Source organism: Brachypodium distachyon, chromosome 4 (genome assembly GCF_000005505.3).
Source record: "Brachypodium distachyon strain Bd21 chromosome 4, Brachypodium_distachyon_v3.0, whole genome shotgun sequence".
NCBI lineage: Eukaryota > Viridiplantae > Streptophyta > Magnoliopsida > Poales > Poaceae > Brachypodium > Brachypodium distachyon.
The window spans coordinates 32,666,825-32,777,122 of record NC_016134.3 but is presented as its reverse complement, the minus strand read 5'-3'; the positions used below and the strand labels follow the sequence as shown (position 1 = coordinate 32,777,122).

The following is a 110,298-nucleotide window of genomic DNA, read 5'->3' as shown; positions in this document are numbered from 1 at the left end:
CCGATGTAAATGAGTCAGGCCACGCGGCAGGAGGGATCGACGAGATAAAGAAAACGTCAACCAAAACGCATTACGGTACGTGCACACGTTGCGCCTTTTTCTGGAACGGCCGGGCGCAGAAGAAAACAAAAACGAAAAGTGGAGACTGGAGATGGAATCTGTCATGCATCTCGTGAAGAATTGGTGTTTCGCCTTCTCTGGAAGCGTCGTGTCGAGCCTTTCCTCTTCCTCGGTGCGCATTTCAAGAACCGTTAATACATAGGCAGCTAAGGTATTCGTACTTGGGAAAATTTTTGGAAGGAAGGTGACTAGTTTTCGTTGTAGGATTAGGAGATGTTCCAATAAGTTGCTGTCATGTTTGGCATATCCTTCGTCCGTCTAACAAAAAATGTCTCAAATTTGACCAAATTGAATGCATCTATCACTAAGTCATGTCTAGATACATTCAAATTTTGACAACCTTAAGATATCTTTTGTTGGATAGAGAAATACAACATTTTATGCTAAATTTACGCATAAAAACAGACCAGTAGTATGGTGTTGTGTTACACAAAGGTTATATCATTTAATCGTATATAACATTTATACTCATATGTTAAATATTATTTATCTAACTATTTGGTTAAAGTTATGTTGTGGCGTGGCGGAGGCAGGGACTGGCCCTGGCCCCTATGATTTCGTATTTCTACTTAAATTCTTGTATAATTTTTGCAATTTCATCATATGAGTTTCATATTCTTATGCTTTGATCTTTCCTAATAAATCATCTTTCTATTCTGGTACTCCCTATATTATTTTCCTGCCTCCGCCCATGCGTGTCGATCACTTATTTACCATCTTTCTCCTTCTAGCATTGCTAATCAAACTTGGGCCAAATATGCACTCGGCTTGTTTGGTTTCAAACTAATCAATTTTCAGCGTGGAAGAAATTAGAACTTTGGTATTTTAGGGATTTTGAAGACTGGACTTGAATACTGAAAACAAGAGTGAGCAATATATACGATTTATTTGACATACAAATCATAACCATAAGTAATATATCCGACGTTGATAAAGTCTGACAAATAAAAATATGGAAGAGTCATTTTGGCCTTTTGGGTACAATGAAATTAACTTTATTAAAACACACTTCGAAAAATACGGCTTTTGTGTATAAACGAGTTCGAGGCGTTTTAACATCACTACACATTTTCACGTCAAAAAGAGCAAGTGCTCTGGAAAAAGGAAAGGAAACTTCAATGCTTAAAAAACAAAACGTGTAGTATAAAGTTCTCTTTTTTACAAAGCATAAAACTTAACTTTTTTTACATGAAAAGTTGCACGCACATGGAAGACTCGGAAATAACTTGTAACCATCAAATTTCCTCCAAAATTCTTATACACGTGGACAGAGGTGTCATTTCCTCTGAGATATATATATATATCATGATGAATTTTATAAAACTAATATAGAGTTGTAGATAATGGTAGATTTTTATAAACTTTTCTTTTGAGGGCTGATTTTTACAAACTTGATCAAAATTTGAAACGTTGATATAGACAAAAGTAAAATATTAGTATATTTAGAAGGGGAGGGGACACGTACTATGCGCCTTAAGTACTACTCCTTCCGATATATAATAAGTGTCTCATATTTTGTACTAACTTAGTACTCTCTCCGTCCCATATATATTAAGTGAATTTCTATTACATGTATCTAGACGTATTTTAGTATATAAATACGTTCATATTTAGACAAATGCGAGTCACTTAATATGGGACGAAAGGACTATAAAATTTTACTAAATCCAAGACATTTTTTATGTATCGGAGGGGTACATATATTTAGGTGGACTGGTGGTGGGAGTGGAGCGGCGCCATGACCCTGATTCGAACCTTGTTAGTGGAATGTCAATTCGCGGGCAGAATCAAATGCGACGGGCTCCTTCTATTTCCACAGTATGGTAGATAGCTAAAGCATAGCTGCATAGACAAGAATATCTTGATTTGAGTGGCTTATATTGAGCCTGAGCACCATATTCGGTGCCTTTTAGGTTCCCTTTTAATTTCTTAATTGATAGTCAAAAGCAACATTTCTCTGGGAATGTATGGTAAAGCAACACGTGTGTTGCATAACCAAACTCATTAGAAGCACAATGAATGGGTATGCCAAAGTGTAACTTGAGTTGGATAGAGTAATTTGCTTACGTTGTTCTCCCTAAGTGCTCCTACTGTTTTACCTTTAGGGTGAAGGTGCTCTTGCTTTTTGAGAGCGAGGTAAGAAACGTATGCAAAGTCATACATTAAAACTTGAAGCTTTGGAAGATTTCTCGTGCAACTGAGCCGTTCGATTGTGTGGGATCGTCCTTCGCTGTCAGATCTCATCGGTTCCTACCAAGGGCTTCTTTCGGTCGTTGATTTAACTGTGAGCATCATTAGGGCTCGTTAGGACTTTAGTTTAAATCCTTTCCAATTCTCTCCAATGCCTTCGGGGAATGGTGAAACCGAACGAGTCCCAGTAGTGATCGAGTTGTATTTCCTGGAGAAATGTTATTTTTTACTCCTTCCGATCCATATTACTTGTCGAAACATTACATGTATTTAGACATCTTTTAGACAAAGATACATTCATATTTTGACAAATTTGAGACAATTAATATGAATCGAAGGAAGTATAAAAGTCAGTGGCCATTCATTGATTTGCTTTTCTCTCGCTGGAAACAAGAAATCCATTACAGTGTTTGGCTACCGGGCTATTGTTTATAATAACATGGAGGGGCGCTAAACGAGGTAAGCACGGCACGCAACCATAACTCACCGAATGGTTACGGGCAAATTTTAAATTTTAAAATTTGAATTTAACATTTTCTTGTATCAAATATGTAAGTTATGAATGCTCCGTAGACCCAACTGCTTTCTTATTGCGGTTCAACAATTTAGCAATATAAGTCAAAGAATGAGCTACTCTATTGCACCTTTTATTCACTAAGTTCAGGTGGACGAGGAAGATGTCCATGCTTGGCCTTGTCCCATGGCCAGCGCATGTTTTCAAGACCCTGAATATTGCCCCGCTGATCAAACTCTACCATTGTTGGCATGACACAAGATTTAATGCACCAGAAGTACTATTTGGCACCGCTAGAATCTTATGGAAATTCACCGTTATAGGGACATATTCGCTGGTCTCCACTTACAAGGCCTAATAATTTTGGGATGACGTACACAGACATGAGGCATATTGTTTGGAAGCAATGGGCACCACTGAAGTGCAAGATTTTTGGGTGGCTCATCATCCAAGCCTGGTTTTTTTTTTCGAAACGGGGGCAAAAGCTTTGCCTCATCTCATTACATAAGAAGGAGTTCGAACAAGGTTGAAAGGAAAAAAAAAGAAAACAGGCAACAAAAGCCTACTCTCCCGGCATAATACTACTCATATGCTTAGCGCCCGCGAGCGCCCAATTGCGAGCTTCATTCTTGATCTTGTAGAAGATAATAAGCGGCATGGTCGAGATGTTACGGAAGACCCTCGCGTTTCTTTCATTCCAAAGCTCCCAAATGACCAGCATGGCGATAGAAGCAACCGCCTTCCTTCTCATGCCAACTCCCAAGATGTTGGAATCCCACCACTCCCGCACCGAGTTGGTGTCTTGCCACGAACTTGGGTTGAGCTCAGCCAGCCCCAACCAATCCCTAGAGAATCTGCAAGAAAAAAGAATATGCGGCGCGGTCTCAGGTTCTCTCTTGCAGAGCTGACATATACCGCAATTCGGCCAACCACGCTTCTCCAACCTGTCTGCGGTCCAAACTCTGTTGTTGAGCACGAGCCATGCAAAAACTTGCATTTGGGGGTGCCCAATTTCCCCACACCGCCGGATTCATGGAGGTGGAAATTAACCCAGCAAATTGCACCTTGTAGGCAGACATGGTCGAGTAGACCCCAGAAGTAGAGAGGTTCCAAGATATATCGTCGTCGATTCCGTCGTAGAGGTGAACGTCTGAAAGTAGGGTCCAGAGCTTCAGAAAATCTTGCAAGTGCTGGGTGGAAAGACCATGCTGAACATTGATATGAGACACCCAAGCATGGTCCTGCATGGCGTTTCTTCTTAGCGATAGAGAAAATGGTCGGCGTAATATCCTTAGGCTTCTGACCTTCAAGCCACGGCGAGTGCCAAAAGCTTGCCTTACGGCTGTCGCCAAGGGTGATAGACGTCACCGCGTAGAAAAGGTCCATGTCTGCATCATCGCACGGGTTGCCAGAACCCACCCAAGCGCACTCAGGATCCTTCCACTCTAACCAAGGCCATCGCAGCCTAAGCGTCCTGGAAAACTTCTCGAGGTCAAGAATCCCCAACCCACCCAAATTGGTTGAGTGACAGACCATGCCCCAATTAATCTTGCACTTGCCACCTGAGACTTTATCGGTGCCAGCCCATAGGAAGGCCCTTCTAACTTTATCAATGCCCGCCATGACACCTTGGGGAAGGGCCAGCGAGGTGAGGTGGTAGGTTGCCTGGGCTGAAATGACAGATTTGACAAGAGTGGCACACCTGGCAGCCGTGATGAATTTCCCTTGCCACGTTACTAGTTTTCCGGCAATTTTATCCTCAAGGTGTTGGAAATCAGACCGATGAAGGCGATGCACAGAGAGGTGGAGACCAAGGTACCGCATAGGGAAGGAAGAACGCACAACCAGAAAGCATTGAAGCACCGAAGAGAGGTCAATACCGGAGCATCTCATCGGAGCAACTGAACTCTTCTCCAAATTTCTCACCAGACCAGTGACTTCGTCGAAGCCCTCGAGAATATGTGTGAGCTGCTCGATGTCCTCTTTGAAAGAGGCCACAAAAATAGCCGCGTCGTCGGCATAAAGGGAGGTGCGGATGCAAGCGCCATGCCCCCCACTACAAGAGAAATAGCCTGTAGAGACATTATTTTTGGTTCTTAGAGACACTATAATTGTCTCTACATAACTTTAGACACATTTGGTACAATGCCACAAAACTGTCACTGCGGACAGTGTCGCTATGTGTGATGAGACACTAATAAAACGTCTCTATTGTTTTAGACATTGGATAGAGACACTATACCGTCTCTACGTTCAATACGACAATTCGTAAAGACATTGCATTGTGTCTCTATACTTTTTAGACATTTCATACAGACACTATATTGTCTCTACATTCAATGCGACATTTTGTAAAGACATTAAATTGTGTATCTATACTCATGTGCTAGAAAATATACATTGCAAAAATCATGTTGAAACCAATCCTCGAACTCAAGACCTTAAGGAAAACTACCCGCTCACCTAACCATCTCAACCTGATACCAATTCTTGCTTATACTTCTAATGAAATTATTATGAGTAGTCTGCTACATGTCTCAAACTTGTTAAGAATGTCTCTACACAACATAAAATGTGTCTCAAATAGTGTCTCTAATCATACAATAAGGTCATTTCATCAAGTATCTCAAAACCATGTCTCTACATGAGTCTTGTGACAATCTATTAAATGCCTTAAAAAATGTCTCTACATTATAATGTCTCAACTAATGTCTCTATATTTAAGACATTATCCATAACGCCTCATAGACTGTCTCTACATGAAACTCTGTCTCTAAATTGTCTCTAGGTAGAGACAAAGAGTATATTGCCTCAATGAAAATGTCTCTACAAGACATTTGTGTTGTAGTGCCCTCAACCTGTGTAGATCCCCCTCTGCGTGGCCAAATCAAGAAGATTCTGAAGAGGGTCGATAGCGAGCACAAAAAGGAGAGGGGAGAGGGGGGGGCCCTGCTCGAAGGCCCCGACCATGCCTGATGGGCGTCCCCGGAATCCCATTGAGCAGCACCTTAGAATAGGAGGTGCAAAGGAGCGCTGAGAGCATATCTCTAAAACGATGTGGGAAGCCCCTTCTCTGCAGGAGGTCAAGAAGGTAGTCCCACCGGACAGAGTCGAACGCCTTCTTTATGTCAAGCTTGAACAACAGAGTTGGGGTTTTATTGCGCTGAAGCCTCCTCGCGAAATTCCGGACATATAAGAAATTATCATGAATGCTTCTTTTCTTTATGAAGGCACTCTGGGAACGAGAGATGAGGCAATTCATGTGGGGGGCAAGCCTGGAGGCCATCATCTTCGCGACAATCTTGGCAATGGCGTGGATCAGACTTATGGGGCGATATTCCGAAATCAGCTCAGCCCCATCTTTCTTCGGGAGAAGCACAATGTTTGCAGAGTTAATCCAATGAAAATTTTCAGAGCAGAGGTTGGAGAACGAGTTAATAACAGCCATGATATCCACCTTAATAGTATCCCAACATGCTTTGAAAAAAGCTCCAGTGAACCCATCGGGCCCTGGCGCCTTGTCCCGTGGCATCTCGGAGATTGCGGCAAGAACCTCGCTCTCCTGAAAGCCCTCCCCAAGGTTTGAGAGGTCACACTGGTTGAAATTCATAGGCTCCCAATTAAAGTCGCAGGACCTGCGGGAAGCCGATAGGCTTTAGAGATGCGGTTGGCCAAATTGTGGCAGCTTTGCAACTCGAAGCCTGAGACGGCGGCACACCTCATCTTCCGATGCCGCTGCTCCAAACATATTTGGACGTGCATCACATTTTGGCTTGGCCTCCCTAACTCCCTCTTGTCGTCATGGCTGGGTTGACAGCTCATCAGTCAAAGCTTGGTGGGCAAGTGATATTGTGAATTCAAGCTAACTCCCTTTTGGTGGATGGAAGGCCTCTGCCTTATTGATTGTATTTGTCATTTGGGAGCTATGAAATGAAAGGAACGCGCGCGTCTTCCGCAACATGTCAACCTTGCAGAATTTTTTAGTTGCTAAGATTAAACGGGAGGCGTGTCTTTGTGCAACCGCGGGGCGCAAGGGCGCAGGTGCTGAGCACCTTGGAATCATTCCAGGAGAGTAGTTTTTATTTTCAGTAAATTTCAGAAAACCACGGGTTTTGGGGCTAGGGTTTCACAGAGGCACAAGTTTTGTGGTTTGCGACAGAAAACCACAGGTTTTGTGTCTAATTGTTTCAGAAAACCCAAATGACCCGGTTTTGTCAATTTGACAGCGAAACCGACAGAGGCGGCCCACAGGTCAGTTGCCACGTCAGACAAACTCCTTTTTCCCCAGCCCCTCATCCAAGTCTATATTTGCACCCAACAACAAGTAACATCTAAAAAAATAGAAAATTAAAATTACCTAGCTGCCTTCGTCCCATCACCGCTGCCGCTGAGCCCCGCGCGCCCCTTGCTGTGCCGCCGCCGCTGAGCCCCGCGCACCACCGCTCCCCGCGGGCCACCCCTGCTGTCGCGTGCCGCCGCTTCCCCCCCCCCCCCCCCCTCGGGCCGCTTTGCCCCGCAGGCCGCCGAGCTGCTGCCCTCGAACCTCCGTGCTGCCGCATGTCTCCCCTCTGCTGCGAAGTTGATCTGTCACGGGAGGCATCCATCGACGGCGAGGTCACGGCGGTCGTCAGAGCCCATCTCCGGCAGCTTGCTGCAAGGCAGGGCCAGCCAAAATATGTGTTAATTTCCTTTTAAAAAAAATTTGATTTGGAGTTGGGAGCAAACTGCAAATATAGACTAAGATGAGGGGCTGGGGAAAAAAGAGTCCGTCTGACGTGGCGACTTACCTGCGGGCCCTACCTGTCAGTTTCGCTGTCAAAAGTGCTTAATCCAGGTCATCTGGGTTTTCTGAAACAATTAGGCTCAAAACCTGTGGTTTTCTGTTGCAAACCACAAAACTTGTGCCTCCGTGAAACCCTAGCCCCAAAACCTGTGGGTTTTTGAAATTTACTCTTTTATTTTTCTCTTGTTGATTAGTTGTTTTGTTTTGTTGTCGACGGGTCTCTCTTGACCTATTTACTTGTTGACATCATCTATTCCTCTTATTCAATGAAATGAGGATTTTTTTTGCCACCTTTTTGAAAAAGAAAGCTATTTGATACAAAATTCCAATTCTGCACGTGAACTGGTGTACTTTACTGTAGGTTCCACTGACGACATAGAAGAGAAGAGATCGGGGCAGTGATGATTAGGATGAAAGGAAAAGCAGGAACAAACCTAGAGGTGGTGAACAGTGGATTTGGAACAAAAAATACGCCCCCGGATCTGGAGATCTCCTCCGTGGTGGTGCCCATGGGATTCCGGGGGGTGGCTGTCGGGGGGATGATCCCGGGTAGGGTCATGGCGACACAACTCTAGCCGAGATGACGGAGGCAAAGCCGGCATAGTTATATATGCTGGCATTGCAAAGTCAAACTGACACTAAGCCGGCATCCCGGGCGTATGCCGGCATGACTATTTTGTCTTATGAGTTTGCAGGATAAGGACGAGCACCTTGATCTCGGCAATAGCCAAGATCTCTCAACAGTCTTATCCTGACCACGCGGTGCAAAATAAAGCAGAGCCATCATCATCTCAGAAAAGCAATCAGCGCCTGCGTACCGGCGTCAGGCGACTGCAGAGAGGAAGCACCGAAAGAGAATCTCTGACGGAAGCCGGCAGAGGATAGCGGTACTTTCTGCAGGGTGACAAGGAAAAGTAAAGTTGTCTTGTCCCCTGCGGTGCTACCGGGAGGGAACCAAGCTGCGTGCCCGGCAGGGCCCAAGGAAGATGGTGTTAGACTTGGCCCACATATGAGTGTGACATGGGCGGCCTATAAATAGAACCTTACCCCTCTGTAAGAAGGGAGGACGGTGCACTTAGACAACTAGGGTTTCCCCTTCTTCTTCTTCTTCCTCAAGAATACAGCTCAAGGAGCACCATTGTTGAGCTTGCTTATCTCGGCTAATACAACAAAGCAGGAGTAGGAGTCTTACCTCAGCAAGAGGGCTCCGAACCTGGGTAGATCCGTGTGTGCTTGTGTGATTTGTGCGTGTTTTCCTTCACGTCCTCCCTCCTCCGGTTCCTCCTTCATCCATCGGCCCCAAGTTAAGCCATCCTATGGCATCTCCCGTGACACCACCATGACAGTTGGTGCCCACCGTGGGGCCAGCAGCGACGCTGGCTAGAGTTTTCATCCGGACGGGAAGCTTCCTCGTCACCGGAGAGCGCGTGGTCTCCGGTTTGGTCCAGAGATTCGGCTCTCTGGGCTTCATCGACAACAATGCGGGTTGCTTCAATGGCACACCGCTTCCCTGCGCAGGCCGCTTCATCAACTTCGTCTTGCACGAGGTTTATGTTGCTACTGATAGTCCCCGCAGGTACCCAGAGCAGGTGGTGATGGCCGAAGATCTCCCTGTCATCTGCACGGTTCGCGGCCGGCACGCCGACTGCCCTGTTGACCGTGTGGAGGTCATGGTGACGGCTCATGGCGTCGATGCGGGAAGGGACGCTGCAGTAAGCATGTGGTCCCAACCAAGTCCGCCAGAATGGCGAAGCTCCCCTTGGAGAAGCCGGAGAACATCGCCACTCAAGCCGGCACATCGGCTCTGCTGCCAAAGCCAACACAGATCCAAGCCTCCATCGAATGGCTAACCGCGCCGATAGCGTCGAACGCTAACCCGGCCTAGCTGCAGGCGGAGTTGGAGTTAGAGAGACAGAAGCTGCTGAAGGAAGCAGTCGATGTCGCTCACACTCGACAACAGCTTGACATCTCGCTCCATGAGTATAAGAAAGCCCATGGTCTTAGTTCTACTGCGTTTACTAACCCTAACTGAGTTGGGGAGGTGCGTAATCGTGGTAAGAACTTGAATGCCGAGATGATGAGAGAAGGCAGGGGTGCACCAGCAGCGTCGGCAAGTTTTGCCTCGGCACTGAAACCGAAATACAATACCCCTGTCAAAAATCTCAGGGCTGCTGAGGTTGCGGCTTAGGAGTTGCCGAATCTTACGAGAGAGGCACTTCGGCCGCAGCAGCTGTGCGTGAAAGAGCTGCTCCAAATAGCTAATGAGCAGAATGAGGCGTATATGAGAATGCACGGCAAACCCGGTGCATCTCAGGTTATTCACTCGGCTGCAGATGCCGGTGGCCGCGTTGACAAGCAAGTGTCCTCACCTGGTGGCAAATGGGACAAAAGTGTAAACTCTGGCCGGAATAAGCAGTTGGAGCGTCATGACCCGGCTGTGGCAGAGAAATAGATAGTCAGAAGGGTTGATGACAGCCAAAGCGGCCTGTGTCCCGGCGACAATCGCCGAGACCACCAAGAACGTTACTCGTTTGATCATGAACACCGACCTCGGGATCCGGCACCCAATACTGCTGTAGAACAATAGGGTGTCAGGCGCAATCCTCCCTATCGAGGTGAAGATCGCCGGTATGACCGTTACAATGACGGGTACTCGGCTATGGGCGACGAGGGTTATATCAGGTGAGAGCGTGATAATCTCGGCCCGCTCGGAGCCCGAGTTGGGAATAGACAGGTATTACCTCTGGATGCCCGACATCGGCTTGACAGAATTTATTTGTCCGAGCTTCTGGAGGAGCAAGGCTCTCCGGGACCGCGTTGCTTTGCGCATCGGATCATGAGGGAGAGACCAGCCCCGGGTTTCCAGCTGCCCAGGGGTACAAGAACGTATGACGGCAGCACTAAGCCGGAAGATTGGCTGGAATACTATGTCACGACGGTGAGCGTGGCAGGCGGTAACCGCAGATGGGCAGTACGTTATGTACCCCAGATGCTCGTAGGGCCGGCAAGGATATGTCTGAACAACTTGCCGGAGGGCAGCATCAATTGCTGGATAGACTTCGAGGAAGCTTTTGTCAAAAATTTCACTAGCACTTACAAGAGGCCAAATCGTTCTCAACAGTTGTCCATGTGCAAACAAAGAGATAACGAGGCTGACCGAGATTACCTGACAAGGTGGAACAATCTCCGCAATTCCAGCGAAGGGATAGTGGAATCGCAAGCCATAGTGTGGTTTGCCCAAGGATGCCGACACGGCAGCATGCGGTGGCAGAAGCTGCAAAGAGAGATGCCAGCCACTCTATCTAAGATGATCAGAATCGCTGACATGTATGCGCTTGGCGATCCGACTCAGCCCTCGCTGATGCCGGCAGAACCACAAAGGGAGCAACTGACATACAATCCTGCCAGGGCATTCCGGAGGAACGATCATCAAAATCATCGCAACAAGAGAAGAGATGATAGGCCGGATTACCGGTATGGGCCAGCTCATGTCGCCGCAATTCAGGATCAACCTGATGCCGGCTCCAGCTAGCGTTAGAAAACAGGAAATCAGCAATGGATCAAGAAGGGAGAACAAAAGAAGCCCTAGCAGGATAAGCCGAAGTATACGTTCGAGGTGATGTTGGATCAGCCTTGTCGTTTTCACACAACTAACCCCAACAAGCCGGCGAACCACACAACGCGGCAATGCAGCTGGATGCAGCGGGCCGAGAAGGGCGAAGCAAGTCGGTTACCCCCTCCTCCACCGCTTATAGGTGCTAACGCACAGATCCAGGGACCCCCTCAGGCAAACAATGCAATCAACCAGGTGGAAGAACAAGAAATCCTGGGGTATGCCGGAAGAAATGAGTACAAAGAGCATCACCAGAGCTACATGATCTTCATCACTGAGCCAACTGACAAGCAAAGTCAGCGCAGGCGAGAGATGGAGGTCAATGATGTTATGCCGGCTGTTCCAAAGTTCATGTATTGGTCGGAGCAGGAGATCAATTGGAACCGGGCAGACCATCCCAAGGTTATGCCCAACCCTGGCAGATATGCCCTGGTGGTCGACCCGACACTCATCGGGCCCGACATTAACGTCAAGTTCACTCGGGTTCTCATTGATAATGGGAGCAGCATCAATATCTTGTACCGGGACACGATGCTTAAGCTCGACATTACTGATAACATGCTTGAGCCCAGCCGGACTACCTTTCACGGTATTGTGCCGGGAGTGTCTTGTGCCCCGGTAGGCAAGATCCGAGTAGACGTCTTATTCGGCATCAGGGAGAACTATCGGACCGAAAATCTAGTGTTTGAGGTGGTGGACCTTAGCAGTCTGTACCATGCGCTGCTTGGCAGACCGGCACTCGCCAAGTTCATGGCTACTACTCACATTGGTTATCTGAAGATGAAGATGCCGGGACCAAATGGTACCATAACTATCACTGGCAATTACAAACGCTCAATGGAATGTGCGGTGGCTGGGTCTGCTTTGGCCGAGTCACTGGTCATTGCAGGCGAGAAGAAGAAGTTACAAGAAGCTGTTGCGATGGCTCAGGCGGCACAAATTGGCCTGCCGGCTATGACAAATCCCCATGGAAGTGTGGCCTTTCAGGCAGCCAAGGAGACAGTGAGTTTCCGGACCGCACCGTCATCATTGGTGCCGGCCTGGGAGAGAAATAGGAAGGCGAGCTCAGCAGCTTCCTCCGTGAGAATCGGGATATCTTCGCATGGTCAACTCAAGACTTGCCAGGTGTGCCGAGGGAGTTGGCTGAGCCCTCATTACATGTCAGACCAGACGCAAGACCGGTGAAGCAGCCCCTTCGACGCTTCACCGACGACAGAAGGAAAGTCATATCGGAAGAAGTATCCTGGCTCCTAGCTGCTGGCTTTATCATGGAAGTGTTGCATCCCGACTGGCTGGCAAACCCGGTCATGGTCGAGAAGAAGAAAGACGATCCAACTGCTGCCAAGGTGTGGCGCATGTGTATCGACTACACCAGCCTAAGCAAGGCATGTCCCAAAGATCCATTTCTGTTACCTCGGATCGATCAAGTGATCGACTGCACTGCCGGGTGTGAGCTGCTGTCTTTTGTAGATGCGTACTCTGGTTTTCACCAGATACCATTGAACCCTAATGATCAAATAAAGACATCATTTATCACCCCGTTCGGGGCTTATTGCTATCGCACTATGCCATTTGGTTTGAGAAATGCAGGGGCCACTTATCAAAGGTGCATGCAGAAATGCTTGCACGATCAACTCGGCAAAAATGTGCAAGTATATGTCGACGACGTCGTCATAAAAACCAAGGAAATCACCACGCTCCTGGATGATATCCGGGAAACATTCACAAATCTGAGGAGATTCCGAATGAAACTGAACCCGGCCAAATGCACATTCGGTGTGCCGGCAGGAAAATTGCTTGGGTTCCTGGTATGAAGCCGAGTTATAGAAACGAACCATGTGAAAATTGCCGCTATAGAAAGAATGAAATTGCCAAAGTGCCTCAAAGATGTGCAGAAATTCACTGGATGCTTAGCATCGCTGAGTCGTTTCGTTAGTCGGCTAGGTGAAAAGGTTATGCCCTTATATCAGCCGATGAAGAAAACCGACAAATTTGTGTGGACGCCACAGGCATACCTAACTTTTCAAGAGCTGAAGAAGATGATTGCTACGGCACCAATATTAGCTTCGCTGATGGAGAAGGAGCCTATGTTATTATACATAGCAGCAACAAACCGAGTCGTTAGTGCCGTGATCATAGTGGAAAGGGATGAAAACAGCAAATCGGTGCAGAGGCCGGTATATTACTTGAGCGAGGTGTTATCGTCGTCCAAGCAGAATTATCCCCATTACCAGAAAATGGCGTACGGCGTATATATGACGGCAAAGAAGCTAAAGCATTACTTTGAGGCACATCAGATTCGAGTTATATGTGAGGCGCCCGTCTCAGAAATCATGAGTAACAAAGACGCGAGCGGCCAAGTCGCAAAATGGGCTGTCGAGTTGGCACCCTATGCGCTGCAGTACGACAGATGGGATGCCGTGAAATCTCAGGCTCTGGCGGATTTGCCGGTGGATTGGGCCGAGATTGAGTATGAACCACCGCCTCCAGAAATTAACTACTGGAAAATGCATTTTGACGGCTCTAAGAAGAAAAGTGGGCTTGGTGCCGGCATAGTTCTGACCTCGCCAAAGCGCGACCAACTTAAGTACGTGTTGCAAATTCACTTCACAGCATCGAACAATGTAGCCGAGTATGAGGCACTTGTGCACGGACTGAAGATGGCGAAAGAAATTGGAGTCCGCCGAATTCAATGGTTTGGTGATTCCGATCTGGTCGTCCAGCAAGCTTCTGGTAACTGGGATGCATTGGACGCCAACATGGCGCTATACCGGTTCCATGTTCAGAAGATCAGTGGCCATTTCGAAGGGTGCGAGTTTCATCATATACCACGGGCGGAAAATGAGGCAGCCGACACATTGTCGAAACTCGGCTCAACACGACAAGCTATTCCGGCTGGTGTGGCGTTAGAGCATTTATCAAACCATTCGTCAAGCCATCACCGGAATCGGAGTCCATATTTATCCCGGTGAGCTCAGAAGCCGATGTCACCCCCATTTACATCGACCGTGGCAACGGTTCCAGTAACCCGGGGACTGAGTGCCTTAATCCGGCAGAAGCAATGACGATTGAGCCAATGGATATAGATGTGCCGGATGAGCCGATCTTCACTACTCGTCCTGTGCCGGCTTGGACGCAATCGATAATGTTTTACCTCAAAGATGGGAATCTCCCGGAAGAGGAAGTGTCGGCAAGACAAATTCAGATTAGGGCGAAGGTGTACACCATCATCAATGGCGAGCTTTACAAGAGGAGCGTCACTAACGTCCTACAGCGATGCGTTGAGCCGAAAGAAGGGCAAGAAATACTCCGGAATATTCATCAGGGAGAGTGTGGCCATCATGCATCTTCAAGAACGCTAGTGGGCAAAGCTTTCCGGCATGGTTTTTACTGGCCGAGTGCATTGCAGGAAGCAGAGGACATAGTAAGGAAGTGTAACGGCTGCCAGCGATATGCCAGCAAGATTCATATGCCGGCGTCTGAGCTCAAGACCATTCCAATCACTTGGCCGTTTGCTGTTTGGTGTTTGGATATGGTGGGACCGTTCAAGCAGGCGCGAGGAGGCATGACGCATATCCTAGTTATGGTTGACAAGTTCACCAAATGGATTGAGGTGAAGACGATAAAAAAGTGTGACGGCAAAACCGCGGTGTCATTTCTGAAGGATATCATCTTGAGATATGGGTACCCGCACAGTATCATCACGGATAATGGAACGAACTTCGCGGAGGAACCTTTTGCGCGATTCTGTTCGGAGAAGAAAATCCGGCTAGATGTCGCTTTCGTAGCACACCCTCAATCCAATGGACAAGTTGAAAGAGCAAACGGCATGGTTTTGGCCGGCATAAAACCTCGACTAATCGAGCTATTGGAACGTACTCCGGGATGCTGGCTGGACGAACTTCCGGCCGTACTATGGAGTCTCAGGACGACTCCCAATCGCTCTACAGGCTACACGCCATTCTTCCTCGTATACGGGGCGGAAGCTGTCCTATCAGCCGACATTGAACATGACTCTCCATGAGTAACCATGTATACGGAAGCCGAGGTAAAAGAGGCCCGAGAAAATGATGTCGACTTGCTCGAAGAAGCACGGGAATTGGCTCTATCTCGGTCGACCATCTACCAACAGCACCTAAGGCGTTATCACCGCCGAAAGGTCAGCCCGCGAGTATTCCGGGAAGGAGATTTTGTCCTCCGACTTGTGCAGCGCACAGCTGGCACGCACAAACTATCACCTCCATGGGAAGGACCCTTCATTGTGAGCAAAGCGCTCTAGAATGATTCCTTCTACCTTATAGATGCACAAGATCCCAAGGCGAACAGGATGGACCGGTCAAGCGAGGAGACCAAGAGACCATGGAACGTAGCTTTGCTTCGTCCGTTCTATACTTGAGAGCTGAGTATTTGTATCTTTTTCCTTATGTTGAATGTTTTAAGACAATGAAATTATCCGCCGAGTTCTTAAAAGAAACTCGGGGACTTCCATATCATTTAAGTGCTGTATTGCAATTATCTTTCGTGTGTCGGCGTGGCTTAGTTGCGTAATCTTATGTCGGTCTAGTAGTGTGTCGGTGTTGAAAATCCTATGACTTCGCTCCTGTCTGCAACCCAGTTTCATGGCAAGCTAGAGACGGGTATAAAATAACCGAACAAATGAAAAGCGACTACGGAAACAAGCAATGAAGCGATCCGAATGCACATTATTTTAACTCGGCGTTTCTTTTTTAACTTGGTTATTGCCGAGCGAATTTGTCGAGTCACTTTTTTTTTCGAAAGAGTGGTTTTATCATTTTGTGATTCATACGTCGAACACTGGCAAGGCAGACAAAAGAACCAAAGTCATAAAATTTCACTAAGAGAAAAAAAAGGAACTCGGGGACTCGGTCGGGAATACGATAAGCAAAATACTTAATTGAATTAAGAGCAAGATGTCTTACAAACAGAAGTATATCATTTCGATTACATTTGTACCCGGCATTCCGGGGATCTAATATTTCTAGAGTTTTTTTTGACTAAGCTAAGAAGAGACGGCGGGGTTGTTGGCGCCGGAACTCAGCGCATCCATCGCAGTGGAGGCTGACTCCACAACACCTTCCTCGTCCGCTGCTTCTTCGCCTCCGTCCGACATCTCGGCTTCGGCGTCAGATCTCGGGCCCTCCACAAACGTATGCACGTCGGCATACTGGATGAAGGAGTAAGCCCGCTCCTTGTGCTTGGCGACCAGCTCGGGATCCGTGAGGTAGGGGGAGCCGGCACGCATTGGTTGCAGCACGTCGAGGTTGATGCCGTCGTACCAAGACAGTACGAACAACAACGCCTCGTCGGCGCCGATGCGTGCGGCCGACTCCCGCCAGTCACTCAGCCGAGACTCAACCACCAACAAGCGCTTGGCTAGCTCCGGGATGTCTGTCGGATCTTCTTCTCCTGGCCACAACGTGTGAAAGGTCCGGATGCCGGCATTCAGCATGTTGACGCCGAATGACTTGAGTGGCGTGATCCGGCTCGCAATGCTCACCCGGTAGTCCACCAAGTCATACTCGTACGACACCCTTGCTGCCGTTGCCGGATCCCTCTTCCGCCGAGCCGCCCTCACGGCCTCTTGGGCAGTCTCAAGGGATTGGGGGAAGAATTCTAGCAAAAACAGACAAGTGGTAGTGAGTCTCGGCATCCTATTGCTATTACTCGGACAAATAATCACATGAGGAAGTTTATGCCAAGGCGACTTACTTGTCAGCATGTTGTCAATTTTTATGAGCTCGTGCCGGACGACCTTGGTCTTCTCGGCATCCTCCAGCTCGGTGGCAGTGGCGCGGGTCTCGAGTTGGGCAACTAGACCCTTGCACTTTTTCACCTCACTTTCCAGGCGGATCTTCTCATCGGCCTGGGAAGAGAGGGCCGAGGTGAGTTGACCCACCTCGGTTTGGTGCGCCTCGGCCTGCGCCGCTATCTGCGCCTGCAGTCAGGTTATTTCTTCCCGAGGCTGCTCGGCCAGCCGAGTCTTCTCATCTGTTTAGCAGACATATATTACAGAGGTTGACATCTAATATGGGTGGAACCCGGAATAGGGATGAAGTGTTACCTTGAACCTCGACGACGCGCTTCAGTAGCTCCGCCACTTGAGCGGTGTCCCCGGCTGTGAACAAAAACAAGTGTTAGTCTTTGCAGAACATTAATACTCAAACAAAGATCTTATTCCGGTAAAATATACTTACTTTGGTTCTTGCGGTCAGCCTTTAGAGCCTCGTGCTCCGCCTCCAGCTTCTTGTACTTTGCAAGCAAAGTCTTGAAGGTAGCGGTGCGTTTGTTCATGCAGGAATGCAAAGCAACAATTCGCTAGTAAGTTTGGTACAATAAAGAACTCCACAATTACAAGCTTGAGGCCGACTATTCTAAAGCCGACCTGAATCTCGAGGAATAAGTGTTTGAAACTTCTAAAACTTCAGGCCGACTATTCTAAACTCGGCCTGAATCTCAGAGAATAAGTGTTTGAAGCTTCTAAAGCTTCAGGCCGACTATTCTAAACTCGGCCTGAATCTCGGGGAATAAGTGTTTGAAGCTTCTAAACCTTCAGGCCGACTATTCTAAACTCGGCCTGAATCTCAGGGAATAAGTGTTTAAAGCTTCTAAAGTTTCAGGCCGACTATTCTAAACTCGGCCTGAATCTCGAGGAATAAGTGTTTGACATTTCTAAGTGTTGCAGAGTGTTTGAAATTTTAAGGGGATAAGCTTCAGGCCGACTAATTCTTACTCGCCCTAAACCTCAGGGTCTAGGAGTATGGGTACTATACTGGAATTGAAAGAAACATATTTTAAGGAATTCTTCATACCTCGGCAGATCGGCTGGCCTCAAACAAGGCCATCCTCGCTTGGTACATCCGGGTGGCCACCGATTCTAGAGTCGCCGCGGGTGGAGGTCCCACCAACGGGCTTTGCCGAGCCGCCTCGAGGGTGCTGGAGGTCACTTTGTAACTGTCGGTGCTGTTCCAGTCCGTTACGAACTGGCCCAGCGACCCCCAGCTGTGCCCGCTAGTCGTCCGGAGGGGAACCCCTTGATGCCTGCCAGAAGGCTGCGGGCCAGTCGAACCCGGAGCCGCCGATCCTGCTGCGGCAGTGGGGCCTTTAGCCTTCTTGGCCTGCGCGACAGCAACTTGATCGATTTCCGGCTGCGATGGAGAAGGGGGCCGCGTCGGGGTCGGCTGCAGTCCTTGGGGTTCCGGGCGACCCGTCGCCGCCTGTTGCGGCGGCTCCGAAGCCTGCAGCTCCATCGACGTCTTGACTGCTGCCGAGGAAGGAGTAGCCTCGGTTGCCGAGGCCCCGGCCGCAGGAGTCTCGATCTGGTCGACGACCGTGGTGTCGGTGCTCGGGCCGACATCCCGGGCGGGGGATGTCGGATCCGCGACAGTCTCAGTCTCACCCGTGGCCGGGTTTGAAGTCTCGGCACGGGAAGAGGGAGCCGTCGGGATCTCGGACGCAATGCACTTCCGAGATTGCGTGGCCGTCAGAGCCTCCCTGCAGAAATAAGACTTAGTCGCTTGCATAATAACAAAGAAGAAAACCGACATCAGCGATTGAGGCAATATTGGCCTTACCCGATGATCAAGGGCTTGGGCTTGGGTCCACGAGCCGCCGTCTTCTTCCGCTTCACGTTCTGCAGAAGATCTTTGTCGGTGGCGTGCTTCGAGACCGTGCGCCTCTCTCGGACCGGCGCTGCAGCGGCGGCTGCGTCCGATCCCTCAGCGGCAAGCTCGTCCGACTCGGCTAGTTCCGGGATAGAGCAAAAATGAATACTTTGCTAATGGATATTGAAAGGATTACAAGAAGATGTTAGAGATCCTTACATTCGGTACGGCGAGGGCCGGCATGGGCGATCGGCATGAAGTCCTCCGAGTCCGGGTCCTCGGCGTCAATGGACCTGCGCGGGGCCGCGAAGCGTTTGTCTGGAGAACTCCCGTCTTCGTTTCGCTGAAGAGAGAACCTCTGCACAAAAAAAGTCAAAATTGAGTCGAGAAAGATATTCGTCATATGTCGGATATGAGCAGGAGACAAGTAAAAATTAGAGCTTGCCGGAGGAGCGCGGCGATCCCGGCTGAATGCCGGCATACCCCATGTCCATTTCTCGGACATGTTCGTCTTGGTGATCACCTTGACCCGGCGCCGGACTTCAGCGTGCGAGAGCTTGAAGGTCGACACCCTGTCCGGGTCGAATTGGCCGCCATAAAAGACATTTTGTGTACCCGGCGCTGGAGCGGACACAGCCGCCAGTACACAAAAATGGCCAAAAAGTCGTCAGCCGCCATTCCGTTGTCCTTGAGCTCGAGGATGGCGGCGTGGATCTCGTTGACTTCCGGGAGGGTCTCCTTTGGGTCATATGACCAGTTTCTCTTCTCCTCCAGGGGGCCGACTTCGAATCCCGGCAGATTGATCTTGTCGGCTTCGGAAGAGTTTTTTACATAGAAAAAGGTCTTGAGCCATTTTTTACATGACTCAAGACCCTGAATCTGGGGGAAGATGGAACCTTGGCGATGAACGACAGTGGCAGCGCCACATTGGGTCATCGGCTTCGCGGCATCGGGATTGTCCTTATCGGGAAGAACCTATGGCCGGAACATGAAGTACCAGGACCACAGGTCGATAGAGGGCCAAAGGCCAAGATAACCATCAGAACAAGTGACGACTGCCGAGAGAGTAAGAATGGCATTGCCGGAAGGTGGTGCAGCTGGAGGCCGAAGAAATCTAGGAAATTCCTAGAAAATCGCTAGCAGGAAGGGCAAAACCGCATTCAAAATGCGAAAGGAAACGACGCGCTCACCAGCCTCCGGAGTTCGCACGAGTTCGTCGCCGAGAATCCGGCACTCAACGTCCTCCGGGATCCGCCGGGAGCGGCGGAGCCACTGGATGTCCGCCTGAGTCACGTCCGAGCCTTCCCAGCCAGCTCGTTCGGAGCCGGTCCTCTCCTCAGCCAGCTGGGCAGCAGGGTCGACGGCAGGGTTGCGGGAAGACGATGCAATGGGAGGAGAGTAGATCTAGGGTTTGGAGTTTCTGTGAGGAGATGCTTGCGCGAGGCCCGAGCTAGCAGGCGAATGCGACGGAGACCCAGATGGGTGCGAGCGAACTAGCAGCGGCGAGCTTGGAGGCGAGAAACCGCGGCGGCGGTCGAGCTCGGTGCTAGCAGGGGCGGCGGAGTGCGTGAGGAGCTGGAGAACAGAGGAGAACGAAGGGTGCAAGGAGTGCGAGGAGTGCGAAGGGTTTTCTGCCCTCGCCCTCCCCTGTTACTTATACACGAGGCGCAGTAATGGGGTGCGGGTTCCCCGTGCCCACCACCTCAGTGGCTGACGGGAAGATTGCGCATGATTTGGGGCAGTTATTCCTATCAAAGCACCCGCTTGGTTACTGCGCGGCGTGCCACCAAGAATCCCGCAAGATCCGGGAGGATAAGTGTCTGCGTGGGAACCGAAATTCCCCCCATAATGGCTCTCTCAGTTTTACTGTCCAATGGGACGGCACGCTCGCCTCGGAAAGCGCAATGTCAGTAACTCAAGCCTTATCTTCCCGTTAGTTTAAAGAAGTGTTTTGTCCAAGTCACAGCCGGCATCTATATCGGCAAAAGTAAGTTTTCAACTGTCAATCATGGAGAAGAAAAAATCTTGGCTAAGAACTGGAAAACCACGCCGACCCGGAATGTCGGAATGAATTGATCTCGGCTAGGAGAACCTGGGGTTGTCTCTGCATCCTTCCCGGCTAAGCCCAAGTAGGCTTTGGTATCTGTCTACGGTAAACTGTCGTGGCCTGACATTCTTCTCCGCCGGACCGCAACAGCTTCGGGGGCTAGTGTCGGGGGATGACCCCGGGTAGGGTCATGGTGACACAACTCTATCCGAGATGACGGAGGCAAAGCCGCCATAGTTATATATACCGGCATCGTAAAGTCAAACTGACACTAAGCCGGCATCCCGGGAGTATGCCGGCATGACTATTTTGTCTTATGAGTTTGCAGGATAAGGACTCGCCGAGATCTCTCAACGGTCTTATCCTGACCACGCGGTGCAAAGTAAAACAGAGCCATCATCATCTCAGAAAGCAGTCAGAGCCTGCGTACCGGCGTCAGGCGACTGCAGAGAGGAAGCATCGAAAGAGAATTTCTGACGGAAGCCGGCAGAGGATAGCGGTACTTTCTGCAGGGTGGTAGGGAAAAGTAAAGTTGCCTTGTCCCCTGCGGTGCTACCAGAGGGAACCAAGCCGCGTGCCCGGCGGGGCCCAAGGAAGATGGCATTAGACTTGGCCCACATGTCAGTGTGACATGGGCGGCCTATAAATAGACCCTTACCTCTCTGTAAGAAGGAAGGACGGTGTACTTAGACAACTAGGGTTTCCCCTTCTTCTTCTTCTTCCTCAAGAATACAGCTCAAGGAGCACCATTGTTGAGCTTGCCTATCTCGGCTAATACAACAAAGCGGGAGTAGGAGTCTTACCTTGGAAAGAGGGCTCCGAACCTGGGTAGATCCGTGTGTGCTTGTGTGATTTGTGCGTGTTTCCCTTCACGTCCTCCCTCCTCCGGTTCGTCCTTCGTCCATCAGCCCCAAGTTAAGCCATCCTATGGCATCTGCCGTGACACCACCACGACAGTGGCCTTTCCTTGGATGTCCCGTTCGACAAGGAAAGATTCCGGCGCTGCGCCCGCTGCGCGATGGAGCGTGTGGCCCACCGCGGTGACCCCGAGAAGATCATCCCGTATCGGGATGATCTCCTCCCGGAGATTGCGGATCTGAGACAGAAGCTGATTTGATCTCCTCCATATCCCGATGATCCATCAACCTCCGCACCCGGCCTCCGTCTCGGCCACGATCCAGGATTTGGAGGAATGCCTGATCCAGCTGGGAATTGTGCACCAGGCGGATTCTACGCCATCCCTGATTGCCGCAAACGAGGAAAGAGGAAATAACGAAGATCTGAATCCCATGCAAGAGATACCTGTGATGGAGAAAGAAGTCCAGGCGCTGATCTGCAGGGATCTGATGGCAAATTCCCTGCCGGAGGCAGTGGAGGTCATCGCTCGAAGATCCCCAACAGGACACGATAAAAGGGGGCAGTGCCGCGCCATACATGGCACTGCTCATCGGAACCCTAACTCTCCCAAGGTTTTTGTGAGTATATTCCTGGTTCCACCTTGGCTGTGTGGTATGGCAGAGGGAGGAAGCCGAGCTAGGGAAAGCCAGGGGAGCGCCACGGGAGACGTGGTGTCGGACTACGTCCGCCGACCGGGAAAGGAGGTGGTGACCGAAAGCTCGCAGCCAACGCATGCCGTGATGCTGGAGGACCCGGAGAAAGAGACTCCAAACCGTCGCCCGCGTACCGCGAGCCCTGCAAAGGTGCTCGTCGTCGACTTCGACAAAATGCAGAAGGAGATGGCGGACAAGTTCATCCTCGTCGGGTGCTACGTCACCACCAGCACCTTCAGCTCCTCTGGCCTATTCCAGAGAATGCGTGAGATCTGACACCTCCAGGGGGGGGGGCATGGAGTACAAGGAGCTCACTGGAAATCGGTTCCTGATCGAGATGGAGCAAGAGGGAGACTTCCTGCATGTCCTGGCAGGCGGGCCATGGACCCACCACAACGACGCCCTCCTCGTCGTCGCGTACGACGGCAGATCCTCGGTGGCCGACATTGACGTGCGTGTCATGCCCATCTGGGTGCATCCTGGATCTGCCGGTGCCCATGCTGAACAAGAAATCGGGTGGAGAAGTTGGCGAACTGCTGGGCCCAGTGAGGATGGTGCATGCCGACAACCGTGTGAGAGTCTGTGATGACTTTCTCCACGTCAGGATCGAACATGACATCTCCAAGCCCATCGAAGCGGTGGTGCGCATCTAGGGCAAAAATGACAAAGAGCCTGTCAGGTATGATGTCAAGTATGAGAGGATCCCACGGTTCTACTTCTATTGCGGGCTTGTTGGCCATTGCTACAGGTCGTGCCTACTACCGGAAGAGGAGAAGAAAGTCCGGTTCTGTGAAGAGCAGATAGCATCGCCCTACAGGAAGTACGACCACCGTAGCTTCTACCTCCCCGGTGAGCAGCCGAGGGCAAAGAAGCAGCTAAGCTTCCGTGGACCAGAGGCGCCTGGCATATGGAGAAGCTTTGGGAGGGGCACAGCTGGGACGGCAAGAGGCAATGGAACTTTGGTGATCCGTGATCGTGATGCTGCTGCCCGCGTTCCGGCCTCACCATCCGAGGAACGTACCCGGACAGACCCGCTGATCGCCGTTGTTACTGATGTGGCGGACCCAGTGGGGAAGCTGACGGTGGCCAGCGCTACCGGCATCCCGCATGATACCGAAACTGATGTACCTGAGATCATCGTTGCTGCAGAAAAGAGCACCAAGATGAAGAGGACGGGCTAGGCAAAACTCTGCGCTGTGAGGCGCAAAGGGGCCCTTGGGGCTGCTGTTACGGCCCCAAGGGATGTCGGCATCACGGCATCAATGGAGCAGCGGGAGAGGGAAGCAAGAGAGAAGGCACCGAAGGCCCAAGAGGAGAAGATGAAATCCTAGGCAAGCGTGCAAATGAAGAGATACAATATGGGGGTGAGCCGGATGCAGGTCAGCTAAAGAAGAGCAAGGTGGTCGCGGCAGCTCTGGCTGCGGAAGGGAAGGAGGATGGCAACAACAAGCAAGAGGAGGCGACTAGCCCTGGGGCCGCTGGCAAACTGACGGGCGCGTTTGTTGACGCCCGTCAGGAGCCATGAATCTGCTATGTTGGAACTGCCAGGGCCTGCGGCAACCCCGAACAGTTCGTGAGCTCGAGCGCCTGGTGTCAGTCCACAAGCCGAAGCTGTTGTTCGTTTCTGAAACCCACAACCACCAGAAGTACATCGAGAGCCTCTGGTGGAGAATCGGCCTCAAGCACGTGATCACTGTGACTGAGGAGGGTAAAGGCGGGGGTCTTGCTTTATTTTGGGATGAAAGTGTTAGAGTTGATTTGCTTAAGTTTCATAGTCGTTTTATTGATGTAATAATCCATGAACCTTTGGGAATAAAGTGGCGCTGCACCTTCGTGTATGGAGAGCCTCGCACCCACCTCCGGCCGCAGATGTGGGAGTTGCTCAAAAGAATAAAACCGCTTAGATCATGACCTTGGATGGTGGTGGGAGATTTTAATGAGGTCATGTGGCAGCAAGAGCATATCTCCAGGAAGAGGAGGGGGGAAAAACAAATGCAAGATTTCAGAGAGGTGTTGTCTCACCCTGATCTTCATGATTTGGGCTTCAGTGGTGCCGGTTGGACGTTTGATAATAAGCAAGGGGGAGATCAAAATATCAGAATCAGGTTGGATAGGGCTGTGGCAACACCAGAGTGGTCCCAGATCTTCCCTGATTGCAAGATCCAGCATATTGCTTCACCCAGGTCTGATCACCGCCCTATTCTAGTGGTTCTGCAAGCTCCTAATAGTATTTCTAGCAGACTTGTTATGAGAAGACACGAAGCTTACTGGGAGAGGGAAAGTAGGCTAGCGGATGAAGTTGATACTGCATGGAAACTGCATATCGGCTCAGGCGATCTTGGCAGTGTTGCTGGTGTCCTCAAGGGTGTAATGAACTACTTACATAAATGATACCATCGGGGCCCTTGGCAGAAGCATAAAGAAAAAACGTCAAGAAATGGCGTTGTTGGCTGGGTGAACTGATGCTGCCGGTCATCGGCTGTATAGGAAATCCTCTGCTGAATTGGACGAATTACTTGAGAAAGACGATGTGAAGTGGCACCAGCGCAGCAGAATTGACTAGATTCGCTCAGGTGACCAAAATACAAGCTTCTTTCATCGGAAATCGACGTGGCGAGCAAAGAAGAACAAGATCACGTCCATTCAGAGAGAAGATGGCACTGTCACTGAGGATGTCATTGAGATTGAGCTGATGGCCACTAATTACTTCAGTACCTTATTCACAAAGGAAGATGGTGTTACACCCGGCCAGCTGACTGACTTGATCTTGCCACAGGTGAATGATCAGGTTAATGAGGAGCTTTGCAGAGAGTTTAGTTTGGAGGAAATTGGAGATGCTTTGTTCCAGCAAGGGCCTCTTAAGGCGCCTAGTCCCGACGGCTTCCCTGCCAGGTTCTTCCAACGTCACTGGGGGACAGTAAAGAATGACATTGTGGTGGCTGTGCAAAGCTTCTTCGCCTCTGGATACATGCCTGAAGGAGTAAACGACACAACTATTTTCCTTATACCAAAAACCAAGAACCCTACTTGTTGGAAAGAGTTTTGGCCTATCAGCCTATGCAACGTCATATACTAAGGTGGTGGCTAAATGCTTGGTTAATAGGTTAAGGCCCACCTCGATGACATCATCTCAGATACACAAAGCGCCTTTGTGCCAGGGAGATTGATTACAGATAATGCCATTATTGCCTTTGAATGCATCCATGCGTTGAGACAGAATATGGCAACCGGGGATTTCTGTGCATACAAGTTAGATCTGGCAAAAGCTTATGATCGAGTTGACTGGGGTTTCCTTGAAGCTGCTCTCCGAAGTTATGGGTTCAATGAGAAATGGATCTCCTGGATTATGACGTGTATTTCCACTGTCCGCTATGCTGTAAATCTTAATGGGCACATCCTCAACCGCTTTGCTCCTACCAGAGGACTGAGGCAAGGCGATCCCCTATTGCCCTTCCTCTTCCTCTTCGTTGCGGATGGCCTTTCCTGCCTCATCAGAAGAGAGATTGAAGCAGCTTCCCTGAGAGAGTTGAAAGTTACACGCAATAGTCCGGGCATATCTCACTTGCTGTTTGCTGATGATAGTTTGCTTTTCTTTGAAGCTTCGGCAGACCAGGCACATGTGATAAGAGGAATTCTCACGAAGTATGAAAGGTGCACGGGACAGCTGCTCAGCCCGAGTAAGTGCTCGTTGTTACTGGGTAAGAACTGCTCTCCGCAACATGGTAATGCCATTACTTCAATCTTGAACGTGTCCACTGTGACTTTTGAAGAGAAATACCTGGGGCTGCTGGTCCCGGAGGGTCGCATGAAGAATGAACACTTCCAATCTATCAAAGATAAAACTTCAAGGAGGCTTAATGACTGGTCAGAAAAATATCTCTCCCTGGGAGGTAAAGAAGTTCTTATTAAATTAGTGATTCGATCTCTACCAGCTTATGCTATGAGTGTGTTCAAGTTTTCAAAGGGCCTGTGTGAAGATCTTGAATAGCTGACGAGAAAACTTTGGTGGGGGGACGAGCATGATCGCAGGAAAGTCCATTGGCTGGCTTGGGATAAATTAACTCGTCCTAAAGCTCAAGGAGGCATTGGCTTTAGAGATATGTTCAGTTTTAACCAAGCACTCCTTGCAAAATAGGCTTGGCGTCTCCTTGTGAAGCCAAACACTCTCTGTGCCAGAATCATAAGATCTCGCTATTATCCCCACGGAAATCTCCTGGACATGGCGTTTATTCAGTCGTCTTCGCCTGTGTGGCAAGGCATTAAACATGGTTTAGAGTTGCTGAAAAAGGGATACATCTGGCGTATTGGACATGGTCAGTCCGTTGACATTTGGAGAGATAACTGGCTGCCTAGGGGCCTCCGGATCTCCGGTAAAGCTTCGAGAACTCGCCTCTGCAAAGTGTCAGACCTCATTGACAGTGTGCAGAACTGCTAGAATGAAAACCTAATTCGCCAGATTTTCTATCCTCGTGATGCGGACGCAATTCTGCAGATCAGACTCCCGATTGAAGCGCAAGAGGATATTGTTGCGTGGCACCATGAGAAGAATGGGAGTTTCACGGTTCGATCGGCCTACAACCTTGCTATGGGTCACAATGCTGGTATACAGGGAGGAAGTTCCAGTTCTTGCCCCGAGGGGGACAGTAAGCTGTGAAAAGTCATTTGGGAGGCTAATGTTCCGCCCAAAATCAGAGTCTTCACGTGGAAGCTGGCAACCAACTCCCTAGCTGTCCAGGAGGAGCGCTGTAAGAGGATAAAGAGAACCTTACCAACTTGTGGAGTTTGTGGTAATGGATCCGAGTCTGCCTACCATGCGGTTATGTTGTGCCCTAAAGCACGCGGCCTGAGGCAGCGTATGCGACAGGACTGGAAACTCCCGACTGAAGAGAAGATGCGCTACTCAGGCGATAATTGGGTCCTGGTGTTGCTTGATTCAGTGGACAGCCTGACAAGGCAACGATTGATGTTCATCTGGTGGCGTGCTTGGCATATGAGAAATGATGTTATTTTCAGTTCGGGCAAGGTTACGGTCGAAGCGTCAGCACTTTTCATTCGGAACTACTCCCTGGCAATGGCAAACCTAAAACGCGATGACATAACTGTGCTGAACTGCCTTGGTGAGTCCACAGGCACAAAAGAAACTCTCCTTCCCGGCGTCAGTAGTCCGGATCAGTACTGTAACTCAGATCAGAGTTCCCGGCTGCAGTCACTTCCCGGAACTGGAAAATGGATTCCCCTTGCTCCAGACTGGGTCAAACTGAATACGGACGCCAGCTTTCTCTCAGATACTGGTGAGACCTGGTGGGGGGCGGCGCTGCGCTAAGTGATGGACGAGTGGTGGCGTCGGCTTGGGGTTCGGTCACGGTGTGCACCTCGGCTGAGGAAGCGGAAGCTCTCGCATGCCTCAATGGTCTCACTGCCTTCGGGCTACTGCCAAACCTGAATGTTGAGCTTGAGAGCAACTGCCAAACGCTGATCAGAAGTCTCGAGAGTGGTTTTGCTGATCGCTCCTCTAAATGCTTCCTCCTGCGTTCAATTCTTGGTATTCTGGGGGGCTTCAGCAATGTTAAGATCAGTTAGGTCAATAGAGCAGGCAATTTGATGGCGCATTGTCTTGCAAGTTATGCCAGGGAGGGCATGTCCTCCGGCATCTGTTTTGACTCTGCTCCCAAGCCTGTACTTGATGCTTGTAACTCGGGGTCTGCTTTTTCTTAATTGATTGGCCCGCTTACTCAAAAAAAAAAAAACGTAGAGGTGGTGATGGAGTAGAGCAGGGCGCCGTAGAACGTAGCTTAGCTGAAAAGCGGAGTTGAGACCCGGAGGAGGAAAGGAGGGGGAGAGTCAAGGGCTCGTCGACTGGCTGAGAAAGTGAGAAGCATGGCAACGGGAGAGAAGTCGGCAGAGCAGGATTGCTTGTTTTTTTAGAGCAGCAGGATTGCTACTTGGTGGCTGCGGGCGTGCGAATTCAAGTTTCAGACACAGCCGCGCGAGCGTGCCGACCAGATCAATTACGGCCTTGTTGGGCCGTACATGGGCTTGCTAAATGGACTGGAATTGGCAACCACGGTGGATCTGCGAGAGCACTCTGATCTCCACTTTGCGTACGCTATTTTTTTTTTCCACTTTGCGGTCAATAACCATTTTCTTAACCTTCTCTTATGCTGTTGGAGAACCGTGCTGCTTCTTATTTTTACTTTGACTCCATAAATTTTATTTTCGTCGTGATACATGAGTGAAATTGAAATGCTCTCAATTTCTGAAAATATGTACATGCATCTTTTCAGACCAAATAAGCTAACAAAACAAATAGTTATTTAGCCTTCCTCTCACATTCCTCATTCAATTAATTTTATCATTTTGTTTCAATTCTTCTCTAATCTCTCTTCATCTCACATTCCACATCCAAAAATTTTCCATGCAACCTAACGGCTGGGTTCCACGATCAAAAAGATAACGGAACATCCAAGTTCACAACACACAGCGCGCCAAAAATGTCCGAAACAGGAAGTAAACAGCCGCCTATTGTGTACTGACGAAGGTCAGCGAAAATGGTTATGATAATCCAAATGTATATATATTTCGGGAAACTTATCTACTCCCTCCGTCCTACAATTATTGTCTCAAATTTGACCAAAAATGGGCGTATCTATTATTAAAAAGCGTCTAGATACATATAATATTTCGACAAGAATTATGAGACCGAGGTAGTATACTGCATTTACAGGTTAATTTCTGTTTGACTCAATTTTTACTTTGGAATTACTAAATGAGTCGTAGTTAATTATGTCGAGACTAATTAATGCACGCAGGTTATCACAAAAAAAATTGTACTCCCTCCGTCCCATATTAATTAAGTGACTCAAATTTGTTTAAATATGGACGTATTTATATACTAAAATACGTCTAGATACGTGTAATAGAAAATCACTTACTCCCTCCGACCCATTTACTTGTCTCAAATTTGCCCAAATATGGATGTATCTATGTTTAAAAAGCATCTAGATACATGCAATATTTCGACAAGTAATTCCGGCCGGAGAGAGTAATATGAGACGGAGGGAGTACCAAGAACGTGTTGTTGGCAGATACATATTATCCTTTGCTTATTTACTAAAACCAACTGAGGAGTCTATCTATGTTCCTTTTTTTTTCGCTTTGCAGGTGAGAACCGAGAAGTGCGGTGAAGTGGATTGTAGTTTGGAACCTCGCTCGCGCCTGTGGATTTAGGTACCATCACATCAATCACACAGCAATCCGTCTCGCTACAAAAATCACATCAGACTCATACTGGATCAGAGGTAACTATATACTATGTTCCATGTGAGCCCTGCGGATCAATGGTGCATTACTACATTTACCTTGGGGAACGACTAAAATGGCTTCTTAATCTTACTGTTGCGTTGGCTACATGTGTGAAGCTCAGCTCCTCCTGCGCGCACACTTCAGGGCAGAGAGCAGCAACAACTAGCTAGCTGTTACCTATCAATGCCGGCCGGCTGGGTCCTTCCTCAAAAACAAAGGAAATGACAGCCCATAAACTCAAATAGAGTGATGAACCTCAAAATCCGAAGTAATTTGGGACACATGCACTTGAATGATTCAACACGACGAAATGAATGAACACGATATCTAGCTTAGCATAAATATATGATGGAACCAGAGGTTCTTCGAATTACAAAATAGTACTAGTAGTCGACGTATTCAGCAGGATGCTGAATATATAACTTTCTCCTAAAAGGACATTGATCTCGATCATAATCTAAGCCGAGAAGCTGATCTGGACGGGGAAAGACACGGCGGACGAGTCGCCGTTCTCGACGATGACGGTGCTGACGCCGGACGGCACCACGGTGTATGCCGTCTTCTCGACGATGCCGAACGCCTTGCACACGTTGAGCGTGAACACCACGGTCTCCGCGGCGCCGGCCTTCACGGCCACCCTCCGGAACGCCGCCACCTGCTTGATCGGCGCGCCGGCGAGCTCGGCCGGCGGCGCCGTGTACACCAGCACGGCGTTGGCGCCGTCCGCCTTGCCGGCGTTGACCACGCTGACGTTGAAGGAGACGGTCTCGGCGCAGGCGTGGCTGGCCACGTCGACCGCCGGGCAGTCCGGGCCCACGCTGCCGGTCTTGTAGCTGAGCTGCCTGCAGTGCCGGCGGCCGGGGGCGAGTGTGACCGCGGTTTCCTTGTTGAGCAGCTCGTACCGGAACTTGGTGTAGCTGAGGCCGTAGCCGAACGGGTAGAGCACGTCCGGCCCGTCGTAGAACTTGTACGTCCTCCCCGGGTAGCCGTGCTCCGGCCGCGGCCGCAGCGCCATGGACGTCATGGGGAGCTGGTGGATGTACTTGTTCTTGAACCATGTCAATGGCAGCCGTCCTCCTGCTCCACCCAATTACATGTCAATCGATGAAGCACATGGCACGACAAAATAATAAAACAAAATGCAGATGTACGTACCTGGATTGTATCTTCCGAAGATGACATCGGCAATGGCGTGGCCGCCTTCGCCGCCGGGGTAGCCAGCCCAGAGGATGGCGCCGATCTTGGGGTGGCTCTGAGCGAAGGAGACGTCGATGCCGCCGCCGGAGAGGATGACGAGGACGATCGGCGACGGCGAGGCCGCCGCGACACGGAGGATCTCCTCCGTCTGGTTCTTGGGCAGCAGCAGGTCCTCCCTGTCGTTGCCTTCCCTCTCGATGTGCATGTTTATGCCACCCATGTAGATGGTGACGTCGCCGCCTTGCTGCGAGATGTTCACGTCCTTGCTTATGCCTTCCCGCGGCGTGATGTACCGGCACGGCGGCCCTGCATCAACAAAAACATGCAAAATTGTCGGTCAGACTTGAGAGTGTAAGCCAAGAACTGATGGACAGGATAGAACACGACACGTACCTGTGTAGTCGCCGTCCATGACCTTCTCGGGCGCCTCGGCATGCGGGCCGCGGACGGCGACGGAGGCGAGCTTGCTAGCGTCGAGTGGGAGCAGGCCGTCGAGGTTCTTGAGCAACACCATGCTCTGACGCGCCCCATCGAGCGCAAGGCTCCTGTGTGCTTCGCTGCAGATGTCCTTCTCGTCGAGCGACTCGTACCGCGGCATGCCGTCGAAGTAGCCGAGCCGCATGAGCGTGGTGTAGAGGTTCACGAGAGCGTTATCAATGTCCGACTCGCGCATCTTCCCCTGTCGCACGGCGGCCATGCCGTAGGTGCTGAGGAAGTCCATGACGGGCTTCCCTTTCTGCACGATCCAGCTCTCGCCGCAGTCGAGGTCGAGCCCGGCCTTGAGCGACGCCGCGCTGGCCTCGGCGGGGGTGTAGCCGAGCCATGTGGCGTTGTCGGTCATGACGCGCACGGCGTCGCAGTCGGACACGATGTAGCCGTGGAGGCCCCAGTCTCGGCGCAGGGTGCCGGCCAGGAGGCGCGCGTCGGCGCAGGCCGGGATGCCGTTGACGCGGTTGTAGGAGCACATGACGGCGCTGGCATCCCCGTCGCGGACGCACATCTCGAAGGGCCGCTGGAAGGTCTCGACCATGTCCCGCTCCGTCACGCGGGCGTCGAACTTGAACCGGGTGTGCCCGTACCAGTCGTCCACGTCGTACGCCGCGTAGTGCTTGCAGCAGGCCGACGTCTTGAGCGGCCGGGACAGCGGGTCGCCATTGAAGCCCGCCGCCGCGTCGTCCACGTCCTGCATGCCGCGCACGAAGTTGACGGCGTAGCGGCCGACGACGAAAGGGTCCTCGCCGGGGGTCTCCAGGGCCCGGCCCCACCGCGGGTCCCGCACCACGTTGATGTTGGGGCTCCAGTACGTCAGCCCTCCTTTGCCCAGGTTGTACATGGCACGTGCCTCCGTCGAGATCGCCTGCCGTCCGGCCAACATGCAAATTAAAGCCATCAGTAATTAAGTGCATTGAAATGCAGCATATCAGGATATATAATCAATCGTGCCTGGCCGATGGAGCGCCAGAGGGACTCGTTGAAGGAGGCGGCGCTGTTGATGACGTTGGCGAAGACGGTGCCGTTGAAGACGGCGGCGCGGCCCGAGTGGAGGCGGGGCTTCTTGAGGTCGTCGAACTTGGTGGTGGGCCCGGTGCTGGACAGCCCGTGGAGGGCCTCGGACCACCACTTGTAGGGCGGGAGGCCCACGCGGGGCGCGCCGGCGGCCCAGTCGCCCAGGTTGGACACCTTCTCCTCCACCGTCATCCAGCCGATCAGGTCGCGCACCCGGTCCCCGTAGGGGAGCTTCGCGTCGCAGTACCGGTAACGGGACATGTCCAGCCCCGCCGCCGCGAACCTGGACGCGTCGCACACCTTCGTGTACGCCGCCGTCTTCGCAGACCCGCCGTCGTCGTCGTTGGAAGAAGGGAGGACGGCTCGCGCCGTGGACAGCGGGACGAGGAGGAGAATTGCGAGGACGGCCAGATGAGTTGAAGACGCCATTGGCATTGGCATCGTGGTTTTGGGAGGTGGCTAGGCTGAAGGTCGATGTGGATTACGGATGGTGCGTCGTCTGTGTATATATAGGAGTTAGCTAGCGAAGTGGATCGATCGAGCTGCGGAGGGAGGGAATTAACAGAATTTCGAAATTCGAACTGGACCGGTTTTGCATGCACGGAACGGATAGATGGATGAGGCAGATTGCTTGTTGCTGTTTGTTTTACACGCGCTGAGTTCCGCAAAAGCTCTCTTTTTGTTGTTGGATAATTTCGATCTCGCGAGCGGCTGTGGGGACAATGCTGTGTGTATATATACACTGGCACGCCAGTACGTACGAGAGGAAACACATTCTAATAAAAAGCGTTATCCAGATATAATCGTTATATACTACCTCCGATCCTAAATTGTTGTCGAAATATTACATGTATCTACACGCTTTTTAGGAATAGATACATCCGTATTTGAGCAAATTTAAGTTAAGGATTTAGGATTAGAGGGAGTAGAAAACTGCACATATCACCGCAAACACATCTTCGATCCAATCTCATCAACTTCTCTCACCGGTGGCCCATATATATGATCTGGTGTGCCTGCGAATGAGGGCGTGTTCGGCAACTCTCTGGATCCCAGTTTCCTGTAAATCCACCATGAAGCAGCCCCGAACACGAAAAATCCAAGAAGCTAGATCCAAGAAGTTAGACCAATTCCCTTCACAAAATGCGGAGCATCTCTTTTGGAGATCCCCGGAACTGCAAAACGCGGAGCAGTCCGAAATTACACTGGATGTGCCACCGCCAAGTGAAAACACTTCGCGTGCCCCAATTTTTCTCTCCCCGACCTTCTATTTCCCCATCCCCAGTCCCCCCTACTCCCAATTGCAGGATGCAGCAGCCCTAGCCACCTCGCCACCCCGCCTCCGTCCCCATCTCCGTCCCCGTCTCCATCCCCATCTCCTCCAGTAGCCTCCCCCGCCTCCGTCCCCGTCTCTGTCCGACGCGGCCTGCACCGGAGCAGCAGCCGGGCCGAAGGACCCCCACACCGACGAGGCCATAGCAGCAGCCGGGAGTCCTTCTCCTCCTCCTCCTCCCCCTCCCCGTTCTCCTCCGCCCCTGCCAAGACCCGGCCTCCTCCGCCACTGCCTCGACCAGGCCGCGTCCGCCCCTGCCTCGACCCGGCCTCCTCCGCCACTGCCTCGACCCGGCTGCGTCCGCCCCTGCCTCGACCCGGCCTCCTCCGCTCCTGCCTCTGTAGTTCAAGGTAAGGTATGTTGCTCCGGTCTACAGTTCATTTGCTTTGTAATACTTGCAGTGTCTAGTTGCTCTTTGTTTTGCCATGTGAAAATTGCACTGTGAAGTTTGTTGTGAAATGATAGTGTGTATTTGCTTTAGAACAGCAGTAGAATTGCTATGCCAATTTTCATTTTAATGTTGTTGTGATGTCAGTACAAATTTTGGTTGAAATTATGGTACATAAGTGACACCGATTTTGTAGAATTGTGTTCAAAATGGCCGCCGAATGGACTGAGGATAACACTAGGATTATCACCGAGTTGTTTGTCGAGCAAGTGCGGTTGGGAAATAGGCCAAACACTCACTTGACCCCCGCTGCATATGAGGAGGTTGCTCGTAAATTCAAAATGCTGACCAGTAACGAGTACAAGCAGTCTCAACTGAAAAACAAATGGGACAAACTGAAAGGTGAGTACGGCATATTCAAGAGACTGAAAATGCAGACCGGAGGGGGATGGAACTTAGAGAAAAACACTGTGACACAAGATGCTGAGTGGTGGAAGAAGGCCAAAAAGGTGAGAGAAGATGCATTTGTTTTGCAAATTATAATTAATATACGGGCTAATTATTGATGGGTGTTATTTCTAATGTACACCAGGACATTCCTGGTTGCGGCAAGTTCAAGAAGCAGGGGCTTCGCAATGAAGAGAACCTCAAGATCATGTTTGAAGACATCACTAGTGATGGTACAGATCATTGGAATCCTACTTCGGGCGTACCACCTCCTTCCAGTGAAGCATTGGCAGATGCTATGAATGTTGATGACATCCAAGATCTTGATAATGAAGATACCGAAATGCAACCAAGTCCAGGTAATGCCGGAGCTAGTACCTCAGTCAAGAGGCTTGGAAAGTTTGTTCATGAAGGGAGCAGGAAACCCAAGACTGCAATGGTGATGCAGGAGCAGATTACAAGGATTGCTGATGTTGCTGTGCAATCCCAATCCTCTTTTGAGTCTTTCATACGAGCTGATGATGCTAGCTCCGTGAAGATTGTCATGGATGCTGTCATAGAATGTGGCGCTAATGAAGGTAGTGATGAGCACTACATAGCCACCGAGTTGTTCGCCAAGAAAGACCTAAGGGAGATTTTTATGCACATGAGTGTTGGGTCTCATTTGGCTTGGCTCTGCAGGAAGTATGACCACAAGTATCCAAAGTAGATGGTTCGATTTTACTTATGTGTAATGGTTGCTTATGTAGCATGCTATCGAGACTATTTGTGCACTTTGTTGAACCATTGTTTGGAATCTGGCTTGTAATGCTATTTGGATGATATTTATCTTTATCTATGGATTGTAATGTCTCTTTGGATATTGTTCACGGCTGATGATGCTAACTATTTATATTTGGAGATACTCACCTTGTATGATGCTAACTATATATATTTATATTTATCTATTGTATGTACAACAACTATCTGGAGATTACTCACCTTGTATGATGCTAACTACATGTGACTTGTTCATTTTGTATGTGCAGATGTCATCTGACAGTGACAATGAAGATGCTAATGCTTATGAAATTAAGAAACAGGCTGTTAGGCTATTTTCCATCATGCGAGGCAAATGTCTATCATGTCAGCTAATGCAGCAAGCATAACTAGGAAATATTGTGCAAGCTGGTTGTTGAAGGCTGAACCTAGGACATCTATTTTGAGTGGGTTTGGATGGCTCCAAGAGACTATTGACACACCAGGAGAGACGTACACAATGCTGAGAATGAGTGCAAGGGTATTCTTTGATCTTCATGACTTGTTGGTTGAACGGTATGGCCTCACACATTCCCCCTATGTTAGCAGCTATGAGTCTCTTGCTATGTTCTTGTGGACCTTGGGTGGTTTTGAATCAAATAGAAGAACACAAAACCGTTTCAAACATTCACCAGATACTATCCACCGCAAATTTCATGAGGTATTACATTGTGTGGTCAGCATGTCAGCTCATTACATAAAGCCAAAGGATCCAAATTTTCGCAATGTGCATCATAGGATTAGAAATGATAGAAGGGCCTACTCACATCTAAAAAATTGCATTGGTGCAATAGATGGGACTCATATTAGGGCAGTGATACTTGTGGACCAGCAAGTGAGATATATTGGAAGAACAGACGCAATTACTCAGAATGTGATGGCAGTATGTGACTTTGATATGCATTTCACTTATGCTTCAATTGGACAGCCTGGTGCTATGCACGACACAAGTGTGCTATATCATGCAATTGACAAGGACAGGGTCAAGTTTCCGCATCCTCCAAAGGGTTAGCATTTCTACTTATTGTTAATAAGTAGTAATCTTATCGTAGGCATGCCCTTATGACTAAACTGAAATATTCTTGATTGTCTTTATGTAGGGAAGTACTACCTAGTAGATGCAAGCTATCCTAACAGATTGGGCTATCTTGCACCATACAAAGGAGAAAGGTACCATGTTCCTGACTTCCATATAGAGGTGTAGCTCCAAATACTCCTAAGGAGAAATTCAATAGGATCCACTCGTCCAAGCGCAATTGCATTGAGAGAGCCTTTGGAGTATTGAAGAACAAATGGCAAATTCTTCTCAAGATGCCGAAGTACTCCGTTGATACCCAAAAGATGATTGTTGCTGCGAGTATGACATTGCACAATTATGTTCGTTCCCATGATAGACAAGATATCCATTTTCAGCGTTGCGACAGGGATCCATATTATATTGCAGAAATTCCAGAACGATATAAGAGGTATGCTGTTCCTCCAGGTGCTTCAGATTCATCAACTCCGGAGGCAAACGGTGATGACATGGATGTGATCAGGGATCAGCTTGCTACCGCCATTGCTGTTGGTTGGTGATGCCCACTTCGGTGTGACTGATGTTTTTTGTCGTTTGAAACATGCTAGTGAACTGTGGTGCTTTTGTCATTTGGAACATGCGAGTACAGGTGCGAAGAACTGAACCATCAGGAGCTTCTCTTTGTTAGATAAAGAATATATGTATATGTTAATGAGTTCTCCTTTCTCTGACTTCTCTTTGTTAGATACTGTAATCAGGAACTTGCTTACTGTACTACTAGCGTAGTAGCGAGCCATATGAAAGTTGATGTTATGTTGATCAGGAGCTTGCTTACTGTAATCAGGAGCTTGCTTGTTGTCACGGATGGTCATCTTGCCCAGATCTAGCACCGGTATATGTTATGTATATGTTATGTTGATGAGGAGCTTCTCTTTGTTGGTCTAGCACCAGTTCTTTATGTTTTGAACGGCAGGTTTTGAATAGCGGAGTTGCTTTGTTTACACAAGTATCTGATCGATCGATTGAATAGCTGATCGATCGATTGAAACACCTGACTGGCCTAATGGGCTCAATTTCTCTCCCAATCTGGCCGGCCTGCAATGTTCCACCTTCATCCAGTGAGCAGGCCAAATAGAGTTAGCTGGGTTGTGGGCTTCCAGCCCAGTTGAAACGAGAAGCTGTCCCGAACACCTCTCGCTCTCGATCGGAAGCAGGAGTACGAGATAGAAGCGGGATCGATGGATTTCTGAGAAGCGGGGGCGTTCCCGAACACGCCCTGAATACAAAAACGAGGGTCGTCTGATAATGTTGCAAAACGTTACGACAGATCAATCTCGACCTGAAATTATCTTGCCAACAGAAGCTGACACTTGTACTTTTAACAAATAGAAATCTTAATTAATAAAGTTTTTCCTCTACTGGGGCAAACCTATTTAAGATTGCAAAAAGAGAGCAGTGGCGGAGCTACAGTAATGCCTAGGTATGCAATGCATACACAGGATTTTTGCCCAAAACAACTTCGGTACCATGAGTCGCCATGCGTAGCAACTGCTCCTGATAGAGGCCCCGTCCCCAAGGAATGCAAACAAACATGTTGCCATCGCTAAAGGCTGAGACGCTAGATCAGCCGTCCCTGGCCGACAAGTCACGGAGATCAATCGACGAACACGCCAGCTGAGCATGATGTCGTCTCCACCATCTAGCAGCAAATGGAGGAGGATCCCCTGACGTACGGCGCTGTGCCTGACACATGGGGCCGGGCCCAACTGCCAGCCACCCCCCATGGCAATAGCCGTATGTCAGGGGAGCTACGTCCTCATCAAATAATCCGGCGCTCAACCTCCCGCACCGTGGCAATAGCCAATAGCACCGCTGACGCCGCCATAGCCAGGATCAGGAACACCTATCGCCTTTCTCAACTTGGCCTTGGACGAGCTGCACCGCTAGCGACGGACACTAGCGCCTCAAGCCCTGCGCCGTCACCGACAATCTCCCATCGGCTGTCTGGGTCTGACGAACACCGTCGGGCGGCTGCCACAAAGCCCACGGTCTGTGCAATCCACTCGCAGACCTGGCACACCTCCCACCTCACAACGGCCGCGAGCATCTTCTGCCGCATCGCGAGCAGTCTTTTGCGATCCTTTTTTTTATCTATTGTTCTGTGTGGCTAACCAATTTATGTCTTCTTTTGTGTGTACTTTTTCACAAACAAATTGTAAAATAAATTTAACACGACAATTCAGTAACCGCAGACGAGGAGGCGGCACAGGCGAGGTGCCTCGTCAAGGGTAGGGGGGGAGGGAAATCGGGGCTAGGAGGAGGAAGAGGAGGAACTCGTCCACGGAGGACGTTTCGGGCGAACCAGCGCTGAAACAATTTCTCGGATAGATTCATGTTAAAAGTGTTTTTCTTTCTCTTTCTGAAAAGGGTTGTTTTCATGTCTTTGGAACGAAACGATGCACAAAGCTATTTTATTACGAAGTTAAAGGAACCAAGTAACACGGTTGACGGGGCTGTCAAAAAATGTAACGCTGTTCTAGGAAAGGGTAATTTGGACTTTTCACGTTTTAGTAAAAAAATAAGTATTAGAGTCCTCTGTCTCCATCATATATCTTTCCCGATCAGGTTGCCGGGGCCGCCGCACTCCTCCCAGCAGGCGCCGCCGTCCGCCCACCTCCCAGCCCGCGCCTGACGCCCACCTTCGATCCCGCGCCTCCACCTTCATCCTCGTCTAGACCGAGGCACCGAGCCGCTGCTGTCCTCCCCATCGGCGACCGCGCCACCGCCGTCCTCCTAGCTCCCTAGCATCCGCGCCGGCGTCCCCTCCCACATGTCCAATTCCAACCCAGTCCAAGCCCTCGCGGACGCTGCCATTTCACCCTGCGTGCGCATGCTGCTGCGTGGCTGGCCTCCTATCGTACCGCGGCGCGCTCGCTTCAGTAGCGCCTCCGCGTGGCCGGGCGTGGGGCGCCTGCGCGCGCGTCCCGCATGATGTGCCGCAGGTTCTGCTACACCAGCTACCGCACGGCTCGCTTCTCGTTGCTAACCAGGAGGCAACGGGGCTATGGCGGCATGGGATACCAGGGCAGTGGGCAGGGGAGGCAACGCCGGGGATGGCCACCTTCTGCTCTGGCAGTCTGGACGTGGAGAAGCAGCTGCGGTGACGAGAGAGATGGGAGGCGCGGTCTCGGTGGCGGAAGAGCTGAGAGGTGAGACCTGGATCGAGGGAGAAATTGAGGGTGGAGGAGGGGATCAGGGTATGGAGAAATCGATCGAGTGAAAAACTGCGGACCGGTCTTCTCGAAATTAATTGTGATTTTCTTTAATGTTAGATTACTAATTTGCTCCTGTTTTCTGATACTCCTCTCATTCTCGGGAGGTTACTCCACACAGACACATCGGAGTATCAGGGAGTAACGGTAAATCTGGACCGTTGGATTTACAAAATGGATGGCCTATATTTTTCCTGGGGTACCGTAGAACAGCTCTAACACAAAGTGGATAAAAAATAAGCTGGATAAACAAAAAGAAAAGTAGGTGGACATCATGGTCAGCTTGAGTACAATTGGACAAAATCCCTCACGCCATATATTATTCTGTGGAAGAACTGATACAGTAGGTCGTCGACTCGTCACGTACTGACACTCGGAATCAAACAGGTAGGCGCGCACTCTCGGACCTCCAAACCATCACTAGCGCGATTGTTAACGAAGAAAACAAGCCTGCGCGCAGAGACACCAAATTAAGTCTACTAGCTAGCCAATCACAGCACCGTGCTCTCAGCAGCCTCGACGACGGTCTGGACGACGGACCAGGGGAGGTCGTCATCGGCGCGGGCAGCGTTGGGCACGGCGCAGTCCCTGCGGATCTGGCCCTTGGCGCCGGTGAGCACCTGGATCTGGCCCATCTTCACCATGGACTTTACAAACTGCTGGAAAAACGCCGACTGGTCGACCGCGAACCTGGTGACGATGGGCTTGGTCCTGGCGTCCGTGTGCAGGTCCTGGTCGGAGGTGAAGAGCCCCTGCCGGTTCATCAGGTCGACGTAGTACTTGTTGTCGAAGGCGTCGGGCGTACGGATGTCATTCGCCGTGGTGTTGTCGGTGTTGAGCCTGGGGCAGGTGAGCTTGAGCTGCCCCGCGAACCACTTGTTCATGGTGGGGTCGTCCTCGGGGAACAGCCGCTCCTGGAACGACGTGCAGTGCGCGATGCCCAGCGTGTGCGCGCCGGAGAGGGAAACGAGGTCGTCGGCGTCGAGGCCGATCTTGGCCAGGAACCGGAGGAGCGTGGTGACGTTGGACGTCGGCGGCGGGAGCGCGTCGAAGATGGCCTGGAGCGGCGCCGGCTCGAGCCCGTCGCGGCGGCCCAAGGGGACGGCGTACCACGGCCCGCCGGCCAGGCGCACGGAGTCGCGGGCCGCGAGCGCCGCGATGTCGGCGCAGGACACCACGGGCCCGCCGCAGGCCCGCTCCAGGAGGGCCCGGACGGCGTTGATGGCGTTGAAGGCCGTGGGCCGGAGCGTGACGTTGGGCGGGGCGTCCTTCTCGCTGCTCTGGCCGGCGCGGGTCTTGTCCAGGAGCACGGACCCGTCGCACCCCTGCACGAAGCAGTCGTGGAAGTGGACCCTGAGGAGTGCCGCGGCCAGGCCGATGTCGCGGCGGATGGCGTCCTGGAGGAAGCTGGACACGATGGACTCGGCTTGCGGGCAGCTGGATTTGTAGAAGTCGAAGGATAGGCCGCTGGGTAATGGTGGCGCTGCCTCGGAGTCGGAGGACGCCAGTTGCAGCAGCACCAGCGCTGCCGCGACGAGCAGGAGGCGAGCTGCTGAGAAGGAGGAGGAAGAAGCCATGGAGCTGACGCTGTTTCCTTTCGATCGGTGATAGTTCGATGTGGATGTGATTAGTTTGCTGATGGGCATGGGGTTTTATAGGACAAGCTTCCGTGAGCTCGTCTGTGCATGCACCTCCTCCTATCGGCGTGGCGTGCATGTGATTTCTACGAGGTTGGAATATTCTACCACCGTGGTCAAAGATTGAACCAAGGAAACGTTTGGCTGGTCCACCCAGCAGAGGCATGCATACACACCTACTGGCTCATGTAGTCGTTATTCGTTTACGTTGGCTGGTCTAAAGAAACATTTTACTCTGTAGGTTTTTTGGGGGGGAAACACAGTATTTTTGCCCATGTGACATGTCTAAAGCTTCTCCCGATGGTTTGCTTTGGATTTTATAAAAAAAAACAGTATAAGATACTCCCCAGTGACGCTTGTCACTTATTTTGGGAGTATATTTTTTTTATCACATATATTGTATGTTAAGCCCATCCATGACCACTAAAACGAACATCACTGCAAGAAGTCAATGAATCTGCAGGGGAATACATATAGCCTGATGAAAGTTGTAGCCATGTAATTCCAGTGAAAACCATTGTAAAAAATTCTTGGAAAAATTATATGTTAAAGAAATTATATACAATATTGTAAAATTTAAAGTCCACACTAAATTGCGGTTGGCGGCAATGAAAAAAGAAATTTAGCATGAACAATGGTTTTTCACTGGTTTGACACTATTCATTTGCATTATTTTTTTAATTTCTCTCAAGTGCAACTGAGTTTCGACTTGAAATTTCGCAGGTGTATACAACATCACATATATTGTATTTTTGTAAAGAAAATACAATATATGCATCAAAAATGTAGTTTTCGCATGATATTTTACCTATATAATTAGTCTATCGTTGTTAAAAGTTGAGTCTAAAGTTATGTAGCGTCTTATATTAAGCGAATACTAGTCTTCTTTAATTCTGCTCCCACTTGATCGTCTATCTCGAGACCCTCTCCCACTATTTGGAAAACAAATGGATCAGGACGCATGCATGCATGCATGGCCGACATGATGCATATCGTAGCATGGGGGCGGCTTTAATTTACACATGATTGCAAAAGAGGAGGCTGGCGGCTAAGAAAGCAAGCAGCACCCCGCGAGTGGCTGCTTCATTCTATCGTTCTTAATTTGGGTACTGCTGCTGTCCTACCAGGTTCATGCACTGAACAAATGAACAGAAACAAATATCTGATGTATTGCTTGATGTTTTTTTAATTGGATTTCACTATTCTAACATACACTCGATCACTCAGGGCCCTGCCCCTACCCTCATTCCCGTTGTTAGCTTCGTCCTTTACCTCTCCCGATGCCTCTCCTCTCCGTCTTTCCTGGCCGATGGCTACGCCGAAAGTGAGGGAGAGCAAGACGGGCATGGGGTCCTTATCTTTTCTCTGTATATATATCCAGTCATATGTTTGGACCATAGCTTCATAAGAAACAGGTAGAGTTAGTAAAAACCAAGAAACAGAAATAGGGAGTAGGTAGCCTATCTCAGGATATGGCTGCTGGTGTTGAAAGTCCAAATTATCCTTTTGTCATGGGGATTTCGCGACAATACTCGATTGGATGATTTGGGAGAAATGCTGACGAGCAGGATCTGAGATTCACACGAGTTTACCCTACGCATGTTGATGTTTCGATCGTCTTGTATATGGTTTGAGTACAAATGGTGTAGTATGCGAGTGTCTATTTCCTCTGCAAGGGCGCTCTAGCCTTAAGGTCGGACATTACAATGGCCAAGTCAGCCAGCTTCGGATAACACGGCTCCTTGGATGCGAACGATAGCGCTGCAGTTTTTTTCGAAAAGGGGAAACTCTCCGGACTCTGCATGAAGCGATACACACAACCATTTTTATTGTAAAGTTATATCGAGTTATACAATTCAGCGATCGGAGATCGTCGATACAAAGATAAACTAGCGAACGATAGTGCTACAGTAACGTCTCGTTTATGGCATCATGATAATGTAGGTGTCTTGATTGAGCTCAAATGAGATGGACAACCGGACGACACAGAGGCCGTCCAACATAGTGGGATTTTAGAATGGACTTGGAACGTCTGAGCATGTTGGGCCGTATCCCTGTCATGGGCCTAACACGGAGGATCCGACCATTAGTAGCCCCACACCGCACATTGGTGCACTGCCACATAACCTGCGAAACTTGAGTGTGAGCAATTAACCTGACATGCCCGAGATGGCGTTCAAGAAATAAAATTTGATTGAGGGGCATGGTGAGGCAGTCAAACCTGCGGATTGAATTCTGGATCCCAGTTAGCAGCCCGATTGAATGGATCCCAATCACCAGCCTGAGTTAATTAGAAGCAAAGTCAACACCTCTCATTCAATACACCCCGGTTCTCTTACGAAAAACACAAGTACGGTCCAGACCACTCCGTACCCTTTCATAAAAAAGAGCATGATGGGCATTAAACAATATTTCTTTCTTTCTTTCTTTTTCGCATGGTTTCGAACAGCAATCGGTTTTTTTGATTTTTCTGGAGATTGCACCGTTGGATCTTCACGAAATTTTACGAGATAGTAGTAGACACAATTCGGCACAATCCCACCGAAGGGATCAGCGAAAAGTTTCTTGAGCCAGCGGGAAACAGGCGAACAAGTCAGATGTTCCTGCTGTCCCGCACGGACGCGAGAAATCCAAACATCACTCGGTGTAGTGGATCGCGATCAAATTTCAAATTGTAGTAGTAGAAACAGTTCCACAGAATCCCACCGAAGGGATCGGCGAAACACTTCTCGAGCCATGCGGAAACATGCAAACAAGTTGGATGTTTGTGCTGTCCCGCACGGTCGCGAGAATTTCAAACAACACTCGGTGTTCCGAAATTTCCCGGAGATTCCACCGTTGGATTGCGATGAAATTTCATATTGTAATAGTAGACAAAATTCCGCACGACCCCACCAAAGGGATCGACGAAACATTGCATGAATCAGTGAAAAACACGTGAACATTATACTATGACGCACGGCTTCAAGATATCCGAACAACTCTCGGTATTTTGGTATTAGCCGGAGATTTCACCGTTGGATCGTGATGAAAATTCACAGCATCGTAGAAGACACAATTACGAACATTCTCAAAGGAGGGATCGTCGAAACAGTTTTTGACGAAACAGATACCTTGCGAGAGAGAAAAGAGCTAGGAGAAAGTAAAGAGTAGGAATAAGAAGAAAAAAAAGGTGAAAAGACCATCCTACCCTTATGAGTTTGGGAGAGGGGTTGTATTGAATTAGGCTTCCAAAGTCAATTAGCAAGCCCGAGTGTGTGTCCTGGGTGCGCGCAGCCATGCCAAGGCCGCGGCAGCGCTGGTGGCCTGTGGCCAGTCGATGTATGCCATAGGCGGGCTCGTGCTCTACCGCGCGCCTGACTCCGGTGCTCGCTGACGCATGACTCCATGAATGCGTAGGAGGACATCATCTCGCTCTAAATGCCTCGTCCGCCACCGACGTACGCCCTAGACACGCCGGAGGATGACGACGACAGCGTTGATCGGGGACGGAACGGTGATGGCGTCCAGCACGCAGCACAGTGCATCGAGGCAGCACTACTCCGCCGTTGGGTTCAACGGACGGCAGCGAGCCCGTGGCGTACACTTCATGACCGACTCCGGTGCCGTCGTGGCCTCCGACCTGTCGCGCCACGTCTTCGCTGAGCTCTCTCCTGCACCCTTGCTTCCGGTCCGTCGTGGTGTACGTGGTTGTCCTCTCAGAGCATCATCTGGAGACGGCGATCCTGCGCGTTTGGGAGTTCGTCATCAACGCTGCCGGCAGCTGTTTGTGTGCGACGTCGGAAGCAACCGGTGGGTGGCGCATCGTGCTTTCGTTTTCTTTACATTTTATTACGCCACTCCCAATGGATAGTCCCTTAGGTGTTGTCTTTTAGCCCGCAATAAATGTTAAAAAATCATATCCCAATGCATTGTCTCTTAAGATGGTATCTAAAGTAACAGTTATTTAATAACTTTGTGAGAGAGAGTTAATGATTTTGTATTGGTTTGCATGAAGAGACTGTCACTAGCATAAGAGACGGTTTCATCATTAAGAAGGTGTCATGTCAGCAAGATGCTTAAGATGACGTGTTAAAAGATTAGCATTAGAAGTTGCCTTAGTTTGCTTTTGCCCTAAGATTCCCATGGCCGAGAGTTCTGTCGAAAGGAAGAGGAAGAAGCTCTGTGAGACCCACTCGGTCAAAGATCCCAACCACGTTAGCAATCCTCTTGTATAAAACCGTTTCAACGCTTAATGACCGGATTAATGAGTACAGGGTGTTGAATTTAGGGACTTCAATGCGAGGGTTTGATGTCGACAACCTGACAAAGTTGACAATAAACTTTATTCTCTTTTTTCTGCCCAACTACCTTTTTTTAAACGGTAGGTAAAAAAAAACCTACTTAGTAGATTTTAATAAAACATTAAAAAACTACAAATACATACAAAAATGTTAAAGCTATATGAATTTATCTATCTTCTTTTTAGAACAAGCATCTGTCTTTATTTATTCAAGAATTGAGTACAATTGATCAAAAAAACTTAAACGACAATAAAAATTTCGCTTAAACCGAATGTTACACTATGAAATCTTTGAAGTTAACTTCTCTAGCTGCGCTATTCATGTCTTGATATTTCTTCATATCTGTGATGAGGGAGCTTTAGAAAACCAAACCTGCAGAAACAGGACTAACTTTATAGGTTTGCCGAGCCGGCCACCCCAACGGGTGAGAACCTAAGATCGTTGAACGTGCCGTGGACGAGGAAACACCCTTCGCAAAACTGGTATTCAAACCATTGAATTGTCATCGAACCGATGAAGAAAAGGACCAATATCAGGATCACAAAGCTCCATGGAGTAGACCAAGAAGTCACAACAGAACGGGGATGGAGTCGAGAGACTTTAATCTATGTGACGCCGTCTCCACCGTCAGGGCGCCACCGCCAAGAACATACAAAACCTTGCAACGAAGGAATTAAAACAACCAATATCAGATACATTGATCATGTTTCCCCTGTTTTCTGATGCAAAATAGACTGTCAGCTGTCAAAATGTGGGAATCAAGTTTTAGCAGCTAAGTAGAGAAGGTTATGTGAAAAATATTTTTAATAAAATGGGTGCTTGATTACCACCTTTGATTTGCACGGTATGTTTTAGATCTGATAGTTCAAGTCCACAGTTTGCAAGTTTTTTCTTAGCAACAGTTTGCAAGTTTGCACCGAATATGGTTGCAGGAAGCTATGGGCCAGGACGAAGTACCATGACAGGCCTACGTAGCATAAAACAAGTGTTGTTCCTGAAATAGGAGTTGTTGGTGGGCTTGGCTTGTTAAACCTCGAAGCCTTTGGTCGCGCCCTTCGCCTCCGATGGCTCTGGCTCGAATGGCGTGCTCCAGAGCGGCCTTGGGTGGGCATGCAAACGCCTTGCGATGCCACGGACCATGACCTCTTCGCTGCGGTTACTTGTGTCTCCATCGGTGATGGCAAGATGGCTAAGTTCTGGCACTCCAATTGGCTTGGCGGACGCCCCCTCCGTCTGTCCTTTCCCCTGTTGTTTGTGCACGCACGACGCAAAGGGCGGACCGTCTCAGAGGCTCTCAATGGCTCCAAATGGGTGGATGACCTGCGCCATGACCTCTCCACCCAGCTCCTTCTCGAGTTCGTCCAGGCATGGTCTATGCTCTAGCACGCCGACATCCTCCTCCTCCCTGGCGTGCCCGACACCATCCGCTGGACTATCACCGCCGATGGATGCTACTCCACCCGCTCTGCCTACAGACTGCACTTCGAGGGCCACGTCCGCTCGAACCACGAGCACAACATCTGGCGTGTTTGGGCACCCCCGAAACTCAAATTTTTTGCTTGCCTTCTCCTCCACGATCGCCTTTGGTGCGCCAACCGTCTCCAGCGCAGGGGCTGGCCCAACGACTACTTTTGCGCCTTTTGTCGCCGCAACTTAGAAACCTCGCATAACTTGTTCGTCGAGTGTCCCGGTGCCCGTTAGATCTGGTGCGAGGTGGCTCTCTGGCCCAACTGTTCCAGCATCACCACCGCTATTTGCCATGCTTCGGCTTCCATTGACTCCTTCCACGAGAGGATGATCTCGGCCACTCAGAGCAAGCACCGCCAAGGGATCAAATCCATGTTCATCCTCATCTATTGGGCCATATGGCGCGAGCGCAACTCCAGGGTGTTCAACGACAAGGAAATTTCGTTTCGCAAGATTTGTTTTTTCATTAAGGATGAGGCCCGCGAGTGCGCTTTTGCGGGCGCCAAAACTCTTAGGAAGTTACTTTGGGAACCACCTTGATTTTCTTAGGTTTTCCACGTTTCGGATTTTCTTTCCTTTTTTCTTAGGCAGCCTTGTAATTATTCTCTCTGCTAATATATCGAAAGCCAACGTTTGCTGGACCTTTCAAAAAAATAGGAGTTGTTCGGGTACCGTATTACAAATTCAGTCCATGATAATTAACGAACCTGTGTACTTGGCCCCTTTTGGTTCGGTGTGATGCTGGGCCATACGGCCGTTTAGGCAACGGTCATCGGATTAGTTTGCACTAAAGGGAAAAAAAAAACTAAAGGGCTCACAGTACAAAATCTTGAGCCATTGTGCCATTACAGCAACGGTCACCTTCTCTTTCCTATAAATAATCCTCTCCAAGTCTCAGTCCAATCCTCAATCTCTAATTTAGGCCGTTCAATTTCTTATCTAACTTCCAGAATTTAACTAACAAAACTCTACACCTCACAAAATAGTAATTCTTCAAAATGAATTGGCAAACTCAATTTGAATTTAACTCAGGTGATTACCAAGTGCTAATGTTTGCATTGCTTTGTGTAACCCAATCAATAGAATTTATTCTTACTAGATGGCCAAAACCCCTCTCCCATTTCTAGTTATTTGTTACGTCAAATCTCAGATTAGACGTAAGCACTCTAATTTGTTACAAATCATCCTATCCCTCTGGTTTATCCTTATAAAATCTCATATAAAATAGAAGGTAGAAGAAAGACGAACGGGATATAATGAAATTCTTGATTCGATCTTACGACCTAATTTATATGAAAAAGGAACGTGGTCTCATTCAAGTTCAAAGCGCTTCATAATCTTCAACCAGTTCTGTGCTTCAAGGGATGGATGTAAAGCCAAGCAAATTGCTTCCCCGCCGAGAACTGAAGATTGTGTGGGTTGTAAGAGATGCGAATCCGCCTATCCGACAGATTTTTTAAGCGTCCGTGTTTATTTAGGGCCTGAAACAACCCGTAGCATGGCTCTATCTTATTGATACGTTACAAAAAAACTCCACTTGAATCGTCTGATTCCTCTTTACCGAAGAAGCCTGTGCTCGAAATAATCGAGCACGGGCTTTTAAAAAATGTTAAGAAACCCCAAAGTACATTAAAATTGTAGAGTATTCAACAAATCCACAAAATTATACCTTAACACTTGATTTTAAAATTTATATGATATTGATACAATAATCAATCTCCTATGATTTCAATAGAAAATTTGAAGTCTCTTCAAGATTTGCATGCCCAAAAATCATCACAATAGTTAGCATCCTACACCCATGAGTTGGACATGCACAGAAGAAAAGCTTTTATTTGCAATCAGATTCATGTAAGAATCCTCAGGACCAAATCAAGATCTTTCCAGATTCAAAAGTTTTAATTCGTGAGACTCAAATGACACAAGTTTGAACAGATAACCACAAAAGTACTAGCATGACTAACTGTACTACTCCCTCCGTTCCCAATTAATTGGCGCCGGTCATTTTGCAAAAAAATCTCTATTAATTTACGAAATCAAGCCCCTTGAATTGAACGTGGACTGCGCGTTGATTTCGAAAAACTACAGGATTTTTTTTGCAAAACTTCTGGTAGAACGTGGACTGCAAGTCGATTTCGGGAAATAGCAAGGGTTTTTTGTGAAATTTCCGGCGCCAATTAATCAGTAACGATCACAAGAAGACGAAATTCAAAATTTCACCAACTTCCAGATCGAGAACAAATAAACAAGCTGCAAAGTTTATTCTAAAAAAATAGAGTGAACTTGTGGAAATTATACTAGGTTTAAGCATTCCAACAAGTAAACAACGGGAAATACAAAAATCACGCGCCTTTACCATTTCAAACGAATGAGAAAGAACAAGACCAAGAAAAGAACAAGACTGTGGGGTCCGTGGGGAGTGATGGTCGCTTCAAGCTTCCGTGGCTGCGTCATGTGATACGTGCTGTACACGGGTAGTGTTTGCCGGCTTAATTGGCAGTTCGATCACTGAAGTGCACAAGCAAAACGCACGGCCTCTCTTTCCGCAAAAGAAAAGAGAAAAAACGCACGGCCTTTCTCTTGCATAATGATCGGCACAAGAGATTCTCTAAGCTGTTAAGTGTTAACTGAACCCACTTAAATAAACAAATGTACTGTCAATCAAAAAAGGGGAGAAAGGCGGAAGATGGGAGAGGAGGGTCCGGGGCCAGCGATCTGGAGGGGAGAAGATGCGAGGGCAAATCACCGATCTCCACCGCGGATTCTCTCGGCGGCGGACGAATCCCCTCGTTCCTGGCTGGAGGATCGGGATCACTTCCGGCGGAAGATCCGCGAGGCGATTAACCAGGAGAGGATTCCAGATCTATGCGATCTGGCCGACGATACGGAGCTGGCGAGCCTGAAGAGACGCCTCTGGGATCTGATCCTGGCCGGCATCTCTGCCAAGAATCATGCGGCAAAGGTACTCTCCCCTGCTCCTAGGGATGTTATTGAGAGGGTTATTCCGGTAGATCCGGGGTTCGACTCGGCTGTCACCGAGCAAGGTGATGCCGCTGGAGACGCAAGCGGGGGTTTCGCTCCTCTGCTTGCACCTGCGCTCTTCCCTCCAAAGGGGCGCGATGGCCATGGTTATCGGATTGGGGCGGGTGAACTCTCACCGGCCCTCAGTAAACGTCGTTCGCTGGCATGTTTTACGGCTGTGCCGGATTTGATGCAGGAGGGCGAAGTTTGCGGCTCAATTAAGGTGTTTTATGTTCAATTTCCTCTGATCGTGAGCTCTCTACCCTGGCTTTCACAACCCATTTGGTTTCGAGATCGCTGGGATTTCTTGGGGGATTTGCTTCTTTGGCCCCCTAATCGGGGATCGGGTTTAGACCAGCAAACTTTAGTGCCTTGTTTAGTGGCAACTTTCCTCTTCAGATGAGCAAAACTTCTAGATTCCCGAGCAAAGATCAATTCAGTGAGGATTTCTGGGGATTTCTCAATCAGTCGTATATGGATGATTTCACGGATTCTTGGGGGGACGCTGTCTGCGGATATACTTCAATTCCCGGGGCCTATTTAGTCCTGGGTCAAGTCATACACAGCATCACGTCCATACTTCTGCACATTCAGGATCCAAATTCCACCATGAGTGAAAGTCAGGGGAGCGCCTCGGGAGTGAAGCCTGACATCCGCCGGCTCCCGGGGAAGGAGTAGACACAAGAGAGACAGGGGCGCCTCGTGAGGGGGCTTGCTGGCGCCCGCTCACAGCTTGGTCAGGCGCCTGCTTCCCCACGCTGGGAACTCACTGGGCAGGAGGATGCAGTCGTGACGATCAACATGGAAGAACTACAGAAGGGCCTAGAAGACCGTTGGGTGCTAGTGGGCAAGTATTACACCACGTACACCTTTAGCTCGTCGAAGCTGTTCGAGCACATGAGAGAGCAGTGGCAATTGCGCGAAGGTATGGAGTACAAGGAGCTGGCCCAGAACAGGTTCCTGATCGTGGTTGAACAAGAAGGTGACTACCAACACATCCTGAGAGGGGGGCCCTGGAGCCACCTAAGAGATGCTTTCGTGGTGACGGCTCATGATGGAGTCTCTGCTGTCAACGAGATAGACCTGAACATCCTTCCCATTTGGGTCAGGATCTACACAGTTCTGGTGCCTATGATGACGGAGCAGGTGGCGTGGAAGCTTGGGGAAATGGTGGGCAAGGTACGTGCGGTTCATACTAATAACCACGGCAAGATCTAGGATGACTTCATTAGAGTTCGGATTGAGCACGACATGGGCAAGCCCCTGAAGAGATGCATCAAGATCGGTGAGGAAGGGAAGGAAGTGGATGAGAATGGAAAGAAGAAACTGAAGATCACAACCTGCCAAGTCAAATACGAGAGAGCCCCTAGATTTTGTTTTTACGGTGGCATGATCGGTCACGGTGAGCGCTCCTGCTTGCTGCCTGAGGAACTCAAGATGGTGAGATTCTGTGTTGAACAGCGCGCCTCGCCCTACAAGACTTTTGAGCACCGTAGCTGCTACATCCCCAAGAGCCCGATGAATGCTAAGAAGTTTCTCCGTTTTGATCCTCCATCCCCGGGCAAGTGGAAGTCTGCCCTCGATGCCAGCAAGGAGACCAACAAGATACCAGATCTGCCACCGACTTCGGAGGAACACACAACCACTGATCCACTCGCCGCGACTCTAAAGGGGATGGTCTCTGCGGTCAGCCAACTCTGTGTTGCAGACGAGCAGGGTGGGCCAGCAAAGCAACATGCTACCAAGAAGAGATCAGGCAAGAAACAGGCAAAGAAGATGTGGTGGACCAGGTACCACCCTGAGAAAGATAGGGGGAGGACCATGAGTGCTTCGAGGGCCCAGAAAGGCACCGCGGCCCAGGAAGTGAAGGGAGGAACCGTTGCGACCCACACAGAGGATGTTGGCCACCTGTTTGCGGGCTCCTTCCTAAAAGCAAAGGGCCAACTCCTGGGCAAGCGCAGCAAGGCGGATCGCCAACCAGACATCAAGCTTAATGAGGCAGAAGGGAACAAGATAAAGAAGGCGAAGGAGATCGTGGAAAGGGAGGACAATAAGGACAAAGAGGAAGGAGGAGAATCCAACAAGGAGGCAACCAGCCCAGGGGCCGCTGGTCATCTGACAGGCGTCAGAAGCCATGACGATCATGGCGTGGAACTGTCGGGGGATTGGGCAACCCTGAACGGTTTAGGATCTGATCCGCCTAGTTAATGTGCATCGTCTGAAGATAGTGTTCCTTTGTGAGACAAGACAGCGGCAAGAGAAGGTGGAGAACCTGAAGTGGCGGCTGGGACTCAGGAATGTGCTGTGTCACAGCGAGCCGGGGAAGGGAGGGGGAGTAGCTCTTTTCTGGGATGAGAGTCTTGTAATCGATCTAGTCAAAATAAACAGTCGTGTAATCAATGTAATCGTGTCAGATTTACCTAATGGAATAAAGTGAAGGTGCACCTTTGTTTATGGCGAACCTCGAGCTCATTTACGGCACCAAATGTGGGAACTGCTGAGAAGACTCAAACCTTTGTTTGACAGACCTTGGTTTATGGTTGGAGATTTTAATGAGGTTATGTGGCAAGAGGAACACCTCTCACAACGGAGAAGGAGCACGAAACAGATGAATGACTTCAGAGAAATTCTATCCCATTGCAATATGTTCGACCTTGGATTCAAAGGGCTGCCTTGGACATATGATAACAAACAACAGGGTCAAAAGCATGTCAGAGTTAGGCTTGACAGGGCTGTCGCGTGCCCAAGATGGTCAGATCTTTTCCCTAATTACAGGGTACAACACTTAGTTTCTTCTAGGTCTGACCATTGCCCGCTCCTGATCTCGCTCTAGCCGCATGGCCCCAGGAGAGACAAGAGGAATCTGGGCAGATATGAATGTCATTGGGAACAACTAGATTCTTTTCATGAGGAGATTGAAATGGCTTGGAGCGCCCACCGCACGCCAAAGGATATGGCAAAGTTTCAGGCAATGCTAACGGTGTCCTGCAGCATATGCACTCCTGGAACAGCCGCAAGCTGGGTTCTATTCCGAAACAGATTGAGAAAACGAGAAAGAGGCTTGCTGCTGCTCGTGCTGGCACTTCATTGGAAGACCAGAAGAGGGCATGTGTCCTTGCCCACCGGTTGGATGATCTACTCGAGATGGAAGAGAGGTATTGGAATCAGCATTCAAGAGTGAGCTGGCTTAAATCGGGAGACCGTAATACAGCTTTCTTTCATCGCAAAACTACCTGGCATGCAAAGAAGAATAACATCACTAGTCTTACGCGCCAGACGGGTCTATCACTGAGGATGTCACAGAAATGGAGGACTTAGCTTGTGATTTCTTTCGGAATCTTTATACCCGAGACGTTAGTGTGGACCCCAGTATCATCACTAATTTGCTCCACGCCGCTATCACAGATCAGATGAATGAGGAGCTCTGCAAGGACTTCACATATGAGGAAATTGGCAATGCCCTTTTCCAAATTGGGCCTTGGAAACTCCCTGGGCCAGACAGCATGCTGGCCCGTTTTTTCCAAAGGCAATGGGGCCTGATAAAATAGGACATTTGTGCGGCAGTGAAAGAATTCTTCAAAACCAGGTCCATGCCTGAGGGCGTAAATGAAACTACTATAGTCCTCATCCCCAAAAAGAAGAACCCGATCCACATCAAGGATTTCCGCCCCATTGGGCTCTATAATGTGGTTTATAAGATTTTCTCCAAATGTTTGATCAATAGACTGAGACCATTCCTGCAGGACATCATCTCTCCTACCCAAAGCGCCTTCATCCTGGGGAGAATGATCACAGATAACGCTCTCATCGCTTTTGAATGTATCAACACGATCCAGAAGAGCAATGATATGAAAGGTCAGTTCTGCGCTTATAAGCTTGACCTTGCAAAGGCCTATGATCGTGTGGTTTGGGCTTTTCTAGAGCAAATCATGGAGACGCTGGGTTTCGATAGGAAATGGATTAGTTGGATCATGTCTTGCATCACCATTATTCGTTATCGTGTGAGATTAAATGGGAAACTGTTGGATGGTTTCAATCCTACTCGTGGGCTCCGTCAAGGCGACCCCCTCTCCCCATACCTTTTTCTGTTGGTCGCTGAAGGCCTTTCCGTTCTCTTGCAGCATGAGATCTCTACCGGGCGGCTCAATGAACTTAAGATCTGTCGTCAAAGCCCGAGCATCTCCCACCTCTTGTTCGCAGATGACAGTCTCCTTTTCTTCAGAGCGAACGCTGACCAAGCCACGATCATCAAAAATACTCTCACCCTGTATGAGAGAGCCACGGTCAGCAGCTGAGTCCGGAGAAGTGTACAATTTTGATGGGCAAGAACTGTAGTTTGCACAACACCAATGTGGTGATGAACACGTTGGGAATTCAAAACCCGGGCTTTGAGGAAAAGTACTTGGGGCTGCCGGTTCTAGAGGGAAGGATGAAGGACGGCAAATTCCAAACCATCAAGGAAAAATTTCTCAAGCGCTGCTCGGATTGGTCTGAGAAGTATCTGTCGAGTGGAGGGAAAGAGGTTCTTGTCAAGGTGGTTTTACAGGCTATGCCGACTTACGCTATGCGCATTTTCAGGTTCTCTGCTACTCTGTGTGAGGATCTTTCTCATATGATTCGGGATTTCTGGTGGGGTGATGAAACAAATAAAAAGAAGGTGCATTGTCTTAGTTGGGAGAAGATGATCAAGCAAAAGAATCAGGGAGGAATTGGTTTTTGGGATCTGCGTTTTCAATCAAGCACTCCTTGCTTGCCAAGCATGGCGCTTACTGCATACCCCGGACTGCTTTGTGCCCGTGTCCTTAAAGGGAAGTATTTTCCTACCGGTGATCTTTGGGACACCTCTTTCGTCTGAAACCCCTCCCCGTGTTGGAAAGGGATCTTTTTTGGACTGGAACTTCTCAAGTCAAGCTTGATCTGGCGAGTGGGGGACGGTTCAAAAATCCAAATGTGGAGAGATAACTGGAACCCGAGAGGCATCTGCAGGTTTCGAGAACAAACTCTCGGGCTAGGATTCGGCGAGTCTCGGACCTGATTCTTCTTGAGCAGAAACAGTGGAATATCAACCTTATAAGGGAGATCTTCCACCCTTTTGATGCGGACGAGATTGTCAAGATCAGAATCCCGCAAACGACCTCGGAGGATGTCCTGGCTTGGCACTATGAAAAGTCTGGTGTTTTTTCTGTCCGCAGCACGTACCGCCTGGGTTTGAAGTTAAAATATGACCTGGAGGCTAAGGGTAGCAGCCTGAATCCAAACGGCAGGCGTCCTCTTTGGAACATGATTTGGGAGTGTGCGGTGCCTCCCAAGATAAAGGTCTTTGCCTGGAAACTTGCAAAAGAATCTCTTGCGGTGCAGGTTAATAGGCATCATCGCTTCAAGAAAGTCCTCCCGATCTGCTCTATCTGTGGTGTTGAAAACGAAGATGGTTTTCATGCGGCTATGTCTTGCACGAAGGCAAAAGCGCTACGAGAATCAGTCCGGTCCAACTGGCTGCTCCGCTCGGATTCGGAGATGTGCAACTCCGGCCCGGATTGGGTTCTCATGTTGCTAAGCAAAGTGGCTGCGGTCTGCAGAACCCACCTTCTGTTCTTGTGGTGGGGAGCCTGGCACCTGCGGAATGACATCATTTTCGCCAAGGGGGATGCGTCGGTCACTGCGTCCGCCCAGTTCCTGTTCAACTATGCTGATTCGCTTCAACATTTGGGCAAGAAAATTCCAAAACCTGATCTGAAAGGGAAAGCCCCCCTCGGTGGCCAATCTTCACCGCCAGTGACCAAGTCTCCCTCCCCGAAGACTCACTGGAGCCCCCCGGAAACCGGTTATTTCAAGCTAAATGTGGATGCTTCCTTCCACCAGGACACTGGGCTAGCTACTTGGGGAGCTATAAATTCTGAGAAGACAATTGTGGTTTCGGCCTGGAACTCCATTGGTAGCTGCCCCAACGCTGAAATGGCGGAGGCGGTGGCCTGCCTAGAAGGTCTCAAACTGGCTCTGGATGTTGGCTCCCTTCCCTTGATCCTGGAGAGTGATTGTCTCTCCGTCATTTCGCAGCTAAAGGGGGACCCCCAGACCCTATCCTCGCTGCGTCTGATCATACAGGATATACATCGTCTGACAACGTTTGATCCAGGGATCCGGTATCAATACACTAGTCAGGCAAACAATGGTGTGGCACATGAGCTCGCAAAGCTCTCTAGCATTACGGCAGGTGGCGATGTATTGTTAGGGGATGTGCCCTCCTGTGTGAGGAGTCAGTATTTCTCTAATTGTAATAACTCTACAAGTGTTTAATGATTACCACCTTTCAAAAAAAATGTGGATGCATCCTTGGTTGACGATGAATCTCATCATGTGCTACGACCGATCGCTGCGCACAACGACACACGGGGGGCGGTGTGATCTGTCCACTGCCGACCTGGATTGTTGGCATCGATCTATTGATCGACTAGTGATCGAGGTGATGAACAAATCGTCGGTCGCATTATCTACGATATGGCATTTCCCGTTACTGCTCCCTTCAATTTTAAATCATGAGGCGTATAACTTTTGTTCACCATCAATTTTTTTTATATTTTGAGCAAACTTGTAGCAGAAAATATTATTATTATACAATGACAAACTAAGACAGTAATCCGTATGAAGATATGTTACGCAATGGATCTGATCAAAGAAATGGATGGACTCAAGAGGGGAAGACATAGATTGAGAATTTTATGGACATGGATAATGGAGCAAAGTGTAAGAATGGTTCAATCAGGTTCTCTTTGATCAACTGACTATGCAGTATGCATCATTTGCGCTATGCTCTTTTGTGTGACTGTTTTTTCTCTCTCTTTTTTTTGAGGGCGTGGTTTTTCTCTCCTCGTTCGGCCAGATGGACTTCTTTACCTTTCGTGCTAATTTACGGTTCATGAAACAAGTTCATTGTAGCACAATTAACTTTGCCGTAACTCATTTTAAACCGTTATACAACTTAAAGGCATTCACAAAGACTAAATTCTAAAAAACTTTTATTTAACAATTATTGATGTGTAGGGAGAGAGAAGAGAACTTCATACTTCACGAAGAGTCAAACTCACTCTTAGCCAAAGAGTCTGCCCTAGATACCATTGCACACAATCAAATTTAATTGTTACTAGCCGGCGGGTGGGGGTGGTGGATAGGAAAGAGAAGACAATTTTACTCTCAAAGCTGTCAAACTCATTCTTAGTTACCGCTGCGCACGATCAAATTTAATTGCCATAGTTGCTACTACCTCCAATCCAAAACAAGTGTCACAGTTTTGAATTAGATTTAAACTAAGATTAATTTACCCCTGAGACACTTGTTTTCATTGGAGGGACCGAAGGAGTATTAAATATGTCTGAGTCAGCTTAAAAACATGACTTATAGTATGAGCCATTCTATCGTCGATGATCGGTGACACGGAGAGTCAATCCTAACTGTATCCTTGTACTCGTATTGATAACCATAAAATGAAAGTATAACATCGGTTTCTTATCTGGCCAATCGACCCATCTGCATGATTGATTTCACCTTGGAGGACAGAACAACGACACCACCGATGGAACACGATCGAGCTAATCGCAAAGTGCAGGTGTCCATTGAATGCATGGTACCTTTCTCCGTCAACTGACGTTTCCATTTTAAGCTAAAAAAAAACTGCGTTTCCATTTCCATATGTCCGATGAAAAGGCCTTGGAAAAATTAAGTGTCAGCATTGCTTCGACTGGAGAGAGCGTTCTTTAGTCGTGTCTCCTTCGTCACGTTTTAATCATCCGGGCTAGGCGCTCTTATCCGTTCTAAAATCCATCAGTCGTTGTTTTTTCCCATCCTACATCTTTCGAAGCACCGAAACAATTATTTTCTTTTCTGACAGAGAAAGAACGGCTTGAAAAGGAACCACGCGTTCAACCAAGAGAACAAGAGGTACATTTTTCTACTCCCGTCCAACATGACTTAATGTATAGAACATTCAAATTTAATCAAAGTTAAGACATCCTTTGTTGGACAAAAAAAGTATATTTTTTGCGGAAACAGAGTTAGATTTAAGATTTTCTTGGCTTCTTGCAAAACGGATACTCACTCCGTCCAACAAAAGATGTCTTAACTTTGACCAAATTTGAATGCATCTATACACTAAGTCATGTTTAGATACATCCAAATTTTGACAAACTTGAGACATCTTTTGTTGAACGGAGGGAGTACTTAATTACTCCCTCCGTTGCATAATTTTTGTCGAAATATTACATGTATGTGGACGCTTTTTAAAATAGATACATCCATTTTTGGCAAATTTGAGACAAGAATTATGGAACGGAAATAGTATATGCCAAGCAGACTCTTATGTGTCATCATTTTCATTATTCTGCAACTCCTTCCGTGAATTAAACATGCCAAGTGATTTCGTCATATTTTTAGCACAAATCCCAAATCACGTGTGAGTGCTTAACGTTGAGGAGGTACTATGTAACTTTATTTGAACTCATAATCGTTAAGGTACAATGCTTTGGGTCAGGGGTGGACCCAGCCGGATGGTCGGGTGGGGCCCACTGCACCCAATAACTTCAATATTCTCTTTTATTAATAGAAATTATTGAAAAGAAAAGAAAAACAGTGTCGTAGTGTTTGTCCACCCAATATTAAAAGTAGAGTGTTTACCCCACCAATATTGAAAAGCTGGATCCTCGACTGCTTTGTGTAGTAGACCCAACATAGACCCAACAATTACAAAGCAACTGATATAACTGAGAATTACAATGTAATCTCTTGAAGACATCTTCTGCATGATATCAATCTTTGCGACACAAAATACTATCGATGCTTCAGTAAAGAGACTGCAATTACCAGTAAACTTGATGCCACACATAAGGCTTGGACAATAAATTCGTTGTTCAATAAAATTAACGAGCGCTCGCTCATTCGGTTCGTTAAGAGCTCGGTTCGTTAGTCAAAGAACCGAAACCTTAGCGATCTTAACGAACAAGCCGCCGGGTAGGCTCGTTATCTAACTCGTGCGCGCATATCAGCCAGGCTGCGCTCGCCCTCGCACATGCCAGCAGGAGGCCAGGCGCCCAGGCCCAGCCGCGCTCGCGGCCCATCTGGCCAGTGCTCCTAGTGACTTCGGTCAATCCCTAGTCCACCCATCCCGAATCTCCCGATCCCGAAGAACCGACTAGCGGCGGTGGCTCAGGTCGACTTCTCCCTCCCCACAACCCCTCCCGACCAGTCACCGTCGTTCGCTGGTCTACCACCCCCGCTCGTACTAGCCGGGCCAGCCGTCCGGGTCGGCCAGCGGCACTCCTGCAGATGATTCGGTGAATCACGGGCTGCAACAGCACCTAGGAGCTCTCCTGCAGATGAATCGGTGAATCACGGGCTGCAACAGCACCTAGGAGCTCTCCTGCAGATGAATCGGTGAATCACGGGCTGGCCTGCTGCAGCGCCTACTAGCTCTCCTGCAGGCTGCAGATGAATCAATGAGTTCTATTTAGCTAAATGCTATGCTACTATAGTACTGTGTGAGCTTTGATCATTGTTCTCCAGAGTATAGTTGTGACTTGTGACAATGATTCATTGTTTTTTTCTGGTAGGATGATGAATAGACAGAGATTGATGATGAGTATAAGGAGATTGATTTTTTAAATCAACTGCCTTTTGAGCTATTTCTGTTAACGAGTGTTTAACGATCTTAACGAGCGGTCGATCTTAACGAACCGAGCGCGCTCGTTAGCCAGGCCTTGACACATATCCAGCCAGCCCATATCTGAATTGCACACCTCGCGCCGCTCCTTCCCGGTCCAGGCAACCAATGCACTCACGATCTCATTCAGCCGGTTAGCCCTTAACAGTCGTTTCCTGTCTCTGCCTCTCTGAAGTTGCCGCTGCAAAGCTCGCATGCTACTGCACCCCGTATCTAACTGGCCCATCGCGGGCCGACTCCAGGTTCCAGTTCCAAACTGTTACGTAGGGTGTGTTTGGTTATCCATTCATGCTATCACTGCTACAGAATCACTTATTTCCGACATTTCGGAAAACCTCTATGCTGACGCAAACCGGACGTGTCGCACCAATGGCCCACGGGGCCCCACTGATGCTGGACGTGTGGGTCGCAACGACCGAGATCCCGCAAGATCAGCTTCCCGGGAAGGGCGAACCCGGGAAGCCAACCTCCGCAAGGCCAACCAACAGGCCTACGGAATACACTCACTGGCAAGACCATCACATTGGAGATTGAGAGTTCTGACACCATTGACAACGTCAAGGCCAAGATCAAGGGTAGAAACGATACCCTGCCGCAGCGGCTACCCTGGAAGCGTCGTCCCGACCCCTGGCACAAGAGCTGGAGCACCTCCCGGCAACGCGTGCTCGGGCCTACAGGTGGGGTCAGCAGAACAGTGAAGACGGAGCATTAAATGCCCCGACAGAGGCTACAACGGCAGGTCTAGTCTTCACAGCAAGGCTACGACGGTTACCCTATAGCTCATTTTATTCACCGTGCATAGTGGCATGGGCAATGCATGAAACCCAGCGAGGATCAACAGTAGAGTATGACTTGTTGCATTGACACGCGTTTAGCTAACGTGTCGCATTGTAAACATTGGCACCCGTGGTATCCCCTTGACTATAAAAGAAGGACCAATGCCACCGGTCAAAGTGTTGAGTATTCACCCAAGTAGACAAACTCCTAGAGAGACAAGTAGCTAAGCTCGGGACCCCCCGGCAACCTGTAGTACTCATACTCATTGAATACATAACCAAAGCAGGACGTAGGGTGTTACACCTCCGGGTGGCCCGAACTTGGGTAAAAACCTGTGTCTTACCCTTCATGTCATTCGGCACGCCGGCGATCGCCGGAGCGATACCCTTCGCCCTCCATTGAACCAAAAAGGGGGTGCCCAGCATCCCCGGTGCCGGAGTTTCGGGCTCCAACAGGATGCATCTGCAATCAAGTGTCAGTAATGCCTGGAAAACTTCTGACACGTACAGACGCATCTGAAATAGGAAATACGTCCTGACGCATCTTCCACCGCCACATGTCAGGAGTTGTCTTCTCCGAGCCTCATTAGTGGGGTATTTTTGCTGACAATTTTGGGCCTAAAGAAGCGTCAGAAGTTGTTATCTTTGACACTTCCCTAAAGAAGAACTCGTCCGTGATGTTTCTTATGTGAGTAAAAAAAAAGTTACAGCTGACGTCTTTTTTCTATCAACATCCGATTCAACCATTAAATTTTTATTTAAATCGCAGGAAAAACATTGAGCCAATCATGCAAGATTTCCTACATTTCAAACAAGATCGACCACATTACATTGCAAACAAGATCTGCTACATTTCATATAAGATCGACCACATTACATTGCATTTGCATAGATGATCTGCTACATTCAAATAAGGTCAACCACATTACATTGCATTTGCATACAAGATCTGCTACATTTGCATACAAGGTACACACATCAGAGCGTTGTCGACATGATTAAACAACGCCCTGATATGTCGGCAACATCATCCATGAGCTGCGCAGCACCACACCCAAGAACGCGAGGTGCGCGGCCCGGGACAACAAGAGGAGCCGGTGTTTTGTGTCGGAGGAAAAAGGAAGGTGCTTATGGCAGAGGAGGTAGTTCAGGCAATGAAGAAGAACACGGAGGAGATTTAAGGAACGTAATCACGATCACCGGGTACCTCGGGGACACCTCTCGACATCGTTTCGCTGCCGGATCCATGACCCTCAGGAATTCCAATACTAGTTAGACCATGACCTTCTATTATTCATATAATTTAAATTACCCTCTCAATGTAGGCAACAGATGGTTCCGCACATCAATGCTTAGGTCAAAATGCGAGGAAATTTTAATAGCAGGCTAACGATAATATTTAACCAATATGACAAAAATGCGCCCAATGTCCACGCGTCTTAGACTGAGTGCGCAAAGAGGACAAAAACAAGTACTCCCTCCGTCCAACAAAAGATGTCTCAAATTTGACTAAATTTGAATGCACATATGTCTAGATATATTCAAATTTAGTCAAATTTGAGAAATCTTTTTGTTGGACGGAGGGAGTAAATATTATTATTTGAACAATGGGGCACTTTTACCAATTTATTATGCTCCCTTTAGGGGATGATTTTTTTTTTTTGCTTTCTACTGTACATGTAAAAAGGTTACCATGTTTGTTTTGATTGCAATATCATATACTCCCTCCGTTCCTAATTAATTGGCGTCGGGTTTTTTTTTGCAAATTCCCGAAATAAACCTGCCGTTTTATTGGAACTTTTGCGAAAAAAAACCTGTAAATTTTCGAAATTAACACGCAGTCCACGTCTAATTGAAGATGTGGACTGCAGGTTTATTTCTAAAATTTACAGGGTTTTTTTTTTAAAAAGACTGACGCCAATTAGTTAGGGACAAGGAAGTAGTTCTCTAAACTATGATGGTTTAATGCACTTGACAACATTCAAAACTGTATCAAAGTGTGGATACAATTCCTCAACAACGTTTGCTTGCATACCCAATCCAATCCTTTTTACGGGCAGAAAACCTAGAAAGGCAACAGTGACAGGGACCGAAAGATTCTGGCTACAACACGTCAAACGTCGTCTTCCCCTGATCTGATCTCTCCCTATAATTGCTGCATCGTCTCCCGCCGCTCAGATGAAATCACCGCTTAAACAAATCAACGAGTTTGTATACAAGAAGAAAAGAATTTTAAAATAATAGGAGTTCGAGAAAGAAGACAAAATTAGTAAGGAAAGGGGAGAGTAGGCGTGTCGCCGTCGCCGACGTCTCGCGGCCTCATCCTTCCTCCTCCACCGTCTTCTTCTCCTTCTCCTTGAAATCCCCGCGGAATCCCAAGAACCCGAGCGATCCAACCCCACCTCCGTTCCCTTCTCTCCGTCTCTAAACCCGACGGATCTTGGGAAGGAATCCCAAATCGAGAGAATCTGAGAGGATATTCAACAATCCAAGAAAAGCCCTCCGGTGCGGGGTCCGTCCGGCCATGGACACGGAGCCGCTGCTCCCGACCTCCGCGCCGCACCTCCTCCACCCGCTGCCGGAGCACTCGCCGGTATCCAACTTCGACGCTCCCCCCAACTCGCCCTGCCCATCCCCGGCTTCCTCCTACAAGGACCGCCTCATCTTCGGGCCCCACCACCCTCCGCCGCCGCCGCCTCCCCCTCCCCCTCCCCCTCCGCCGCCGCGGCCGCACTACCGGAGCATCTCCTTCGGCCAGCACGACCCGTTCCGTGACTTTGACCTCCCCTCCTGTTCCTCCTCCCCGTCCCCTCCCTCCGACGATGAGAGCCACGCCCAGCCGCCGCCCACGCCGTCGCTCTTCGCCTTCCTCGGCGGTCGCACCAACCTCCACCGCTCCCGCACCGCGCCCGCCATGGCTCCGCTCAGCGCCGCGGTCCTCGCCGCCTCCGCCGAGGCCGACCACCAGAACCCGCCGCCGCCGCCGCGGAGGCCGGCCATCGTGCTGCACGCGTTCCTCTTCCTCCTCGCCTACCTCGCCCTGGGCGTCACCTTCTACGCCGCCGCTCCGGCCAACTTCACGTCCTCCGCCGGGCCTACCCACCCCGTCGTCGACGCGCTCTACTTCTGCATCGTCACGCTCTGCACCATCGGCTACGGTGACATTACCCCGGCCAGCCCTGCGGCCAAGCTCTTCGCTATCTCATTCGTCCTCATCGGCTTTGGCTTTGTCGACATCCTCCTCTCCGGCATGGTCTCCTATGTGCTCGACCTCCAGGAACACCTCCTCATCACAGCCATCAAGAACCCTCGCTCCGCACGCAAGCACCGGCACAACTACATCTTCGACATCAAAAAGGGCCGGATGCGTGTGCGCATGAAGGTGGCCCTTGCGCTTGGCGTGGTGGCCATATGCGTGGGCGTAGGGGCCACTGTGCTCAGGAAGGTGGAGAACATGGGGTGGCTCGATGCCGTGTACCTTGCAGTGATGTCTGTGACCACCGTCGGGTATGGGGATCACGCGTTCCGGACATTGGCTGGGCGCCTTTTTGCGTCCGCCTGGCTTCTTGTGTCCACACTAGCCGTGGCTCGGGCATTCCTCTACTTGGCGGAGATGAGGATTGACAAGAGACACCGTGCAATGGCCAACTGGGTGCTGTCCAGAGACATGACAGTGTCAGAGTTTCTTGCTGCAGATATCGACAACAATGGCTATGTCACGTAAGTCGTTATGGTAGTAATCCTTATTTCCATGTTAGCATTGACATCTTCTTGTAGTTAAGTTTCTGTTGAAGATCATCTAGCAACTTAGGGTGGAAATGAATTCGTAGAAGTAAAAACCTCTTGTAAAGAGGCTATACTAGGTACTTAGTTTGCGGAAGCAAAACCTGTGTTAGTTGGAGACCTGCATATCATGACATTATCAAAAGATCAAGTAATCAAGCATAATAGTCACAGCTCAACTCACAAATTAGAGTATCTTGATGCACAAACTAATTGTTTTATGTGTCTTAATTCATTACGATGGGGAATTTGAAACACTTGTGCTTAAAGGAGAAGAAGAAATCAGAAAGGGGAATAGGACTCAGCTTAGTATTTGTCTATTTGTTGTACTGTATTTTTTTATTTACTGATACATCTGTGTGGAGGATGGTAACTATTATTGTCGTATATCACAGTATCATACCATTAGGATAAAAATTGAAATATGTGATATAAAAAAAGTGTCTTTAAATATGGTGCATATCAATTAAATCGTTGTAGAATGATACATGCCATATATTAATTGCTATTCTGATGAGTTATGTCCACACAATTCTTTTTGTGTTTAAATCGACTATCTAATAATGTTGGTGGAATCGGTTTTTCTGTACTTGTTTTCTTCTTATGATTTTATGTATATTTTGGTGATTAGTTATTGCACGAAAATAGTATAGTGTGCAATCATGGATGTAAATTGACAAAGATACCAGATCCAAGTAGCTTGAGAGTTCAACTTTGAAGCATGACAGGATAAATTTTATAAAAAGTTGCCTAGTTAGGTTCAATGGAGTTTTGGGCGTCAAGCAAATGAATCAACTTATGAGTAGTATGTAACATTACACCAGACTTCAGTGTACCTTTTGGTTTCTCGGTCATCTTTTCTGTTGTTTGTATGCCAAACCTATGAGCCCACCACATTGTCATGATATTGTCACATTACAAATTCTACGAAACCAATTGATTTTATTGGTATCCTTATAGAAGACAATTAATGTTTATTTATCACCATATGCACACTGTACAACAACCAAGTCTTTTGTCCGAAGCAAGTTGGGGTAGGCTGGATATGAAACCCAAACAGAATTATGATATGCACACTGTACTACACTATTTATCATGATCAAAGATATTTACATTAGTATAAAGTTATGTCATATTCTATTTTTCTTGTAGTGAGGTATCCAGAGTTTCCTGAGGTTCTTGGTACTGTAGACACAAGCTTAAAATGACTCATGTTGCAGGACTTAACTATGCATACTGAGCCAAATCCCTTCTTTTTTAGAAAAATAAGGGTTGTGCCGTGTTGGTACTCAAATTCCTTTTAAAATAGGAAAAGGAGGGCTTTAGGCACCAAATAAACACATACAGTGTGCAAATCCGAAGGAACGGGGTGAGTGTAGAGACTCAACGAAAGCTTTTCTAACGAATCAAGTTAATTAGGTTATGTTGGTTCTGAAATTCTTTATGAAGTTGAGAAAGAATGGCTTGATGCATGTAATAAACACATATACATACTGACATTGCAAACATTAATCATGGAACCATATTGTAATGCGTCTTTTTAGAACGAAATTAGGAATTGTTAGGGAATAAAAAAAGTAATTTATGGGAATTATTATGAATACATTCCAAATTGATGTTTATAAGTTACTTATGCGGTTGTGGCGCAGTTTCAAAATATTCACACCATTGAAACTTCAAATGGTGGGTTAGCCATTTCTAGTGAAATTGTGAATAGAGGAAATCGAGATACAGAATCGTAGTTATTTATTCTCTGTGAGCCGGAAGAGAGAACATCTGACCTTTAAGGGTGACTAGGCACAACACCATCTTTATCCCCATTAGGTTTGATTTTTATCATTTGAAAGGAACAGATCCCAGCACGTTTTTTTTTTCCAAAAGTTGCATTCATCTAGAATGTTGAATTAGTCGTAGTGCTTTCAGCTCAGTGCTAAGAAGTGTTATATTGTACTAATATGTAAGTGTCTACATACACCTATAGGCTATCCACTCAGTTATTGTGTATGTTTCATAATGCATATAATTTATACTATATCTGCAATTATTTTAGAATCCATTGATAATTTTTACCTCCAGCACAGCACACCCGTCTTTATGTATTTTTCTATTATTAACAAATATTAGAACCCTTCCCGTTAGTTTGCTTGCAGGTATGGTTTTATCAACATAGAAAATGTAGTCTTCTCTGGCGTGTATTCCTAATTAAATTATTCCGTTTTAGTAAACTTGATTTATGTTGAAGTGGTTAATGATTTGTTTTTGCATCCATTTTTTGGCACATTGGTTTGAACCTTCTATTGGAGAAGTATTTGTTTGGACTTTTGCTTGATGTGTTAGAATCAGATTGAGTTCTGGTTCAGAAGTTCAGTTGACGTGCATGCGTCAAAGTGATTTATAAAATGAAAATCGACCATGCTTAAACAATAAAAGATTGAAGCTACACCCTTGTATAACAGGTTTACACAGCAGTTATCAGTTAAACACAATCTTTCAGATTGTAATATTCCCTCGGTCCAACAAAGGATGTCTCAACTTTGACTAAATTTGAATGCATCTATACACTAAGTCACATCTTGATACATCCAAATTTTGACAAACTTGAGACATCTTTTGTTGGAAGGAGGGAGTACTGTAATAGTGAATCAGTGCCATTTAGGCTTTGATACCTAAATAGTGGCCATGCTTATGTCCGTTTGTTGCGTCAGAATGATTTGTACTCTCCTAAAGTTGCATACTCTGCCTGCATTAAGTAAACTTCTTTTTTTTGCTAATGTATAAAGGCAATTTTCTCGAAATGCTTATGTGGTTATCTGCATGAATTCATCTTTAATTATGATCTGCGCACTTCACATAGGATGTTAATCAGCGATCAGTTTTATTTTTAGCTGGTCGTCATCACACAGAATTTGCCACAATGGTTGAGAACAGTCCTCCTATGATTGCAAATTAATTTTTATCTTATTTTCTTGAAGATCATTTGTTTACTTCCATTTGGAATGCAGCTTGCTTGTTTGGCAATGGCATTGGTTAACTGCCTTCCATTTTTTCTGTTGTTCAGGAAATCGGAATTTGTTATTTACAAGCTCAAGGAGATGGGCAAGATTTCAGAGAAAGATATCAAGATGATCTGCGAACAATTTCAGAGGCTGGATTCTGGGAACTGCGGAAAGATTACTCTTTCAGATCTTCTGCAGAGTCATCACCTTGTTGCTGATCCTAGGGACAAGAAAAAGGGGAAGAAATCATAATAGACCGTGTAAGACGCGGAGATATATCATAGAGTAGTATGAATTTTGGGATTGTAAATTATGCAAAACTAGGCAAGATTGTAGCTAGGAAACCTGCAGCGAATGCGAAAAGCCAGAACAGGTCGAGTGTAGGATAGCTCCCCACAAGTTCCAATCAGTTGAAAATGATTCTGCCCCAGAGAGGGTACGAAGATCATTTGGAAGCTGTAAATGCAAACAATTATTGAGATTCGTTGGAAATATGTGGTGGGTATTAGGTGATCTCTCCGTTTGGTCCTCGCAAAAATGTTTCTTGTCAGAAGTGTGTTACGGCATGAGAATGATTTCTGACGTGGATCGTCTGGTCCATATTAATTCAGGCCGGTTGCTTTGTTGATATGATCTGATGTCGTTTTCTTGACTTCCCAGGCACGCTGGCATGAAGTTTGTTTATTGGGCGCAGATTTGAGATAAGAGCTGGCCATGAGACTTGTGATCTACTGTATTTTCTTCCAAGAAGAAGACTTGGCTCGTGGAAACCAAGCCGAATCTTGTTGTTATAAAAGCTCTATGTGGCCTTAAGTTCGGCTGCCAAAATCAGACCAAAAGGTGGCAAATCGAAATGTTCCTTGACACGGAACAGCACAAAGTGTCAACCACCCAAACCAAACGGGAGAAGAGAACATGAACATGAATTGGATACTACACGGCGTCGCATTTTTTTCGCCAGCACAAAAAGATGGAGATTCTTCATGAAGTGGAAGATGGGGTCGCAATCGTCGCCGCAGGCAGGGCCTTCTCCTTGGTCGGTGGCTCTGCAGGAGAAAACGGATAAGCAAATTTCACCCTCTTGTTGCAAGCAAAATTGGGGTGTAAACGGAAACGGAAACAGAAACGAGAAACGAGAAAGGGGATTTGATTGAGTACTTGAGATGAGAGCCTTGGGGCGGTCCTTGAAGAGGATCTTGTGCCGGATGACACCGATGACCTCCAGCTCCACCTCCTCAGCGGCGTTCTTCTTCTTCTTCCTAAGCACCAGCAGTGGCTTCTTGAGAGTCACCTTTGTCCCGGTGAGCTCATGGTATCCCACGGTGAAGGTGTAGCCGCCCTGCTAATGGGAAAAACAAGCCCTCGTGGTCAGAAACCAAATGGGAGAAAAGGGCTAATAGGAAGAGGATGAATCTTGCCTTGGAAGAGGAAGAGGAAGATGGGGATGAGCTGCAGAGGCGGCCGATGTGGAGGAACAAAACGAAGCCAAGATATAAGCCAATATTTTATTGGTCTTTTGGTGTTTTCATAACTTGGCTTCATTTTTATTGATATGGAGGATTGGAACATAAAAATAATGATCTCTGAATTGGAGTTTTGTATGGAATAGTTATTCTATTTGTAATGTTGTACTGTTGTATGATTAGTTGTTCACGTATAATGTTATAGACTTGTCTTGTATTGTATGCTCATTGAAATGAGAAAATTGAATGGAGGTGAATAATGGGTTTGGCTGACATCAACTTCCTAATTTGGGCATGCTTCTTCGGCCATCCCGGTCTAAAAATGATCCGACAGGCCGTGTTTGGGACGTTGGTCAGGCCTGGTGTCTAGCTCGACAGGCCCAGTGGCACGACGTGCCGTGCTTGGCCCGGTGACAGCAGACCATTCCTTGGCTGGGCCCGTGTCATGCCGAGCAGCCCAAATAGCCATCTATACTGATGAAGCATGTCGGTGGGAGAGAGAGAAACGAGAGAGATGAAGGACAAAAGGGACCTTTTGCCCGTTGGGGGCAATTTTAGCTCTCGTTAGCTCATTCTCATCGACTAATGAACCAAATGTTAGTCTCCTGTGGACTAGTTGTTAGCCCACTTTTTAACTGGTCCATCGGCATTCCCTTTTTTGGCTAAAAATTAGCGGTTAACTGGCTATTATGGACGTTCTGTTATTCTTTTCTGTGTAGAGTGTTAAACTTATAAAAGTTTGACGAAAAAGGAAACTTCAAAATTTGATTTATTTAGGGACACCAAGACAAATGCATGTATATGGGAAAATGCATCAACCAATGAAATGTTTAAAAGGTGTATTGAGAAACTCGTCAAAAGAATAAATAATGTTTAAAGCAAAGAGATATGCTATTGCCAATTGAGCTGTTATTTAGGCTAGTCATAGTGCAAGTAACTTGGATAGTAATATAGATGCCAACTATGCATTTTGGTGACATGGCATGACAATAAATGAAGAAATAGAGAGAGGTGATAATTAGATATGTTACCATAACATCACACAAATCAAGACAAGATGAGTCTACAAGACAATTAATGACACAATGCATGACACCACACATAAGTTACTACCCACTATGGAGGTAGTAACTTCGACTAATAACATATGCATGTTACTACTCTAAGTTACTCCCTACTATGACCAGCCTTCGAGGCCCATGTAGCTCGACACAACTTGCCCTAACTCCCCCTTCCTAGTCTGATTCGCAGGCAAGCTTCACGCACCCCCCGTTGCCTCTTCTTCTCCTCGATATGGGGAACGTGTTGTTGGACATGGCGAAGTCTCTGGCCGGCCATGGAAACAAGAGTTCTTTCCCGGCCTCCGTCACTGACTTCCACAGCGCGTCGTCCTCAATTGATTTCTCTTTGACGTCGTCACCATACTTGGTCGGTCGCCCCAAGTCCAGGTACAACTCGTGCTCTGATACCAAATGTAGACGTTATGTGGCTCTGACTTCTCTCAACTCTGTTTACATGATAATATTTCCTTTTGAATCTTTCCTTCTGCTATAAGACATGCCAAAATGGTACAAAATTAAATACTCCCTCCAATTCTAAATTGTTGTCGGAATATTACATGTACGTAGACGCTTCTTAAGAATATATACATCCATATTTGGGCAAATTTGAGTCAAGAATTTAGGATCAGAGGGAGTATCTTCCTTTTATTTGAAATGCTTATCTATACACCATGATTCAATCATCTGCATATCTTGCATTTATTTGTAGAAAAGATTGTAAATTTATTAGTTTTCCCCCCACCATTAAAGCCTCCTTTAATTGTGATATTCAACATATCTATATAAAGACGTTTGTTGAAGTATGATGCGTGCCCTTCATCCTTTCAAGTTCAAAAAATGTTTAGACTAAGTCCTCTAATGCTTCCGAGGATTGCTCTTTGCATCTTTTTTCTAGCACATCAAGGCTTAGGTTCAAGAGTGAGTCCTACCATCCAAGAGGTTAGTGTTGTAATACAAATATGCATGACTTTGCAGAATTATTGTGGCGCTTGCTTTGTCTACTGAAGTGTCGCCTAGTATTCTTTTAATGTCACAAATTTGAGTATGCCAAGGTGCATTTCGAATAAATCAAAAGGAGATAAGTGCAGCTTTGGGTAGTCCCAATTTGAACACCGTCTACAGTTCACTAGGGAGTGACCGGGAGATGGATATTTACGGAATTTCAATCCGTACGGGTGATAGATAGTACTCACTTCGTTTCATATTAAGTGACTTTCTATTACATGTATAGATACGTCCATATTTAGATAAATTTGAGTCATTTGATATGAGACGGAAAGAGTAGTATGTTACGACTCATCCAAACACACCGATTTGAGGTAGTCATGGTGTTTCAGGCCTCGAATCTTTTGTTTGCCTTGATGTGCTATGTCCAAATTTTGTAGGTCTACATAGTAGGTCACTTTTTTAGAATGATCGTGTTAATTATTTCTTTTGCTCACCTCACCATTGTCGTGTGTAGTACTCGTATTGTAAATCTTTGTAAGATTGGCTCATGTGTGCTATCTGGCACTTTATTTCTAATAACGGTGACACTCTTCTAGGCATGTTTGGTAAGAATTTTTTTATCACAATGAAGCAGCAGTTATGATTATGTGTGGCATACTCCCTTAGAAGTTAGCGTCTTGGATAGCAAGGGTCACTTTCACAAAAACAATTCTAGTTTCAAAAATAACATTGGCGTCAAGTTATTTATTCTACATCAGTCCAGCACTACATTCTTATTATTACCCTTTCAAAGTCATGTTTCTCACTTGTGCTTGAAGGTAAATGACCCATCAGTAAAAGATTTGGCTTTTGCTCCAATCAAGAAAAATATGACAAGCTTGAAGGCAGACTCCCATGGGACAATAAATCCTCTGCAAGGGCCAGGCCCAATGCACACTTGGCAGGAAAAGTCTTGAATCGAAAAATCACTGAAATCAATTTTTGGAATTCAAAATGAACTCTACGATTCTATGCCCAAATGATGGGTGCAAAACGAGCTGTTAGAGTGTACAATAACAGAAAATATAAATAGTTACACTTACGTGTTGTAGCCAATGAAAATGCTATTGTCTTCTAGCATTATGTGTTATCAATATGAAAGAACGACATTCAGAAGAAACTTAATGGATATATTTGTAAAGCAAACAATGCCTAGCTTGTCAAATTAACTAGGACCTTCTCTACAGTTTAATCTTTCATGTGGGACTATGTGTAATTTCCTTATTCGTATCATTTTATCAGATTCACCCAGAACGCTATGGAGACTCTCGTCCTCACTTGTTTGCCTACTGGACGGTATGTAACAACAGTTAATTAATGTTTTGCATTAATATTTGAAAAGTCTTCTCTAGTGATAAGCGTATAATTTCAATTACTATGACACAGAGGGATGGATATGAAACAACCGGGTGCTTCAACATGGACTGCCCTGGTTTTATACAAACAGGAACTGCTACGATGCGTCTAGGTGCGGCCATAGATCCAGTTTCCCATGGTGGAAGTCTACAGAAGGTCGCACTAAAATTGCTTAAGGTAAGGAGTTAGATGACATGTTCTTCTAGTTGGCAACACAATTTTGAATTATCATCTTTCTAAAATGACAAATTTCTCATTAATTAGAAGCAAGTAGAAGTTTAATTCATATTATTATGACATTCAACAAAATTGAGATCCTCGTTCATAGTAAAAGTGTTATGAGAAGCCAGGGCTTCACTTAAGCTTTAGTTAGTAATGGAGCTCTTAAACTATTTCGGCACAGGACAAGAACAATGGAGATTGGTGGGTGTACTACGGCTTCAACAGTGTTCCTACTGCAGTGGGCTACTACCCAAGATCGTTGTTCACATACATGGCTGAAAAGGCAAGCGATGTCTACTTCGGTGCCTACGCGATCGCCGACAGGGGACTGCTATCTCCTCCGTTGGGTAGTGGTGCCAGGCCAAATGGTGGCCAGAGGTCGGCATCTTTCAGCAACTTACAAGTTATTGTTGATGAGGGTAGGACAAGCAAGCCTGTCACGGAGGATTTGCCTACTGTAGCAAAATGATATTCTATTACTCCTATTTCTCATGGAAAGTTCTTTTACGGTGGGCCAGGAGGCTGTTCATAATAATGTTATTTGGTCACTACCCATGACCAATTGGTAACATCAATGGATGACTTGGTGGAACAAATTAAAGAAAATAAGCAATTTTTTATCAACTGTATATTCAGTCACAGTATTGTCTACCATTATATATGTTTTTTTAGTTACAGAAAACTTTGTCTTGTCGCAGACAAATTGCAATTTCATCAAGAGTAAATTGCACTAGTGATACAACAAGTTGTAGCGTGTGCTCACTTTGGTCCACCAAGTTGCAAAACCTTAATTCGACGCCACAAACTTGTAACCTTTGCTCACTTAATCCAAATGACCAGGTAAGTGATCCTATAGGTCTATTTGTACATAGGGGTGCAAAAAAAGCTCGATGCTCGTGAGCTGCTCGGGATCAACTCGTATTTTCGCTCGATTCGAGATCGACTCGAAACTAAATGAGCTGAGTATGAGCTCATTCTGCAGCTCGGTTGAAAAACGAGTCGAGTCTGAGCCAAACCTAACTCGCTCGAATTTGAGTCAGCACAGCTCGAATTAACACAATAAGTATGTTAATTTTGTAGTAGATGAAAAATTACAATATCCTTTGTGGAATGAAATGAATTCGTTAAGTCCTATCGCTGCTCCAAGATCGCAACATGTGAAGTTTGATACATTTATGAACTATTGTGCTCTTTTTTATTCACTTTAAATACATGAACTTAAACTACCTTTAAAATCTAAGTTTTTATTATGCTTTTTGTGTGGTTATTGTTATTGAATTGTGTTGTGACCTAAAGTCTCTGGCTTAAATAGCGAATAGCGAAGAAATATTTATGTTATGTATTGGAGTGAACCAAGAATTTTCTAAATTTTCATTGAAACTCGAAAGTGGTTCGAGATCGACTCGAGACCATCATGAGCCGAGTATGAGCTAACTCTGCGGCCCGACCTGTAGTTCGAGTAAAATTGAGCTTGCTCGTTTTGTAACATGAGCTGAGTCGAGCTCAGTCTAGCTCGCTCAAACTTGACTCGTTTGCACCCCTACAATTTGTACACATGGCGAGATGTCATGTCAGAGGATCGATGGGCTTTTTTTTAGGAAACAGTAGGCCATAAGAAAATATGTACAGGAGATCGATGGGCTATTGTTGACAAAGCTCAAAATTGAACAGTGGGGTTTCAAATATTCATAAAGACAGCATCCCAAACTAGACCAAGCCACCTATTGCTACCCACACAGTCAAATCTTAGGTCACACGTTTTTCATCTGAAATTAAAAGAATGACCTCCTCTACCATGATCCCTAGTTATCATCTGTCATATACATAATTGCTATATCAATGGTAGTTTTATTCTTCATGGCACATGCTGCCGGAATCTGAGTTGACTGTATTGTGTATCAATATGACTTTATAAGCCAAAAAACTGTCACTGCAGACAGGTGGGTCTCGTCGAGAACTACAATGACCGTAGTAAAGTTTCTCATCCGCTTTTGAATCTCACTACAAACTCACAGATAAACAACTGTTCTGTTTGGAACAATGGAAAATACTATCTTTCACGGTTTTATTTTGAAACGTGGGGGTTAGTTCCTTATCTCCGTTGGTTCCAAACTGTGTGACTCATCTTAGGTACTTCTTAATTTAAGCTGTTGAAGAAAATATAATCTCATATTGGTTCAAAGAATATGTGGCAGATAAGTCTTCTATTTTTATCATTGTTTCACTCGATTTGTCCCAAAATATAATACATGCACAGGTCGCTTTCAATAGTCTAACAATATACTCCCTCCGTCCCAAATATACAAATCCGAGTCACTTATTTTGGGACGGAGGGAGTAATATTTTTAACTCAAAGTTCCTAATCTTTGACTAGCAGTTAGTCTAACAAATAAATGTATATGATACAAAAGTGGTTAAATTTAATTTAATTTTTGGACACGCTTTGTAATGATCAAACTTATTTTGCCATGGACAATTGTACTTCTAACAGGGTCTTTGGCTCGGCATCGTGGTCTGCGGTAGCCTCACCAAGGTGCTCTTGTTTGCATCTGTTGCGTGGTTCATAGACTGGAACAAGTAAGTTCAGTCCACCAATCAATTTCTATCAGGATGCTGCTCTAGAGTAGCCAGGATGACATGCATATTCTCCTTCCTATTTCAAATTTCAGGCAGCCAAGGCAAAAAATAGGGTGTGCAGCTCATCTCTGCCAGTGACATGAACCTGACGCATTGTATGGTAAGTTGCAATCAACTGAAAGGCCTAATTTGAATGATGGCAAAAAATATATTGCTTTTGTAGTAACCATGACGAAACCATGCCGACTGTTTTCTATTGACACTTTTTTAGGTTTCTTTGGAGGACTTTCTACACTAGCTTTAATATACATGCTCTTACATGTCTCAGATTTTGTGGGTTAAGCCATAGAGATGTGATCTCACGCTAGGTTGTTACAAAGGTTTACAGCTGTGACGACACTATTCTGAGTCCTATGGCTTAGTAAATATGACATAGTTTTTGACTGAACTCCAAGCAAATCTTGTTTGTCTTTAGAAGAACTTACTAGCTGCGGTTCTGGGCGCAAACTGTAGCACCAGAAGGACAGGAAAAAAAATGCAACCTGCATGTTTTTATTTGGAGATGGTCATGCAAGTGTTTGTAAACCACACGGAAGGATATTTATCAGTAGATGTTTTTAATAGTACTGTTCTATTCTATAAACTGTTGTTTGTTTTCCTCAATATCATGGGCTGTGTGGTTTTTTAGGGTGTGTTTGGTTTGAGGAATGGGGTGGTCTATCTTCTTCTCACTCCTCACTGTAAACAGTGCAGCACAGTATTGAATTCAGCGCCTCTCCAGTTCGGCGATTGTCGTCCCCTCTGCATGATGTCATGGCTCTGCTCTGGTCAATACCTGATAGGGATGTCAAAGGCAATATTACACGTCCATAACTCACCACCTTCATCATTCACGACCTCACTTGTCGTTTGCTCGAAGATGTCCCGCACCCCGAGCAAGAATAGTGCTGATTATAGTCTGCGACATGCAAAAATCATATTGTAAATGAATGTATATATGCAAGAATCATATTAGCATGCAAAGCAAAACTAGATGGTGAAACTATTTCATAGTACAGATGGATCTGGGAACCACTGAACAGCCCTATTTGGCGGTGGCGTGAATGGAAGATCACCAGGGTGGAAACCTGGTTCCCGTGGCAGGGGAAGTCGCCGCCATTCATCATACCTAAAAAAAACTTCTAAATAAATATAGAACTCCCATATAAATATACCATGCAATATACTAGAGAACATATATAAAATGTGTCAAGATACATATATATATGTGCCAAGTAAACTTAAACATTCTGTAACGATTTTGCCGTTATCTGCATGAGCTCATAAAGTCATAATTAATTATGATCTCCACGCTTCACATCGGACGTTAATCAGCGATCAGTTTTCCTTTTAGCTAGTCGTCATCACAGAGTTTGCCACAATGGCACAATCCTCCTATGACTGTAAATTAATTTATATCTTATTTTCTTGAAGATCATTTGTTTACTTCCATTTGGAATACAGCTTGCTTGTTTGGCAATGGCATTGGTTAAATGCCTTCCATTTTTTCTGCTGTTCAGGAAATCAGAATTTGTAGTTTACAAGCTCAAGGAGATGGGCAAGATTTCAGAGAACGATATCAAGATGATCTGCGAACAATTTCAAAGGCTGGATTCTGGAAACTGCGGAAAGATTACTCTTTCAGATCTTCTGCAGAGTCATTACCTTGTTGCTGATCCTAGGGACAAGGAAAAGGGGAAGAAATCAAAACAGATGGTGTAAGACGCAGAAATATATCATAGAGTAGTACGAATTTTGGGATTGTAAATTATGCAAAACTAGGCAAGATTGTAGCTAGGAAACCTGCGGCAGATGCGAAAGCCAGAACAGGTCGAATGTAGGATAGCTCCGGAAAAGTTCCTATCAGTTGAAGATCATTTGGCTGTAAATACTGGAAATATGTGGTGGGGATTAGTTGATCTTTTCTGTTTGAGCCTCAGCAAAATGTTTCTGCTCAGAAGTGCGTTACGACATGAGAATGGTTACTGACGTGGATCCTGTGGTCCATATTAATTCTGGCTGGCTGTTTTGTTGGTATGATCAGATGTCGTTTTCTTGACTTCAGTCACGTTGGCATGAAGTTTTTTTATTGGGCGCAGATTTGAGATAAGAGCTGGCCATCAGATTTCTGATTCTATTTTCTTCCAAGAAGAAGATTTGGCTCGTGGAAACCAAGCCGAATCTTGGCATTATAGAAATCCTATGTGGCTATCAAGTTTGGATCATCTTGCCCACCTCCTTTGAGCTTGTAAACTACGAATTCTTATTTCCTGAACAACAGAAACAACGGAAGGCATTTCACCAATGGCATTGCCAGCTACTACAAACAAGCAAGCTGTATTCCAATTTCCAAATGGAAGTAAACAAATGATCTTCAAGAAAATAAGATAAGATTAATTTGCTATCATAGGAACCAAAAGGTAGTAAAGAGAATGGCACAAAGTGTCGACCACCCAAGCAAACGGGAGCACACCAAAACAGAAGAGAACATCAACATGGATTCAATACTACATGGTCATTTTTTCACCAGCACAAAAAGAAGACGGAGATTCTTCAGGAAGGGGAAGATGGGGTCGTCACCGCGGGCACGGACAGGGCCTTCTTCTCCTTGGGCGGCGGCTCTGCAGGAGAAAGCAGGATCAGCCAAATTTCAATGTATTGTCAAGCAATTTGGGTGGAAACGGAACGGAAACAGGAAAAGGGATTTGAATGATTACTTGAGATGAGGGCCTTGGGGCGGTCCTTGAAGAGGATCTTGTGCCGGATGACACCGATGACATCCAGCTCCACCTCCTCAGCGGCGTTCTTCTTCTTCTTCTTCCTCAGCACCAGCAGGGGCTTCTTGAGAGTCACCTTTGTCCCGGTGAGCTCATGGTATCCCACGGTGAAGGTGTAGCCGCCCTGCTAATGGGGAAACCAAGCCCTCATGGTCAGAAACCAAAGGCAAAATCAAATGGGAGAAAACAGAAGAGGGCTAATAGTAAGATGATGAATCTTGCCTTGGAATTGGAAGAGGAAGATGGGGATGAGGTGCAGAGGCGGCCGATGTGGAGTCCCTGGATGCGGCCGGAGAAGCAGGGCTGCGGCTGAAGCACGCCCTGCACTTCCACCACCGTCCACTCCGGGCACGCCGCCTCGCCGCACCCGCACCGGACCTGGATCTGCATCCTCCTCTCTTCTCGTCTCTTCTCGATGGATGGATTTGGACGCTGGGCGGTAGGAATCTCTTCTGACTTCTACTGCTTTCCCGCCCTTTTGTTCCCCCGTGCTTCGCTTAGTTCGCGCCAAAAAGATGTACACGCCCTTTATATCCGCCCTTGAACTGCAGATTTTGAAAAGGTTTTTTTTTCCTTTTTCCGTCCGGTGGAGAACTTCGATCGGTAAGTCCGACGCAACCCAATGCATGGCCGGTCCAAATTTTAGATGTTGTTAAAAGTGCATTGACACCGTAGCTAAATAAGTTTGACTAAAGAACATCAAATTACTGTGGTCTACTTTTCAGAATGTTTATTGATCGATTTTATGTACAGTGTTAGTCCGATAGTAAAGGTAGCCAAATTATTTACTCAAATTTGACAAATATGAATATATTTATGCTTAAAAGTATTTAGTTACATTAATAGAAAATCACTTGACAGAGACCGCAGTAGCACTTCAGATGCAACAGTGCAAACACTGATTTATCATCTATACAAGCAAGCCGCGAAGAAAGGGCGCCGATGGGAGGGTACACGTCGACGATCGCTGTAGCTTCCTGTCGCGGTGCGAAGGGGGAGGCGGGGTTTCGGAGGGTCGCGCGTGGTGTTCGTTGAGCCAGTTACTGTATGCCGAGGTGCTCGGGTTTCGATCTTATCTGTGACTGTGAGGTGTCACACTGTGGTGTTTTGTCGCGTTGGGCTCCTACCTGCGTTTCGCTGCTACTTTCCTCCTCCATCTCTCTTGCTCGGCCAAAGCAGCGGCGGCGGCGCGTGGGATCGGGAGGCCGTGCCGAGCGCCACAGCAGCGGGTGGATGGCAGGTGCCAGGTCGCATCGACCTCAAGACGGAGGGTGCCGAGGCGGAGCGCCGCTGCTACCGCCGGCCCTCCGCTACTCCGGTACGCCACGCACCCGCACAGCACCCCTCCCCACTCCCTCCTCACACGTGTTTCTTTTTTTGCGGGGATCCTCACACGTGTTGTGTTTCGCTCACGATGCCAGCCTCGCCGTGGTGGCCGTTGACACCAACCCCTTCTTCTGGCCGGCGCCGCGCCCCCCTTGGCGATGAGGCCGCTACCACCAGTGAAATTTCATGGATTTTATGCTAACTTGCGCGTGTGTGCAGGTAGTTGAGCCTGCACCATAGGGAGGACTCCAATTTCTGCCTGTTCATGCCTCTCTACGACCTCCTCGGCGGAACCCTCAACACCAACCCTTGGGAGCTATAGAAAGAGACTTGCCTAGGTACATCCATCAATCTCAAGTTCAGTTATCTTGGAAACCCTAGCCCTTCTTTCCTCTTTATTATTTGATGTAATTAATGAATCTACGAAGCTCTGTGTAGGTGCGGCTGATTCACTTCGTGAAATGGCTCATGCTACATCTGAATCTGGTATGCTAGCTTAGCTGTAACAGCTACTCATTTCAGTTGAAATGTGTACATAAGTTGTCAATCCTGTCAGCCTTCTAGAGATGTCTATATCATGTATGAGGTTCACACAATCCCTGCATGTTGATCTGCCGGTTAGTACATGGAAAACCAACTTCTGCTCCTTAATTATATGATTTCACTAACAGTCCATCCCTGATTCCAGTGTTTCTGTACTTACACATGCAGCCACCTTTATGTATCTTCTCCTTTCCTCACCATAACAGTTAATTAATGTCTGTTCTTGTCAACTTTAAGAGTCGTGTTAAAGTTATTCATGTAGCAGCAGCTTTTTAAATGAAGATTGAGGCCACACCTGATGGACCTATAGGTAAATGTCTATAGATTTATTTACTTGCTTACCTTTTTAACAGGATTTCATCAATTTGCAGTCTAATCTCCTGTACATGGCAATACATTCTGCAATATTCTTTCAGAACTGGAAAAAGATCTGTGAGTTGGAATCTGCTATTTTCTGGTATCAGTTTGTACTCACCATTGATACATACAAATATGTGATGGACCATGGATTTTCTGTCAAACAGAAGTAAAACACGTAGCTGCCAATCAATGTCCAGTTCATGAATTCAATTGGTTTAAGGATTGATGTGGCAATTGATTCCTAGGAGATTATATTTGTGAAGGTACGGTACAATCAAAAACTAGGTGTTCTGCTTGCCATTCCTGTGCGAAGCTTTATTTCTTCTCCACTGGAAGTTTGTCTCCGACTGTAATTGTGTCTTATGGGTGGCAGGTCTGTATGGTTTCTTTCTGTGTTAAATTTGTTAACACAACACTCAGCTATCATCTTACTGCTATGGAAACACGATAAGGAAAAATGATCTTTTTTTTTTTTACACACTATGTAAAACACATAAATGTAAACCTATCTGTTTTAAACTGCTCATGAATGATATTTTGTGTTTCTGACAAAAGATTGGAGTATATGTTTGTATGAAAGGGGTGTTGAACTAAATTGTAGTGTATATGTAAGGTACCTATGTACCTTTTCGTTATTTTATTTTAATTTTCTCATCAGCAGCTCATTGATTTATTTTGTTCTATATGAATTCCAGGTTTACGGTACCTACATCATGAGCTTGTAAATGGTCAGTTCTTTTGTTGACTCGGTTATGTTCTGGACCCATCTCCGGAGCCAAACGATTTTCATCCTTTTGCCGAGGCATCTATTCTTCAGGTAAAATGGAATCTGCTAATGCATTATCTATGCTGGCTTATTTACAAATATATTGAGCTAATTTGGGTCATATTTCTATGCCACATCTTTTTTCTACAAGAGTTATGAGGTGAGCTCTGTTGTTCAAAAGTTCCTTTGATGAGCTAATTTGGGTCATTTTTCCCTGCCACATCTTTTTTCGGCAGGAGAATTCTGCTGTGAGCTCTGTAACTAACGTTAATTCTAAATTTTGTAAGATGACCACAGATTCACTTAAATGGTTGAACCCTGTTTTTGATGATAATGGTGACTTGGTCTTTTGCAAATGGTTGGCTCAGCAGCTGGTAATGTGGGTTACTCTTTCCGCATCAAAGTTCTCCGCGTTTACTGCATTATCTTCACAATTCACTATCAATGTGATTCACTCACTTCGGGCATTTTCATTTTATCCAGGTCCAGTTTTTATTCAGAATATTTTTTTGTACTTCTCATGTTTATTTTAATTGATATCCCTCCTAGAGTCTATGGTATTACTATGCACATCCTTGGTTTTATGTTGCTATCATGTGCTGGTTTAAATTCTGAGGTTTTATATTATGTTAGATGATGATAGAACATTTTACACATGTCTTATGACTCATCTTAGTATCTTGCAGAAGAAATTGTCATAAACACTTCAATAACTATTACATTCCCTGCAAAATAATTGTTTCAGTTATAAAAAAAATCATTGACTTGTTTATCTGGTTTTCAGCAAATTCTCTGTATGTCGGTTGATCTTCAACAATTTGGTGCAGATTTCTGTTACGATAATAATTGACCTTTACATGTTACTCCTAAGCTCCTCAGATGTTGTGGACGCACACGCATTGTCACTATGTCACAACATAAATTGTTTACTGTCTGTTGTCGAATCACGGCCATGATGAATGTTTGTTTCCTGTCCAAGTGGTAGTTTTGCTGATGTTTCATCTTGTCCTTGAATACTTTTTTGCTTGCAGGTAGCGGTCAAACATTTGAAGATGTTCATGGTGATTAGTGCAGTCTTGAGTGTTTCTACATAGAAGTTTTGGATGCCTTTGTGGATAACCTTAACTACAAAGCGATCTTAGCAGCCCCTGCAAATAACGCCTCCTATATTAAGGACAATCTATCCGCCAAGGGACATAAGATGGCTTGATGGCTTTAAATTGCTCCTTGAGACCTTCATATAGGTGGTCTGGATCTGGGTCTAGATAGTAGAGGGCCTGTTCTGTAGAGTGTAGGATTTGGTGAGTATATTATAGACAAATGAATTGAATTCTGGCATTATTAGTACTCTTAACTTTTTGTTGGCTCATAAGTTTGGTGTAATTTAGTGATGTGCATATTCCATCCTAGCCACGTCCGTTCCAGTCTTCATTTTTCTACCAGTTTTTGAAGATGCAGCCCCGTGTGCAATGAAACTGGATGTTGACCTCTTAACAATTTTGTTAAGTTTCTTTTCCTGATTATGATTACTGGGCAGCTGAAGAATGATGAAAAAGGTCACCATACCCTGCTTCCACCTCAAGTGCAATTGAACTGAAGGGATGTGATGCATCTCTAAATGTTAAGCTGCAGCTACCATGTAAACAAGGCGATCAAGACACACGAGACAGGTACATAACTACTGCTATATATTGCCTCTACTTTATATATCTCTGTTTCTGGTTTGTGTGTATGCTTTTCGTGCTTTCCATCTAGATATCTACCTACGTGCATGTAAAAGATTAAAAACACCCAATTATATACTGATGTATATGATCACATTGGCACCATCGACGGTTGGGATCTGAAGGTTAAGCCCATGGCATGGTGCTGTTGCTAGCGCCGCCTCGAAATAGTTTCCACAATGCCGGCATGGGTGTTGGGTTGTGCCCTAAGAATCCGGTCAACTTGTAGACCTGGATAGCAACTTGCTTAGGTTTCCTTTCTGCTGATGACTGAGTATGTCGACACAGCAGCGGCAACCCGCGCACTCATTCTGAGGAGTTCATAGCCTATGCAACAAACCACTATGCCGAGTTTGAGACTACCAGTTGGAAATGGAAATAGATGGCGATACATGTGCCTCGGTGGAGTTACCAAGTTGGTCGAGTTGGCATTATCATCCATGCGCTCATTCTATTGTTGGGCATGTGTGGTTTGCTGTTTATGCTCTCCTGTTGCCCCTGGACCTGGTTTATCTCCGTCGCCGGCTGGTTCTGTGGATCGTTATCCAGCCATATCAGGTGTGGGATGAGGTCTGCATCTTTTATTTGTTTTCTCACGCTTTGGCCTTTTTTTCTCTGCGCCACTAATCGTGTCGTCCTGCTCTGTGCCATGCTCTGTAATTTTATATTTGTCTTCCATTTTGGTATTCTTCATGTCAAATGTTGTTTTGTGCTCTTGAACCACAGTTTATTGAGCTCCCCATTCATGTATGTACTAATGGTTTCCATGCCCATTACAACTAATTCAGTTATGTTCTCTTACTCAGGTCTTGCGACTGTTCTTAATCTTAGTAAACCAGACAGGTACATGTCTTTAATCTTTCTTAGTTTTGCTCAACTTGTGGTAATCATGTTATTTTTTAAAAATTAGTGTACATGAATTTGGTATACTTATCTGTCGAGATAGAAAGTGCGACTCCACTTTCATATGTTTAAATGCAAAGTTATGTGGCTTGAGCAGCATCAGTGCCACACTTGGGGCTTTTAACAAAGGTATCTGGGTCAATTCTTTAGTGTATCGAAGAACTGTTCAACATGATTGCAGTAGGCTTAGAGAATCTATCAGTTTGCTTTCTTTGCAAAGCTTCATATTACTCTTCCTCCTTTCAATCCTACAGATTCTGTAGAATTTAGTAAATTATTAGATTTCTGTCAGGATTTTCTACCTTTAGTTTTTTTTGTAAAGTTCAATGCTTTAGGATTTGTCGCTGGTCATGCTTACGTAAAACATTTAGATCTAGAATGGATATTATATGTTGGGCTTGAACCTCGTTTGGATTTGTGAATATACCAACTCTTTCGATGGGCCGTCATTTTGTTCGAGCAGAATGTTAATCACCAAAGTAATTATTGACGTACCATTGCATTGCAGCTTTCCATCTGGAATGACAGACGAAAGTGTATATATCCCATTGAAGGGCTATTGATGTCAACAGACTTCGCAAAAGAAGGATTAGCTCTTGCTTGCTATTTTGTAAAATGATTAGCACTGTATACATTTATTCATCGGTTATGTTTATATATAAAAACATGCATTATACGCACTATCTCTTATATCATCTTTGTCATCGTTTCATGGTGAAAATATGCAGCTGATCCAACAAAGCCTTTTTGTTGTGTCATTGCAATCATTTTGAACAATGCTTTATGTTTTTCCCTTCAACTTCGAGAGAGTATCCTAAACAGCACCCCGAAACTTGCTTCCTAGGCGGGTGAACTGACATGAACTTGATTCCCTTTTTACTGCATTGATTGCTATTACTGTCAGCAAAATGTATATGTTCCGTATAAGAAATTTTAAGTCTGCATCCGACCGCTGCAAAAACGCACGTCCCCACGTCCCCCAAATACCGCCACAGGAGGCGTGCAAGGACGCGCCCCAACCCCTGGTACTCATACACAACACAAGGTATCTTAAATCAGAAGGTTGGCGCACAAAGTATCATACACAACAGAAGTTGACAGCACATTATTGTCATTATCTGACAAAGTGTCCTTCTCGAGTAAATAATAATCACTAAAGCTCTTTTCACCATAACAATACAAGGGAGAGAAACTGAGTGTTAACACTTTTGTCAAGTCAGGGTTATTACTACAACAACAGAAGTTGAAAACGTAGTATGTAAACAGGCTAACGATGCCCCCAAATTTGCCAACTCATCTGCCAATAAGTTACATGTCAAGACGCTACAAACATAGATACATGTCATGTGTATGGATCATGTAAACAATCACCTCAAAACACCTACAACTTTGTCAAAGTACAGATCCCTTGATATGACAACATTCTAAGAATAGAATCGCCAGAGGCTAATGGCCTGAGTAGGGCACTGAACATTGCTGGAACTCTGGCCCTGAGCTCGACTCGAAGATATGCTGCGGGAGGGAGAGGTCGGCCTCCGAGAATTCAGTGCCATTGCCTCGCTGCCTCTTTGCTGCCCTCTCATGCTTCGGACTGACCGTAGGAGAGCCAGGATGACAGTTTGAATCTGTGGTTAGTTGTTCATCATGACATGGGCTCTTCGTTGCTTCGGTTTGGCCTCCATTGTCCCTTTTGAAAGGTACACCTTGAGATGATTCAGATGTGGGTGCAGGAGTCGAGGGGTCTGTCCTCTCGGAGTCGGGGAATTGATCACTTGACACCGTGGCAGTACCGCCAGCTCCAGGTGTTTCAGATTTTATGCCACCGTAACGCTGCTGCTCTTCTATGATCTTCTTGAGGTACTTGCCCTGTGCCTCAATTCGCAGCTGCAGCTGCCTTTGTACCTAATGGAAATGTTATCAGTCCATCTTATCATTGATTTGTTGAATAGCATTATCAGTACACCGATAAATCTACCTCTATGCAAGCATGCAATGTATGCATCTGGTCAATTAAACCTAACAGTTTGCTCAAAAAGTTAGGAAAACATGAGTGAGATTATAATTTAAAATGCAAACAAGGTACAGTGCAGAATCGCAGCCATTACTAGAAGTGTGGAGGTTGACAATACTAAGAACGCCTGGTTTAGTGTCTAGCCAACAATATAGTTAACTCTCACTTAAATACATACACTGGTGCAACATACAGTGCAGCAACAGGAAAGTACAGAGGCGAGACACAAGAAAGAATTTTTATGTTTTAGACTGGAAAAATCACCACCGATTTCTTCCAAACAAAAGAATTTGCCACTAAACATCAGGTATGTTACAAGCTAAGAGGTGAGGCTCAGTAGCACCAGTCAACCATACAAATATTTGCATATTTTATTTTAAAAAATTAGGATAAATACGCATGCCCAGACATGTATAAAACACCAAAGCTTTAAATAACAAATTGGTCTTACAGTTCAGAAAAAAGAACAACTTAATTGGTCTTACATGGAACTTTCCACAAAAGACTTACTTCTAACTGTTCATGCAACCGCTTTTGAACCTCCATCTGAAGCTTGAGGGCTTCAGATATCTGCAACCCACTGTAAAGAAAAAGGGTTTAAAAATCAGAGATCCTCAAACTGAAAAAAAAATGGGGAGACCTAATCAACCAAAAGGTACTGCACTTAACAAAAGTGAAATGGAAGTGTTTGTTAAAAGCCTGTCATACATTTCAGAAGACTCGCCCCTTGCAGAGAGGATGGTATGGATAATTTAACAAAAAGTAATGAAATATAATAACAGAGAAATTGGACATTTCAATAGCAAACAGCAGATCTTTCCATCAAAAGAAGACAAGTGCATATTGATCAGTTTGAAGCTGTTCAATGTATTCTTTTTAGCAAGTAGCTTTTGTGTACCTGAGGATATTCAAGGCCAAAATAATCAACACTTTGATCTTGCAGAAAATACTCACTCATGTAAATATGAGTGGTTTCAGTTAGATTATGATTGCAGCCTGTCATTGCTTGATGGTTTTAACTACTAACAAACCACAGCTAGCATGCAATATGTTTTGAACAGCATGCAAACATCAAGGCTAACAAAATAAAACAGTTGAGTATGATAGATGAATTTCTTAGTACATTGTAGAATCCAGCATACATTGGAGTACTTGCATCTCATGAAATACCAGTAGCAGCATAAAAAGATACTGCAAAAGGAAAATATAACTGGTCATATGTGAATACATACGAGGAACCATCAAGTCCTGCGAGTGAATCCCCTGGATCTTTGTTATCAGACTTGTTACCTGCATGACAGCTACATATTAGGAAGAACTGAAACAGATATCACAATACTAAATACATAAAGATAAATGTGTTCACCTACCATCAGTTGAAGAGTCGGGAATATACTTCGCTAGCCTGTATTTCTGAAATAGGAATGATGATTTCAAGAACATAAGTTAAGAGTTGATGAAATTTGTTAAAAGCCAAGTAGCATTCTGAAACAAAACGTGCCTGCAAATGACTTTTCACATGGTATATTGTCAATCCTGGTGTACCCATAATCCTCAAAACTCCTTTAGGAGTTGCTCCTGTTGCATTTGAGTAATTCAAGTGTTAGCAGAAGCAGACCAAGTCGATGGAAGTACAGTTGTAAGGACATCTCAAATTACAATAAATCGATAGTAAATACTCCCTCCTTTTCACAAAGGTTGGCGTATTAGGTTTCGTTAAGACAAGTTTTGAAATAGAAGCACAATTGCAGGGTGAATACATACTATCAGGACCACCAAGTTGAGTAACAGCCTCAACAAATTGTTCATGCAACTCATCTGTCCATCGTAACCGCTGCCTCGCTGCCAAGCTAGCTTTGCTGTTTGCTCCATCATTTGAGCCCATATTGTTTCCACCTAATTCCATTTGCAGTTGGTAAGAGACTGAGTTGCTATGATTAGACTCTTGTGTTGGCTGCTGATACACTGTTCATCATCTACGAAAAATTGAATACCAAAGATCCAAATATTAGATACAATGACTATTTTGTTCCCATCTACCAAGACAAAGATCAATAGCATAAGTGATGTATGGGTACTCTGCTTAGTAGTTAGCGCTATTAAGATGGCGTGCACAAAATTAGGAAAGTGGTAACTTTCATGCAGAGCCCAGGTATTTCATTGAAGACTAACCCGTAACCACGCGGTAGATTGAATGGAACAGAGAGTTTTTGCTTTAGTACATGAGACCTGAGAGACACTAACAGACTACGCAGATCCATTTTTCATATGATCAAACAGCTTCATTCTAGTATTCTACCATGAAAGCTAGCGTAAACACCCATGTATTATTTCTTTCTTCCAGAATACTGTTATGATGTTATCCCATCAGTCTACAGATCGAGCGAGCCATCTGGAAGGCAGCTCTATCAAATCAAATGAGTCAAGCGGAAAAATTAACTGATAAGGCAATACTTGTGAACACAGCTTGGACGGTGCACCTGTCGCATTCTCATGCTTGCAATCCTAGATTAACCAGCTCACATAGGCGAATTTCATGGCTACTTAGCACGATAGAACAACAAGACACAAATAGGTAGGGTGGTGACTTAAATGAGCTGCGTTAGTCAGCCTAGAGACCATTAACTGCTAAGGAAATCTCAACAATCAAAATAGAACAAGTCATCTCGTTATGGACTGAAACCGGATGTTTTTTTTTAAGAAGAGGACTTTAGCCAACCTTCCAGCAAGATGATTTTCGTAAAAAACGATGAATTCGATTGGTGCTAGAGGAAAATGATAGATCCAATAATTCATTTGCTCTCAACGCTTCCTAATTAGAGGAAATCAACCACTTGAACGAACTTCCATGTATCCGACGTACAAACCGGATGGCTGTTTATAATCCCCAACCTCTTCTTCTGTAATCAGAAGCAACTAGGGAGCAACCCAAAAAAAAAAAGGAATCCCACGAAAGCTCGCACTTTATCGTGACAAGGAGATAAGGCAAAGGGAATTACGGAAGCAACCTCCAACATAACAACAGCTGCTGGTCATCGAACTCAGAAGGCTGCTGAGAGCGGATCTACGTGGTGTACCGTGTGGGGGAGCGCCCGAAATTTCCCGAGGTCGGTGGGGTTTAAAATCAGTGGGTGACGAAATGCTCGTACCTGAGAAGCCAATGGCCAAAATTGCGAGCGGGGTTGAGACGCGCCGGGGTAGGACGGGTACGGAGACGGCGGCGGCGCGCGCGTGAGAGGCGGATGGGTCGTGGGGGTGAGGAGGCGCCGGCGGATTGGGGGGTAGGTCAGGTCCACAGGGAGGGAGGACTCGGGAGACGAAGAAAGGGGAACAAAAGAGGAAAGAGGAAAGGAGGAAAGGGAACGATGGAGAGGAAACCGTGGAGCGGAGGAGATGGATTTTGACGGACGGGGCTGGGCTCTCCCTATTTCTCCCATCCGTGCTCCATGACTACGTGGCAACCATCCAGGGTTATTTCTCCTTCCCCTTTGCTCTGCTGAATCTCGAACTCAGTTTACAGACGGAGAAGATGAAATCTTTCCTTGGTCAAAAAAGAAAAGAGCAGACGAAATCTTCTTCTTTTTTCGAAGGAAAATGGCGCACGGAGAAGGGAAAAGGGGAATTAGTTCCCACGTAACAATGGGAGCAGCAAACTGGAGCAGGCAAGCCAGGTAGGATTTTGCTTCTTTTTTTTTAAATCTAGAATACGTTACGATTTTGATATGGATCACTTGATGGATGGAGAGCAGAGTTTTATTAGAAAATAAAAGAATGAAATATTAGCAAGTTTTTCCTTTTTATAACTGATAATAAAATAGGGCGCGGAGCTATCTGGCGGTCATCCGTCTCGGGCGGACGAATTCCGACCAGGTGGATCCGGAGATTCCGACCGGGTGAAGGAGGACAAACGACGCCGTTGACCGACCGCCCTGCGCTGGCCCAACCGGGGGTCTCCCGCCACCCGCGGCCGGCGCGCTCCCGTGACGCCTCGCCGCCCCGACCATCCCTCTAAGCTCGGGAACTCCTTCATCTTCTCCGGCACCGGCCACAACCCCCGCCCTCTAACCCCTAAGTTGGACCCTCGGACTTACCTCGCGCGGCTGCTCATCTCCTCCTCGCCTCCACCGTCGCCGCCGCGGCCCGCCGTGCCGCATCCGCTCGGGCTCGGGATCGGGCTCTGGATGATGACAAGAGAGAGAGAGAAGAGAGAGACGCAACGGAGATTGGAAAGAAAGATAAGAAGGAAAGTAGATGGGGCCCACCGATATTACAGGGAACAAATTCGTCCGTCAGGATTGTGATTGGCAGTTAGGCGCCAAAGAGTTAATTCGAATAAAATAATGAAATTAGGAGATATGTTTTTTGAAGCAAAGTAATTATATTTTATCTCTTTAGAATCAGTGCTAATTAACTACACCTTCACGCTTGTGCTAGGATCAAAGAGGTCCTGAGAGTATACTTTTTTTTCTTTAAAACTAGGAGTGCAAAAGGGGTGATTTTATCTTTCAGTTATTTTTGCCGAACTAGTCTCATAAGAGGAGGTTCATGTAGGCTTAGCTAAGCAAGGAAAAGAAACTAGCTAAACTAAAAGTGGGCAAAAGGTAGCTAAGCAAACAGGATAACCATGGATCTACCGTCATTATGTAGAACATAAAACAACAATTAGCAGCAACTTGTAGAGAAAAAAAAATCCACCTACTTTGTCAGCCATACATGATCACACGAATTAATTTTAACCCTAACACTTCTAGTCTTTCTTTCTTTTTGAGACGGCTCGCCGGCCGGCCGCGTGAACGTAGATGCAATCGGGTGCTACAGGCAAAGCACAGGGACGGTACAGCTGCCGTCGACCGGCCAATGGCTGCAGCGCCGCTCCCCGCGTCTGGTTAGGTCAGATACATCCACGTGGAGCGTCTGGATCCGTCCAAACACACGAAATATAAAAGAAAAGAAAGAAGCTTTTTCTTAGGCTCAATGCGGAAAGTTGTTTACCATGAAATGTTTCTCAGAAATATTCTTTGATTTTCAGCTGTTAGAGTAAACTAAACTTATTGATGCTGTTTAATAAAACTAATTCAGAGTTGTACATATCTGTAGATTTTATTTATAAAGTTCGTCTAATCATATAACATTTGACTAAGATAAAAAGGTAAAACATCTTATAGTATTTAAGAATGGAGCAAGTATCTAGTTAAGATGAAAGTGCCGTGCTAATCTTGTCGGTATTCATTTTTGGATGTCCTCCAAGGAGGTAGAGAAGCCTCGATTTCATCTTAGCATAGCGTTCTGACTAGTTGTAAACAAGCTGGTCGTTGTCGACAATAACCCAAAATTAATCAATCAAGAGTATTTTGGTTTTCTTGGAGGTTTCCGCAGGAGGAATCTTGAGAGCAATGCCCGGAATATTCCCTTCACCTTGTCCTCGGACTCGTCCGTCATGGAAAATAATGGAGGCGCCGATCAGCTGGGGATTAGGGCATGGATTAATAAATAGATCGAGATGATCGTGATGGTTAGTACAGTTTTTCTTTTACCGAAGATGGTTAGTACAGGTTGCTCGTTGCTCTTGGTAGGACGTGGCAAAATGCCAATACCTATGGTATATATTCAGTGGATTGGATTTGCAGTACAAATTTGGGTGTTGTGGATTATCCGTCACAAATTTACAGTCGAACATTCTTTGATGAAAAACCACCACATAGTTGCATCTTCAAAATGCTGGCTTTCCTAGGAAGTGGAAGCCATTGGTCAAGCATAGGGACTTGAACTCCTTAGTGATGATAGACTCTCTCAGGTTGTGTTTAGTTCATGGGTCGGTGCAACTGGTCCAAAGTCTTTTTTGCGGGTGTTTGGTTAGGAGGCTCTCGCTAGCCACGGCCGTTAAAAAAAGCTGAAACGACGATCCGCATAAGCCGACCAAATCGGTCGAGTTGTGCGGCTCACCGTGCGAGGGCAACCGTTCCCTCCACGCCCCGCACCCGCCTCGCTCTCCCTCACACTCATTGGGGCAACACACTCACTTTGACTCGGCCAACAAAACGCGAAACTGGGTTCGCCCCACTCAGACAACCAAACACTCACGTGGTTCGGCCGAAATGGTGGCTGGCCCGAACCTGCCCAGCATGGCTACCCAACCAAACACATACTTAAGGCCTCATTCGATTAATCCGAAACATTAGGGATTAGAAGTAATTGAACTAAAATCCTGATAAATCCTTCTGATCCTCACTGGGACGTGATTAAGCGAACTAGCCTAACCGCGAACCCTTTGTCTACTTTTTTTTTGTTACAGGGGAAACTACCCTTTGCCTACTCTGCACCACTCTTTCGCCATCTGGGCTTTGCTTATAAAGCCGGGTAGATGCAAAAGAAATATACACTCCAACGTCATAAAAAAAAGCATCACAAAAACACCCTATCCATCGGGAGCAAGAAGACACCAGGTCCTCCCTGGCCCCTGCATTCAGCCAAAAATTTGGTACCTAGGGAACTACATCAACATTATGTTGTAGATTTCTGTTAGGTTTATATGTTCTCTCGGAGCTAATGACTTGTACGACTTTTCAGAACCTTCAAGGCCAAGACTTGCTCGGTTAGATTTGGCCTTCGATAGCTTTTTCGCAAATCTGAGGGGCAAAGTTGAACATGGAATTTGGGAGTATCTTTGTTTTTACCAAGTACGAGTAATAGCTGCGTTGCTCGTGTCTGTTTTTCCAGTTTTCTCAGCTTTTTTTACCACTACAGTTTTCTCAGTTCAGTCCGTCATTCCGTCGTACTGTCTTATTTAATTAACAAAGAATGATCGTAACGAGCAGTAAGCCAGTAAGCATTCAAGCACCATTCATGCTGCAGAGCATATGCAAATAGTATCAATGACGCAGCCGACCGGAATGACAGAGCACACTTCGAAAATTCAACTACAAACTAAGAAAAAAAAGGTGTTTGTTGTACAACATGTGTTTTAAATATTGTATTCGGCAGCACCATGTCGATGCACCAAGAAGAAAATAATTCCCATAAAACTCGGCAAATGATGCGACAGGAGAACTGGATCGTTACTCTTACCTGTGCAGGCCAGGGATCAGTTATGTTGCAAGCACAAATGTGTACAGAAAGAGATGAACTGGTCTTTGGAATGTGCTAAATGGATATATGTGTTAATTAATGATGTTAGAACGATAACTCAGACGGAAATAATAATGTGATATTACCAATCAAGTCACTTGACTAGCACATTAGTCATTATATATAAACATAGGTTGGAGATTCTGATGGATAAAACCTTTGCTTCGTGGCATGCGCTAGCAAGAGAAACAAGTCGGTAACAGATTGGCAGACCATTCCCCTCATCATTCAGGGACTCGACATGGCTATCGTGGACGTGTAAGTCGGAGTTTTTATCCAGATTTTGTCTACGAATGTGGGCTCAGCAGGACTTGCGTTTGAACTCAGGTGACCTTTGGAGAAGCAATTGGCCTTCCATGCCCGACGGAGAAGGTTTGCCTCCTCCTGGACTGTGCAGGCTCATTGAACTGACAGAGAGCTGGTGGAAGATCGAGGAGCTCAACGCGTCAGTAGGAGTGTCACACATGACACTGCAAGAGGATAGCTCCGGGAGATTGTGGTCGGAGATGCTGAAGTTACTCGAGGCAAACTGCTCGGAGACGATCTTGCATGCCTTTGCTAGTATATTGTTGATGTACGTCTGATGTGCGCCCATCCTGATATCGACATGCTTTTGGACCTGATCATGGGAAAGAAAAATCAGCCAGGTATTATCTGATGAACATTGCATTTGCTTTTCCATGCAAAAGCTAGAGATGAGCAAGTTTTATAAAATGTTACAAGTGCATCCTTCATATAGAATCTGCCAACAAATACCAGCCCATCCTTAAATGTGTCAGAACTACCGTAAGAAATACTGAAGTTGATGAACAACTGAGCAACTCCTTGTCTGACAGCACACAGGAGACAAAAATCAAGAATATGACAGAAGAAGCAGATTAAGTTACCTCCACTTTATCATGCAGGCATCGTTGCATTTCCATCTGAGCTCTCAGTGCTTCTTTAACTTCTTGACTTCTGCAGCAAGTAGTTGTGACATGTAACTCATTTTGAAATAGCAGTCGAAGTAGATCACAAATGTACTCGTCTTCTGCTAAAAAAAGAAAGAGAAAACGGCATGCTTTACAAGGAGTAGCTCATGGAACTTACTCCTTTGCATCTTGAGTAGAAACTCGGGGAGACAGACTCATTCCACCTTGAGCATCTAGAAGATAAGACCCTGCAAAGTTGAAAAAGTCAGAACTACAGATGTGCCCACTAGGTGTGAATTCTGTCATAAAACGATTGCAGAACTTATAGTTCATAATTACACACAATCTCATACGATATGCACAGGGGAGAGTGTACGATTGGAGTTCGGGCTCCATGGAGCCCGGAATTTTCAGAAATTAAAAAATAGTATTTGAAAGTTTCAAAAAATTCTGAAAACAATTCTGTGTGTACATATGTATGTCAACTAGATATGTGTAAAGTTTCAGTAAGAAATAATTTAACATGTGACTTACACAAACAAGATAAATATGTGCATCTACCTGATGAATAGTACATCTATTATACATCCACATATTTGTCTTTTTTGTGTAGCCAACGAATGAAAATATTTCTCCACAGAATTTTGCAGGTAGATATTAAACATTCATATGTATGTGTAGATTTGTTTCCAAAATTATTTGAAACTTCTAATATGGTTTACAATTTTTTGAGGAACTGGTGAATGACAAGAGGAAATTATCTACGGAGAACTGCATTAATCGATGCATGTGGGATAAATGGTGCTGCTAAGTGAGATAATTGCATCCTAAAGACCTAAGCATATGACTACTTAGCTTGACAGCACTACTGATCTCCTTACAGTATTCTTGTCTGAAACTTCCCATTTTTAGGTGTTCCTTACCTCATCTGGAGACAAGGAACAGAGACAGATAAAAATGAGAGAGGGTGCAAGCAGGGCCTGGGTGCAAGTGCATTTACAACCTTTCAAGTTTAAATGACCATATCTCCTATCTATTCGATTTATATATCTAATCAATTTTCTGTTTCAACCTTTGTAACTTATTTGATAAGGTTAACAAAATGAGATCAAAATTGCATATACTTTGACAGTTTAATGATAAAAGTTATTTCTTAACTAGCACCTCCGCATGATTGAGAAGTAGCTAGTAGCTAGTTGGGCTGCAACTTTGGATTGCTTGATAACAACTGCACACCTCTACCACCTATGCATGTTACTAAATAACAATTCTACATGTTACTTGCTCACAAAATAACACTGTAATATTTTGTGGGAAGCTGATGACTCAACAATAATATTTTGTGGGAGTACTATTTAGCAACAGTTATGAAGGGTTTTCCAAGAGGGGCTGCACGACATCAACATGGCGCCACGTGTATCAGGTTGTGAGGACAACTGTCAGAGTTGAGTTTTAGGTGTTCGTGTTTTATGGCCCAAACTCTTGTAAATTTAACTTGCTTTTCCTCTTAACGAAAAGATGCACAAATGCTTTTTGTGCATTCTCTAATAACCAAAAGTCTGACAGCTAAAAGCTATGCCACATCAGACATGGGTGATCTTGTGGCTGGTAGGCCCTGGAAACCATAGCACTACCTATGCTGCATAAGCAGGAAAGTAGGATATGTCAAGAAGACAAGAATAGCTAGATTAATTTTCAAACTTTTTTTTCCCCGCAAAAAAAATTCAACCTTTTTCATGTGACACAATGATATTGTGCTGCAATTAAGTGATTATGTAAACAACTGAAGTTACTATTGCTAACCTAGTGAGATCAAGTTCAACATTTTTTTCCTGAACATTTCTATAGTTTGTGTGGAACTGTGTCAAAAAAAAAAGTACGTCTACTGAGTGTAAAAATATTGCTTCTCATAAGATTCTCCCTTACTCGTCACTCCCCATAAATCCCATATCACAGTGAGGTCAATAACATCAGTGCCCCTATAGCCCATCTAACATCAAACTCCTACCATTCAGTCCCTACAGACCTCGCATAATCCCTCATCAGTCTCACCCTCTTCCTGCAAGCAGACCTTTGGCAAAGAAGAAATTGCATCATAAGAGCAAGAGCAATGTATCGGTTCTAGTAATTTCATACAAGCATCGATGCTCCAAACCAGAAAACTGCTGCAATGTGTACTAGTCTTAGCACCTATACCTGACCCACTAGTTAGAGCTATCTGCAATAAAAAATCCCACCAAACTCCCCTGCTCTTGTGCGCCCATTGGCCAGAGCTGGTCAACTATTCCTTTAGAACCGATGCAACTACATGATCCAATTCTAGTGGATTTTTCTTAGCTAGAGGTGCTCCAAGGGCTAGCACCGGTTCTAACACTTCCCAGGACCTCCTTAGCATCGCTTGTTGACCAACGTTGGCCATGCTCTAAGCAACCAAAAAAACATTAATTGCTTAGCATAGGCTACCATCACCAAACCCTAGAACTCCCAGCAATCTCGAACCCTTTAAGAAGTTTTCACTGAGTGATCTTTGGTAACATGCATCCAATCCCGCTCAAACAGTTAATCGATATAAACAGTGAGATCAGTAGATTGCTTTGGGTTACTTACCATCTTTAGATTGCTCCGACGTCTCTTTGCCAGTTTGTTTTCCCATTCTGTATTTCTGATCATAAGAAATCAAGAGCAAACACAAAATGAAAGAGTTGTACTTCAGACATTGTAAGAAACATGTGAGTATGCAGGACTACCTGAAGATGACTCTTCAAGTGGAAAAGCGTGAGTCCCTTCACACCCATTGTCCTTAAGATAGTTTTTGGTGTTGCTTCTGCAAGAATATTCATGCGTTTTACTAATATTCAAAATTTTATAAAAAAAAGTCAAAACAAGATAGTATGTTGTACTAGTTAGTGTTTTTTTTCTCGAACACGCCGAGCGGCGTGTCATTTTCATTAAGAAGAAGGCGCAAGAAGCGCAAGTACAAAGGCAGCCCTAAGAGCAAAAATGCTCAAAAACAGCAAAAAGAAAACGAAAAAAGAAGAAGAAGAAGAAGAAAAAGCAGGATGGGCTCCAGGCCCCTATACAGAAGGACTAAGCCCGGCATCGGGGGGCCGGGAGTGGTACTAGTTAGTGATAGCATTTAACTAAATATAAACAGGAAACTTAGGGTTCTAACATGGTTTAACTAAGACTTGGCATTTACATGCATACAGATATGTGTGACTAGAGATTTTTGTGCCTAAGGAACAAATATGTGTAGCACGTAACAAGACAAAATACAGAATAGCATCATCTTCAGCAACTATGTCATGTATACAAAGAAGCAGTTTATGTCACAGAACAGCAAGCAACAACTTTGACGGATGGCATATCAATCAATCAAGCTTATACCAAGAAATACAATAATTCCCTTCAACTGTCTGTAATTGTTGAGCTGAATCTATCCCCTTTGCAACTGCTCCTAGTACCAAAAAAAAAAGTTATGGTATACTGAGAAATGTTGCCCCAAATATAATTTCCAACACTGATCAGATCCATGCTAAAAAAGACAGCAAATGGACACTGTAACAACAATCAAATTAACTGAAATGCATAAACTTTATTCAAGTTAATGCAAAACACACATTGTCAAACTCCATAACCGCAGATATGGTGAGAAAAGCTCACTCAATGACATAAACAAACCAACACCATATTTTTTCTATTTATCACCACAACCAGCATCCATAACCATTAACGAAGCTTCAACAAATCGTTTAAAAAAAATCACACATTGATGATATTTTGGTTGCTATAGACCAGTATGTAGATGACACAGCTTTTCAACAAAAAAAAAATCATTGTTGAAAAGAAAACTTACGCATGTACAACTTATCAAAATATTAAATTAATGCACAGTTTTGTGTAATTGTGCATATATAATGAACTTTTTACCATTATAATTAAGATCTACTGATTGTTGATTCCTAAATTTCTTATGTAAAACCGCCCAAAACTTTGACATATACACCTGTGCTCAAGTGTGTTTACCGTATCGTCTAGACGTCTATTTGTGCTAGAATGGCATGATGAACATGAATAACTAAAGAATTGTCAAAACTGTCGTTCTGATACAATTACAAATCATTTGATATATCACCCAATATACGATATGCCAAATCAAACCGGAATGCGACATCTGAAATTTTGACGCTTGTCCATAACTGCCGTTGTTCCAATTCTGAACTGATGCAAGCAACAAATATCACAATACCCGAGGACAAACAAACTAAAATCACTACAGTAGCTCCCAGAAGTTATCGAGGAAAAGCAATAGGTTGCTCCATTCTGCCTACCAATCCTTTCCTCACCAAGAAACGAACCCCTGACACTGAGCACGCGGAAACTTCTTCCCTTATTCAATGCTGAAATCCAAGACCAACCAAAGTCACCTTTTCACCCTGAATCACCATGAAAGTCTCAAACTGTACCAAGAAGAGGCCACAAATAAGCCACATATGCCTCTCAAGACACATCTCACCCCCCTCAAAATCTGCCATGCGTAGACCAATGCCATTGTACCAACCAGAGCTTGCTGAATTCGTTTTCCAAAGCTCAAATGCACGAAGCTCTTCTGGCAACAGCGCGCATTTCAGGGAAGGTTTGCTGCAAGTAACGAGAGCCCAAATTTTGATCGATGAAAGGTCCAACTTTCCTAAAATTTCAGCAAAGGCGCCACCAACCAAGCGCGCATTGCCCGCCAATGGCCATACTTCACGAACTGTGAAAGCAGCAGCAAGCTTCAAGATTGGAGAGAATGGGAGAGAGAGGAGGGGCGGAGTAGCATCTCACTCTCGGGCCCGCCGAGCTGGGCGACGGCGTCGACGAAGCGCTCATGGAGGTCGGCCGTCCACCGGAGCCGGGGCTTGGGGTCCGCCGTCAGCACCAGGCTCGGAGCGCCGCCGGAGCGCGACACCTCACCGGGCCCCGGGCCGTCTGAGCGGTGGTGGATCAGACCAGGGGGGAACATCTCCACCTCCTCACCAGCCAAGAACGGAGAGAGACCTTCCCCCCCAAAAGCGAAGGATCCAATGGAAAGTGCCTCGGCTTTCTCTCTCTTGTTTCTTGCTTCGCTTCTGCTGCCTTTTCCAGTGGTGGCAGTGGCAGCGATTCTCTCTCTCCCTCTCTCTCTCTCTTCTACCTTCCCTCTTCCCTTTGGCCTCCTGCGTATAACATTTGTTAGTGCAGAACCATGTCATTTTCTACTGTTCATTGAATATAACATCCAAACTTGGTACTTCCGGTGCTAAAATATCTTGCTAAGATAAATGATCAGCTAAGACAATTCTATCTTCTCTCCAATTCTCAAACAGAATGAAAACTACAACTACTTCTAGGGCTCATTTACTACCAGGAGATAAATGGATGATGTGTTCCTGGTGCTGCTGGGCAGGGCAGGCATGGCACAATGATTGGTGCAGGGAATTTTCAGCCTCTTTATCTATCTCGATCTGTCTCTGTGAGTTTGGTGAGAGCAAATTGGCAACTGGGTTTAGTTTATTTATTATTATTTTTCGTTTCCGTAAAGTAAAAGCTAGTGGCTGGAAGCTTGCTAGCTTAGCTCATGTGAGGACTGAACAGACAGACCACTGACCGGCTCTTCTCCATTTGTTTATTTTCCCATTCTGTAATCTGTACAATAAAATGGCTTCTCTTGCACCGGCTTTGCACATGCTCATGTCTGCGTCCAGACGTCATGCATGTTTCCACGCGTAGAAATCGAAAAAAAAAATGATATTTCATTACTAGTTAGGTTGAACAAGTGGTCCATTTGTATATTAACGCTTGCAAGAGAATCTATTGAAAAATACTCCCTGCAGAAAGATAGTCACTTCAGGAATCCTAAGTGTGATTACTTGTTGACTAATTTTGGGTTTACTTCGACGCGAGACGAAGGTGTTGCAGTGGTTAGAGCATTTCCAACGAATTGTCTATATGTTTCTCTATATACTATTTGGACAAACGAATGGTCAAAATATGAATCAAAGAACTTGTCTATATGCTTGTGTAAATTTAGAAATCGTCCAAATTTGGTGGGACCACGTCTACATTTAGGGTATCCGGGAAGATGGCTAAATCCCAACTACCACCCCTCTCGCTCACTCCTGCCCCAAACTGAAGCATGTGGCTCGCTCCTGCAAGCTCTGCTTGTCTAACCGTCATCGCAAATAGCCCCCTCCCTCCCCCGATTCACAGTAGATCCGCCGCACTGACGAGTTCCAGATCCGTCGCCGCTGGATCAAATAGGAGCGGTGGAGGGGCTTGGTCTATCGTGCTGGCAGGGAAGGGTCGTCACGCACCGAGGGAGAGGAGGTGCTATATAGAGCTGGAATTTAGTCGTTGGAAATACCTATGCAAATGGCAATTGAATTGGTAGTTTTTGAGGCAAACATTAGGTCAATCACTTACTGCAAATTATATAAATGACAACCCCATTATGTACATAACAGAAATAAAAAAGGCTATCTAAAGAACTGCCGGATCAGTCTCTCGGAGGTGCTCATAGGGATAGGGTGTGCGTGTGTGAATTCATAGGGTTGAGTGTATGCGCGTGTGTGAGCGTCTGCGTTTGTACTATGTTTCTAAAAAAAACTATCTAAATGAAGAGATCCATCGACCAAAATCTGAGTATTTCTTTCTTCTAGCTCGATGAAAGACAAGGTTGAGCTCCTCATTGAAGATGTGCCTGCATCGATATAAGCTTGGGGGCAACCCTGTTAAAGATGAAATCTTTCCCGGTGTGCCATATGGTCCAAGTAACCAACGTAGTTATCTTCATATGAAAAGGGACCTTAAGCTGCTCCTTAATAGTAGTGACAGTGAGATGGACTGAGGGCTGCAACACAAATTCAATGCAGGTGTATCTCCAATGGGCAAGAGCAAAAGGGCAGGAGAAGAATATATGATCCCAGGTCTCCAAATGGATGAGTCACACATTATGCAGTCCACATAAAGAAGAATAAAGTTCTTCTTTTGGAGCATGGCCCGGCTATTTAATCTGTTCATGAGGAGTAGACGGAGGAAAACCTTCTGGTTGAGTTGGCAGCAGGGATCCATGAGAGTAATGTTGCTCCCAAACCAATCTGACCCATGGAAGGTTGACATGATTAAAGAATTTATGCAGGTTCTTAATGATGAGAGCCTGATTTTGGATATGCAGGTTGAGAACACCAAACCCACCTTCGTCTCCAGGCATGCGTACCATTTCCCGTGCAGTAAGTGTTGGGTTTTTCTTGGTTAAATTCTGACCTCTCCGAAGACAATGTCTGCTATACTTGTCAATCTGTGCAATGACGCCTTTGGGTAAAATGGGGGTGCTCATTGGAAAGTAGGCAATGCTGAGAGAATAGAGTTCACCAACTAAAGTTTACCCCCATATGAAAGAAGACTGGAGAAGTAAGCAAGTATTTTTTTTTTTCAATTCTCTTAATCGGCATGAAATCCTCAATCTTAGGCTTTGTGGAACCAAGTGGTAGACCGCCCAAGTAGGTGAATGAGAGAAAACCCATCTAACAATCAAGAATATTAGCAAAATGTTGGCCATATGCAACGCTCATATTAAATGGGATGACGCTGGATTTGTGAAAGTTACTTTGAGCCCTGTAGAAGTGCGTAATTTATTGAGAACATCTTGAAGAACTAAGAGTTGGGCTTCATCAGTTCTCATGATAATGAGAGTATCATCTGCATATTGAACAATTGGGAAAGCAGGGAAGGCTAATGAGAGGATAGATCTAGTAAGCTGGCCCATGTTCCTACTTCCTAGCCTAGGTGAGAGTAGTTGGAGAAGATCTGCCACCAAAACAAAAAGAAATGGTGATAGAGGGTCTCTTTGTCTAACAACTCTTTTGCAGTGAATGATCTTGCCAACACACACCCACTTTAGGATGAGGCGGCCTTGAGGATCAGAGAAATCCAATTGCACCATCTTTCCACAAAGCCCATGCCCTGCATACTATACTCAATTTTGTTAAATGCTTTTTCAAAGTCATGTTTGTGGAGAATGATTTCATCACCAGATTTATGGCAAGCATGGTGTCGTGGTGGTGTCACGACAGATGCCATAGGATGGCTTATGTTGGGGCCGATGGACGAAGGAGGAACCGGAGGAGGGAGGACGTGATTAGAACCACGCACAACACAAGAACACACGCAACTTTACCTAGGTCGGAGCCCTCTAGATGAGGTAAGACTCCTACTCCTCCTTTGTGGTATTTCCCGAGATACCGAGGATTACAATGGAGCTCCTTGAGCCGTTTCTTGAGGAAGAAGAAGAAGGGGAAAACCCTAGATGACTAAGTGAACGACCCCTCTCTCAGGAGGGGTGGTGCTCCTATTTATAGGCCGCCGATGTCACATTGACATGTGGACCAAAAGCAAACCCTATCTTCTACGGGGCCCGCCGGGTACGCCCCATGGTTCCCTCTGGGTTGCACGGCAGGAGACAAAACAGCTTTACTTTTCGTAGCGCCAGGCGGCGCGCACTGTAGCCACGTGCCGGCCTTCGTTATCGGTCCTTCTTTGGCGCGTCACTGTGCAGTCGCCTGGCACCACAACGTGAGCAACCACTGCTTTGCCGTGATAAGGCGCTGCTTTACTTTGCGCCATGTGCTCAGGATAAGACCGTTGGCGCATCTCGGCGTTGGCCGAGATCAGACTGCTTGTGCTTATCCTGCAACCACATAAGACAAGATAAATATGGCGGCCTGTTATCAATTCGGCTTAAGGATGCCGGCGTAGTTGCATGTGCCAGCTTTGCCCTCATTATCTCTGCTAATTTGTGTCGTCATGACCCTACCCGGGGTCATCCCCCCGACACTAGTCCCCGAAGCTGTTGCGGTCCGGCAGGAAAAGATGTCGGGCCACGGCAGTTTCCCAACATTCAGGCAACCCAAAGCCTAGTAGGACTGAAGCAAGGAAAATGCCGAAACAACCTCGAGGTTTCTTAGCCGAGATCTGGCAACTCCGACATTTCTAGTCGGCGCGATATTTTCAGCCTTGAGCCGAAACTCCTTTCTTCATCGCGGCTAACAATAGAAAATCCGTTTGTGCCGACATTAATGCCACCTGTCGCTCATACTCTGCGCTCTGCTTTAATAACGGGAAGATAAGACCTGAGGTACTGCCGGCGCGCCTTTTGAGATGAGCGTGTCGTCCCATCAGACAGGAAAACCGGCAGGTCATTAAGAGGAGGAGTTTCGGTTTCCACGCGAAGCTTATCTCCCCGGATTCGGTGGGATTTACTGCGCCACCTTGCGCAGTAATCGTGCATGTGTGCCGTTTATGGGGTTAAATGCCCCCATGATCGTGCTTGGCTTTACTGTTGGCCACAGGGATCATGGGCGCGGAAGATCCGTACCCCTTGAGTGCGCCCCGGTTATAAATAGGGGGACGGGGTGAAATAGCTTTCACTTTCCCCCCGAAACCCTTGCTCTCCCACTGCTCTCGCGCGCCCCGCCATTGCTGCGAGCTCTGAGCTTTTCTGCCGCCGCTCGTCCTAACCTCTAGCAGCCAAGCTCGCCGCTGCGTTCCCGCACGCATTTGCCTGCATCTCCGCCGCCATTCTTTTGCTCGCCTGCGTCCTGCGCTGCCATTTCCTCGCCGGACCCCGAAACCTAGATCTGTTTTCTCACCATGGCCTCTTCTTCCCGCGATGCTGTCGCCGTCGACCCCGCCGTTCAGCACGCCGAGGAGGACACGGGCTCGGAGCGTGCCGGATGGGAGGGCTCCGACGTGTCGCCGGCGGACATCGACTGGCTCCGCCGCACCCGGCGGATCCCGGAGGAGGTGGAATGCAGGATCCCCGGCGATGAGGTTGTGCCGGCACCGCAGCCCGGTGAGTGTGTCGTCTTCGTTGCTCATTTCGAACGTGGATTTGCGCTCCTGGCTAGCGACTTCACTAGGCAATTCTTAGACTATTTCGGCCTCCAGGAACACCATCTTCCAGCTAACGCCATTCTCACTCTCTTGGCTTTTGTCACTTGCTGTGAGAGTTATCTCGGCCTCTGGCCCTCTGTCGACTTGTGGGCCAAGTACTTTATGTTCCGGCCCCAAGTCCTTCCCGATAAGGACAATGCCGGCGCCGCTAAGCCCATGACCCAATGCAGCGCCGCCACCGTTATACCCCGCCGAGGTTCCATCTTCCCTCAGATCCAAGGTCTTGAGTCCTGCAAGAAATGGCTCAAGACCTTCTTTTACGTCAAGAACTCCTCCGACACGAACAGGATCAACCTGCCGGGATTCGTAGTCGGTCCACCGGAGGAAAAGAAGAACTGGAAGAATGATCCAAAAGACTCTCTTCCAGAGATCAATGAGGTTCATGCCGGCATCATCACGCTCAAGGAGAACGGGATGACGGCCGACGACTTGCTAGCGACATTTGTGTTCCAGCGGGCATGCCCGCTCCAACGCCGGACACACAAGATGTGTTTTTATAGCGGCCAGTTCGACCCAAACCGGTTTCGACGATCATGCTGGACAAACTCAAAGTCCGGCGCCGAGTTAAAGCAATCGCCAAGACGAATCTGTCCGAGAACTGGAACCGGGGCATGGTTCCGTTCAGCCGGAAGAATTGTCCGCCTTTGGTAAGTTTTTATTTGTATACGTCTTCAATTTTCATCCGACATGATTGTTATGTCGGCTTCCATCCGACAATGACTTGTCTCGGCACAATCTTATACTTTTGTGCAGAGATTTACCCTTCAACGCAATGAGGACGGGCATTCGCCGGATAAACGCTTCGGAAAGGAGCGCTTGGTAGCTGACCAGGAGGACCCGGACTCGGAGGACCACATGCCGATCTCTCATGGCGGGCCCCGTCGTGCTGTAGGTAATGACTTCCGACATCTTCTCATAGATATCAGAACACTTATCACCAAAATATCCATGCCTGCATTGATCCGGGAACAGCTGACTTGGATGATCCTGCCACTCCTGTGGTGTCGGGTCCGGCTGCTGCTATCGTGTCGGCCGACGAGAAGCGCATCACCGAGACCGACTTTCCAGGACGCTGAAGCAGAAGAAAACCGCTGGGCGGCAACCAAAGCCGAAGCCCATGGTCGTCGGGTAAGATTTATAGCCTTTCGATCTCCAACGTCGGTATTTTTCTTAATCGACATGAAGGTAAAAAACTTTCATTCCTGCATGGAGGCTCTGATAGCTACACAGTCTCAGACCTGCATTGCGTCCGAGATCCCGGCAGCCTCATCTCCGCGTATAGAGCCTTCAACTCAGGCCACGGGAGAAACCGAGACCGCCGCAGACCCGACATCTCCCGTCCGGGATGTCGGCCCTGGCATCGACGCTTCGAGCGTCGCACAAGCCGGGACATCTACGGCCGGGACTTCGGCGGCCGGGACTGCTCCTTCGTTGGTTGTGTCTGATACGCAGCCACAGCCGCTGGCCACGGATTCTCAACAGCCGCCCACACAACCCCAAGGACCCCAAGCAACAACAACTCCACCGCCGCTGCCGCAAGTGACTCAACTAGCGGCTGCACGAGCCAAGAAGACCAGGAGCTCCGCCATCCCGGCGGGACAACAACCTCCGAGTTCTTTCAGCTCGCCATCCTTCCGGGGTACTCAGGGAGTTCCCCTTAGGACGGCAAGCGGGCACAGCTGGGGGTCGCTTGGCCAATACGTGATGGACTGGAACAGCGCCGACAGCTACGAAGTGAATTCCGGCACTATCCAGACAACGCAACAGAACGCTCTGGTGGGGCCACCACCTGTGGCGGCGACTCCGGAGTCGGTGGCGGCCCGGATGTTCTAGGCGAGGGACGCCCTGTTTGAGTCCAGCCGAGCTGCCGAGGTACAAAAAATTCCTTGAAGTTTTTACTCCATCTCTAGTATGCATACTCCTAGTCCCCGAGGTTTAGGGCGAGTAAGAATTAGTCGGCCTGAAGCTCATTTTAGAAAACTTTAAACACTCTGCAAAACTTAAAAAACTGCAAACACTATTCCCCGAGATTCAGGCCGGGTTTAGAATAGTCGGCCTGAAGCTTAGAAATTTCAAACACTATTCCAAGATTCAGGCCGGGTTTAGAATAGTCGGCCTGAAGCTTAAAACTTCAAACACTATTCACCGAGATTCAGGCCGGGTTTAGAATAGTCGGCCTGAAGCTGATAGTGTTGACTCGCCACTGCAATAAAACTAATTGTGGATCCCCTTCTTGCAGAACTGCATGAACAAGCGCAATGCCACCTTCAAGGTTCTGCTCGCATCGCACCGGAAGCTGGCGGCAAAGCACAAAGCTTTGGTGGCCGAACAGCAGAACAAGAGTGAGTATACTTCCAACGACATAAAAGCTATGTTGAACTATCTATGTACCGTGAAAACTGATATGTGTTCTCGTACACAGCCGGGAACGATGCTCAAGTGTCGGAGCTCTTGAAGCGCGTCGCGGAAGTGCAAGGTATGACCTAGTCCTTATCTCGTGTTGCATCCATTTCAACCTTGAACTCTTGTAATTCATGTCTTCCAAATAGGGGAGAAGACTCGGCTGGAGGAACAGCACCGAGACGAGGTGGCGCGGCTAAGGGCGCAACTTGAAGCGCAGGCTGAGGCACACAAGGCCGAGGTAGTTCAACTTACCTCGGCCCTCTCCACGCAAGCCGACAAGAAGATCCGCCTGGAGGGCGAAGTGCAGAAATGTAAAGATCTTGTCGCCAAGGCCGAGGCTCGAGCCACTTCAGCTGAGGAGGAGAAGGCCGAGAGCACCAATATGCTCAACTTGTGCACTAAGGATCTCGGCAAGATAGATGGACTGCTGGCCAGTAAGTTGCTTTAACTCAAATCTCTTCCGTTGATCACTAAGCCAACAACAATAGTATGCTGAGATTCATTATTTCTTCTTTGTCTTTGTCAGAAATTTTCCCACACTCTACCGAGACCGCTCAGGCCGCCGTGATCAGAGCTTGCGGGAAAAGGGATTCATCCAAGGCATTGCCCTCGGAGTACGATGTGGAGGACTACCTCATCCGCATCTGGACCCGTGTCAAGCCACTGAAGTCCTTCGGGGTCGACATGCTTAATGCCGGCATCCGCGCCTTCCGAGCTCTGTGGCCGGGAGAAGAAGCGCCGAGTGGCATCCCAGAATTAGCCAAGCGTCTCCTAGGAGTGGAGGACCGGCTAAGCGAGTGGCGGGAGTCGGCCGCTCATGTCGGTGCCGACGAGGCATTGTCGTTCGTACTTTCCTGGTATGACGGCATTAACCTTGACGTGCTGCAGTCCATGCGTGTCAGCTCAACCTTCCTTTCGGACTCGGAGTTGATCGCAAGACATCAAGAATGGGCCTACTCCTTCATCCAGTATACCGACGTGCATAAATTTGTGGAGGGTCCGATATTAGACGCGGACGAGGAGGCGGCCGAGGAAGAAGAAGAGGAAGTCGACGAAGAGATCGTGGCCGAGCCGGCTTCCACCGCGACAGACGCTCCGAGTGCCGACACTAGCAATCCTTCTGTTTGAGCCTAGTTATGTCGGAACAAACTTTTAAAGCTATTAGATCCCCGGGATGCCGGGTGCACATGTAAATACTTTGAAGTACTTTTGGTTGTGATGCACAATACTTCTAATTTGCTTATGCCTTTTTAGTTGTCGAGTTCCCAGCCGAGCCCCCGAGCTTATTTTTTCGGTTGGTAAAATTATATGACCTTGGTTCTTTGTCTGCCTTGTCGGCGTTCGACGTATGAATGACAAAGTCATAGAATAGACCTTTCAAAAAATCTTAAACTCGAAAAAACCTGCCTGGAAATGCCCGATACAGGAAGGAAATGCTGGGTTAGGTAAAATAACATGCATCTCGGCTCGCTCTTTTGCTTTTTTCCGCGATCGTTTTTCATGTGTTCAGTAATTTCATACCCATACTCTAGCTTGTCATGAAACCGGGTTGCGGACAACAGCTAAGTCATAGAGGGAGTTTTCAGTACCGACACACTACTAAACCGACATAAGATTACAAAATCAAGCCATGCCGACATACAAACAGATAGAAGTAATTCAACACTCATATAGCATGGAAGTCCCTGAGTTCCTTTTGAGAACCCGGCGGAAAATTCATTGTCTCAAAATATTTAACATAAGGAAAAAACGATACAAATACTCATCTCTTAAGTATAGAACAGACGAAGCAAAGCTACATTCCATGGCCTCTTGGTTTCCTCGCCAGACCGGTCCATCCTATTCGCGTTGGGATCCGGCGCATCTATAAAATAGTAGAAATCAATGTGTAGCGCTTTGCTCACAATGAAGGGTCCTTCCCATTGGGGTGACAGTTTATACATGTCGGCTGTGCGCTGCACAAGTCGGAGCACGAGGTCTCCTTCTCGGAATACCCGCGGGTTTACCTTCCAGCTGTGATAACGCCTTAGGTGTTGTTGATAGATGGCCGACCGAGATAAAAACCAATTCCCGTGCTTCTTCAAGCAGGTTGACATCATTTTCTCGGGCCTCTTTGACCTCGGCTTCCATATACATGGTCATTCGCAGAGAGTCATGTTCAATGTCGGCTGGTAAGACAGCTTCCGCCCCGTATACGAGGAAAAATGGCGTATAGCCTGTGGAGCGATTTGGAGTTGTCCCGAGACTCCATAGCACGGCTGGGAGTTCATCTAGCAAACATCCTGGAGTGCGTTCCAGTGGCTCAATTAGCCGAGGTTTTATGCCGGCCAGAACCATGCCGTTTGCTCTCTCAACTTGTCCGTTGGAGTGAGGATGTGCCACTAAGGCGATATCCAGCCGGATTTTCTTTTCCGCGCAAAATCGCGCAAAAGGCCCCTCTGCGAAGTTTGTTCCATTATCCGTGATGATGTTGTGCGGGTAACCGTACCTCAAGATAATGTCTTTCAAAAATGACACCGCGGTCTTGCCGTCACACTTCCGTATCGGCTTCACTTCGATCCATTTGGTGAACTTGTCAACCATGACCAAGATATGCGTCATGCCTCCTCGCTCCCGCTTGAAGGGTCCCACCATATCCAAACACCAAACAGCAAACGGCCAAGTGATTGGGATAGTCTTGAGCTCAGATGTTGGCATATGAATTTTGCTGGCATACCTCTGACAACCGTTGCATTTCCTGACCACGTCTTCTGCTTCCTGTAGCGCACTCGGCCAGTAGAAATCATGCCGGAATGCTTGGCCCACCAATGTTCTTGAGGATGCATGATGATCACACTCCCCCTGGTGAATGTCTCGGAGTATTTCTTGTCCTTCTTTTGGCTCAACGCAACATTGCAAGACATTAGTAACACTTCTCTTATATAGCTCGCCATTGATAATAGTGTATGCCTTTGCCCTTTTCTGAATTTGCCTTGCCGACACTTCCTCTTCCGGCAGACTCCCATCCTTGAGGTAGGACATTATCGGTTGCGCCCAAGCCGGGACAGGACGAGTGACAAAAACTGGCTCGTCTATCTCCATTGGCTCAACCGCCATTGCTTCAGCCGAGTTAGGGCGCTCAGTCCCCGGGTTACCAGAACGGTTGCCACTGTCAATGTCCATTGGAATGACATCAGCTTCCGAGCTTGCCAGAATAAATATTGACTCCGATTCTCGTGACGGCTTGATTGATGGCTTGCGTAAATGTTCCAATGCAACACCAGCCGGGATGGCCTGTCGCGTTGATCCAAGAATCGACGGAGTGACAACGCCAGCGGCGTTGGCTGTTTCAACATAAAGCAGTTGGCTCTTTCAACCAATTAACATGTGAGCGCCCATATTGGGAAACTGAGGCAATTGTTGTACAAGTACTATTAAGCGCTTGTACTTGTTTCTGAGGCGAGAATATATGCTGAGGGCCAAATATATTAATCTCAGATAACTGTTGCCCGTCTCAACTGCAAATATATGAAAGCAACATACAAGCAAAGTGTACATCTCCACAAATTAATGACCAAGCAACGGTTGCATGTGGGTGGCGCAGCTGCTCCATGGAGCTGAAAAAACGCTCTCGTGATCTTTGAAGTCTCATGGGATTCTTCGTCACACCCATATAGTACTACTATATACAGTTCTTTATTGGGGTTTTCTAGAGCTTGATTTTGAGAAAGGTGTAAATTAAATTAGGCTCTTCTCCTTAAATGAGAAAATGGTGTTTCTTTCAGTTCAAAAGAAAATGATGTTTCTTTCTGAGTGATACTACGTCCTGGATGCAAGTCTTTGATAATGGTAATGTTATTGTGAATCTCGTTAGCCAAAATGGTTTCTACGGTCCAGTCCAATCTTCACTGCATCTCGTCTGTTATACTGCAGCGTGGTGGGTGCTAACTCAATAGCCCATTTAGCTATCTGGCCGCTTGCATCTTTATTGCTCATTATTTCCGAGATGAGTGCGTCACATATAACCCGGATCTGGTGTGCATCAAAATAATGCTTCAGCTTCTTTGCCGCCATGTAAACGCCGTATGCCATCTTCTGGTAATGGGGATAGTTCTGTTTAGATGACGATAACACCTCACTCAGGTAATATACCGGCCTCTACACCGATTTGCCGTCTTCATCTCTTTCCACCACTGTGACGACGCTGACGACTCGGTTTGTTGCTGCTATATATAGCAACATCGGCTCTCGCGCCATTGGCGAGGCTAATATCGGCGCCGTAGCAATCATCTTCTTCAGTTCTTGGAAGGCAACCTCTGGCTGTTGTGTCCACACAAATTTGCTGGTTTTCTTCATCAGCTGGTATAAGGGCATTGCCTTTTCACCCAGCCGACTAACGAAATGACTTAACGATGCTAAGCATCCTG

The 110,298-nt window shown here is 46.7% G+C and overlaps 8 protein-coding genes, 1 long non-coding RNA gene and 1 other non-coding gene across 23 annotated transcripts; 4 read left to right on the top strand and 6 right to left on the bottom strand.

The window, feature by feature from the left end:
- Positions 1-30,084: 30,084 nt before the first annotated feature.
- LOC100826267 (probable beta-D-xylosidase 2) lies at positions 30,085-32,873 on the bottom strand. The gene is made up of 5 exons (XM_024455145.1): positions 32,382-32,873; positions 31,332-32,295; positions 30,897-31,244; positions 30,616-30,818; positions 30,085-30,420 (listed from the first exon to the last, which is right to left on the bottom strand). Exons 1-5 carry the CDS (start codon positions 32,871-32,873, stop codon positions 30,199-30,201), a joined length of 2,229 nt encoding a protein of 742 aa, XP_024310913.1. The 3' UTR covers positions 30,085-30,198.
- Positions 32,874-33,738: 865 nt separating this feature from the next.
- Positions 33,739-35,469, top strand: LOC100825641 (L10-interacting MYB domain-containing protein). 2 transcript variants are annotated; one of them, XM_014902527.1, is made up of 3 exons: positions 33,739-34,127; positions 34,362-34,674; positions 34,758-35,469. In XM_014902527.1, exons 2-3 carry the CDS (start codon positions 34,375-34,377, stop codon positions 35,319-35,321), a joined length of 864 nt encoding a protein of 287 aa, XP_014758013.1. In that variant the 5' UTR covers positions 33,739-34,127; positions 34,362-34,374; the 3' UTR covers positions 35,322-35,469. The 2 variants fall into 2 exon arrangements, with proteins under 2 accessions (XP_014758013.1, XP_024318786.1); XM_024463018.1 differs by having other exon boundaries at positions 33,739-34,132.
- Positions 35,470-35,644: 175 nt separating this feature from the next.
- On the top strand, positions 35,645-36,711 carry LOC112268853. 2 transcript variants are annotated; one of them, XM_024455033.1, is made up of 3 exons: positions 35,645-35,926; positions 36,339-36,417; positions 36,511-36,711. In XM_024455033.1, exons 1-3 carry the CDS (start codon positions 35,727-35,729, stop codon positions 36,523-36,525), a joined length of 294 nt encoding a protein of 97 aa, XP_024310801.1. In that variant the 5' UTR covers positions 35,645-35,726; the 3' UTR covers positions 36,526-36,711. The 2 variants fall into 2 exon arrangements, with proteins under 2 accessions (XP_024310801.1, XP_024310800.1); XM_024455032.1 differs by having other exon boundaries at positions 35,645-36,417.
- Positions 36,712-39,980: 3,269 nt separating this feature from the next.
- On the bottom strand, positions 39,981-41,344 carry LOC100840057 (cationic peroxidase SPC4). The gene has a single exon (XM_003577914.4). The coding sequence runs from the start codon at positions 41,341-41,343 to the stop codon at positions 40,189-40,191; it is 1,155 nt and encodes a 384-aa protein (XP_003577962.2). The 5' UTR covers position 41,344; the 3' UTR covers positions 39,981-40,188.
- Positions 41,345-62,787: 21,443 nt separating this feature from the next.
- On the top strand, positions 62,788-67,885 carry LOC100839450 (two pore potassium channel c). Its single transcript, XM_003577912.4, has 2 exons — positions 62,788-64,307; positions 67,429-67,885. Exons 1-2 carry the CDS (start codon positions 63,112-63,114, stop codon positions 67,616-67,618), a joined length of 1,386 nt encoding a protein of 461 aa, XP_003577960.1. The 5' UTR covers positions 62,788-63,111; the 3' UTR covers positions 67,619-67,885.
- Positions 67,886-68,083: 198 nt separating this feature from the next.
- On the bottom strand, positions 68,084-68,926 carry LOC100825335. The gene is made up of 2 exons (XR_002966463.1): positions 68,525-68,926; positions 68,084-68,412 (listed from the first exon to the last, which is right to left on the bottom strand). It is a non-coding gene; the product is annotated as an uncharacterized LOC100825335 (transcript).
- Positions 68,927-75,558: 6,632 nt separating this feature from the next.
- LOC100825030 (putative uncharacterized protein DDB_G0287975) lies at positions 75,559-78,498 on the bottom strand. Of its 3 annotated transcripts, XM_024463570.1 has the most exons (6): positions 78,071-78,498; positions 77,789-77,975; positions 76,875-77,692; positions 76,737-76,749; positions 76,089-76,200; positions 75,559-75,990 (listed from the first exon to the last, which is right to left on the bottom strand). In XM_024463570.1, exons 1-3 carry the CDS (start codon positions 78,236-78,238, stop codon positions 77,625-77,627), a joined length of 423 nt encoding a protein of 140 aa, XP_024319338.1. In that variant the 5' UTR covers positions 78,239-78,498; the 3' UTR covers positions 75,559-75,990; positions 76,089-76,200; positions 76,737-76,749; positions 76,875-77,624. The 3 variants fall into 3 exon arrangements, with proteins under 3 accessions (XP_024319338.1, XP_024319337.1, XP_003576395.1); XM_024463569.1 differs by having other exon boundaries at positions 75,559-76,200; XM_003576347.4 differs by lacking the exons at positions 75,559-75,990; positions 76,089-76,200; positions 76,737-76,749 and having other exon boundaries at positions 77,354-77,692; positions 77,789-77,972; positions 78,071-78,492.
- Positions 78,499-78,813: 315 nt separating this feature from the next.
- LOC100839144 lies at positions 78,814-84,162 on the top strand. 9 transcript variants are annotated; one of them, XR_002966460.1, is made up of 8 exons: positions 78,814-79,166; positions 79,270-79,512; positions 79,613-80,149; positions 80,242-80,450; positions 80,773-80,894; positions 80,995-82,513; positions 83,374-83,410; positions 83,979-84,162. It is a non-coding gene; the product is annotated as an uncharacterized LOC100839144 (long non-coding RNA). The 9 variants fall into 9 exon arrangements; XR_002966459.1 differs by having other exon boundaries at positions 78,820-79,166; positions 80,242-80,340; XR_002966461.1 differs by having other exon boundaries at positions 78,821-79,166; positions 80,242-80,340; positions 80,773-81,003; positions 81,131-82,513.
- A 443-nt stretch (positions 84,163-84,605) lies between these two features.
- LOC100838837 (myb family transcription factor PHL7) lies at positions 84,606-88,889 on the bottom strand. Of its 2 annotated transcripts, none has more exons than XM_010239737.3 (7): positions 88,631-88,889; positions 87,246-87,457; positions 86,983-87,059; positions 86,852-86,894; positions 86,714-86,771; positions 85,992-86,061; positions 84,606-85,372 (listed from the first exon to the last, which is right to left on the bottom strand). In XM_010239737.3, exons 2-7 carry the CDS (start codon positions 87,385-87,387, stop codon positions 84,917-84,919), a joined length of 846 nt encoding a protein of 281 aa, XP_010238039.1. In that variant the 5' UTR covers positions 87,388-87,457; positions 88,631-88,889; the 3' UTR covers positions 84,606-84,916. The 2 variants fall into 2 exon arrangements, with proteins under 2 accessions (XP_010238039.1, XP_003577958.1); XM_003577910.4 differs by lacking the exon at positions 88,631-88,889 and adding an exon at positions 88,490-88,606.
- Positions 88,890-92,605: 3,716 nt separating this feature from the next.
- LOC100838525 (protein PHR1-LIKE 2) lies at positions 92,606-99,015 on the bottom strand. Its single transcript, XM_003577909.4, has 7 exons — positions 98,904-99,015; positions 98,345-98,715; positions 96,265-96,341; positions 96,125-96,179; positions 93,696-93,765; positions 93,494-93,563; positions 92,606-93,225 (listed from the first exon to the last, which is right to left on the bottom strand). Exons 2-7 carry the CDS (start codon positions 98,520-98,522, stop codon positions 92,908-92,910), a joined length of 768 nt encoding a protein of 255 aa, XP_003577957.1. The 5' UTR covers positions 98,523-98,715; positions 98,904-99,015; the 3' UTR covers positions 92,606-92,907.
- Positions 99,016-110,298: the final 11,283 nt, after the last annotated feature.

Excerpts from the sequence above, each read along its gene's own strand:
- LOC100826267 (XM_024455145.1), bottom strand. The coding sequence starts at position 32,873 with ATGGCGTCTTCAACTCATCTGGCCGTCCTCGCAATTCTCCTCCTCGTC. Across the intron at positions 31,245-31,331 it reads CATGGACGGCGACTACACAG|GGCCGCCGTGCCGGTACATC; the intron begins GTACGTGTCGTG and ends TTGTTGATGCAG. Across the intron at positions 30,819-30,896 it reads CTTCGGAAGATACAATCCAG|GAGGACGGCTGCCATTGACA; the intron begins GTACGTACATCT and ends TGGGTGGAGCAG.
- LOC100825641 (XM_014902527.1), top strand. The coding sequence starts at position 34,375 with ATGGCCGCCGAATGGACTGAGGATAACACTAGGATTATCACCGAGTTG. Across the intron at positions 34,675-34,757 it reads GGTGGAAGAAGGCCAAAAAG|GACATTCCTGGTTGCGGCAA; the intron begins GTGAGAGAAGAT and ends AATGTACACCAG.
- LOC112268853 (XM_024455032.1), top strand. The coding sequence starts at position 35,727 with ATGTCTATCATGTCAGCTAATGCAGCAAGCATAACTAGGAAATATTGT. Across the intron at positions 36,418-36,510 it reads GTTTCCGCATCCTCCAAAGG|GGAAGTACTACCTAGTAGAT; the intron begins GTTAGCATTTCT and ends GTCTTTATGTAG.
- LOC100840057 (XM_003577914.4), bottom strand. The coding sequence starts at position 41,343 with ATGCCCATCAGCAAACTAATCACATCCACATCGAACTATCACCGATCG.
- LOC100839450 (XM_003577912.4), top strand. The coding sequence starts at position 63,112 with ATGGACACGGAGCCGCTGCTCCCGACCTCCGCGCCGCACCTCCTCCAC. Across the intron at positions 64,308-67,428 it reads GACAACAATGGCTATGTCAC|GAAATCGGAATTTGTTATTT; the intron begins GTAAGTCGTTAT and ends TCTGTTGTTCAG.
- LOC100825030 (XM_024463569.1), bottom strand. The coding sequence starts at position 78,238 with ATGCAGATCCAGGTCCGGTGCGGGTGCGGCGAGGCGGCGTGCCCGGAG. Across the intron at positions 77,976-78,070 it reads CTTCCTCTTCCAATTCCAAG|CAGGGCGGCTACACCTTCAC; the intron begins GCAAGATTCATC and ends TTTCCCCATTAG. Across the intron at positions 77,693-77,788 it reads CCCCAAGGCCCTCATCTCAA|AGCCGCCGCCCAAGGAGAAG; the intron begins GTAATCATTCAA and ends TTTCTCCTGCAG.
- LOC100838837 (XM_010239737.3), bottom strand. The coding sequence starts at position 87,387 with ATGGAATTAGGTGGAAACAATATGGGCTCAAATGATGGAGCAAACAGC. Across the intron at positions 86,895-86,982 it reads ATGTGAAAAGTCATTTGCAG|AAATACAGGCTAGCGAAGTA; the intron begins GCACGTTTTGTT and ends TTCCTATTTCAG. Across the intron at positions 86,062-86,713 it reads GCAGGACTTGATGGTTCCTC|TGGGTTGCAGATATCTGAAG; the intron begins GTATGTATTCAC and ends TTTTCTTTACAG.
- LOC100838525 (XM_003577909.4), bottom strand. The coding sequence starts at position 98,522 with ATGTTCCCCCCTGGTCTGATCCACCACCGCTCAGACGGCCCGGGGCCC. Across the intron at positions 96,342-98,344 it reads CCAGCTCGGCGGGCCCGAGA|AAGCAACACCAAAAACTATC; the intron begins GTGAGATGCTAC and ends ATATTCTTGCAG. Across the intron at positions 93,564-93,695 it reads TCTACTCAAGATGCAAAGGA|AAGTCAAGAAGTTAAAGAAG; the intron begins GTAAGTTCCATG and ends TACTTGCTGCAG.